The following is a 144,179-nucleotide window of genomic DNA, read 5'->3' as shown; positions in this document are numbered from 1 at the left end:
GTTTCATCGTCAATGTGAAGGTCCAAGGAATACATTGACCCTGCAGTTGTGTATCGGAAACTAATACTGGTCTCACAGGAAAGGATCAAAGCACGGACACTAAGGAGTATCACTCTTCTTGCACTTAGGGCGGCATTGTGCCTTTTGTATTTAATTCCGATGTAATTTCAGTGTTTCATCGTCAATGTGTATGTAAACGGAATACATTGAACCTGCCGTGGGTTATCGGAAACTAATACTAGTCTCATAGGAAAGTATCAAAGCACAGACACTAAGGAGTCTCACTCTTCTTGCACGTAGGGCGGCATTGTGCCTTTTGTATTTAATTCCGATGTAATCTCAGTGTTTCATCGTCAATGAGTATGTAAACGGAATACATAGAACCTGCCGGGGGGTATCGGAAACTAATACTGGTCTTATTGGAAGGGATCAAAGCACAGACTCTAAGAAGTCTCACACTTCTTGCACTTAAGGCGGCATTGTGCCTTTTGTATTTAATTCCGATGCAATTTCAGTGTTTCATCGTCAATGTGAATGTCCAAGGAATTCATTGAACCTGAAGTGGTGTATCGGAAACTAATACTGGACTCACAGGAAAGGATCAAAGCACCAACTGTAAGACGAGTCTCTATTCTTATAGTTAAGGCGGCATTGTGGCTTTTGTGTATAATTCCGATGCGATTTCTGTGTTTCATCGCCAATGTGAAGGTCCAAGGAATACATCGAACCTGCAATATCGGAAACTAAAACTGGTCTCATAGGAAAGGATCAAAGCACAGACTCTATGAAGTCTCAATCTTCTTGCAGTTACGGCGGCATTGTGCCTTTTGTATTTAATTCCGATGTAATTTCAGTGTTTCATCGTCAATATGTATGTAAACGGAATACATTGAACCTGCAGTGGGTTATCAGAAGCTAATACTGGTCTCATAGGAAAGGATCAAAGCACAGAGTCTAAGAAGTCACACTCTTCTTGCATTTAAGGCGGCATAGTGCCTTTTGAATTTAAGTCCGATGTAATTTCAGTGTTTCATCGTCAATTTGTATGTAAACGGAATACATTGAACCTGCAGTGGGTTATCGGAAACTAATAATGGTCTCATAGGAAAGGATGAAAGCACAGACTCTAAGTAGTCTCGCTCTTCTTGCACTTAAGGCGGCATTGTGCCTTTTGTATTTAATTACGATGTAATTTCAGTGTTTCATCGTCAATGTGAATGTCCAAGAAATACATTGAACCTGCAGTGGTGTATCGGAAACTAATACTGGTCTCATAGGAAAGGATCAAAGCACAGACTCTAAGAAATCTCACTCTTCTTGCACTTAAGGCGGCGTTGTGCCTTTTTTATTTAATTCCGATGTAATTTCAGTGTTTCATCGTCAATGTGAAGGACCAAGGAATACATTGAACCAGTAGTGGTGTATCGGAAACCAACACTGGTCTGACAGGAAAGGATCAAAGCACAGACTCTAAGAAGTCTCACTCTTCTTGCACTTAAGGCGGCATTGTGCCTTTTGTATTTAATTCCGATGTAATTTCAGAGTTTCATCGTCAATGTGTATGTAAACGGAATACATTGAACCTGCAGTGGTGTATCGGAAACTAGTACTGGTCTCATAGAAAAGGATCAAAGCACAGACTCTAAGAAGTCACACTCTTCTTGCATTTAAGGCGGCATAGTGCCTTTTGTATTTAATTCCGATGTAATTTCAGTGTTTCATCGTCAATGTGTATGTAAACGGAAATCATTGTACCTGCAGTGGGTTATCGGAAACTAATAATGGTGTCATAGGAAAGGATCAAAGCACAGACTCTAAGAAGTCTCACGCTTCTTGCACTTAAGGCGGCATTGTGCCTTTTGTATTTAATTCCGACGTAATTTCAGTGTTTCGTCATCAATGTGTATGTAAATGGAATACATTCAACCTGCAGTGGTGTATCGAAAAGTAATACTGGTGTCATAGGAATGGATCAAAGCACAGACTATAAGAAGTCTCACTCTTCTTGCACTTATGGCGGCATTGTGCCTTTTGTATTTAATTCCGAAATTACATCAGTGTTTCATCGTCAATGTGAAGGTCCACAGAATACATTGAACGTGCAGTAGTGTATCGGAAACTAATACTGGTCTCACAGGAAAGGATCAATGCACAGACTCTAAGAAGTCTCACTCTTCTTGCACTTAAGGCGACAATGTGCCTTTTGTATTTAATTCCGATGTAATTTCAGTGTTTCATCGTCAATGTGTACGTAAACGGAATACATTGAACCTGCAGTGATGTATCGGAACCTAATACTGGTCTCATAGGAAAGCACAGACTCTAAGAAGTCTCACTCTCCTTGCACTTAAGGTGGCATTGAGCCTTTTGTATTTAATTCCGATGTAATTTCAGTGTTTCATCGTAATTAAGAATGTCCAAGGAATACATTGAACCAGCAGTGGTGTATCGGAAACTAATACTGGTCTCACAGGAACGGATCAAAGCATCGACTGTAAGAAGAGTCTCTATTCTTGTACTTAAGGCGGCATTGTGCCTCTTGTTTTTAATTCCGATGTAATTTCAGTGTTTCATCGTCAATGTGTATGTAAACGGAATACATTGAACCTGCAGTGGGTTATCGGAAACTAATACTGGTCTCATAGGAAAGGATCAAAGCACAGACTCTAAGAAGTCTCACTCTTCTTGCACTTAATTCGGCATTGTGCCTTTTGTATTTAGTTCCGATGCAATTTCAGTGTTTCATCGTCAATGTGAATGTCCAAGGAATACATTGAAGCTGCAGTGGTGTATCCGAAACTAATACTGGTCTCACGGGAAACGATCAAAGCTCCGACTGTAAGAAGAGTCTCTATTCTTGTACTTAAGGCGGCATTGTGCCTTTTGTATTTAATTCCGATGCGATTTCTGTGTTTCATCGTCAATGTGAAGCTCCAAGGAATTCATTGACCCTGCAGTGGTGTATCGGAAACTAATACTGGTCTCATAGGAAAGGATCAAAGCACAGACTCTAAGAAGTCTCACTCTTCTTGCATTTAAGGCGACATTGTGCCTTTTGTATTCAATTCCGATGTAATTTCAGTGTTTCATCGTCAATGTGTATGTAAAAGGATTACATTGAACCTGCAGTGGTGTATCGGAAACTAATACTGGTCTCATAGGAAAGTATCAAAGCGCAGACTGTAATAAGTCTCACTCTACTTGCATTTAATGCGGTATTGTGCCTTTTGTATTTAATTACGATGTAATTTCAGTGTATCATCGTCAATGTGTATGTAAAAGCAATACATTGAAACTGCAGTGGTGTATCGGAAACTAATACTGGTCTCATAGGAAAGAATCAAAGCACAGACAATAAGAAATCTCACTCTTCTTGCACTTATTGTGGCATTGGTCCATTTGTATTTAATTCCGATGTAATTTCAGTGTTTCATCGTCAATGTGTATGTAAACGGAATACATTGAACCTGCAGTGGTGTATCGGAAACTAATACTGGTCTCATAGGAAAGGATCAAATCACAGACTCTAAGAAGTCTCACTCTTCTTGCGCTTAAGGCGGCATTGTGCCTTTTGTATTTAATTCCGATGTAATTTCAGTGTTTCATCGTCGATGTGTATGTAAAAGGAATACATAGAACCTGCAGTGTTGTATCGGAAACTAATACTGGTCTCATAGGAAAGGATCAAAGCACAGACTCTAAGAAGTCTCACTCTTCTTGCACTTAAGGCGGCATTGTGCCTTTTGTATTTAATTACGAAGTAATTTCAGTGTTTCACCGTCAATGTGAATGTCCAAGGAATTCATTGGACGTGCAGTGGTGTATCGGGAACTAATACTGGTCTCACAGGAAAGGATCAAAGCTCTAACTGTAAGAAGAGTCTCTATTCTTGTACTTAAGGCGGCATTTTGCCTTTTGTATTTAATTCCGATGTAATTTCAGTGCTTCATCGTCAATGTGTATGTAAAAGGAATACATTGTACCTGCAGTGGTGTATCAGAAACTAATACTGGTCTCATAGGAAAGGATCAAAGCACAGACTCTAAGAAGTCTCACTCACCTTGCACTAAAGGCGGCATTGTGCCTTTTGCATTTAATTCCGATGTAAATTCAGTGTTTCATCGTTACTGTGAATGTCCAAGGAATACATTGAACCTGCAGTGGTGTATCGGAAACTAATACTTGTCTCATAGGAAAGGATCAAAGCACAGACACTAAGAAGTCTCACTCTTCTTGCACTTAGGGCGGCATTATGCCTTTTGTATTTAATTCCGATGTAATTTCAGTGTTTCATCGTCAATGTGTATGTAAACGGAATACATTGAACCTGCAGTGGGTGTTCGGAAACTAATACTGTTCTCATAGGAAAGGATCAAAGCACAGACTCTAAGAAGTCTCACTCTTCTTGCACTTAAGGCGGCATTGTGCCTTTTGTATTTAATTCCGATGCAATTTCAGTCTATCATCGTCAATGTGAATGTCAAAGGAACACATTGAACCTGCAGTGGTGTATCCGAAACTAATACTGGTCTCACAGGAAAGGATCAAAGCACCGACTATAAGAAGAGTCTCTATTCTCGTACTTAAGGCGGCATTGTGCCTTTTCTATTTAATTCCGATGCGACTTCTGTGTTTCATCGCCAATGTGAAGGTCCAAGGAATGCATTGAACGTGCAGTGCTGTATCGGACACTAATACTGGTCTCACAGGAAAGGATCAATGCACAGACTCTAAGAAGTCTCACTCTTCTTGCACCTAAGGCGGCATTGTGCCTTTGTATTTAATTCCAATGTAATTTCAGTGTTTCATTGCCAATGTGTATGTAAACGGAATACATTGAACCTGCAGTGGTGTATCGGAAACTAATACTGGTCTCATATTAAAGGATCAAAGCAAAGACTATAAGAAGTCTCACTCTTCTTGCACTTAAGGTGGCATTGTGCTTTTTGTATTTAATTCCGATGTGATTTCAGTGTTTCATCGTCAATGTGAATGTCCAAGGAATACATTGAACCTGCAGTGGTGTATCGGAAACTAATACTGGTCTCACAGGAAAGGATCAAAGCACCGACTATAAGAAGAGTCTCTATTCTTGTACTTAAGGCGGCATTGTGCCTTTTGTATTTAATTCCGATGCGATTTCTGTGTTTCATCGCCAATGTGAAGGTCCAAGGAATACATTGACCCTGCAGTGGTGTATCGGAAAGTAATACTGGTCTCATAGGAAAGGATCAAAGCACAGACTCTAATGAAGTCTCACTCTTCTAGGATTTAAGGCGGAATTGTGCCTTTTGTATTTAATTCCGATGTAATTTCAGTGTTTCTACGTCAATGTGTATTTAAGAGGAATACATTGAACCTGCAGTGGTGTATCGGAAACTAATACTGGTCTCATAGGAAAGGATCAAAGCACAGACACTAAGAAGTCTCACTCTTCTGGCACTTAAGGCGGCATTGTGCCATTTGTATTTAATTCAGATGTAATTTCAGTGTTTCATCGTCAATGTGTGTGTAAACGGAATACATTGAACCTGCAGTGGGTTATCGGAAACTAATACTGGTCTCATACGAAAGAATCAAAGCACAGACTCTAAGGAGTCTCACTCTGCTTGCACTTAAGGCGACATTGTGCCTTTTGTATTTAATTCCGATGTAATTTCAGTGTTTCATCGTCAATGTGAATGTCCAAGGAATACATTGAACGTGCAATGGTGTATCGGAAACTAATACTGGTCTCATAGGAAAGGATCAAAGCACCGACTCTAAGAAGTCTCACTCTTCTTGCACTTAAGGCAGCATTGTGCCTTTTGTATTTAATTCCGATGTTATTTCAGTGTTTCATCGTCCATATGAATGTCCAAGGAATACATTGAACCTGCAGTGGTGTATCGGAAACTAATACTGGTCTCATAGGAAAAGATCAAAGCACAGACTCTAAGAAGTCTCACTCTTCTTGCACTTAAGGCGGCATTGTGCCTTTTGTATTTAAATCAGATGTAATTTCAGTGTTTCATCGTCAATGTGTATGTAAAAGGAATACATCGAACCTGCAGTGGTGTATCGGAAACTAATACTGGTCTCATAGGAAAGGATCAAAGCACAGACTCTAAGAAGTCTCACTCTTTTTGCACTTAAGGCGACATTGTGCCTTTTGTATTTAGTTTCGAAGTAATTTCAGTGTTTCATCGTCAATGTGAATGTCCAAGTAATACATTGAACGTGCAGTGGTGTATCGGAAACTAATACTGGTCTCACAGGAAAGGATCAAAGCTCAGACTGCAAGAAGAGTCTCTATTCTTGTACTTAAGGTGGCATTTTGCCTTTTGTATTTAATTCCGATGTAATTTCAGTGCTACATCGTCAATGTGTATGTAGAAGGAATACATTGAATATGATGTGGTGTATCGGAAACTAATACTGGTCACATAGTAAAGGATCAAAGCACAGACAGTAAGAAGAGTCTCTATTCTTATACTTAAGTCGGCATTGTACTTCTTGTATTTAATTCCGATGTAATTTCAGTGTTTCATCGTCAATGTGTATGTAAAAGGAATACATTGAACCTGCAGTGGTGTATCGGAAACTAATTCTGGTGTCATCGGAAAGGATCAAAGCACTGACTCTAAGAAGTCTCAATCTTCTTGCACTTAAGGCGGCATTGTGCCTTTTGTATTTAATTCCGAAGTAATATCAGTGTTTCATCGTCAATGTGAAGGTCCAAGGAATATACTGAACGTGCAGTGGGGTATCGGAAACTAATACTGGTCTCATAGGAAAGGATCAAAGCACAGACTCTAAGAAGTCTCACTCTTCTTGCACTTAAGGCGGCATTGTGCCTTTTGTATTTATTTCCGATGCAATTTCAGTGTTTCATCGTCAATGTGAATGTCCAAGGAATACATTGAACCTGCAGAGGTGTTATAAAGGCACATATGCATGCCGAGCGTGAGTATCCTCGGAAACGCGAAATATTAATTAGATAAATAATCAGTGACAAATAAATAAAGCCTATGGCAAACAACTGCAGCGCTGTGTCGCTGATAAAACAAAAGCACAATTACGTTACTCTTATGTTTGATTAAAGAAGGAGAGAGCTCTGGTTGAAGTGGTGTGGAAAGCACGTATTTTATTTTATTGTCTGACACACCGCCATATTTCATGTTATAGAAGAATACTGCGAGTTGCAACCACACTAGGCACTCGATTCTGTAAAGAATTTATATTTATAAAAGTAAGTAGGATTATGAACTGTAGGCTTATTCATTGAATATATTTGATTTAACTAACTGTGTAACTTTTTTATGTTTAGTAGACAATCACCTCTGTACGACGTATTGGCATGGCTGGCAAATTATTGTAATATTGAGATTTAGATTATGAGTCCGCACCTACCGCAGCAGTCTTTGGAAACGATTTCATTACGAAGTCCGATTATACAGTTTTATTTCACCGTCAACTACGAGTAATATTGCCTTTATGAAAAAGCCATTGTCAAGCGTCTGATAACGAATAATCAAACGTCCACGCTCCAGATAAGCAAATCCAATTGCAATCACAATCACCATCATACAGATAGAATAATTAACATATTTAAAATAACAATATATATATTATTTATTTTATTTATTTTATATTGGCGACTGCGTGTCGGACTTGTTATTTTGTCATTTGTTACATTGTTCTCTTTGTTTCATGTAAAAAATCAACTTTCTGGACCTGGACGTCAATGTACGAGAGATAACAAAATCTGAAGATATTTTCCAATTCTGAAATTTTGCGGGAAGACGCAATGAAACTTCCAGCAAAATAAGGTAAGACGCAGCATTTTTGCATTAGCAGGCTTGACCAGACGTATAATTCGGTGTATTAGCTTTTCAGTAAATTCTGTAGTGTTTCTTTTCTGCATAACAGTTTCAGTGATAAATTTTATTCTCAGTACTTTTCCCTAAACAATAACGTATGCAACAATACCAATACACGAGTGTACAATATGGCCGACTTCTGTACGATATCATGTAACATGGCCAGCAGCCATTACCAATAATCTCAAATTCAGTTTCTATTTTTAAATTAACAGACAGCCATTGTTGCTACGAGCGATTCATGCTCAACTACATTTTATTTTAAAATCAGTGTCAAAAATTTTCTTGAAACATATATCACGTGTGGCATGGTAATAACTAGAAAACAATACGCAAAAATGGAACAGCAAGGACGTACTATTCAGACGCAATCCGACTCGGACGTGAGACAAGTGTTAGAGAATGACTTTACGACAGCAACCGGTAGTGACGATTCATCAAACATTGACGCAAGTGTTGACGAAAATTTTGACAATAGGCCGTCCACTACAAAAATTTCAAAATCTCAATCAGAGCCCATGTTAATGCATGACGTCACGTCTAATGACGCGGCGGGGGCAGAGACCTTGCAAACGGTAAACATTGCCGACATGTTACAAATGCTAGTGAAACAAAACGCAGAAAATATGGCAACCATAAGGAAACAGAACGCCGAAAACATGGCAACCTTAAAGGCACAATTAGAGACACAAAATGAACAGTTAAAAACACAAAACGACGAAATCAAATCTGATCTCATAGCAATCAAGATAGGTAATGACACTTTATGTAAGCGTGTGGAACATTATAGACGCCACACTGACCAAACAGATGACTGAACTCAGTACTAAATTTTCCCAGCTCAATACGAGACAAGAAAAGACTACAACTGACGTAGCACTTTTACAGACACAAGTAAAAAACCTTAATGTCACGTGTGAAGTTCTTACTGAACAAATTCAAACATATCCTTCAGTACATGACTATCTTGAAAAACGAATTATTGACGTACAGAATAAATTTGACAATGTTGAACAAGACCTGACTGACATCTTACAATCAGATGCCACAGCTCATTTTCAAAATATTAATAAAGAATTTCATGATTGGGTTGAGAACAAAGACAAACATTTTGATAGATGATTACGTGAAAATTTACCAACAATTATGCACGACTCCGTAGCGCAATACATTACTAATAACAAACAGCTGATCAGTGACGCAGTACAATCCGTCACTGCACCCATGAGACAATTCACCGATCAACTACAGTCTGAATGTAACGAAAATATCAGTCAAAATGTACAGTTCAGAAACCAATATACATTCGAGTATGATACAAACATTCCGCACACGACAAATACACAAGAACAAAACACACCACGACTACAACACATACCACGATGTGGAAACACAAACACAAGCTATTATCATGGTAAACCACAGCAACATTATCGTAATTACTCGCCAGCTGAACATACCAGTAATTACAGTGGAATAAATCCATATCACAATGCGAAGGAAGATGAAAGCTTAATGAAACACAGGCAATTTCAGATTTTTATCCCAGAAAAACGAACCATTCATCCGGTGATTTTTCTTAAATCTTTTAGTAACGCATTTCGACGCACTTGGAGTGACCGGAAAAAGATATCATATATTGTCGGTTACATCCAAGGCGATGCAGCTGTCTGGGCATACAGTCAAGCTGACGTATGTACCATGTACAGTGAGTTTGAGCGTGCTTTTCTGAACAAATTCTGGTCGCAATCCGTCCAGGAGCGACTCAGAAGACAAATTTTAGTACCTGAAACTTTTAACAGTAAAAATGGTAACTTACGCAGATATTTTGAAAAATACTTGAACATGGGACATTTTTTAGACGAACCAGTCGCAACGCGTGATATACTCCGTGCGTTGAAGGCCAAATTGCCTTTCAACATTAAAGAAAAACTCCTACATATCCCGGATGACGATTCAGATTATTTTTTAACAGCTTTAGATTCGGTTGACATGTTACTTGAAGATCAGCGCTTCGCGCGGCAAAACAGCAGCCACGATGTTTACACTAGTGGTATGCAAAACATGCAGGCTTGCCAAATCAATTCTGGCGCGCCCACAGTTGGATACGCGGTACAGCAAAAACAGCAAACTCACATGCCGTCTCAGTACGGAAATCAAAATCAACACGCGTATTCCAATGCAAACAATAGTTACAACAGTAATAACATTTCATGCGGCAATCCATACAAAAGGCACCGCGGTAATAACTACAACGGTAACAACGGATACAAAGGTAATAACAAAAACACAAACAGAAATAGAAATAATAATAACTACGAGCCAGGACAGCATCAAGGTTGGACTCGTAACGATCAGTACTTTCATTCAAACTCTGCTTTACCACAGCAGCCACCAGGTCAAAATTGGAGCATACCTTACGACCGACAGGTAAGTTATAATGCGCAACAGCAACAACAACCGCAAAAGTTTGGAGATCATAATAGGCAATATCCGAATGTGAATATAATAGAAATGACACCTGATGCACAACCTCAATCTGTGTCAGTACCTAGTACAAATGATAATCCAACAAACTAGAAACAGTCACTACTTTGCCCCAGGTCGTGGCTGAAGAATTCTTGGGGGGCGACTTCAATGTTAATCAGTTATTTGACACCACACTTGAACAACAGAATAATGATATGCCGAGTAATTCTAAACAAAAACTACCTGTTTCATTTATAAGATACAACCACAATAACAATATATCATATGAACTGTTACAAGACAGTACACAATGTCGTTTAAACACAAATGAAATTGTTTTAGCATCTACTACTGGTGTAGTAGGTGGGATTCCATCTACTATTATCCTAGATACAGGTGCAGCTGTGAGCGTTTTGTCCTTTAATTTCTATAAAAAGATGTGTGAATTTGAACCTGTGCCTGAGTTTCCTGCCCAAAACTGTAAAATAACTACTGCACTAGGTAATAAGTCATGTAGGGTTACGAAGCAAGTTTTTGTAAACGTTAAAATAGGTAATGGAACCGTACAATGGCCATTCCTGGTTGTACAAAACCTTGTGACAAATTGCATATTAGGAATAGATATTATGAGCGAGAAGGACTGCATTATAGACTTCTCCAAAGGTAAATGTATTTTAAATGATAAAAGCAGTGTAATTATTATTGATTTGGACAGGAGAACTCTAAAGCATGACAAACACTGTACAGGGTACAAGGTTCAGTTAGTACTTGACAAAGACATTCAAGACATGCAGACACACTCATCTGACACAGAGCTAATGGACTTGAAAACATTGCTTGATCATAAGATAAGTGAAGCTACAGCTCTCAGTGTACATGAACGTATAAAACTACAGGAAGTGTTATCCAAATATTTACAAGTTTTTACCAAACGATTACGTGTTATCAACACGTATGTGTACAAGATTGAAGTTAAGCCTCACAAGATCTTCTACCATAAGACATATAACGTACCGTTATCTCAACGACCTGCTGTGTGGCAAGAATTAAAACAAATGTTAGACTGGAAGGTCATTGAACCATCCACCTCACCTTATTGTAGTCCTCTACTTGTTGTCAAAAAATCAAATGGAAGCATTAGGTTAGTGTTAGACGCACGAGCTATTAATGAAATAATTTTACCGGTTCACACAAAACCTGAAAATTTAGAAGAGCAATTACAGAAATTTCTAGATGCAAAATATTTTTCCACAATAGATCTCGCTAATTCGTTTTGGCAGGTGGGTATCACTCCTGATTCTCGGAAATATACTGCATTTATGTTCGGGGGGCGAACCTATCACTTTTGTGTTGTACCCTTCGGACTGAATGTCAGCTCGGGGGTATTCATTACAGCCCTGGATACCGTGCTTGGCGACGATTTAGTTGAGACAGTCACACACTATGTAGATGATATACTGATAGCTACACGATCTTGGAATGAACACGTTGACACACTTCAAAGAATTTTAGAAAAATTTGCACAAGCTGGAGTCACAGCCAACCTAAGAAAATCAAAATTTGGTTGCAGTGAGATAAAGTATTTAGGACATATCATTAATTCACAGGGCATACGCCCGGATCCCAATAAATTAGATGCTATCAGAAACTTTCCTAGCCCTCGAACTAAAAAGCAGTTAAAATCATTCCTTGGGCTATGTTCATTTTTCAGACGTTTTTTGCCACAACCACTTTTGAACAGTAAACATCTGCTAAATCTACTCAGAAAGAATCAAGTTTGGATCTGGTCGGAACAGTGCCAGACTGACTTTAATACAATTAAACATGCTTTAGTGAATGCTAACATATTGAGCCATCCAGATTTCAATTTAGATTTTTGTATGACTTGTGACGCTTCACTTACTGGCTTGGGCTGTTGCTTATTTCAAGTTGTAAAGAAAAAAGAGGAGGAACAGATAAGTATTATTGGGTTTGCGAGTCGCACTCTAACTGAATGTGAGCGTACATACTCCACTACTGAGTTAGAAACACTTTCCATAGTATAGGCATTCAAGAAATTCAATTATTATTTATTTGGAAAACATACGGTAATTTACACCGATCACCAGGCCCTGACATTTTTGTTAACTTGTAAACTTGTACATCCTAGACTATCACGATGGGCAGTTACACTTCAGAACTACTCTTTTGAAATTAAGTACATAAGAGGTAAGGACAACACCATTGCAGACACTTTGTCTAGACTTCCACAAGGTATGAATGATACCAACAGTGACTTAGAAAATATAAATGACTACAGGATTCTCTTAATGCAAGACAAGCAGTATCACCAATATTATATTGATATGTGCAGAAACATGGCTGAATTACAAAAATCTGATCCTCACTGGTATAAGATAATAACATTACTGGTAGAAAAACACAATCATCCTTTGACTAAGTATTACAAGTTACACAACGATGTGTTATTTTACCGCCGACATCCAAATGCTACTAACTGGTGTGTATGCATTCCCAAAGAGTCTGAACGTAATCTAATTTGGCACACACACTTAGTTTGGGGTCATTATGGGACGAAAAAGTGTTTGGCAAAGCTCAGCACATACTGTTATTTTAGCAATATGAGAAGAAAAATTTACAGGGAACTAAAAACATGTGTCATATGTCAAAAATCAAAACCTCAGAATTTATCCACAAAAACAGATTTACATTCTATTTTACCTAGTAAACCCCTGGAAATTCTGTGTACTGACATCAGTGGACCGCATTCAGCAAGCTCTGGAGGCGTCAAATATATCTTAGCTTTTTACGATATATTTTCTAAACATGTAAAACTTTATGCTTTAAAATCCGCCACTGCAAATGCTATAATACAAAGATTCTCAAGTGATTACCTGACGCACGTGGGAAAACCTAAAGAAATTCTATCAGATAATGCAGCATACTACTCTGGGTACAAATGGAGAAATTTCTTGAAGGACAATAACATCAAAAGTATATTTATTTCGAGGTTTAGTCCACAATGTAACGAGACTGAGAGACTCTTCGGAGAATTAAATCGATTCATGAGGACCTGTATTTCATCAAAACATACTAATTGGGTGTCCTACCTAAGTCTTTTCGAAGACGTACACAATAACTTGAATATTTACGATACGAATTACACACCTAACGAGATCATGTTCAATTGCAAACAGAACGATCAGTGGATAGAACCATTACCTAAGTTGTCAGACATGGAAATCACACCTGAACAGAAAATAAAAGAAGTATTGACTACATTGACACATCACGCACAAATACGAAACATACATCACAGAAACATAATAAAAAGAAAACAAAAATTCGAGGTAGGAATGCTTGTACTACTTCGTACTCATCATAAATCTGTAGCACTCAAACGACGCAACGCTAAGTGGCGTCTGCTATATGAAGGACCTTATATAATTGTTAACATACCGCATCCTGGTGCGTATCTGTTACAACATCCTAGAACTAACAAAATTATAGGGCTATACGCACACCGAGATCTTAGAGCATTTCATGCTGAATAATGTCAAGGTCATACCCATCAAAATATTGCTAAGCAACTCGAAAAACTCTGTTGTTACAACACAGATAATAAGTAGTATAGAAATTTTCATTTCAGCGGTTCCAGTGACGCAGTTGAAGACAGAAGAACTCTTCTTTCAGCGCGCGCCTCCACCTGAAAGACGGAATATTAAAGTAAAATTTATGATTACGTAGCAGTGGATGACATATTAATTTTTCACGAAACATTTGTTACTGAAGGTACCACTGACTTGGTGTGACACCTGACGAACTGACAGACGTCATCTGTGAAGCGATCTTTTACTTTGAGAAATAGATTAGACGCACATCTCTCAACACGAAAAGCATCTATCAGTAGTCAAGGCCACACAGACACTCTACACACACGCACAAAACGCGAGGAATCGAACATTTTCTCTCTCTTACTATTTTGAATATTTATTGAGTAGTGAAAACGCCTGGTCTTGCCTACTGATGTAATGAATGTTGTGTCTAACCTATCTTAATTTCAGATGACATCACAAAAAAAAACCATCGATAATATCCCAGCAAAACCGCTAAAGAGGATGTAAATATCTGCAATTCATGTAATCAAATGTGACACAATGTAATAACCTATAGCGATGTAATGATGATGTAAACATGTTTATGTGCAACTATATTATGTTTATGCTAAGAAAATATGTGACGTGTGTATGTATAATTACTTATTTTTTTAACTGATGTATAGTGTAACTGTTACTATGTAAAAATTTGAACAAAACGAGTGCCAAAAAGACATTGCATAGTGAACCACTGTTTACGGACATTAACGAACATTACTAACTCTGCAACTACGCGGAAACCTATGTGAAAGAAACTGTTAATGCCATTCATTATGTAGCGTATCTATGTGAACGCGATGAACGATTTCCTTGATTAATAACTACGAACATTTAGGTGAGCTATATTCAGCAAAAAACTGAAAATGTGAAGTGCATAATTCGTGCATCGTCTAGTGACATTACTACAGTACCCAACTTCAAGATGTTAACTGGATTAAATGGACACAAAGTGCCTGTCCAGAAAACAACACGACGGGTGGAAGAATTTTGGTTGGAACTTCAGGGAATGAAATGTTCTCGAAATGTGACGGACACTCTTACCTGGACTGTCCAAGGATCAACGCCAGCTATGTGCCGTCCTAGGTTCTGAAACCAAGCTTCCACGGAATGTAAAAAACGAACTGCACGTGGACCAATTACTCGACGGGTCACGTCTGATCTGTAATAAGCAATGCTTTTAGTCACAACGAACTGCATCACTACGACTATAATGGAAATGAGAAATGGACACGCTTATGTATTAATCACGTTGTTATACAACGATGTTACTGTGATAAAAAAAAACTTTACCACGACATTACTAACCTGTAAAAAATTATTGTGCAGCGGATGAATATGAACTGTAATAACGACACGATGTGTATAGGTCAACGCACCTGAAAAATACGGACATTTTTCTTTGAAGTATTTCAAAACAATACTATGTAACTAAGAACATTCAACAATCTAAGTTGTATTGTGTTATAACAAATATTGTAAATTTAAAACTAAGTTACCTGTCATAGAATGTAGTCTTCATATGTAATCTTGGTTGAATATTTTCTTTGTGCAACGACTGAAAAACGCGCGCACACGAACAATATGAACTGCAATACTGTGCCGCGTGATCTAACTGTACGAAATAACGGCAGTGCCGCAGTTACACAGACGCTTCTGCGCATGCGCGCACTCTATCTGCCAACATAAGAACTATTACGGCGCACCCGCGTCATTCAAATTTTGTATATAATGTGTATAATGTGTAATGTAAGTCATATAAATAGTTGTAGATAACTTAGATTTTCTTGTGCCTTTAGGTGAATTGCTCGCCTGCAGGTGTGTCCTTTCGCCTCGCAATTGAGGGGGCAATATAAAGGCACATTTGCATGCCGAACGTGAGTTTCCTCGGAAACGCGAAATATTAATTAGATAAATAATCAGTGACAAATAAATAAAGCCTATGGCACACAACTGCAGCGCTGTGTCGCTGATAAAACAAAAGCACAATTACGTTACTCTTATGTTTGATTAAGAAAAGGAGAGCTCTGGTTGAAGTGGTGCGAGAAGCACGTATTTTATTTTATTGTCTGGCACACCGCCATATTTCATGTTGTAGAAGAATACTGCGAGTTGCAACCACACTAGGCACTCGATTCTGTAAAGAATTTATATTTATAAAAGTAAGTAGGATTATGAACTGTAGGCTTATTCATTGAATATATCTGATTTAACTAACTGTGTAACTATTTTATGTTTAGTAGACAATCACCTCTATACGACGTATTGGCATGGCTGCCAAATTATTGTAATATTGAGATTTAGATTATGAGTCCGCGCCTACCGCAGCAGTCTTTGGAAACGATTTAATTACGAAGTCCGATTATTCAGTTTTATTTCACGGTCAACTACGAGTAACATTGCCTTTACGAAAAAGCCATTATCAAGCGTCTGATAACGAATAATGAAACGTCCACGCTCCAGATAAGCAAATCCCATTGCAATCACAATCACCATCATACAGATAGAATAATTAACATATTTAAAACAACAATATATATTCATCCATTTATTTTATTTATTTTATAGTGTATCCGAAACTAATACTGTCCTCACGGGAAAGGATCAAAGCACCGACTGTAAGAAGAGTCTCTATTCTTATACATTAGGCGGCATTTTGCCTTTTGTATTTAATTCCGATGTAATTTCTGTGTTTCATTTACAATGTGTACGTAAAACGAATACATTGAACCTGCAGTGGTGTATCGGAAACTAATACTGGTCTCATAGGAAGGGATCAAAGCACAGACTCTAAGGTGTCTCACTCTTCTTGCATTTAAGGCGGCATTGTGCCTTTTGTATTTAATTCCGATGTAATATCAGTGTTTCATCGTCAATGTGAATGTCCAAGGAATACATTGAACGTGCAGTGCTGCATCGGAAACTAATACTGGTCTCACAGGAAAGGATCAATGCACAGACTCTAAGAAGTCTCACTCTTCTTGCACCTAAGGCGGCATTGTGCCTTTGTATTTAATTCCGATGTAATTTCAGTATTTCATCGTCAATGTGTATGTAAACGGAATACATTGAACCTGCAGTGGTGTATCGGAAACTAATACTGGTCTCATAGGAAAGGATCAAAGCAAAGACTCTAAGAAGTCTCACTCTTCTTGCACTTAAGGTGGCATTGTGCTTTTTGTATTTAATTCCGATGTAATTTCAGTGTTTCATCGTCAATGTGAATGTCCAAGGAATACATTGAACCTGCTGTGGTGTATCGGAAACTAATACTGGTCTCACAGGAAAGAATCAAAGCACCGACTATAAGAAGAATCTCTATTCTTGTACTTAAGGCGGCATTGTGCCTTTGGTATTTAATTCCGATGCGATTTCTGTGTTTCATCGCCAATGTGAAGGTCCAAGGAATAAATTGACCCTGCAGTGGTCTATCGGAAACTAATACTGGTCTCATAGGAAAGGATCAAAGCACAGACTCTAATGAAGTCTCACTCTTCTAGGATTTAAGGCGGCATTGAGCCTTTTGTATTTAATTCCGATGTAATTTCTGTGTTTCATCGTCAATGTGTATTTAAAAGGAATACATTGAACCTGCAGTAGTGTATGGAAACTAATACTGGTCTGCTCGGAAAGGATCAAAGCACGGACTCTAAGAAGTCTCAATCTTCTTGCACTTAAGTCGGCATTGTGCCTTTTGTATTTAATTCCGAAGTAATATCAGTGTTTCATCGTCAATGTGTATGTAATAGGAATACATTGAACCTGCTGTGTTGTATCGGAAAGTAATACTGGTCTCATCGGAAAGGATCAAAGCACTGACTCTAAGAAGTCTCAATCTTCTTGCACTTAAGGCAGCATTGTGCCTTTGTATTTCATTCCGATGTAATTTCGGTGTTTCATCGTCAATGTGTATATAAACGGAATACATTGATCCTGCAGTGGTTTATCGGAAACTAATACTGGTCTCATAGGAAGGGATCAAAGCACAGACTCTAAGGTGTCTCACTCTTCTTGCATTTAAGGCGGCATTGTGCCTTTTGTATTTAATTCCGATGTAATATCAGTGTTTCATCGTCAATGTGAATGTCCAAGGAATACATTGAACTTGCAGTGGTGTATCGGAAACTAATGCTGGTCTCACAGGAAAGGATCAAAGCACCGACTGTAAGAAGAGTCTGTATTCTTGTAGTTAAGGCGGCATTGTGCCTTTTGTATTTAATTCCGTTGCGATTTCTGTGTTTCATCGTCAATGTGAATGTCCAAGGAATACATTGAAACTGCAGTGGTGTATCGGAAACTTATACTGGTCTCACAGGAAAGGATCAAATCACAGACTCTAAGAAGTCTCACCCTTCTTGCACGTAAGGCGGCATTGTGCCTTTTGTACTTAATTGCGATGTACGTTCAGTGTTTCATCGTCAATGTGTATCTAAAAGGAATACATTGAACCTGCAGTGGTGTATCGGAAACTAATACTGGTCTCATAGGAAAGGATCAAATCACAGACTCTAAGAAGTCTCACTCCTTTTGCACTTAAGGTGGCATTGTGCCTTTTGTACTTAATTCCGATGTAATTTTAGTGTTTCATCGTCAATGTGTATGTAAAAGAAATACATTGAACCTGCAGTGGTGTATCGGAAATTAATACTGGTCTCATAGGAAAGGATCAAAGCACAGACTCTAAGAAGTCTCACTCTTCGTGCACTTAAGGCGGCATTGTGCCTTTTGTATTTAATTCCGAAGTAATATCAGTGTTTCATCGTCAATGTGAAGGCCAAGGAATACATTGAACGTGCAGTAGTGTATCGGAAACTAATACTGGTCTCACAGGAAAAGATCAAAGCACAGACGCTAAGAAGTCTCACTCTTCTTGCATTTAAGGCGGCATTGTGCCTTTTGTATTTAATTTCGATGTAATTTCATTGTTTCATTGGCAATGTGTACGTAAAACGAATACATTGAACCTGCAGTGGTGTATCGGAAACTAATACTGGTCGCATAGGAAAGGCTCCAAGCACAGACTCTAAGGTGTCTCACTCTTCTTGCATTTAAGGCGGCATTGTGCCTTTTGTATTTAATTCCGATGTAATTTCAGTGTTTCATCGTCAATGTGAATGTTCAAGGAATACATTGAACTTGCAGTGGTGTATCGGAAACTAATACTGGTCTCACAGGAAAGGATCAAAGCACCGACTGTAAGAAGAGTCTCTATTCTTGTAGTTAAGGCGGCATTGTGCCTTTTGTATTTAATTCCGATGCGATTTCTGTGTTTCATCGTCAATGTGAATGTCCAAGGAATACATTGAACCTGCAGTGGTGTATCGGAAACTAATACTGGTCTCACAGGAAAGGATCAAATCACAGACTCTAAGAAGTCTCACCCTTCTTGCACGTAAGGCGGCATTGTGCCTTTTGTACTTAATTGCGATGTAATTTCTGAAGTGGACTTACAAGGCAGCCAGTCCACAGTGACGGTAGCCGATAGAAAGGCACGCGTACACACTCACGCAGACGGGCGTCAATTCTGGAACAGGATAACTATTCAATGGTAGCAAGAAAAGTACGTAGCTGCTTTATACTTAACTTTATTATTTGATGACTACAGCATTCTTCTTGAGACATTTATACTATAACTCTCAAAGTAGGTAAGGCTAATGGCGCCTTGCTTGGTCGTAGCCATGGACTTAGCAGAAGGCTATTCTAACTGGCTCTCGGCAAATGAGAGGAAGGCTTCGTCCGTATGGTCGCTAGCAATCTCCTCGTACAACTGGGGCGAGTGCTATATCGTCTCTCGAGACCTGCCTTGTGGTGGCGCTAGGACTGCGATCACACAGTGGCGACACGCGGGTCCGACAGGTACTAAATGGACCGCGGCCGATTTAAGCTACCAAATAGCAAGTGTGGTGTCTGGCGGTGACACCACAATTTCAGTGTTTCATCGTCAATGTGTATGTAAAAGGAATACATTGAACCTGCAGTGGTGTATCGGAAACTAATACTGCTCTTATAGGAAAGGATCAAAGCACAGACTCTAAGAAGTCTCACTCCTTTTGCACTTAAGGTGGCATTGTGCCTTTTGTACTTAATTCCGATGTAATTTAAGTGTTTCATCATCAATGTGTATGTAAAAGGAATACATTGAACCTGCAGTGGTGTATCGGAAATTAATACTGGTCTCATAGGAAAGGATCAAAGCACAGACTCTAAGAACTCTCACTCTTCTTGCACTTAAGGCGGCATTGTGCCTTTTGTATTTAATTCCGATGTTATTTCAGTGTTTCATCGTCATTGGGAATGTCCAAGGAATACACTGAACGTGCAGTGGTGTATCGGAAACTAATACTGGTCTCACAGGAAAGGATCCAAGCACAGACTGTAAAAAGAGTCTCTATTCTTGTACTTAAGGCGGCATTGTGCCTTTTGTATTTAATTCCGATGTTATTTCAGTGTTTCATCGTCAATGTGTATGTAAAAGGAATACATTGAACCTGCTGTGTTGTATCGGAAACTAATACTGGTCTCATAGGAAAGGATCAAAGGACAGACTCTAAGAAGTCTCACTCTTCTTGCACTTAAGGCGGCATTGTGCCTTTTGTATCTAATTCCGAAGGAATAGCAGAGTTTCATCGTCAATGTGAAGGTCCAAGGAATACATTGAACGTGCAGTGGTGTATCGGTAACTAATACTAGTCTCACAGGAAAGGATCAAATCACAGACGCTAAGAAGTCTACTCTTCTTACACTTAAGGCGGCATTGTGCCTTTGTATTTAATTTCGATGTAATTTCAGTGTTTCATCGTCAATGTGTATGTAAACGGAATACATTGAACCTGCAGTGGTGTGTCGGAAACTAATACTGGTCTCATTTGAAAGGATCAAAGCACAGACTCTAAGAAGTCTCACTCATCTTGCTCTTGAGGCGGAATTTTGCCATTTGTATGTTATTCCGATGTAATTTCAGTGTTTCATCGTCAATGTGAATGTCCAAGCAATACATTGAACCTGCATTGGTGTATCGGAAACTAATACTGGTCTCACAGGAAAGGACCAAACACCGACTGTAAGAAGAGTCTCTATTCTAGTACTTAAGGCGGCATTGTGCCTTTTGTATTTAATTGCGATGCGATTTCTGTGATTCATCGTCAATGTGAAGGTCCATGGAATACATTGACCCTGCAGTGGTGTATCGGAAACTAATACTGGTCTCATAGGAAAGGATCGAAGCACAGACTCTAAAAAGTCTAACTCCTCTTGCACTTAAGGCGGCATTGAGCCTTTTGTATTTAATTCCGATGTAATTTCAGTGTTTCATCGTCAATGTGTATGTAAAACGAATACATTGAACCTGCAGTGGTGTATCGGAAACTAATACTGGTCTCACACGAAAGGACAGATCACCGACTGTAAGAAGTGTCTCTATTCTTGTACTTAAGGCGGCGATGTGCCTTTTGAATTTAATCCCGATGCGTTCTCTGTGTTTCATCTTCAATGTGAAGGTCCAAGCAATACATTGAACCTGCAGTGGTGTATCGGAAACTAAAACAGGTCTCACAGGAAAGGATCAAGGCACAGACTCAATGAAGTCTCAATCTTCTTGCACTTAAGGCGGCATTGTGCCTTTTGAATTTAATTCCGATGTAATTGCAGTGTTTCATCGTCAATATGAATGTCCAAGGAATACATAGAACCAGCAGTCGTGTATCGGAAACGAATACTGGTCTCACAGGAAAGGATGAAAGCACCGACTGTAAGAAGAGTCTCAATTCTTGTACTTAAGGCGGCGTTGTGCCTTCTGTATTTAATTCCGATGCGATTTCTGTGTTTCATCTTCAATGTGAAGGTCCAAGGAATACATTGAACCCGCAGTGGTGTATCGGAAACTAAGTCTGGTCCCACAGGAAAGGATCAAATCACTGACTCTAAGAAGTCTCATTCTTCTTGCACTTAAGGCGGCATTATGCCTTTTGTATTTAATTCGGATGTAATTTCAGTGTTTCATCGTCAAAGATAATGTAAAAGGAATACACTGAACCTGCAGTGGAGTATCGGAAACTAACACTGGTCTCACAGGAAAGGATCAAAGCACATACTCTAAGAAGTCTCACTCTTCTTGCACTTAAGGCGTCATTGTGCCTTTTGAATTGAATTCCGATGTAATTTCAGTGTTTCATCGACAATATGAATGTCCAAGGAATACATAGAACCAGCAGTGGTGTATCGGAAACGAATACTGGTCTCACGGGAAAGTATCAAAGCACCGACTGTAAGAAGAGTCTCAATTCTTGTACTTAAGACGGCGTTGCGCTTGCTGTATTTAATTCCGATGCGATTTCTGTGTTTCATCGTCAATGTGCAGGTCCAAGGAATACATTGAACCTGCAGTGGTGTATCGGAAACTAAGTCTGGTCTCACAGGAAAGGATCTAGCACTGACTCTAAGAAGTCTCATTCTTCTTCCACTTAAGGCGGCATTATGCCTTTTGTATTTAATTCCGATGTAATTTCAGTGTTTCATCTTCAATGTGTATGTAAAAGGAATACATTGAACCTGCAGTGGTGTATCGGAAACTAATACTGGTCTCATTGGAAAGGATCAAAGCACAGACTCTACGAAGTCTCACTCTTCTTGCATTTAAGGCAGCATTGTGCCTTTTGTATTTAATTCCGATGTAATTTCAATGTTTCATCGTCAATGTGAATGTCCAAGGAATAAATTGAACCTGCAGTGGTGTATCGGAAACTAATACTGGTCTCACAGGAAAGGATCAAAGCACCGACTGTAAGAAGAGTCTCAATTCTTGTACTTAAGGGGGCGTTGAGCCTTTTTTATATAATTCCAATGCGATTTCTGTGTTTCATCGTCAATGTGAAGGTCCAAGGAATACATTGAACCTACAGTGGTGTATCGGAGACTAATACTGGTCTCACATTATAGGGTCAAAGCACTGACTCTAAGAAGTCCCACTCTTTTTGCACTTAAGGCGGCATTATGCATATTGTATTTAATTCCGATGTAATTTCAGTGTTTCCTCGTCAATGTGTATGTAAAAGGAATACATTGAACCTGCAGTGGTGTATCGGAAAGTAATACTGGTCTCATAGGAAAGGATCAAAGCACAGACTCTAAGAAGTCTCACTCATCTTGCTCTTACGGCGGCATTGTGCCTTTTGTATTTAATTCCGATGTAATTTCAGTGTTTCATCGTCAATTTGTATGTAAAAGGAATACATTGAACCTGCTGTGTTGTATCGGAAACTAATACTGGTCTCATCGGAATGGATCAAAGCACTGACTCTAATAAGTCTCAATCTTCTTGCACTTACGGCGGCATTGTGCCTTTTGTATTTATTTCCGAAGTAATATCAGTGTTTCATCGTCAATGTGAAAGTCCAAGGAATATATTGAACGTGCAGTGGTGTATCGGAAACTAATACTGGTCTCACAGGAAAGGATCAAAGCACAGACTCTAAGAAGTCTCACTCTTCTTGCACTTAAGGCAGCATTGTGCCTTTGTATTTCATTCCGATGTAATTTCGGTGTTTCATCGTCAATGTGTATATAAACGGAATACATTGAACCTGCAGTGGTGTATCGGAAACTAATACTGGTCTCATAGGAAAGGATCAAAGCACAGACTCTAAGGTGTCTCACTCTTCTTGCATTTAAGGCGGCATTGTGCCTTTTGTATTTAATTCCGATGTAATATCAGTGTTTCATCGTCAATGTGAATGTCCAAGGAATACATTGAACTTGCAGTGGTGTATCGGAAACTAATGCTGGTCTCACAGGAAAGGATCAAAGCACCGACTGTAAGAAGAGTCTCTATTCTTGTAGTTAAGGCGGCATTGTGCCTTTTGTATTTAATCCCGAAGTAATATCAGTGTTTCTTCGTCAATGTGAAGGCCAAGGAATACATTGAACGTGCAGTAGTGTATCGGAAACTAATACTGGTCTCACAGGAAAGGATCAAAGCACAGACGCTAAGAAGTCTCACTGTTCTTGCATTTAAGGCGGCATTGTGCCTTTTGTATTTAATTTCGATGTAATTTCATTGTTTCATTGGCAATGTGTACGTAAAACGAATACATTGAACCTGCAGTGGTGTATCGGAAACTAATACTGGTCGCATAGGAAAGGATCGAAGCACAGACTCTAAGGTGTCTCACTCTTCTTGCATTTGAGGCGGCATTGTGCCTTTTGTATTTAATTCCGATTGCGATTTCTGTGTTTCATCGTCAATGTGAATGTCCAAGGAATACATTGAACCTGCAGTGGTGTATCGGAAACTAATACTGGTCTCACAGGAAAGGATCAAATCACAGACTCTAAGAAGTCTCACCCTTCTTGCACGTAAGGCGGCATTGTGCCTTTTGTACTTAATTGCGATGTAATTTCTGAAGTGGACTTACAAGGCAGCCAGTCCACAGTGACGGTAGCCGATAGAAAGGCACGCGTACACACTCACGCAGACGGGCGTCAATTCTGGAACAGGATAACTATTGAATGGTAGCAAGAAAAGTACGTAGCTGCTTTATACTTAACTTTATTATTTGATGACTACAGCATTCTTCTTGAGACATTTATACTATAACTCTCAAAGTAGGTAAAGCTAATGGCGCCTTGCTAGGTCGTAGCCATGGACTTAGCAGAAGGCTATTCTAACTGGCTCTCGGCAAATGAGAGGAAGGCTTCGTCCGTATGGTCGCTAGCAATCTCCTCGTACAACTGGGGCGAGTGCTATATCGTCTCTCGAGACCTGCCTTGTGGTGGCGCTAGGTCTGCGATCACACAGTGGCGACACGCGGGTCCGACAACTACTAATTGGACCGCCGCCGATTTAAGCTACCACCTAGCAAGTGTGGTGTCTGGCGGTGACACCACAATTTCAGTGTTTCATCGTCAATGTGTATGTAAAAGGAATACATTGAACCTGCAGTGGTGTATCGGAAACTAATACTGGTCTCATAGGAAAGGATCAAAGCACAGACTCTAAGAAGTCTCACTCCTTTTGCACTTAAGGTGGCATTGTGCCTTTTGTACTTAATTCCGATGTAATTTAAGTGTTTCATCGTCAATGTGTATGTAAAAGGAATACATTGAACCTGCAGTGGTGTATCGGAAACTAATACTGGTCTCACAGGAAAGGACAGATCACCGACTGTAAGAAGTGTCTCTATTCTTGTACTTAAGGCGGCGATGTGCCTTTTGAATTTAATCCCGATGCGTTCTCTGTGTTTCATCTTCAATGTGAAGGTCCAAGCAATACATTGAACCTGCAGTGGTGTATCGGAAACTAAAACTGGTCTCACAGGAAAGGATCAAAGCACAGACTCAATGAAGTCTCAATCTTCTTGCACTTAAGGCGGCATTGTGCCTTTTGTGCTTAATTCCGATGTAATTTCAGTGTTTCATCGTTAAAGTGTATGTAAACGGAATACATTGAACCTGCAGTGGAGTATCGGAAACTAGCACTGGTCTCACAGGAAAGGATCAAAGCACAGACTCTAAGTAGTCTCACTTTTCTTGCACTTAAAACGGCATTGTGCCTTTTGAATTTAATTCCGATGTAATTTCAGTGTTTCATCGTCAATATGAATGTCCAAGGAATACAGAGAACCAGCAGTGGTGTATCGGAAACGAATACTGGTCTCACAGGAAAGGATTAAAGCACAGACTCTAAGAAGTCTCACTCTTCTTGTACTTAAGGCGGCGTTGTGCCTTCTGTATTTAATTCCGATGCGATTTCTGTGTTTCATCTTCAATGTGAAGGTCCAAGGAATACATTGAACCCGCAGTGGTGTATCGGAAACTAAGTCTGGTCCCACAGGAAAGGATCTAGCACTGACTCTAAGAAGTCTCATTCTTCTTGCACTTAAGGCGGCATTATGCCTTTTGTATTTAATTCCGATGTAATTTCAGTGTTTCATCGTCAATGTGTGTGTAAAAGGAATACATTGAACCTGCAGTGGTGTATCGGAAACTAATACTGGTCTCGTAGGAAAGGATCAAAGCACAGACTCTACGAAGTCTCACTCTTCTTGCATTTAAGGCAGCATTGTGCCTTTTGTATTTAATTCCGATGTAATTTCAATGTTTCATCGTCAATGTGAATGTCCAAGGAATAAATTGAACCTGCAGTGGTGTATCGGAAACTAATACTGGTCTCACAGGAAAGGATCAAAGCACCGACTGTAAGAAGAGTCTCAATTCTTGTACTTAAGGGGGCGTTGTGCCTTTTTTATATAATTCCAATGCGATTTCTGTGTTTCATCGTCAATGTGAAGGTCCAAGGAATACATTGAACCTGCAGTGGTGTATCGGAGACTTATACTGGTCTCACATTATAGGGTCAAAGCACTGACTCTAAGAAGTCCCACTCTTCTTGCACTTAATGCGGCATTATGCATAATGTATTTAATTCCGATGTAATTTCAGTGTTTCCTCGTCAATGTGTATGTAAAAGGAATACATTGAACCTGCAGTGGTGTATCGGAAAGTAATACTGGTCTCATAGGAAAGGATCAAAGCACAGACTCTAAGAAGTCTCACTCATCTTGCTCTTACGGCGGCATTGCGCCTTTTGTATTTAATTCCGATGTAATTTCAGTGTTTCATCGTCAATGTGTATGTAAAAGGAATACATTGAACCTGCTGTGTTGTATCGGAAACTAATACTGGTCTCATCGGAAGGGATCAAAGCACTGACTCTAAGAAGTCTCAATCTTCTTGCACTTAAGGCGGCATTGTGCCTTTTGTATTTATTTCCGAAGTAATATCAGGGTTTCATCGTCAATGTGAAAGTCCAAGGAATATATTGAACGTGCAGTGGTGTATCGGAAACTAATACTGGTCTCACAGGAAAGGATCAAAGCACAGACTCTAAGAAGTCTCACTCTTCTTGCACTTAAGGCAGCATTGTGCCTTTGTATTTCATTCCGATGTAATTTCAGTGTTTCATCGTCAAAGAGTATGTAAAAGGAATACACTGAACCTGCAGTGGAGTATCGGAAACTAACACTGGTCTCACAGGAAAGGATCAAAGCACATACTCTAAGAAGTCTCACTCTTCTTGCACTTAAGGCGTCATTGTGCCTTTTGAATTGAATTCCGATGTAATTTCAGTATTTCATCGTCAATATGAATGTCCAAGGAATACATAGAACCAGCAGTGGTGTATCGGAAACGAATACTGGTCTCACGGGAAAGTATCAAAGCACCGACTGTAAGAAGAGTCTCAATTCTTGTACTTAAGACGGCGTTGTGCCTGCTGTATTTAATTCCGATGCGATTTCTGTGTTTCATCGTCAATGTGCAGGTCCAAGGAATACATTGAACCTGCAGTGGTGTATCGGAAACTAAGTCTGGTCTCACAGGAAAGGATCTAGCACTGACTCTAAGAAGTCTCATTCTTCTTGCACTTAAGGCGGCATTATGCCTTTTGTATTTAATTCCGATGTAATTTTAGTGTTTCATCGTCAATGTGTGTGTAAAAGGAATACATTGAACCTGCAGTGGTGTATCGGAAACTAATACTGGTCTCATAGGAAAGGATCAAAGCACAGACTCTACGAAGTCTCACTCTTCTTGCATTTAAGGCAGCATTGTGCCTTTTGTATTTAATTCCGATGTAATTTCAATGTTTCATCGTCAATGTGAATGTCCAAGGAATAAATTGAACCTGCAGTGGTGTATCGGAAACTAATACTGGTCTCACAGGAAAGGATCAAAGCACCGACTGTAAGAAGAGTCTCAATTCTTGTACTTAAGGGGGCGTTGTGCCTTTTTTAAATAATTCCAATGCGATTTCTGTGTTTCATCGTCAATGTGAAGGTCCAAGGAATACATTGAACCTGCAGTGGTGTATCGGAGACTAATACTGGTCTCACATTATAGGGTCAAAGCACTGACTCTAAGAAGTCCCACTCTTCTTGCACTTAAGGCGGCATTATGCATATTGTATTTAATTCCGATGTAATTTCAGTGTTTCCTCGTCAATGTGTATGTAAAAGGAATACATTGAACCTGCAGTGGTGTATCGGAAAGTAATACTGGTCTCATAGGAAAGGATCAAAGCACAGACTCTAAGAAGTCTCACTCATCTTGCTCTTACGGCGGCATTGTGCCTTTTGTATTTAATTCCGATGTAATTTCAGTGTTTCATCGTCAATGTGTATGTAAAAGGAATACATTGAACCTGCTGTGTTGTATCGGAAACTAATACTGGTCTCATCGGAAAGGATCAAAGCACTGACTCTAAGAAGTCTCAATCTTCTTGCACTTAAGGCGGCATTGTGCCTTTTGTATTTATTTCCGAAGTAATATCAGTGTTTCATCGTCAATGTGAAAGTCCAAGGAATATAGTGAACGTGCAGTAGTGTATCGGAAACTAATACTGGTCTCACAGGAAAGGATCAAAGCACAGACTCTAAGAAGTCTCACTCTTCTTGCACTTAAGGCAGCATTGTGCCTTTGTATTTCATTCCGATGTAATTTCGGTGTTTCATCGTCAATGTGTATATAAACGGAATACATTGAACCTGCAGTGGTGTATCGGAAACTAATACTGGTCTCATAGGAAAGGATCAAAGCACAGACCCTAAGGTGTCTCACTCTTCTTGCATTTAAGGCGGCATTGTGCCTTTTGTATTTAATTCCGATGTAATATCAGTGTTTCATCGTCAATGTGAATGTCCAAGGAATACATTGAACTTGCAGTGGTGTATCGGAAACTAATGCTGGTCTCACAGGAAAGGATCAAAGCACCGACTGTAAGAAGAGTCTCCATTCTTGTAGTTAAGGCGGCATTGTGCCTTATGTATTTAATTCCAAAGTAATATCAGTGTTTCTTCGTCAATGTGAAGGCCAAGGAATACATTGAACGTGCAGTAGTGTATCGGAAACTAATACTGGTCTCACAGGAAAGGATCAAAGCACAGACGCTAAGAAGTCTCACTCTTCTTGCATTTAAGGCGGCATTGTGCCTTTTGTATTTAATTTCGATGTAATTTCATTGTTTCATTGGCAATGTGTACGTAAAACGAATACATTGAACCTGCAGTGGTGTATCGGAAACTAATACTGGTCGCATAGGAAAGGATCGAAGCACAGACTCTAAGGTGTCTCACTCTTCTTGCATTTGAGGCGGCATTGTGCCTTTTGTATTTAATTCCGATGCGATTTCTGTGTTTCATCGTCAATGTGAATGTCCAAGGAATACATTGAACCTGCAGTGGTGTATCGGAAACTAATACTGGTCTCACAGGAAAGGATCAAATCACAGACTCTAAGAATTCTCACCCTTCTTGCACGTAAGGCGGCATTGTGCCTTTTGTACTTAATTGCGATGTAATTTCTGAAGTGGACTTACAAGGCAGCCAGTCCACAGTGACGGTAGCCGATAGAAAGGCACGCGTACACACTCACGCAGACGGGCGTCAATTCTGGAACAGGATAACTATTCAATGGTAGCAAGAAAAGTACGTAGCTGCTTTATACTTAACTTTATTATTTGATGACTACAGCATTCTTCTTGAGACATTTATACTATAACTCTCAAAGTAGGTGAGGCTAATGGCGCCTTGCTAGGTCGTAGCCATGGACTTAGCAGAAGGCTATTCTAACTGGCTCTCGGCAAATGAGAGGAAGGCTTCGTCCGTATGGTCGCTAGCAATCTCCTCGTACAACTGGGGCGAGTGCTATATCGTCTCTCGAGACCTGCCTTGTGGTGGCGCTAGGTCTGCGATCACACAGTGGCGACACGCGGGTCCGACAACTACTAATCGGACCGCGGCCGATTTAAGCTACCACCTAGCAAGTGTGGTGTCTGGCGGTGACACCACAATTTCAGTGTTTCATCGTCAATGTGTATGTAAAAGGAATACATTGAACCTGCAGTGGTGTATCGGAAACTAATACTGGTCTCATAGGAAAGGATCAAAGCACAGACTCTAAGAAGTCTCACTCCTTTTGCACTTAAGGTGGCATTGTGCCTTTTGTACTTAATTCCGATGTAATTTAAGTGTTTCATCGTCAATGTGTATGTAAAAGGAATACATTGAACCTGCAGTGGTGTATCGGAAACTAATACTGGTCTCACAGGAAAGGACAGATCACCGACTGTAAGAAGTGACTCTATTCTTGTACTTAAGGCGGCGATGTGCCTTTTGAATTTAATCCCGATACGTTCTCTGTGTTTCATCTTCAATGTGAAGGTCCAAGCAATACATTGAACCTGCAGTGGTGTATCGGAAACTAAAACTGGTCTCACAGGAAAGGAACAAAGCACAGACTCAATGAAGTCTCAATCTTCTTGCACTTAAGGCGGCATTGTGCCTTTTGTGTTTAATTCCGATGTAATTTCAGTGTTTCATCGTTAAAGTGTGTGTAAACGGAATACATTGAACCTGCAGTGGAGTATCGGAAAATAACACTGGTCTCACAGGAAAGGATCAAAGCACAGACTCTAAGAAGTCTCACTCTTCTTGCACTTAAGTCGGCATTGTGCCTTTTGAATTTAATTCCGATGTAATTTCAGTGTTTCATCGTCAATATGAATGTCCAAGGAATACAGAGAACCAGCAGTGGTGTATCGGAAACGAATACTGGTCTCACAGGAAAGGATCAAAGCACAGACTCTAAGAAGTCTCACTCTTCTTGTACTTAAGGCGGCGTTGTGCCTTCTGTATTTAATTCCGATGCGATTTCTGTGTTTCATCTTCAATGTGAAGGTCCAAGGAATACATTGAACCCGCAGTGGTGTATCGGAAACTAAGTCTTGTCCCACAGGAAAGGTTAAAATCAATGACTCTAAGAAGTCTCATTCTTCCTGCACTTAAGGCGGCATTATGCCTTTTGTATTTAATTCCGATGTAATTTTAGTGTTTCATCGTCAAAGAGTATGTAAAAGGAATACACTGAACCTGCAGTGGAGTATCGGAAACTAACACCGGTCTCACAGGAAAGGATCAAAGCACATACTCTAAGAAGTCTCACTCTTCTTGCACTTAAGGCGTCATTGTGCCTTTTGAATTGAATTCCGATGTAATTTCAGTATTTCATCGTCAATATGAATGTCCAAGGAATACATAGAACCAGCAGTGGTGTATCGGAAACGAATACTGGTCTCACGGGAAAGTATCAAAGCACCGACTGTAAGAAGAGTCTCAATTCTAGTACTTAAGACGGCGTTGTGCCTGCTGTATTTAATTCCGATGCGATTTCTGTGTTTCATCGTCAATGTGCAGGTCCAAGGAATACATTGAACCTGCAGTGGTGTATCGGAAACTAATACTGGTCTCATAGGAAAGGATCAAAGCACAGACTCTACGAAGTCTCACTCTTCTTGCATTTAAGGCAGCATTGTGCCTTTTGTATTTAATTCCGATGTAATATCAGTGTTTCATCGTCAATGTGAATGTCCAAGGAATACATTGAACCTGCAGTGGTGTATCGGAAACTAATACTGGTCTCACAGGAAAGGATCAAAGCACCGACTGTAAGAAGAGTCTCAATTCTTGTACTTAAGGGGGCGTTGTGCCTTTTTTATATAATTCCAATGCGATTTCTGTGTTTCATCGTCAATGTGAAGGTCCAAGGAATACAATGAACCTGCAGTGGTGTATCGGAAACTAATACTGGTCTCACATTATAGGGTCAAAGCACTGACTCTAAGAAGACCCACTCTTCTTGCACTTAAGGCGGCATTGTGCATATTGTATTTAATTCCGATGTAATTTCAGTGTTTCCTCGTCAATGTGTATGTAAAAGGAATACATTGAACCTGCAGTGGTGTATCGGAAACTAATACTGGTCTCATAGGAAAGGATCAAAGCACAGACTCTAAGAAGTCTCACTCATCTTGCTCTTACGGCGGCATTGTGCCTTTTGTATTTAATTCCGATGTAATTTCAGAGTTTCATCGTCAATGTGTATGTAAAAGGAATACATTGAACCTGCTGTGTTGTATCGGAAACTAATACTGGTCTCATCGGAAAGGATCAAAGCACTGACTCCAAGAAGTCTCAATCTTCTTGCACTTAAGGCGGCATTGTGCCTTTTGTATTTATTTCCGAAGTAATATCAGTGTTTCATCGTCAATGTGAAAGTCCAAGGAATATATTGAACGTGCAGTGGTGTATCGGAAACTAATACTGGTCTCGCAGGAAAGGATCAAAGCACAGACTCTAAGAAGTCTCACTCTTCTTGCACTTAAGGCAGCATTGTGCCTTTGTATTTCATTCCGATGTAATTTCGGTGTTTCATCGTCAATGTGTATATAAACGGAATACATTGAACCTGCAGTGGTGTATCGGAAACTAATACTGGTCGCATAGGAAAGGATCAAAGCACAGACTCTAAGGTGTCTCACTCTTCTTGCATTTAAGGCGGCATTGTGCCTTTTGTATTTAATTCCGATGTAATTTCAGTGTTTCATCGTCAATGTGAGTGTCCATGGAATACATTGAACTTGCAGTGGTGTATAGGAAACTAATATTGGTCTCACAGGAAAGGATCAAAGCACAGACGCTAAGAAGTCTCACTCTTCTTGCATTTAAGGCGGCATTGTGCCTTTTGTATTTAATTCCGATGTAATTTCAGTGTTTCATTTACAATGTGTACCTAAAACGAATACATTTAACCTGCAGTGGTGTATCGGAAACTAATACTGGTTTTCATCGGAAAGGATCAATGCACAGACTCTAAGGTGTCTCACTCTTCTTGCATTTAAGGCGGCATTGTGCCTTTTGTATTTAATTCCGATGTAATATCAGTGTTTCATCGTCAATGTGAATGTCCAAGGAATACATTGAACTTGCAGTGGTGTATCGGAAACTAATGCTGGTCTCACAGGAAAGGATCAAAGCACCGACTGTAAGAAGAGTCTCTATTCTTGTAGTTAAGGCGGCATTGTGCCTTTTGTATTTCATTCCGTTGCAATTTCTGCGTTTCATCGTCAATGTGAATGTCCAAGGAATACATTGAACCTGCAGTGGTGTATCGGAAACTAATACTGGTCTCACAGGAAAGGATCAAATCACAGACTCTAAGAAGTCTCACCCTTCTTGCACCTAAGGCGGCATTGTGCGTTTTGTACTTAATTGCGATGTAATTTCAGTGTTTCATCGTCAATGTGTATCTAAAAGAATACATTGAACCTGCAGTGGTGTATCGGAAACTAATACTGGTCTCATAGGAAAGGATCAAAGCACAGACTCTAAGAAGTCTCACTCCTTTTGCACTGAAGGTGGCATTGTGCCTTTTGTACTTAATTCCGATGTAATTTCAGTGTTTCATCGTCAATGTGTATGTAAAAGGAATACATTAAACCTGCAGTGGTGTATCGGAAATTAATACTGCTCTCATAGGAAAGGATCAAAGCACAGACTCTAAGAAGTCTCACTCTTCTTGCACTTAAGGCGGCATTGTGGCTTTTGTATTTAATTCCGAAGTAATTTCAGTGTTTCATCGTCATTAGGAATGTACAAGGAATACATTGAACGTGCAGTGGTGTATCGGAAACTAATACTGGTCTCACAGGAAAGGATCAAAGCTAAGACTGTAAGAAGAGTCTCCATTCTTGTACTTAAGGCGTCATTGTGCCTTTTGTATTTAATTCCGATGTAATTTCAGTGTTTCATCGTCAATGTGTATGTAAAGGGAATACATTGAACCTGCTGTGTTGTATCGGAAACTAATACTGGTCTCATAGGAAAGGATCAAAGCACAGACTCTAAGAAGTCTCACTCTTCTTGCACTTAAGGCGGCATTGTGCCTTTTGTATTTAATTCCGAAGTAATATCAGTGTTTCATCGTCAATGTGAAGGCCAAGGAATACATTGAACGTGCAGTAGTGTATCGGAAACTAATACTGGTCTCACAGGAAAGGATCAAAGCACAGACGCTAAGTAGTCCCACTCTTCTTGCATTTAAGGCGGCATTCTGCCTTTTGTATTTAATTTCGATGTAATTTCATTGTTTCATTGGCAATGTGTACGTAAAACGAATACATTGAACCTGCAGTAGTGTATCGGAAACTAATACTGGTCGCATAGGAAAGGATCGAAGCACAGACTCTAAGGTGTCTCACTCTTCTTGCATTTAAGGCGGCATTGTGCCTTTTGTATTTAATTCCGATGTAATTTCAGTGTTTCATCGTCAATGTGAATGTCCAAGGAATACATTGAACTTGCAGTGGTGTATCGGAAACTAATACTGGTCTCACAGGAAAGGATCAAAGCACCGACTGTAAGAAGAGTCTCAATTCTTGTAGTTAAGGCGGCATTGTGCCTTTTGTATTTAATTCCGATGTGATTTCTGTGTTTCATCGTCAATGTGAATGTCCAAGGAATACATTGAACCTGCAGTGGTGTATCGGAAACTAATACTGGTCTCACAGGAAAGGATCAAATCACAGACTCTAAGAAGTCTCACCCTTCTTGCACGTAAGGCGGCATTGTGCCTTTTGTACTTAATTGCGATGTAATTTCTGAAGTGGACTTACAAGGCAGCCAGTCCACAGTGACGGTAGCCGATAGAAAGGCACGCGTACACACTCACGCAGACGGGCGTCAATTCTGGAACAGGATAACTATTGAATGGTAGCAAGAAAAGTACGTAGCTGCATTATACTTAACTTTATTATTTGATGACTACAGCATTCTTCTTGAGACATTTGTACTATAACTCTGAAAGTAGGTAAGGCTAATGGCGCCTTGCTAGGTCGTAGCCATGGACTTAGCAGAAGGCTATTCTAACTGGCTCTCGGCAAATGAGAGGAAGGCTTCGTCCGTATGGTCGCTAGCAATCTCCTCGTACAACTGGGGCGAGTGCTATATCGTCTCTCGAGACCTGTTTTGTGGTGGCGCTAGGTCTGCGATCACACAGTGGCGACACGCGGGTATGACAAGTACTAAATGGACTGCGGCCGATTTAAGCTACCACCTAGCAAGTGTGGTGTCTGGCGGTGACACCACAATTTCAGTGTTTCATCGTCAATGTGTATGTAAAAGGAATACATTGAACCTGCAGTGGTGTATCGGAAACTAATACTGGTCTCATAGGAAAGGATCAAAGCACAGACTCTAAGAAGTCTCAGTCCTTTTGCACGTAAGGTGGCATTGTGCCTTTTGTACTTAATTCAGATGTAATTTCAGTGTTTCATCGTCAATGTGTATGTAAAAGGAATACATTGAACCTGTAGTGGTGTATCGGAAATTAATACTGCTCTCATAGGAAAGGATCAAAGCACAGACTCTAAGAAGTCTCACTCTTCTTGCACTTAAGGCGGCATTGTGGCTTTTGTATTTAATTCCGAAGTAATTTCAGTGTTTCATCGTCATTAGGAATGTACAAGGAATACATTGAACGTGCAGTGGTGTATCGGAAACTAATACTGGTCTCACATGAAAGGATCAAAGCTAAGACTGTAAGAAGAGTCTCCATTCTTGTACTTAAGGCGTCATTGTGCCTTTTGTATTTAAATCCGATGTAATTTCAGTGTTTCATCGTCAATGTGTATGTAAAAGGAATACATTGAACCTGCTGTGTTGTATCGGAAACTAATACTGGTCTCATAGGAAAGGATCAAAGCACAGACTCTAAGAAGTCTCACTCTTCTTGCACTTAAGGCGGCATTGTGCCTTTTGTATTTAATTCCGAAGTAATATCAGTGTTTCATCGTCAATGTGAAGGCCAAGGAATACATTGAACGTGCAGTAGTGTAACGGAAACTAATACTGGTCTCACAGGAAAGGATCAAAGCACAGACGCTAAGTAGTCCCACTCTTCTTGCATTTAAGGCGGCATTGTGCCTTTTGTATTTAATTTCGATGTAATTTCATTGTTTCATTGGCAATGTGTACGTAAAACGAATACATTGAACCTGCAGTGGTGTATCGGAAACTAATACTGGTCGCATAGGAAAGGATCGAAGCACAGACTCTAAGGTGTCTCACTCTTCTTGCATTTAAGGCGGCATTGTGCCTTTTGTATTTAATTCCGATGTAATTTCAGTGTTTCATCGTCAATGTGAATGTCCAAGGAATACATTGAACCTGCAGTGGTGTATCGGAAACTAATACTGGTCTCACAGGAAAGGATCAAAGCACCGACTGTAAGAAGAGTCTCTATTCTTGTAGTTAAGGCGGCATTGTGCCTTTTGTATTTAATTCCGATGTGATTTCTGTGTTTCATCGTCAATGTGAATGTCCAAGGAATACATTGAACCCGCAGTGGTGTATCGGAAGCTAATACTGGTCTCACAGGAAAGGATCAAATCACAGACTCTAAGAAGTCTCACCCTTCTTGCACGTAAGGCGGCATTGTGCCTTTTGTACTTAATTGCGATGTAATTTCTGAAGTGGACTTACAAGGCAGCCAGTCCACAGTGACGGTAGCCGATAGAAAGGCACGCGTACACACTCACGCAGACGGGCGTCAATTCTGGAACAGGATAACTATTGAATGGTAGCAAGAAAAGTACGTAGCTGCATTATACTTAACTTTATTATTTGATGACTACAGCATTCTTCTTGAGACATTTATACTATAACTCTCAAAGTAGGTAAGGCTAATGGCGCCTTGCTAAGTCGTAGCCATGGACTCAGCAGAAGGCTATTCTAACTGGCTCTCGGCAAATGAGAGGAAGGCTTCGTCCGTATGGTCGCTAGCAATCTCCTCGTACAACTGGGGCGAGTGCTATATCATCTCTCGAGACCTGATTTGTGGTGGCGCTAGGTCTGCGATCACACAGTGGCGACACGCGGGTCCGACAAGTACTAAATGGACTGCGGCCGATTTAAGCTACCACCTAGCAAGTGTGGTGTCTGGCCGTGACACCACAATTTCAGTGTTTCATCGTCAATGTGTATGTAAAAGGAATACATTGAACCTGCAGTGGTGTATCGGAAACTAATACTGGTCTCATAGGAAAGGATCAAAGCACAGACTCTAAGAAGACTCAGTCCTTTTGCACGTAAGGTGGCATTGTGCCTTTTGTACTTAATTCCGATGTAATTTAAGTGTTTCATCGTCAATGTGTATGTAAAAGGAATACATTGAACTTGCAGTGGTGTATCGGAAATTAATACTGTTCTCATAGGAAAGGATCAAAGCACAGACTCTAAGAAGTCTCACTCTTCTTGCACTTAAGGCGGCATTGTGCCTTTTGTATTTAATTCCGAAGTAATTTCAGTGTTTCATCGTCATTGGGAATGTCCAAGGAATACACTGAACGTGCAGTTGTGTATCGGAATCTAATACTGGTCTCACAGGAAAGGATCAAAGCTCAGACCGTAAGAAGAGTCTCTACTCTTGTACTTAAGGCGGCATTGTGACTTTTGTATTTAATTCCGATGTAATTTCAGTGTTTCATCGTCAATGTGTATGTAACAGGAATACATTGAACCTGCTGTGTTGTATCGGAAACTAATACTGGTCTCATAGGAAAGGATCAAAGCACAGACCCTAAGAAGTCTCACTCTTCTTGCACTTAAGGCGGCATTGTGCCTTTTGTATCTAATTCCGAAGTAATATCAGAGTTTCATCGTCAATGTGAAGGTCCAAGGAATACATTGAACGTGCAGTGGTGTATCGGAAACTAATACTGGTCTCACAGGGAAGGATCAAAGCACAGACGCTAAGAAGTCTACTCTTCTTACACTTAAGGCGGCATTGTGCCTTTGTATTTAATTTCGATGTAATTTCAGTGTTTCATCGTCAGTGTGTATGTAAACGGAATACATTGAACCTGCAGTGGTGTATCGGAAACTAATACTGGTCTCATAGGAAAGGATCAAAGCACAGACTCTAAGAAATCTCACTCATCTTGCTCTTAAGGCGGAATTTTGCCATTTGTATTTAATTCCGATGTAACTTCAGTGTTTCATCGTAAATGTGAATGTCCAAGGAATACATTGAACCTGCAGTGGTGTATCGGAAACTAATACTGGTCTCACAGGAAAGGATCAAAACACCGACTGTAAGAAGAGTCTCTATTCTAGTACTTAAGGCGGCATTGTGCCTTTTGTATTTAATTGCGATGCGATTTCTGTGTTTCATCGTCAATGTGAAGGTCCAAGGAATACATTGACCCTGCAGTGGTGTATCGGAAACTAATACTGGTCTCATAGGAAAGGATCGAAGCACAGACTCTTAGAAGTCTCACTCATCTTGCTCTTAAGGCGGAATTTTGCCATTTGTATTTAATTCCGATGTAATTTCAGTGTTTCATCGTCAATGTGTATGTAAAACGAATACATTGAACCTGCAGTGGTGTATCGGAAACTAATACTGGTCTCACAGGAAAGGATCAGAGCACCGACTGTAAGAAGTGTCTCTATTCTTGTACTTAAGGCGGCGATGTGCCTTTTGTATTTAATCCCGATGCGTTCTCTGTGTTTAATCTTCAATGTGAAGGTCCAAGCAATACATTTAACCTGCAGTGGTGTATCGGAAAATAAAACTGGTCTCACAGGAAAGGATCAAAGCACAGACTCAATGAAGTCTCAATCTTCTTGCACTTAAGGCGGCATTGTGCCTTTTGTATTTAATTCCGATGTAATTTCAGTGTTTCATCGTTAAAGTGTATGTAAAAGGAATACATTGAACCTGCAGTGGAGTATCGGAAACTAACACTGGTCTCACAGGAAAGGATCAAAGCACAGACTCTAAGAAGTCTCACTCTTCTTGCACTTAAGTCGGCATTGTGCCTTTTGAATTTAATTCCGATGTAATTTCAGTGTTTCATCGTCAATATGAATGTCCAAGGAATACATAGAACCAGCAGTGGTGTATCGGAAACGAATACTGGTCTCACAGGGAAGGATGAAAGCACCGACTGTAAGAAGAGTCTCAATTCTTGTACTTAAGGCGGCGTTGTGCCTTCTGTATTTAATTCCGATGCGATTTCAGTGTTTCATCGTCAATGTGAAGGTCCAAGGAATACATTGAACCCGCAGTGGTGTATCGGAAACTAAGTCTGGTCTCACAGGAAAGGATCAAATCACTGACTCTAAGGTGTCTCACTCTTCTTGCACTTAAGGCGGCATTATGCCTTTTGTATTTAATTCCGATGTAATTTCAATGTTTCATCGTCAAAGAGTATGTAAAAGGAATACACTGAACCTGCAGTGGAGTATCGGAAACTAACACTGGTCTCACAGGAAAGGATCAAAGCACATACTCTAAGAAGTCTCACTCTTCTTGCACTTAAGGCGTCATTGTGCCTTTTGTATTTAATTCCGATGTAATTTCAGTGTTTCATCGTCAATATGAATGTCCAAGGAATACATAGCACCAGCAGTGGTGTATCGGAAACGAATACTGGTCTCACGGGAAAGGATCAAAGCACCGACTGTAAGAAGAGTCTCTATTCTTGTAGTTAAGGCGGCATTGTGCCTTTTGTATTTAATTCCGATGCGATTTCTGTGTTTCATCGTCAATGTGAATGTCCAAGGAATACATTGAACCTGCAGTGGTGTATCGGAAACTAATACTGGTCTCATAGGAAAGGATCAAAGCACAGACTCTAAGAAGTCTCACTCATCTTGCATTTAAGGCGGCATTGTGCCTTTTGTATTTAATTCCGATGTAATTTCAGTGTTTCATCGTCAATGTGTATGTAAAAGGAATACATTGAACCTGCAGTGGTGTATCGGAAACTAATACTGGTCTCATAGGAAAGGATCAAAGCACAGACTCTACTAAGTCTCACTCTTCTTGCATTTAGGGCGGCATTGTGCCTTTTTGTATTTAATTCCGATGTAATTTCAGTGTTTCATCGTCAATGTGAATGTCCAAGAAATACATTGAACCTGCAGTGGTGTATCGGAAACTAATACTGGTCTCACAGGAAAGGATCAAAGCACCGACTGTAAGAAGAGTTTCAATTCTTGTACTTAAGGGGGCGTTGTTCCTTTTTTATATAATTCCAATGCGATTTCTGTGTTTCATCGTCAATGTGAAGGTCCAAGGAATAGATTGACCCTGCAGTGGTGTATCGGAAACTAATACTGGTCTCATAGGAAAGGATCGAAGCACAGACTCTAAGAAGTCTCACGCTTCTTGCACTTAAGGCGGCATTTAACCTTTTGTATTTAATTCCGATGTAATTTCAGTGTTTCATCGTCAATGTGTATGTAAAACGAATACATTGAACCTGCAGTGGTGTATCGGAAACTAATACTGGTCTCACAGGAAAGGATCAAAGCACAGACTGTAAGAAGTCTCACTCTTCTTGCATTTAAGGCGGTATTGTGCCTTTTGTATTTAATTCCAATGTACTTTCAGTGTTTCATCGTCAATGTGTATGTAAAAGGAATACATTGAACCTGCAGTGGTGTATCGGAAACTAATACTGGTCTCACAGGAAAGGATCAGAGCACCGACTGTAAGAAGGGTCTCTATTCTTGTACTTAAGGCGGCGTTGTGCCTTTTGTATTTAATCCCTATGCGTTCTCTTTGTTTCATCTTCAATGTGAAGGTCCAAGCAATACATTGAACCTGCAGTGGTGTATCGGAAACTAAAACTGGTCTCACAGGAAAGGATCAAAGCACAGACTCAATGAAGTCTCATTCTTCTTGCACTTAAGGCGGCATTGTGCCTTTTGTATTTAATTCCGATGTAATTTCAGTGTTTCATCGTCAATGTGTATGTAAAAGGAATACATTGAACCTGCAGTGGTGTATCGGAAACTAATACTGGTCTCATAGGATTGGATCAAAGCACAGACTCTAGAAGTCTCACTCCTCTTGCATTTAAGGCGGCATTGTGCCTTTTGTATTTAATTCCGATGAAATTTCAGTGTTTCATCGTCAATGTGAATTTCCAAGGAATACATTGAACCGGCAGTGGTGTATCGGAAGCAAATACTGGTCTCACAGGAACGGATCAAAGCAGCGACTGTAAGAAGAGTCTCAATTCTTTCACTTATGGTGGCGTTGTGCCTTTTGCATATAATTCCAATGCGATTTCTGTGTTTCATCGTCAATGCGAAGGTCCTAGGAATACATTGAACTTGCAGTGGTTTATCGGAAACTAATACTGGTCTCACGGGATTGGATCAAAGCACTGACACTAAGAAGTCCCACTCTTCTTGCACTTAAGGTGGCATTGCGCCTTTTGTATTTAATTCCGATGTAATTTCAGTGTTTCATCGTCAATGTGTATGTAAAAGGAATACATTGAACCTGCAGTGGTGTATCGGAAGCTAATACTGGTCTCATAGGAAAGGATCAAAGTACAGACTCCAGGAAGTCTCACTCTTCTTGCATTTAGGGAGGCATTGTGCCTTTTAAGGTTAATTCCGATGTAATTTCAGTGTTTCATTGGCAATGTGTACGTAAAACGAATACATTGAACCTGCAGTGGTATATCGGAATCTAATACTGGTCTCATAGGAAAGGATCAAAGCACAGACTCTAAGGTGTCTCACTCTTCTTGCATTTAAGGCGTCATTGTGACTTTTGTATTTAATTCCGATGTAATTTCAGTGGTTCATCGTCAATGTGAATGTCCAAGGAATACATTGAACCTGCAGTGGTGTGTCGGAAACTAATACTGGTCTCACAGGAAAGGATCAAAGCACCGACTGTAAGAAGAGTCTCTATTCTTGTACTTAAGGCGGCATTGTGCCTTTTGTATTTAATTCCGATGCGATTTCTGTGTTTCATCGTCAATGTGAAGGTCCAAGGAATACATTGAACTTGCAGTGGTGTATCGGAAACTAATACTGGTCTCACAGGGAATGCTCAAAGCACCGACTGGAAGAAGAGTCTCTATTCTTGTACTTAAGGCGGCATTGAGCCTTTTGTACTTAATCCCGATGCGATTTCTATGCTTCATCGTCAATGTGAATGTCCTAGGAATACATTGAACCTGCAGTGGTGTATCGGAAACTAATACTGGTTTCACAGGAAAGGATCAAACCACAGACTCTAAGAAGTCTCACCCTTCTAGCACGTAAGGCGGCATTGTGCCTTTTGTACGTAATTCCGATGTAATTTCAGTGTTTCATCGTCAATGTGTATGAAAAAGGAATGCATTGAACCTGCAAAGGTGTATCGGAAACTAATACTGGTCTCATAGGGAAGGATCAAAGCACAGACTCTACGAAGTCTCACTCTTCTTGCATTTATGGCGGCATTTTGCCTTTTGTATTTAATTCCGATGTAATTTCAGTGTTTCATCGTCAATATGAATGTCCAAGGAATACATTGAACGTGCAGTGGTGTATCGGAAACTAATACTGGTCTCACAAGAAAGGATCAAAGCTCAGACTGTAAGAAAAGTCTCTGTTCTTGTACTTAAGGCGGCATTGTGCCTTTTCTATATGATTCCGATGTAATTTCTGTGTTTCATCGTCAATGTGTATGTAAAAGGAATACATTGAACCTGCTGTGACGTATCGGAAACTAATACTGGTCTCATAGGAAATGATCAAAGCACAGACTCTAAGAAGTCTCACTCTTCTTGCACTTACGGCGGCATTGTGCCTTTTGTATTTAATTCCGATATAATGTTAGTGTTTCATCGTCAATGTTTATGTAAATGGAATACATTGAACCTGCAGTGGTGTATCGGAAACTAATACTGTTCTCATAGGAAAGGATCAAAGCACAGACTCTAAGAAGTCTCACTCTTCTTGCACATAAGGCGGCATTGTGCCTTTTGTAATTAATTCCGAAGTAATTTCAGTGTTTCATCGTCATTGGGAATGTCCGATTAATACATTGAACCTGCAGTGGTGTATCGGGAACTAGTACTGGTCTCACAGGAAAGGATCAATGCACAGACTCTAAGAAGTCTCACTCTTTTTGTATTTAATGCGTCATTGTGTCTTTTGTATTTAATTTTGATGTAGTTTCAGTGTTTCATCGTCAATGTGAATGTTCAAGGAATACATTGAACCTGCAGTGGTGTATCGGAAAGTATTACTGGTCTCATAGGGAAGGATCAATGCACAGTCTGTAAGAAGTCTCACTCTTCTTGCATTTAATGCGGCATTGTGCCTTTTGTATTTAATTTTGATGTAATTTCAGTGTTTCATCGTCAATGTGAATGTCCAAGGAATACACTGAACCTGCAGTGGTGTATCGGAAACTAATACTGGTTTCACAGGAAAGGATCAAAGCACCGACTGAAGGGAGAGTCAATATTCTTGTACTTAAGGCGGCATTGTGCCTTTTGTATTTAATTCGGATGAGATTTCTGTGTTTCGTTGTCAATGTGAGGATCCAAGAAATACATTGATTCTGCAGTGGTGTATCGGAAACTAACACTGGTCTCATAGGAAAGTATCAAAGCACAAACGCTAAGAAGTCTCACTCTTCTTGCACTTAAGGCGGCATTGTGCCATTTGTATTTAATTCCGATGTAATTTTAGTGTTTCATCGTCAATGTGAATTTCTAAGAAATACATTGAACCTGCAGTGGTGTATCGGAAACTGAAACTGGTCTCACAGAAAAGGATCAAAGCACAGACTCTAAGAAGTCTCACTCTTCTTGCATTTAAGGCGGCATTGTGCCCTTTGTATTTCATTCGGATGTAATATCAGTTTTTCATCGTCAATGTGAATGTTTAAGGAATACATTGAACCTGCAGTGGTGTATCGGAAACTATTACTGGTCTCACAGGAAAGGATCAAAGCTCCGACTGTAAGTAGAGTCCATATTCTTGTACTTAAGGCGGCATTGTGCCCTTTGTATTTAATTCCGATCCCATTTCTGTATTTCATTGTCAATGCGAAGGTCCAAGGAATACATTGAACCTGCAGTGGTGTATCGGAAAATAATACTGGTCTCACAGGAAAGAATCAAAGCACAGACTCTAAGAAGTCTCACTCTTCTTGCACTTAAGGCGGCATTATTCCTTTTGTATTTAAGTCCGATGTAATATCAGTGTTTCATCGTCAATGTGTATGTAAAAGGAATACATTGAACCTGCAGTGGTGTTCGGAAACTAATACTGGTCTCATAGGAAAGGTTCAAATCACAGACTCTAAGAAGTCTCACTCTTCTTGCACATAAGGCGGCATTGTGCCTTTTGTATTTAATTCCGATGTAATGTTAGTGTTTCATCGTTAATGTGTATGTAAAAGGAATACATTGAACCTGCAGTGGTGTATCGGAAACTAATACTGGTGTCATAGGAAAGGATCAAAGCACAGACTCTAAGAGGTCACACTCTTCTTGCACTTAAGGCGGCATTGTTCTTTTTGTATTTAATTCCGATGTAAATTCAGTGTTTCATCCTCAAGGTGTATGTAAAAAGAATACATTGACCCTGCAGTGACGTATCGGAAACTAAAATTGGTCTCATAGGAAAGGATCAAAGCGCAGACTCTAAGAAGTCTCACTCTTCTTGCACTTAAGGCGGCATTGTGCCTTTTGTATGTAATTCCGATGTAATTTCAGTGTTTCATCGTCAATGTGAATGTCCAAGGAATACATTGAACCTGCAGTGGTGTATCGGAAACTAATATTGGTCTCACAGAAATGGATCAAACCACCGACTATAAGAAGAGTCTCTATTCTCGTACTTAAGGCGGCATTGTGCCTTTTGTATTTAATTCCGATGCGATTTCTGTGTTTCATCGTTAATGTGAATGTCCAAGGAAAACATTGAACCTGCAGTGGTGTATCGGAAACTATTACTGGTCTCACAGGAAAGGATCAAAGCACCGACTGTAAGTAGAGTCCATATTCTAGTACTTAAGGCGGCATTGTGACTTTTGTATTTAATTCCGATGAGATTTCTGTGTTTCGCTGTCAATGTGAAGGTCCCAGAAATACATTGAACCTGCAGTGGTGTATCGGCAACTAATACTGGTCTCATAGGAAGTATCAAAGCACAGACTCTAAGAAGTCTCACTCTTCTTGCACTCAAGGCGGCATTGTGCCATTTGTATTTAATTCCGATGTAATTTTAGTGTTTGATCGTCAATGTGAATTTCAAAGGAATACATTGAACCTGCAGTGGTGTATCGGAAACTAGTACTAATCTCACAGGAAACGATCAAAGCACCGACTGTAAGAAGCGTCTATATTCTTTTACTTAAGGCGGCATTGAGCCCTTTGTATTAAATTCCGATGCGATTTGTGTGTATCGTCGTCAATGTGAAGGTCCAAGAAATACATTGAACCTGCAGTGGTGTATCGGAAACTAATACTGGTCTCATAGGAACGAATCAAAGCACAGACTCCAAGAAGTCTCACTCTTCTTGCACTTAAGGTGGCATTGTGCCTTTTGTATTTAATTCCAATGTAATTTCAGTGTTTCATCGTCAATGTGTATGTAAAAGGAATACATTGAACCTGCAGTGGTGTATCGGAAACTAATACTGGCCTCATAGGAAAGGATCAAAGCACAGACTCTAAGAAGTCTCACTCTTCTTGCATTTAAGGCAGCATTGTGCTTTTGTTTTTAATTCCGATGTAATTTCAGTGTTGCATCGTCAATGTGAATGTCCAAGGAATACATTGAACCTGCAGTGGTGTATCGGAAACTAATACTTGTCTCACAGGAAAGGATCAAAGCACCGACTGTAAGAAGAGTCTATATTCTTGTATTTAAGGCGGCATTGTGCCTTTTGTATTTAATTCCGAAGTAATTACAGTGTTTCATCGTCATTGCGAATGTCCAAGGAATACATTGAACGTGCAGTGGTGTATCGGAAACTAATACTGGTCTCACAAGAAAGGATCAATGCTCAGACTGTAAGAAAAGTCTCTGTTCTTGTACTTAAGGCGGCATTGTGCCTTTTCTATATAATTCCGATGTAATTTCTGTGTTTCATCGTCAATGTGTATGTGAAAGGAATACATTGAACCTGCTGTGACGTATCGGAAACTAATACTGTTCTCATAGGAAAGGATCAAAACACAGACTCTAAGAAGTCTCACTCTTCTGGCATTTAAGGCGGCATTGTGAATTTTTTATGTAATTCTGATGTACTTTCAGTGTTTCATCGTCATTGTGAATGTCCAAGGAATACATTGAACCTGCAATGGTGTATCGGAAACAAATACTGGGCTCACAGGAAAGTATCAAACACCAACAGTAAGCAGAAACTCTATTCTTGTACTAAAGGCGGCATTGTGCCTTTTGTATTTAATTCCGATCCGATCTCTGTATTTCATTGTCAATGCGAAGGTCCATGGAATACATTGAACCTGCAGTGGTGTATCGGAAAATACTACTGGACTCACAGGAAAGGATCAAAGCACAGACTCTAAGAAGTCTCACTCTTCTTGCACTTAAGGCGGCATTATTCCTTTTGTATTTAAGTCCGATGTAATATCAGTGTTTCATCGTCAATGTGTATGTAAAAGGAATACATTGAACCTGCAGTGGTGTTCGGAAACTAATACTGGTCTCATAGGAAAGGTTCAAATCACAGACTCTAAGAAGTCTCACTCTTCTTGCACATAAGGCGGCATTGTGCCTTTTGTATTTAATTCCGATGTAATGTTAGTGTTTCATCGTTAATGTCTATGTAAAAGGAATACATTGAACCTGCAGTGGTGTATCGGAAACTAATACTGGTGTCATAGGAAAGGATCAAAGCACAGACTCTAAGAAGTCTCACTCTTCTTGCACTTAAGGCGGCATTGTGCCTTTTGTATGTAATTCCGATGTAATTTCAGTGTTTCATCGTCAATGTGAATGTCCAAGGAATACATTGAACCTGCAGTGGTGTATCGGAAACTAATATTGGTCTCACAGAAACGGATCAAACCACCGCCTGTAAGAAGAGTCCCTATTCTCGTACTTAAGGCGGCATTGTGCCTTTCGTATTTAATTCCGATGCGATTTCTGTGTTTCATCGTCAATGTGATTGTCCAATGGATACATTGAACCTGCAGTGGTGTATATGAAACTAATACTTGTCTCACAGGAAAGGATCAAAGCACAGAATTTAAGAAGTCTCACTCTTCTTGCACTTAATGGGGCATTGTGCCTCTTGTATTTAATTCCAATGTAATTTCAGTGTTTCATCGTCAATGTGTATGTAAAAGGAATACATTGAATCTGCAGTGGTGTATCGGAAAGTAATACTGGTCTCACAGGAAGGGATCAAAGCACAAACTCTAAGAAGTCTCACTCTTCTTGCACTTAGGGCGGCATTGTGCCTTTTGTATTTAAATCCGATGTAATTTCAGTGTTTCATCGTCAATGTGAAGGTCCGAGGAATACATTGAGCCGGCAGTGGTGCATCGGAAACTAATACTGGTCTCACAGGGACTGCTCAAAGCACCGACTGTAAGAAGAGTCTCTATTCTTGTACTTAAGGCGGCATTGTGCCTTTTGTATTTAATTCCGATGCTATTTCTGTGTTTCATCGTCAATGTGATTGTCCAATGGATACATTGAACCTGCAGTGGTGTATATGAAACTAATACTTGTCTCACAGGAAAGGATCAAAGCACAGAATTTAAGAAGTCTCACTCTTCTTGCACTTAATGGGGCATTGTGCCTCTTGTATTTAATTCCAATGTAATTTCAGTGTTTCATCGTCAATGTGAAGGTGCAAGGAATACATTGAGCCGGCAGCGGTGTATCGGTAACTAATAATGGTTTCACAGGAAAGGATCAAAGCACAGAGTCAAATAAGGCTCACTCTTCTTGCACTTAAGGCAGCATTGTGCCTTTCGTATGCAATTCCGATGTAAATTCAGTGTTTCATCGTCAATGTGTTTGTCCAAGGAATACATTGAACCTGCAGTGGTGTATCGGAAACTAATACTGGTCTCATAGTAAAGGATCAAAGCACAGACGCTAAGAGGTCTCACTCTTCTTGCACTTAAGGCGGCGTTGTTCCATTTGTATTTATTTCCGATGTAATTTTAGTGTTTGATCGTCAATGTGAATGTCCAAGGAATACATTGAACCTGCAGTGGTGTATCGGAAACTAATACTGGTCTCACAGGAAAGGATCAGAGCACAGACTCTACGAAGTCTCACTCTTCTTGCACTTAAGGCGGCATTATTCCTTTTGTATTTAATTCCGATGTAATTTCAGTGTTTAATCGTCAATGTGTATGTAAAAGGAACACATTGTACCTGCAGTGGTGTTCGGAAACTAATACTGGCCTTACAGGAAAGGATCAAATAACCGACTGTAAGAAGAGTCAATTTTCTTGTACTTAAGGCGGCATTGTGCCTTTTGTATTTAATTCCGATGTAATTGCAGTTTTTTACCATCAATGTGAATGTCCAAGGAATACATTGAACTTGCAATGGTGTATCGGAAACTAGTACTGGTCTCATAGGAAAGGATCAAAGCACAGACTCTAAGAAGTCTCACTCTTCTTGCGTTTAAGGCGGCATTATTCCTTTTGTGTTTAATTCCGATGTAATTTCAGTGTTTCATCGTCAATGTGTATGTAAAAGGAACACATTGAACCTGCAGTTGTGTTCGGAAACTAATACTGGTCTCATAGGAAAGGATCAAATCACAGACTCTAAGAAGTCTCAGTCTTCTTGCACTTAAGGTGGCATTGTGCCTTTTGTATTTAATTCCGATGTAATGTTAGTGTTTCATCGTCAATGTGTATGCAAAAGGAATACATTGAGCCAGCAGTGGTGTATCGGAAACTAATACTGGTCTCATAGGAAAGGATCAAAGCACAGACTCTGAGAAGTCTCACTCTTCTTGCATTTAAGGCGGCATTGTGCCTTTTGTATTTAATTCCGATGCGATTTCTGTGTTTCGTCGTCAATGTGACGGACCAAGAAATGCATTGAACCTGCAGTGGTGCATCGAAATCTAATACTGGTCTCATAGGAAAGAATCAAAGCACAGACTCCAGTAAGTCTCACTCTTCTTGCACTTAAGGCGTCATTGTGCCTTTTGTATTTATTTCCTATGTAATTTCAGTGTTGCATCGTCAATGTGTATGTAAAAGGAATTCATTGAACCTGCAGTAGTGTATCGGAAACCAATACTGGTCTCATAGGAAAGGATCAAAGCACCGACTCTAAGAAGAGCCTATATTCTTGTACTTAAGATGGCATTGTGCCTTTCGTATTTAATTCCGATGTGATCTCTGTGTTTCGTCGTCAATGTGAAAGTCCAAGGAATACATTGAACCTGCAGTGGTGTATCGGAAACTAATACTGGTCTCATAGGAAAGGATCAAAGCACAGACTCTAAGAAGTCTCACTCTTCTTGCATTTAATGCGGCATTGTGCCTTTTGTATTTAATTCAGATGTAATTTCAGTGTTTCATCGTCAATGTGAATGTCCAAGGAATACATTAAACCTGCAGTGGTGTATCGGAAACTAATACTGGTCTCACAGGAAAGGATCAAAGCACAGAATCTAAGAAGTCACACTCTTCTTGCATTTAATGCGTCATTGTGCCTTTCGTATTTAATTCCGATGTAATTTCTGTGTTTCATCGTCAATGTGAAGGTCCAAGGAATACATTGAACCTGCAGTGGTGTATCGGAAACTAATACTGGTCTCACAGGAAAGGATCAAAGCACAGACTCTAAGAAGTCTCACGCTTCTTGCACTTAAGGCGGCATTATTCCTTTTGTATTTAATTCCGATGTAATTTCAGTGTTTCATCGTCAATGTGTATGTAAAAGGAACACATTGAACCTGCAGTGGTGTTCGGAAATTAATACTGGTCTCATAGGAATGGATCAAATCACAGATCCTAAGAAGTCTCACTCTTCTTGCACTTAAGGCGACATTGTGCCTTTTGTATTTAATTCCGATTTAATGTTAGTGTTTCATGGTCAATGTGTATGTAAAAGGAATACATTGAACCTGCAGTGGTGTATCGGAAACCAATACTGGTCTCACAGGGGCTGCTCAGAGCACCGACTGTAAGAAGAGACTCTATTCTTGTACTTCAGGCGGCATTGTGCCTTTTGTATTTAATTCCGATGCGATTTCTGTGTTTCATCGTCAATGTGATTGTCCAAGGAATACATTGAACCTGCAGTGATGTATATGAAACTAATACTTGTCTCATAGGAAAGCATCAAAGCACAGAATCTAAGAAATCTCACTCTTCTTGCACTTAAGGGGGCATTGTGACTGTTGTATTTAATTCCGATGTAATTTCAGTGTTTCATCGTCAATGTGTATGTAAAAGGAATACATTGAAACTGAGTGGTGTATCGGAAAGTAATACTGGTCTCATAGGAAAGGATCAAATCACAGACTCTAAGAAGTCTCACTCTTCTTGCACTTAAGGCGGCATTGTGCCTTTTGTATGTAATTCCGATGTAATTTCAGTGTTTCATCGTCAATGTGAATGTCCAAGGAATACATTGAACCTGCAGTGGTGTATCGGAAACTAATATTGGTCTCACAGAAATGGATCAAACCACCGACTATAAGAAGAGTCTCTATTCTCGTACTTAAGGCGGCATTGTGCCTTTTGTATTTAATTCCGATGCGATTTCTGTGTTTCATCGTTAATGTGAATGTCCAAGGAAAACATTGAACCTGCAGTGGTGTATCGGAAACTATTACTGGTCTCACAGGAAAGGATCAAAGCACCGACTGTAAGTAGAGTCCATATTCTAGTACTTAAGGCGGCATTGTGACTTTTGTATTTAATTCCGATGAGATTTCTGTGTTTCGCTGTCAATGTGAAGGTCCCAGAAATACATTGAACCTGCAGTGGTGTATCGGCAACTAATACTGGTCTCATAGGAAGTATCAAAGCACAGACTCTAAGAAGTCTCACTCTTCTTGCACTCAAGGCGGCATTGTGCCATTTGTATTTAATTCCGATGTAATTTTAGTGTTTGATCGTCAATGTGAATTTCAAAGGAATACATTGAACCTGCAGTGGTGTATCGGAAACTAGTACTAATCTCACAGGAAACGATCAAAGCACCGACTGTAAGAAGCGTCTATATTCTTTTACTTAAGGCGGCATTGAGCCCTTTGTATTAAATTCCGATGCGATTTGTGTGTATCGTCGTCAATGTGAAGGTCCAAGAAATACTATGAACCTGCAGTGGTGTATCGGAAACTAATACTGGTCTCATAGGAACGAATCAAAGCACAGACTCCAAGAAGTCTCACTCTTCTTGCACTTAAGGTGGCATTGTGCCTTTTGTATTTAATTCCAATGTAATTTCAGTGTTTCATCGTCAATGTGTATGTAAAAGGAATACATTGAACCTGCAGTGGTGTATCGGAAACTAATACTGGCCTCATAGGAAAGGATCAAAGCACAGACTCTAAGAAGTCTCACTCTTCTTGCATTTAAGGCAGCATTGTGCTTTTGTTTTTAATTCCGATGTAATTTCAGTGTTGCATCGTCAATGTGAATGTCCAAGGAATACATTGAACCTGCAGTGGTGTATCGGAAACTAATACTTGTCTCACAGGAAAGGATCAAAGCACCGACTGTAAGAAGAGTCTATATTCTTGTATTTAAGGCGGCATTGTGCCTTTTGTATTTAATTCCGAAGTAATTACAGTGTTTCATCGTCATTGCGAATGTCCAAGGAATACATTGAACGTGCAGTGGTGTATCGGAAACTAATACTGGTCTCACAAGAAAGGATCAATGCTCAGACTGTAAGAAAAGTCTCTGTTCTTGTACTTAAGGCGGCATTGTGCCTTTTCTATATAATTCCGATGTAATTTCTGTGTTTCATCGTCAATGTGTATGTGAAAGGAATACATTGAACCTGCTGTGACGTATCGGAAACTAATACTGTTCTCATAGGAAAGGATCAAAACACAGACTCTAAGAAGTCTCACTCTTCTTGCATTTAAGGCGGCATTGTGAATTTTTTATGTAATTCTGATGTACTTTCAGTGTTTCATCGTCATTGTGAATGTCCAAGGAATACATTGAACCTGCAATGGTGTATCGGAAACAAATACTGGGCTCACAGGAAAGTATCAAACACCAACAGTAAGCAGAAACTCTATTCTTATACTAAAGGCGGCATTGTGCCTTTTGTATTTAATTCCGATCCGATCTCTGTATTTCATTGTCAATGCGAAGGTCCATGGAATACATTGAACCTGCAGTGGTGTATCGGAAAATACTACTGGACTCACAGGAAAGGATCAAAGCACAGACTCTAAGAAGTCTCACTCTTCTTGCACATAAGGCGGCATTATTCCTTTTGTATTTAAGTCCGATGTAATATCAGTGTTTCATCGTCAATGTGTATGTAAAAGGAATACATTGAACCTGCAGTGGTGTTCGGAAACTAATACTGGTCTCATAGGAAAGGTTCAAATCACAGACTCTAAGAAGTCTCACTCTTCTTGCACATAAGGCGGCATTGTGCCTTTTGTATTTAATTCCGATGTAATGTTAGTGTTTCATCGTTAATGTCTATGTAAAAGGAATACATTGAACCTGCAGTGGTGTATCGGAAACTAATACTGGTGTCATAGGAAAGGATCAAAGCACAGACTCTAAGAAGTCTCACTCTTCTTGCACTTAAGGCGGCATTGTGCCGTTTGTATGTAATTCCGATGTAATTTCAGTGTTTCATCGTCAATGTGAATGTCCAAGGAATACATTGAACCTGCAGTGGTGTATCGGAAACTAATATTGGTCTCACAGAAACGGATCAAACCACCGCCTGTAAGAAGAGTCCCTATTCTCGTACTTAAGGCGGCATTGTGCCTTTCGTATTTAATTCCGATGCGATTTCTGTGTTTCATCGTCAATGTGATTGTCCAATGGATACATTGAACCTGCAGTGGTGTATATGAAACTAATACTTGTCTCACAGGAAAGGATCAAAGCACAGAATTTAAGAAGTCTCACTCTTCTTGCACTTAATGGGGCATTGTGCCTCTTGTATTTAATTCCAATGTAATTTCAGTGTTTCATCGTCAATGTGTATGTAAAAGGAATACATTGAATCTGCAGTGGTGTATCGGAAAGTAATACTGGTCTCACAGGAAGGGATCAAAGCACAAACTCTAAGAAGTCTCACTCTTCTTGCACTTAGGGCGGCATTGTGCCTTTTGTATTTAAATCCGATGTAATTTCAGTGTTTCATCGTCAATGTGAAGGTCCGAGGAATACATTGAGCCGGCAGTGGTGCATCGGAAACTAATACTGGTCTCACAGGGACTGCTCAAAGCACCGACTGTAAGAAGAGTCTCTATTCTTGTACTTAAGGCGGCATTGTGCCTTTTGTATTTAATTCCGATGCTATTTCTGTGTTTCATCGTCAATGTGATTGTCCAATGGATACATTGAACCTGCAGTGGTGTATATGAAACTAATACTTGTCTCACAGGAAAGGATCAAAGCACAGAATTTAAGAAGTCTCACTCTTCTTGCACTTAATGGGGCATTGTGCCTCTTGTATTTAATTCCAATGTAATTTCAGTGTTTCATCGTCAATGTGAAGGTGCAAGGAATACATTGAGCCGGCAGCGGTGTATCGGTAACTAATAATGGTTTCACAGGAAAGGATCAAAGCACAGAGTCAAATAAGGCTCACTCTTCTTGCACTTAAGGCAGCATTGTGCCTTTCGTATGCAATTCCGATGTAAATTCAGTGTTTCATCGTCAATGTGTTTGTCCAAGGAATACATTGAACCTGCAGTGGTGTATCGGAAACTAATACTGGTCTCATAGTAAAGGATCAAAGCACAGACGCTAAGAGGTCTCACTCTTCTTGCACTTAAGGCGGCGTTGTTCCATTTGTATTTATTTCCGATGTAATTTTAGTGTTTGATCGTCAATGTGAATGTCCAAGGAATACATTGAACCTGCAGTGGTGTATCGGAAACTAATACTGGTCTCACAGGAAAGGATCAGAGCACAGACTCTACGAAGTCTCACTCTTCTTGCACTTAAGGCGGCATTATTCCTTTTGTATTTAATTCCGATGTAATTTCAGTGTTTAATCGTCAATGTGTATGTAAAAGGAACACATTGTACCTGCAGTGGTGTTCGGAAACTAATACTGGCCTTACAGGAAAGGATCAAATAACCGACTGTAAGAAGAGTCAATTTTCTTGTACTTAAGGCGGCATTGTGCCTTTTGTATTTAATTCCGATGTAATTGCAGTTTTTTATCATCAATGTGAATGTCCAAGGAATACATTGAACTTGCAATGGTGTATCGGAAACTAGTACTGGTCTCATAGGAAAGGATCAAAGCACAGACTCTAAGAAGTCTCACTCTTCTTGCGTTTAAGGCGGCATTATTCCTTTTGTGTTTAATTCCGATGTAATTTCAGTGTTTCCTCGTCAATGTGTATGTAAAAGGAACACATTGAACCTGCAGTTGTGTTCGGAAACTAATACTGGTCTCATAGGAAAGGATCAAATCACAGACTCTAAGAAGTCTCAGTCTTCTTGCACTTAAGGTGGCATTGTGCCTTTTGTATTTAATTCCGATGTAATGTTAGTGTTTCATCGTCAATGTGTATGCAAAAGGAATACATTGAACCAGCAGTGGTGTATCGGAAACTAATACTGGTCTCATAGGAAAGGATCAAAGCACAGACTCTGAGAAGTATCACTCTTCTTGCATTTAAGGCGGCATTGTGCCTTTTGTATTTAATTCCGATGCGATTTCTGTGTTTCGTCGTCAATGTGACGGACCAAGAAATACATTGAACCTGCAGTGGTGCATCGAAATCTAATACTGGTCTCATAGGAAAGAATCAAAGCACAGACTCCAGTAAGTCTCACTCTTCTTGCACTTAAGGCGTCATTGTGCCTTTTGTATTTATTTCCTATGTAATTTCAGTGTTGCATCGTCAATGTGTATGTAAAAGGAATTCATTGAACCTGCAGTAGTGTATCGGAAACCAATACTGGTCTCATAGGAAAGGATCAAAGCACCGACTCTAAGAAGAGCCTATATTCTTGTACTTAAGATGGCATTGTGCCTTTCGTATTTAATTCCGATGTGATCTCTGTGTTTCGTCGTCAATGTGAAAGTCCAAGGAATACATTGAACCTGCAGTGGTGTATCGGAAACTAATACTGGTCTCATAGGAAAGGATCAAAGCACAGACTCTAAGAAGTCTCACGCTTCTTGCATTTAATGCGGCATTGTGCCTTTTGTATTTAATTCAGATGTAATTTCAGTGTTTCATCGTCAATGTGAATGTCCAAGGAATACATTGAACCTGCAGTGGTGTATCGGAAACTAATACTGGTCTCACAGGAAAGGATCAAAGCACAGAATCTAAGAAGTCACACTCTTCTTGCATTTAATGCGTCATTGTGCCTTTCGTATTTAATTCCGATGTAATTTCTGTGTTTCATCGTCAATGTGAAGGTCCAAGGAATACATTGAACCTGCAGTGGTGTATCGGAAACTAATACTGGTCTCACAGGAAAGGATCAAAGCACAGACTCTAAGAAGTCTCACGCTTCTTGCACTTAAGGCGGCATTATTCCTTTTGTATTTAATTCCGATGTAATTTCAGTGTTTCATCGTTAATGTGTATGTAAAAGGAACACATTGAACCTGCAGTGGTGTTCGGAAATTAATACTGGTCTCATAGGAATGCATCAAATCACAGACCCTAAGAAGTCTCACTCTTCTTGCACTTAAGGCGACATTGTGCCTTTTGTATTTAATTCCGATTTAATGTTAGTGTTTCATGGTCAATGTGTATGTAAAAGGAATACGTTGAACCTGCAGTGGTGTATCGGAAACCAATACTGGTCTCACAGGGGCTGCTCAGAGCACCGACTGTAAGAAGAGACTCTATTCTTGTACTTCAGGCGGCATTGTGCCTTTTGTATTTAATTCCGATGCGATTTCTGTGTTTCATCGTCAATGTGATTGTCCAAGGAATACATTGAACCTGCAGTGATGTACATGAAACTAATACTTGTCTCATAGGAAAGCATCAAAGCACAGAATCTAAGAAATCTCACTCTTCTTGCACTTAAGGGGGCATTGTGACTGTTGTATTTAATTCCGATGTAATTTCAGTGTTTCATCGTCAATGTGTATGTAAAAGGAATACATTGAAACTGAGTGGTGTATCGGAAAGTAATACTGGTCTCATAGGAAAGGATCAAAGTACAGACTCTAAGAAGTCTCACTCTTCTTGAACTTAATGCGGCATTGTGGCTTTTGTTTTTAATTCTGATGTAATTTCAGTGTTTCATCGTAAATGTGAACGTGCAAGGAATACATTGAACTTGCGGTGGTATATCGGAAACTAATACTTGCCTGACAGGAAAGGAGTAACGCACATACTCTAAGAAGTCTCACTCTTCTAGTACTTACGGCGTCATTGTGCCTTTTGTATTTAATTCCGAGGTAATTTCAGTGTTTCATCATCAATGTGAAGGTCCAAGGAATACATTGAACCTGCAGTGGTGTATCGGAAACTAGTACTGGTCTCATAGGAAAGGATCAATGCACAGACTCTAAGAAGTCTATCTCTTCTTGCATTTAATGCGTCATTGTGCCTTTTGTATTTAATTTTGATGTAATTTCAGTGTTTCATCGTCAATGTGAATGTCCAACGAATACATTGAACCTGCAGTGGTGTATCGGAAACTAATACTGGTCTCACAGGAAAGGATCAAAGCACAGACTCTACGCAGTCTCACTCTTCTTGCACTTAATCCGGCATTATTCCTTTTGTATTTAATTCCGATGTAATTCCAGTGTTTCATCGTCAATGTGTATGTAAAAGGAACACATTGAACCTGCAGTGGTGTTTGGAAACTAATACTGGTCTCATAGGAATGGATCAAATCACAGACTCTAAGAAGTCTCACTCTTCTTGCACTTAAGGCGGCATTGTGCCTTTCGTATTTAATTCCGATGTAATGTTAGTGTTTCATCGTCAATGTTTATGTAAATGGAATACATTGAACCTGCAGTGGTGTATCGGAAACTAATACTGTTCTCATAGGAAACGATCAAAGCACAGACTCTAAGAAGTCTCTCTCTTCTTGCATTTAAGGCGGCATTGTGCCTTTTGTATTTAATTGCGATATAATTTCAGTGTTTCATCGTCAATGTGAATTTCCAAGGAATACATTGAACCTGCAGTGGTGTTCGGAAACTAATACTGGCGTCACAGGAAAGGATCAAAGAACCGACTGTAAGAAGAGTCTATATTCTTGTACTTAAGGCGGCATTGTGCCTTTTGTATTTAATTCCGATGTAATTGCAGTTTTTCATCGTCAATGTTAATGTCCAAGGAATACATTGAACATGCAGTGGTGTATCGGAAACTAGTACTGGTCTCATAGGAATGGATCAATGCACAGTCTGTAAGAAGTCTCACTCTCCTTGCATTTAATGCGGCATTGCGCCTTTTGTATTTAATTTTGATGTAATTTCAGTGTTTCATCGTCAATGTGAATGTCAAAGGAATACATTGAACCTGCAGTGGTGTATCGGAAACTAATACTGGTCCCACAGGAAAGGATCAAAGCACAGACTCTAACAAGTCTCACTCTTCTTGCACGTAGGGCGGCATTATTCCTTTTGTATTTAATTCTGATGTAATTTCAGTGTTTCATCGTCAATGTGTATGTAAAAGGAACACATTGAACCTGCAGTTGTGTTCGGAAACTAATACTTGTCTCATAGGAAAGGATCAAATCACAGACTCTAAGAAGTCTCAGTCTTCTTGCACTTAAGGTGGCATTGTGTCTTTTGTATTTAATTCCGATGTAATGTTAGTGTTTCATCGTCAATGTGTATGCAAAAGGAATACATTGAACCTGCAGTGGTGTATCGGAAACTAATACTGGTCTCATAGGAAAGGATCAAAGCACAGACTCTAAGAAGTCTCACTCTTCTTGCATTTAAGGCGGCATTGTGCCTTTTGTATTTCATTCCGATGCGATTTCTGTGTTTCGTCGTCAATGTGACGGTCCAAGAAATACATTGAACCTGCAGTGGTGTATCGGAAACTAATACTGGTCTCATAGGAAAGAATCAAAGCACAGACTCCAATAAGTCTCACTCTTCTTGCACTTAAGGCGGCATTGTGCCTTTTGTATTTATTTCCTATGTAATTTCAGTGTTTCATCGTCAATGTGTATGTAAAAGGAATTCATTGAACCTGCAGTAGTGTATCGGAAACTAATACTGTTCTCATAGGAAAGGATCAAAGCACCGTCTCTAAGAAGAGTCTATATTCTTGTACTTAAGATGGCATTGTGCCTTTTGTATTTAATTCCGATGTGATATCTGCGTTTCGTCGTCAATGTGAAGGTCCAAGGAATACATTGAACCTGCAGTGGTGTATCGGAAACTAATACTGGTCTCATAGGAAAGGATCAAAGCACAGACTCTAAGAAGTCTCACTCTTCTTGCATTTAATGCGGCGTTGTGCCTTTTGTATTTAATTCAGATGTAATTTCAGTGTTTCATCGTCAATGTGAATGTCCAAGGAATACATTGAACCTGCAGTGGTGTATCGGAAACTAATACTGGTCTCACAGGAAAGGATCAAAGCACAGAATCTAAGAAGTCTCACTCTTCTTGCATTTAAGGCGTCATTGTGCCTTTCGTATTTAATTCCGATGGAATTTCTGTGTTTCATCGTCAATGTGAAGGTCCAAGGAATACATTGAACCTGCAGTGGTGTATCGGAAACTAATACTGGTCTCACAGGAAAGGATCAAAGCACAGACTCTAAGAAGTCTCACGCTTCTTGCACTTAAGGCGACATTATGCCTTTTGTATTTAATTCCGATGTAATTTCAGTGTTTCATCGTCAATGTGTATGTAAAAGGAACACATTGAACCTGCAGTGGTGTTCGGAAACTAATACTGGTCTCATTGGAAAGGATCAATTCACAGACCCTACGAAGTCTCAGTCTTCTGGCACTTAAGGCGGCATTGTGCCTTTTGTATTTAATTCCGATTTAATGTTAGTGTTTCATCGTCAATGTGTATGTAAAAGGAATACATTGAACCTGCAGTGGTGTATCGGAAACTAATACTGGTCTCACAGGAAAGGATCAAAGCACAGACTCTTAGAAGTCTCACTCGTCTTGCACAAAAGGCGGCATTGTGCCTTTTGTATTTAATTCCAATGTAATTTCCGTGTTTCATCGTCAATGTGAAGGTCTAAGGAATACATTGACCCTGCAGTGGTGTATCGGAAACTAATACTGGTCTCACAGGAAAGGATCAATGCACAGACTCTAAGAAGTCTCACTCTTCTTGCATTTAAGGCGGCATTGTGACTTTTGTATTTAATTCCGAGGTAATTCTAGTATTTCATCCTCAATGAGTATGTAAAAAGAATAAATTGAACCTGCAGTGATGTATCGGAAACTAATATTGATCTCATAGGAAAGGATCAAAGCGCAGACACTAAGAAGTCTCACTCTTCTTGCACTTCAGGCGTCATTGTGCATTTTGTATGTAATTCCGATGTAATTTCAGTGTTTCATTGTCAATGTGAGTGTCCAAGGAATACATTGAACCTGCAGTAATGTATCGGAATCTAATATTGGACTCACAGAAATGGATCAAAGCACCGACTGTAAGAAGAGTCTCTATTCTCGTACTTAAGGCGGCATTGTGCCTTTTATATTTAATTCCGATGCGGTTTCTGTGTTTCATCGTCAATATGAAGGTCCAAGGAATACATTGCACCCGCAGTGGTGTATCGAAACCTTATACTGGTCTCACAGGAAAGGATTAAAGCACAGACTCTACGAAGTCTCACTCTTCTTGGACTTAAGGCATCATTGTGCCTTTTGTATTTAATTCCGATGTAATTTCAGTATTTCATCGTCAATGTGAATGTCCACGGAATACATTGAACCTGCAGTGGTGTAACGGTAACTAATACTGGTCTCATAGGAAAGGATCAAATCACCGACTGTAAGAAGAGTCTCTATTCTTGTACTTAAGGCGGCATTGTGCCTTTTGTATTTAATTCCGATGCGATTTCTGTGTTTCATTGCCAATGTAAAGGTCCAAGGATTACTTTGAACCTGCAGTGGTGTATCGGAAACTAATACTGGTGTCACAGGAAGGGATCAAAGAACCGACTGTAAGAAGAGTCTATATTCTTGTACTTAAGGCGGCATTGTGCCTTTTGTATTTAACTCAGATGTAATTGCAGTTTTTCATCGTCAATGTGAATGTCCAAGGAATACATTGAACCTGCAGTGGTGTATCGGATACTAGTACTGGTCTCACAGGAAAGGATCAATGCACAGTCTCTAAGAAGTCTCACTCTTCTTGCAGTTAATGCGGCATTGTGACTTTTTGTATTTAATTTTGATGTAATTTCAGTGTTTCATCGTCAATGTGAATATCCAAGGAATACATTGAACCTGCTGTGGTGTATTGGAAACTAATACTGGTCTCACAGAAAAGGAAAAGCAGAGACTCTAAGAAGTCTCACTCTTCTTGCATTTAGGGCGTCATTGTGCCTTTTGTATTTAATTCCGATGTAATTTCTTGGTTTCATCGTCAATGTGAAGGTCCAAGGAATACATTGAACCTGCAGAGGTGTATCGGAAACTAATACTTGTCTCACAGGAAAGGATCAAAGCACAGACTCTAAGAAGTCTCACTCTTCTTGCACTTAAGGCGGCATTATTCCTTTTGTATTTAATTCCGATGTAATTTCAGTGTTTCATCGTCAATGTGAATGTCCAAGGAATACATTGAACCTGCAGTGGTGTATCGGAAACTAATATTGGTCTCACAGAAATGTATCAAAGCACCGACTGTAAAAAAAGCCTCTATTCTCGTACTTAAGGCGGCATTGTGCCTTTTGTATTTAATTCCGATGCGATTTCTGTGTTTCGTCGTAAATGTGATTGTCCAAGGGAACTACATTGAACCTGCAGTGGTGTATATGAAACTAATACTTGTCTCACAGGAAAGCATCAAAGCACAGAATCTAAGAAATCTCACTCTTCTTGCACTTAAGGGGGCATTGTGCCTGTTGTATTTAATTCCGATGTAATTTAAGTGTTTCATCGTCAATGTGTATGTAAAAGGAATACATTGAAACTGAGTGGTGTATCGGAAAGTAATACTGGTCTCATAGGAAAGGAACAAAACACAGACTCTAAGAAGTCTCACTCTTCTTGATCTTAATGCGGCATTGTGCCTTTTGTTCTTAAATCCGATGTAATTTCAGTGTTTCATCGTCAATGTGAACGTCCAAGGAATACATTGAACTTGCAGTGGTGTATCGGAAACTAATACTTGCCTGACAGGAAAGGATCAAAGCACATACTCTAAGAAGTCTCACTCTTCTTGTACTTATGGCGTCATTATGCCTTTTGTATTTAATTAAGAGGTAATTTCAGTGTTTCATCGTCAATGTAAAGGTCCAAGGAATACATTGAACCTGCAGTGGTGAATCGGAAACTAATACTGGTCTCACAGGAAAGGATCATAGCACAGACTCTTGGAAGTCTCACTCTTCTTGCTCTTAAGGCGGCATTGTGCCTTTTGTATTTAATTCCGATGTAATTTCAGTGTTTCATCGTCAATGTGAAGTTCCGAGGAATACATTGAACCTGCAGTGGTGTATCAGGAACTGATACTGGTCTCACAGGAGCTGCTTAAAGTACCGACTATAAGAAGAGACTCTATTCTTGTGATTAAGGCGGCATTGTGCCATTTGTATTTAATTCCGATGCGATTTCTGTGTTCCATCGCCAATGTGAATGTCCAAGGATTACTTTGAACCTGCAGTGGTGTATCGGAAACTAATATTGGTGTCACAGGAAAGACCAAAGCACAGACACTAAGAAGTCTCTCTCTTCTGGCATTTAAGGCGGCATTGTGCCTTTTGTATTTAATTTTGATGTAATTTCAATGTTTGATCGTCAATGTGAATGTCCAAGGAATACATTGAACCTGCAGTGGTGTATCGGAAACCTGGTCTCACAGGAAGGCATCAAAGCACACACTCTTAGAAGTCTCACTCTTCTTGCACTAAAGGCGGCATTGTGCCTTTTGTATTTAATTCCAATGTAATTTCAGTGTTTCATCGCCAATGTGAATGTCCAAGGAATACATTGAACCTGCAGTGGTGTAACGGTAACTAATACTGGTCTCACAGGAAAGGATCAATGCACCGACTGTAAGAAGAGTCTCTATTCTTGTACTTAAGGCGGCATTGTGCCTTTTGTATTTAATTCCGATGCGATTTCTGTGTTTCATCGCCAATGTGAAAGTCCAAGGATTACTTTGAACCTGAAGTGGTGTATCGGAAACTAATACTGGTCTCACAGGAAAGGACCAAAAGCACAGACACTAAGTAGTCTCAGTCTTCTTGCACTTAATGCGGAATTGTGCCTTTTGTACTTAATTCCGATGTACTTTCAGTGATTCATCGTCAATGTGTATCTCCAAGGAATACATTGTACCTCCAGTGGTGTATCGGAAACTAATACTGGTCTCACAGGGAATTCTCAAAGCACCGATTGTAAGAACAGTCTCGATTCATGTACTTAAGGCGGCATTACGCCTTTTGTTTTAAATTCCATTGCGATTTCTGTGTTTTATCTTCAAAGTGAAGGTCCAAGGAATACATTAAACCTGCAGTGGTGTATCGGAAGCTAATACTGGTCGCACAGGAAAGGAAAAAAGCACAGACACTAAGAAGTCTCACTCATCTTGCATTTAAGGCGGCACTGTGCCTTTTGTATTTAATTTTGATGTAATTTCAGTGTTTCATCGTGAATGTGAATGTCCAAGGAATACATTGAACCTGCATTGGTGTATCGGAAACTAATACTGTTCTCATAGGAAAGGATCAACGCACAGACTCTAAGAAATCTCACTCTTCTTGCATTTAAGGCGACATTGTGCCTTTTCTATGTAATTATGATGTAATTTCAGTGTTTCATCGTCAATGTGAATGTCAAAGTAATACATTGAACCTGCAGTGGTGTATCGAAAACTAATACTGGTCTCACAGGAAGGGATCAAACACCTACAGTAAGAAGTGTCTCTGTTCTTGTACTAATGGCGGCATTGTGCCTTTTGTATTTAATTCCGATGCGATTTCTGTATTGCATCGTCAATGCGAAGGTCCAAGGAATACATTGAACCTACAGTGGTGTATCGGAAACTAATACTGGCCTGTCAGGAAAGTATCAAATCACAGACACTAAGAAGTCTCACTCTTCTTGCACTTAAGGCGGCATTTTGCCTTTTGTTTTTAATTCCGATGTAATTTCAGCGCTTCATCGTCAATGTGAATGTCCAAGGAAAACATTGAACCTGTAGTGGTGTATCGGAAACTAATACTGGTCTCAAAGGAAAGGATCAATGCACAGACTCTAATGAGTCTCACTGTTCTTGCACTTAATGCGGCATTGTGCCTTTTGTTTTTAATTCCGATGCGATATCTGTTGTTCATCGTCAATGTGAAGGTCCAAGGAATACATTGAACCTGCGGTGGTGTATCGGAAACGAATACTCGTCTCACAGGGAATACTTAAAGCACCGACTGTAAGAAGAGTCTCTATTCTTGTACTTAAGGCGGCATTGTGGCTTTTGTATTTAATTCCGATGCGATTTCTGTGTTTCATCGTCAATGTCAAGGTCCAAGGAATACATTAACCCTGCAGTGGTGTATCGGAAACTAATACTGGTCTCACAGGAAAGGATCAAAGCACAGACTGTAAGAAGTGTCACTCTTCTTGCACTTAAGGCGGCATTATTCCTTTTGTATTTAATTCCGAAGTAATTTCAGTGTTTCATCGTCAATGTGTATTTGCATTGAATACATTGAACCTGCAGTGGTGTATCGGAAACTAATACTGGTCTCACAGGGAACGCTCAAAGCACCGACTCTGAGTAGAGTCTCTATTCTTGTACTTAAGGCGGCATTATGCGTTTTGTATTTTAATCCGACGTGATTTCTGTGTTTCATCGTCAATGTGAAGGTCCAAGGTATACATTGAACCTGCTGTGGTGTATCGGAAACTAATACTTGCCTCAGAGGAAAGGATCAAAGCACAGACTCTAAGAAGTCTCACTCTTCTTGCACTTAAGGCGGCATTGTGCCCTTTTGTATTTAATTCCGATGTAATTTCAGTGTTTCATCATCAATGTGTATGGAAAAGGAATACATTGAACCGGCAGTGGTGTATCGGAAACTAATACTGGTCTCATAGGAAAGGATCAAATCACAGACTCAAAGAAGTCTCACTATTCTTGAACTTAAGGCGGCATTGTGCCTTTTGTATTGAATTTCGATGTAATTTCAGTGTTTCATCGTCAATGTGTAAGTAAAAGGAATACATTGAACCTGCAGTGGTGTATCGGAGACTAATACTGGTCTCATAGGAAAAGATCAAAGCACAGACCCTAAGAAGTCTCATTCTTCTTGCACTTAAAACGGCATTGTGAATTATGTATTTCATTCCGATGTAATTTCAGTGTTTCATCGTCAATGTGTAAGTAAAAGTAATACATTGAACCTGCAGTGGTGTATCGGAAACTAATACTGTTCTCATAGGAAAGGATCAAAGCACAGACTCTAAGAAGTCTCACTCTTCTTGCATTTAAGGCGTCATTGTGCCTTTTCTATGTAATTATGATGTAATTTCAGTGTTTCATCGTCAATGTGAATGTCAAAGGAATACATTGAACCTGCAGTGGTGTATCGGAAACAAATACTGGTCTCACAGGAAGGGATCAAAACACCGACAGTAAGACGAGTCTCTATTCTTGTACTAAAGGCGGCATTGGGCCTTTTGTATTTAATTCCGATGCGATTTCTGTATTTCATCGTCAATGCGAAAGTCCAAGGAATACATTGAACCTGCAGTGGTGTATCGGAAAGTAATACTGGTCTGTCAGGAAAGGATCAAAGCACAGACTCTAAGAAGTATCACTCTTCTTGCACTTAAGACGGCATTTTGCCTTTTGCATTTAATTCCGATGTAATTTCAGTGTTTCATCGTCAATGTGTATGTAAAAGGAATACATTGAACCTGCAGTGGTGTATCCGAAACTAATACTGGTTTCATAGGAAAGGATCAAAGCACAGACTCTAAGAAGTCTCACTCTTCTTGCACTTAAGGCGGCATTGTGCCTTTTGTACTTATTCCCATGTAGTGTTAGTGTTTCATCGTCCATGTGTATGTAAAAGGAATACATTGAACCTGCAGTGGTGTATCGGAAACTAATACTGGTCCCATAGGAAAGGATCAAAGCACGGACTCTAAGAAGTCTCACTCTCCTTGCATTTAAGGCGGCATTGTGCCTTTTGTATTTAACTCCGATGTAATTTCAGTGATTCATCGTCAATGTGAATGTCCAAGGAATACATTGAACCTGCAGTGGTGTATCGGAAAGTAATATTGGTCTCACAGACATAGATCAAAGCACCGACTGTAAGAAGAGTCTCTATTCTCGTACTTAAGGCGGCATTGTGCCTTTTGTATTTAATTCCGATGCGATTTCTGTGTTTCATCGTCAATGTGAAGGTCCAAGGAATACATTGTACCTGCAGTGGTGTATCGGAAACTAATACTGGTCCCACAGGAAAGGATCAAAGCACAGACTCTAAGAAGTCTCACTCTTCTTGCACTTAAGGCGGCATTGTGCCTTTTGTATTTAATTCCGATGTAATTTCAGCGTTTCATCGTCAATGTGAATGTCCAAGGAAAACATTGAACCTGTAGTGGTGTATTGGAAACTAATACTGGTCTCAAAGTAAAGGATCAATGCACAGACTCTAAGAAGTCTCACTGTTCTTGCACTTAAGGCGGCATTGTGCCTTTTGTTTTTAATTCCGATGCGATATCTGTGGTTCATCGTCAATGTAAAGGTCCAAGGTATACATTGAAAGTGCAGTGGTGTATCGGAAACTAATGCTGGTACCACAGGGAATGCTCAAATCACCGACTGCAAAAAGGGTCTCTATTCTTGTACTTAAGGCGGCATTGTGCCTTTTGTATTTAAATCCGATGCGATTTCAGTGTTTCATCGTAAATGTGAGTGTCCAAGGAAAACATTGAACCGCAGTGGTGTATCGCAAACTAATACTGGTCCCACAGGGAATGCTCAAAGCACCGACTGTAAGAAGAGTCTCGATTTTTGTACTTTAGGCGGTATTGTGCCTTTTCTACTTAATTCCGACGCGATATCTGTGTTTCATCGCCAATGTGAAGGTCAAGGAATACATTGAACCTGCGGTGGTGTATCATAAACGAATACTGGTCTCACAGGGAATGCTTAAAGCACCTACTGCAAGAAGAGTCTCTATTCTTGTACTTAAGGCGGCATTTTGCGTTTTGTATTTTATTCCGATGCGATTTCTGTGTTTCATCGTCAATGTGAAGGTCCAAGGTATACATTGAACCTGCTGTGCTGTATCGGAAACTAATACTGGTCTCAGAGGAAAGGATCAAAGCACAGACCCTAAGAAGTCTCATTCTTCTTGCACTTAAGGCGGCGTTGTGCCTTTTGTCTTTAATTCCGATGTAATTTCAGTGTTTCATCGTCAATGTGTAAGTAAAAGGAATACATTGAACCTGCAGTGGTGTATCGGAAACTAATACTGGTCTCATAGGAAAAGATCAAATCACAGACTCTAAGAAGTCTCACTCTTCTTGAACTTAAGGCGGCATTGTGCCTTTTGTATTTAATTCAGATGTAATTTCAGTGTTTCATCGCCAATGTGTAACTAAATGGAAGACATTGAACCTCCAGTGGTGTATCGGAAACTAATACTGTTCTCATAGGTAAGGATCAAATCACAGACTCTAAGAAGTCTCACTCTTCTTGCACTTAATGCGGCAATTTGCCTTTTGTATTTAATTCCGATGTAATTTCAGTGTTTCATCGTCAATGTGTATCTCCAAGGAATACATTGAACCTGCAGTGGTGTATCGGAAACTAATACTGGTCTCACAGGGAATTCTCAAAGCACCGACTGTAAGAAGAGTCTCGATTCATGTACTTAAGGCGGCATTGCGCCTTTTGTTTTCAATTCCATTGCGATTTCTGTGTTTCAACTTCAAAGTGAAGGTCCAAGGAATACAGTAAACCTGCAGTGGTGTATCGGACGCTAATACTGGTCTCACAGGAAAGGACCAAAACACAGACACTAAGAAGTCTCACTCATCTTGCATTTAAGGCGGCATTGTGCCTTTTGTATTTAATTTTGATGTAATTTCAGTGTTTCATAGTCAATGTGAATGTCCAAGGAATACAATGAACCTCCAGTGGTGTATCGGAAACTAATACTGGTCTCACACGAAAGGATCAAAGCACAGACTCTAAGAAGTCTCACTCTTCTTGCATTTATGGCGTCATTGTGCCTTATGTATTTAATTCCGATGTAATTTCTGTGTTTCATCGTCAATGTGGATGTCCAAGGAATACATTGAACCTGCAGCGGTGTATCGGAAACTAATACTGGTCTCATAGGAAGGGATCAAATCACAGACTCTAAGAAGTTTCACTTTTGTTGCACTTAAGGCGGCATTGTGCCTTTTGTATTTGATTCCGATGTAATGTTAGTGTTTCATCGTCAATGTGTATGTAAAAACAATACATTGAACCTGCAGTGGTGTATCGGAAAATAAAATTGGTCTCACAGAAATGGATCAAAGCACCGACAGTAAGAAGAGTCTCTAGTCTCGTACATAAGGCGGCATTGTGCCTTTTGTATTTAATTCCGATGCGATTTCTGTGTTTCATCGTCAATGTGTATTTGCAATGAATACATTGAACCTGCAGTGGTGTATCGGAAAGTAATACTGGTCTCACAGGGAATGCTCAAAGCACCGACTCCGAGAAGAGTCTCTATTCTTGTACTTAAGGCGGCATTTTGCGTTTTGTATTTTATTCCGATGCGATTTCTGTGTTTCATCGTCAATGTGAAGGTCCAAGGTATACATTGAACCTGCTGTGGTGTATCGGAAACTAATACTAGTCTCACAGGAAAGGATCAAAGCACAGACCCTAAGAAGTCTCATTCTTCTTGCACTTAAGGCGGCGTTGTGCCTTTTGTCTTTATTTCCGATGTAATTTCAGTGTTTCATCGTCAATGTGTAAGTAAAAGGAATACATTGAAGCTGCAGTGGTGATTCGGAAACTAATACTGTTCTCATAGGAAAGGATCAAAACACAGACTCTAAGAAGTCTCACTCATCTTGCATTTAAGGCGGCATTGTGCCTTTTCTATGTAATTATGATGTAATTTTAGTGTTTCATCGTCAATGTGAATGTCAAAGGAATACATTGAACCTGCAGTGGTGTATCGGAAACTAATACTGGTCTCACAGGAAGGGATCAAAACACCGACAGTAAGACGAGTCTCTATTCTTGTACTAAAGGCGGCATTGTGCCTTTTGTATTTAATTCCGATGCGATTTCTGTATTTTATCGTCAATGCGAAGGTCCAAGTAATACATTAAACCTGCAGTGGTGTATCGGAAACTAATACTGGTCTGTCACGAAAGGATCAAAGCACAGACTCTAAGAAGTCTCACTCTTCTTGCACTGAAGACGGCATTTTGCCTTTTGTATTTAATTCCGATGTAATTTCAGTGTTTCATCGTCAATGTGTAAGTAAAAGGAATGTATTGAACCTCCAGTGGTGTGTCGGAAACTCTTACTGGTCTCACAGGAAAGGATCAAAGAACCGACTGTAAGAAGAGTCTCTATTCTTGTACTTAATGCGGCATTGTGTCTTTTGTATTTAATTCCGATGCGATTTCTGTGTTTCATCGTCAATGTGAAGGTCCAAGGAATACATTGAACCTGCAGTGGGGTATCGGCAACTAATACTGGTCTCACAGGAAAGGATCAAAGCACAGACTCTAACAAGTCTCACTCGTCTTGCACTTATGGCTGCATTGTGCCTTTTGTGTTTAATTCCGATATATATTCAGTGTTTCAACGTGAATGTGTATGTCCAAGGAATACATTTAAACTGCAGTGGTGTATCGGAAAATTATATTGGTCTCACAGAAATGGATCAAAGCACCGACTGTAAGAAGAGTCTCTATTCTTGTTTTTAAGGTGGCATTGTGCCTTTTGTATTTAATTCCGATGCGATATCTGTCATTCATCGTCAATGTGAAGTTCCAAGTTACACATTGAAAGTGCAGTGGTGTATCGGAAACTAATACTGGACTCACAGGGAATGCTCAAAGCTCCGACTGTAAGAAGAGTCTCTATTCATGTACTTAAGGCGGCATTGTACCTTTTGTATTTAATTCCGATGCGATTTCTGTGTTCATCGTCAATGTGAAGGCCCAATGAATACATTGAACCTGCAGTGGTGTATCGGAAACTGAAACTGGTCCCACAGGAAAGGATCAAAGCACAGACTCTAAGAAGTCTCACTCTTCTTGCACTTAAGGCGGCATTGTGCCTTTTGTATTTAATTCCGATGTAATTTCAGTGTTTCATCGTCAATGTGAATGTCCAAGGAATACATTGAACTTGCAGTGGTGTATCGGAAACTAATATTGGTCTCACAGAAATGGATGAAAGCGCCGACTGAAAGAAGTGTCTCTATTCTCGTACTTACGGCGGCATTGTGCCTATTGTGTTTAATTCCGATGCGATATCTGTGTTTCATCGTCAATGTGAAAATCCAAGGTATACATTGAAAGTGCAGTGGTGTATCGGAAACTAATACTGGTCTCCCAGGGAATGCACAAAGCACCGACCGTAAGAAGAGTCTCGATTCTTGTACTTAAGGCGGCATTGTGCCTTTTGTATATAAATCCGATGCGATTTCTGTGTTTCATCGTAAATGTGAAGGTCCAAGGAATTCATTGAAACTGCAGTGGTGTATCGGAATCTATTACTTGCCTCACAGGGAATGTTCATAGCACCGACTGTAAGAAGAGTCTCTATTCTTGTACTTAATGCGGCATTGTGGCTTTTGTATTTAATTCGATTTAATTTCAGTGTTTCATCGTCAATGTGTATGTCTAAGGAATACATTGAACCTGCAGTGATGTATCGGAAACTAATACTGGTCTCACAGGGAATGCTCAAAACACCAACTGTAAGAAGAGTCTCTATTCTCGTACTTGAGGCGGCATTGTGCCTTTTGTATTTAATTCCGAGGCGATTTCTGTGTTTCATTGTCAATGTGAAGTTCCAAGGAATACATTGAACCTGCAGTGGTGTATCGGAAACTTATACTGGTCCCACAGGAAAGGATCAAAGCACAGACTCTAAGAAGTCTCACTCTTCTTGCACTTAAGGCGGCATTGAGCCTTTTGTATTTAATTCCGATGTTATTTTAGTGTTTCATCGTCAATGTGAATGTCCAAGGAAAACATTGAACCTGCAGTGGTGTATCGGAAACTAATACTTGTCTCAAAGGAAAGGATCAATGCACAGACTCTAAGAAGTCTCACTCTTCTTGCTCTTAAGGCGGCATTGTGCCATTTGTATTTAATTCCGATGTAATTTCAGTGTTTCATCCTCAATGTATTGTAAAAAGAATACATTGAACCTGCAGTGGTGTATCGGAAATTAATATGGGTCTCTTAGAAATGGATCAAAGCACCGACTGTAAGAAGAGTTTCTATTCTCGTACTTAAGGCGGCATTGTGCCATTTGAATTTAATTCCGATGCGATATCTGTGGTTCATCGTCAATGTGAAGGTCCAAGGTATACATTGAAAGTGCAGTGGTGTATCGGAAACTAATACTGGTCCCACAGGGAGTGCTCAAATCACCGACTGCTTAATGAGTCTCTATTCTTGTACTTAAGGCGGCATTGTGGCCTTTGTATTTAATTCCGATGCGATTTCAGTGTTTCATCGTAAATGTGTATGTCCAGGGAAAACATTGAACCTGCAGTGGTGTATCGGAAACTAATACTGGTCCCACAGGGAATGCTCAAAGCACTGACTGTAAGAAGAGTATCGATTCTTGTACTTAAGGCGGCATTGTGCCCTTTCTACTTAATTGCGACGCGATATCTGTGTTTCATCGTCAATGTGAAGGTCCAAGGAATACATTGAACCTGCAGTGGTGTATCGGAAACGAATACTGGTCTCACAGGGAATGCTTAAAGCATCGACTGTAAGAAGAGTCTCTATTCTTGTACTTAAGGCGGCATTGTGCCTTTTGTATTTAATTCCGATGCGATTACTAATCGGAAACTAATACTGGTCTCAGAGGGAAGGATCAAAGCACAGACTCTAAGAAGTCCCACACTTCTTGCACTTAAGGCGGCATTGTGCCTTTTGTATTTTATTCCGATGTAATTTCAGTGATTCATCGTCAATGTGTAAGTAAAAGGAATACATTGAACCTGCAGTGGTGTATCGGAAACTAATACTAGTCTCACAGGATAGGATCAAAGAACCGACTGTAAGAAGAGTCTCTATTCTTGTACCTGATGCGGCATTGTGCATTTTGTATTTAATTCCGATGCGATATCTGTGTTTCATCGTCAATGTGAAGGTCCAAGGAATACATTGAACCTGCAGTGGTGTATCGGAAACTAATACTGGTCTCACAGGAAAGGATCGATGCACAGACTCTAAGAAGTTCCACTCTCCTTGCACTTAAGGCAACAATGTGCCTTTTGTATTTAATTCCGATGTAATTCCAGTGTTTCATCCTCATTGTGTATGTAAAAAGAATACATTGAACCTGCAGTGATGTATCGGAAACTAATATTGGTCTCATAGGAATTGATCAAAGCGCAGACTCTAAGAAGTCTCACTCTTCTTGCACTTAAGGCTGCATTGTGCCTATGGTGTTAAATTCCGATGTATATTCAGTGCTTCATCGTCAATGTGTATGTCCAAGGAATACATTGAACCTGCAGTGGTGTATCGGAAAATAATACTGGTCCCACAGGAAAGGATCAAAGCACAGACTCTAAGAAGTTTCACTCTTCTTGCACTTAAGACGGCATTGTGCCTTTTGTATGTAATTCCGATGTAATTTCAGTGTTTCATCGTCAATGTGAAAGTCCAAGGAATACATTGAACCTGCAGTGGTGTATCGGAAACTAATATTGGTCTCACAGAAATGGATCAAAGCACCGACCGTAAGAAGAGTTTCTATTCTCGTACTTAAGGCGGACTTGTGCCTATTGTATTTAATTCCGATGCGATATCTGTGTTTCATCGTCAATGTGAAGGTCCAAGGAATACATTGAAACTGCAGTGGTGTATCGGAAGCTAATACTTGCCTCACAGGGAATGTTCAAAGCACCGACTGTAAGAAGAGTCTCTATTCTTGTACTTAAGGCGGCATTGCGCCTTTTGTATTTAATTAAGATGCGATTTCTGTGTTTCATTGTCAATGTTAAGGTCCAAGGAATACATTGAACCCGCAGTGGTGTATTGGAAACTAATACTGGTCTCACAGGAAATTATCAAAACACAGCCTCTAAGAAGTCTCACTCTTCTTGCACTTAAGGCGGCATTGTGCCTTTTGTATTTAATTCCGATGTAATTTCAGTGTTTCATCATCAATGTGTATGTAAAAAGAATACATTGAACCTGCAGTGGTGTATCGGAAACTAATACTGGGCTCACAGGAAAGGAACAAACCACAGACTCTAAGAAGTCTCACTCTTCTTGCACTTAAGGCGGCATTGTGCCTTTTGTATTTAATTCCGATGTAATTTCAGTGTTTCATCGTCAATGTGTATGTCCAAGGAATACATTGAAATTGCAGTTGGTGTATCGGAAACTAATACTGGTCTCACAGGGAATGCTCAAAGCACCGACTGTAAGAAGGGTGTCTATTCTTGTACTTAAGGCGGCATTGTGCCTTTTCTATTTAATTGCGACGCGATATCTGTGTTTCATCGTCAATGTGAAGGTCCAAGGAATACATTGAACCAGCAGTGGTGTATCGGAAACGAATACTGGTCTCACAGGGAATGCTTAAAGCACCGACTGTAAGAAGAGTCTATATTCTTGTACTTAAGGCGACATTGTGCCTTTTGTATGTAATTCCGATGTAATTTCAGTGTTTCATTGTCAATGTGAATGTCCAAGGAATACATTGAACCTGCAGTGGTGTATCGGAAAATAATATTGGTCTCACAGAAATGGATCAAAGCACAGACTGTAAGAAGGGTCTCTATTCTCGTACTTAAGGCGGCATTGTGCCTTTTGTATTTAATTCCGATGCGATTTCTGTGTTTCATCGTCAATGTGAAGTTGCAAGGAATTAATTGAACCTGCAGTGGTGTATCGGAAACTAATACTGGTCCCACAGGAAAGTATCATAGCATAGACTCTAAGAAGTATCACTCTTCTTGCACTTAAGGCGGCATTGTGCCTTTTGTATTCAATTCCGATTTAATTTTAGTGTTTCATCGTCAATGTGAATGTCCAAGGAAAACATTGAACCTGCAGTGGTGTATCGGAAACTAATACTGGTCTCAAAGGAAAGGATCAATGCACAGACTCTAAGAAGTCTCACTCTTCTTGCTCTTAAGGCGGCATTGTGCCATTTGTATTTAATTCCGATGTAATTTCAGCGTTTCATCATCAATGTGTATGTAAAAAGAATACATTGAACCAGCAGTGGTGTATCGGAAATTAATATTGGTCTCACAGAAATGGATCAAAGCACCGACTGTAAGAAGAGTTTCTATTCTCGTACTTAAGGCGGCATTGTGCCATTTGAATTTAATTCCAATGCGATATCTGTGGTTCATCGTCAATGTGAAGGTCCAAGGTATACATTGAAAGTGCAGTGGTGTATCGGAAAGTAATACTGGTCCCACAGGGAATGCTCAAAACACCGACTGTAAGAAGAGTCTCGATTCTTGTACTTAAGGCGGCATTGTGCCCTTTCTACTTAATTCCGACGCGATATCTGTGTTTCATTGTCAATGTGAAGGTCCAAGGAATACATTGAACCTGCAGTGGTGTATCGGAAACGAATACTGGTCTCACAGGGAATGCTTAAAGCATCTACTGTAAGAAGAGTCTCTATTCTTGTACTTAAGGCGGCATTGTGATTTTGTACTTAATTCCGATGTAATTTCAGTGTTTCATCATCAATGTGTATGTAAAAGGAATACATTGAACCTGCAGTGGTCTATCGGAAACTAATACTGGTCTCACAGGAAAGTATCAAAGCACAGACTCTAAGAGGTCTCACTCTTCTTGCACTTAAGGCTTCATTTTGCCTTTTGTATTTTATTCCGATGTAATTTCAGTGTTTTATCTTCAATGTGTATTTGCAATGAATACATTGAACCTGCAGTGGTCTATCGGAAACTAATACTGGTCTCACAGGAAAGTATCAAAGCACAGACTCTAAGAAGTTTCACTCTTCTTGCACTTAAGACGGCATTGTGCCTTTTGTATGTAATTCCGATGTAATTTCAGTGTTTCATCGTCAATGTGAAAGTCCAAGGAATACATTGAACCTGCAGTGGTGTATCAGAAACTAATACTGGTCTCACAGGAAGGGATCAAAACACCGACAGTAAGAAGAGTCTTTATTCCTGTACTAAAGGCGGCATTGTGCCTATTGTATGTAATTCCGATGCGCTTTCTGTATTTCATCGTCAATGCGAAAGTCCAAGGAATACATTGAACCTGCAGTGGTGTATCGGAAAGTAATACTGGTCTGTCACGAAAGGATCAAACACAGACTCTGAGAAGTCTCACTCTTCTTGCACTTAAGACGGCATTTTGCCTTTTGCATATAATTCCGATGTAATTTCAGTGTTTCATCGTCAATGTGTATGTAAAAGGAATACATTGGACCTGCAGTGGTGTATCGGAAACTAATACTGCTCTCACAGGAAAGGATCAAAGCACAGACTCTAAGAAGTCTCACTCTTCTTGCACTTAAGGCGGCATTGTGCCTTTTGTATTTTATTCCGATGTAATGTTAGTGTTTCATCGTCAATGTGTATACAAAAAGAATACATTGAACCTGCAGTGGTGTATCGGAAACTAATACTGGTCTCATAGGAAAATATCAAAGCACAGACTCTAAGAAGTCTCACTCTTCTTGCATTTAAGGCGGCATTGTGCCTTTTGTATTTAACTTCGATGTAATTTCAGTGTTTCATCGTCAATGTGAATGGTCAAGGAATACATTGAACCTGCAGTGGTGTATCGGAAACTAATACTGGTCTCACAGGATAGGATCAAAGAACCGCCTGTAAGAAGAGTCTCTATTCTTGTACCTGATGCGGCATTGTGCCTTTTGTATTTAATTCCGATGCGATTTCTGTGTTTCAACGTCAATGTGAAGGTCCAAGGAATACATTGAACCTGCAGTGGTGTATCGGAAACTAATACTGGTCTCACAGGAAAGGATCGATGCACAGACTCTAAGAGGTTCGACTCTTCTTGCACTTATGGCAACAATGTGCCTTTTGTATTTAGTTCCGATGTAATTTCAGTGTTTCATCCTCAATGTGTATGTAAAAATAATACATTGAACCTGCAGTGATGTATCGGAAACTAATATTGGTCTCATAGGAAATGATCAAAGCGCAGACTCTAAGAAGTCTCACTCTTCTTGCACTTAAGGCTGCATTCTGCCTTTTGTGTTAAATTCCGATGTATATTCAGTGTTTCATCGTCAATGTGTATGTCCAAGGAATACATTGAACCTGCAGTGGTGTATCGGAAAATAATATTGGTCTCACAGAAATGGATCAAAGCACCGACTGTAAGAAGAGTCTCTATTCTCGTACTTAAGGCGGCATTGTGCCTTTTGTATTTAATTCCGATGCGATATCTGTGTTTCATCGTCAATGTGAAGTTCCAAGTTATACATTGAAAGTGCAGTTGTGTATCGGAAACTAATACTGGTCTCACAGGGGATGCTCAAAGCACCGACTGTAAGAAGAGTCTTTATTCTTCTACTTAAGGCAGCATTGTGCCTTTTGTATTTAATTCCGATGCGATTTCTGTGTTTCATCGTCAATGTGTATGACCAAGGAATACATTGAACCTGCAGTGGTGTATCAGAAACTAATACTGGTCTCACAGGGATTGCTGAAACCACCGACTGTAAGAAGAGTCTCGATTCTTGTACTTAAGGCTGCATTGTGCCTTTTGTATTTACTTCCGCTGCGATTACTGTGTTTCATCGTCAATGTGAAGGTCCAAGGATTACATTGAACCCACGGTGGTGTATCGGAAACTAATACTGGTCTCACAGGAAAGGATCAAGGCACAGACTCGAAGAAGTCTCACTCTTCTTGCACTTAAAGCGGCATTGTGACTTTTGTATTTAATTCCAATGTAATTTCAGTGTTTCTTCGTCTTGTGTATGTCCTAGGAAAACATTGAACCTCCAGTGTTGTATCGGAAACTAATACTGGTCTCACAGGGAATGCTCAAAGCACCGACTGTAAGAAGAGTCTCTATTCTTGTACTTAAGGCGGCATTGCACCTTTTGTATTTAATTAAGATGCGATTTCTGTGCTTCATTGTCAATGTGAAGGTCCATGAAATACATTGAACCTGCAGTGGTGTATCGGAAACGAATACTGGTCTCACAGGGAATGCTTAAAGCACCGACTGTAAGAAGAGTCTCTATTCTTGTACTTAAGGCGGCATTGTGCCTTTTGTATTTAATTCCGATGCAATTTCTGGGTTTCATCGTCAAAGTGAAGGTCCAAGGAATACATTGAACCTGCAGTGGTGTATCGGAAACTAATACTTCTCTCACAGGAAAGGATCAAAACACAGACTCTAAGAAGTCTCACTCTTCTTGCACTTAAGGCGGCATTCTGCCTTTTGTATTTAATTCCGATGTAAATTCAGTGTTTTATCGTCAATGTGTATTTCCAAGGAATACATTGAACCTGCAGTGGTCAATCGGAAACTAATACTAATCTCACAGGGAATGCACAAAGCACCGACACTGAGAAGAGTCTCTATTCTTGTACTTAAGGCGGCATTTTGCGTTTTGTATTTTATTCCGATGCGATTTCTGTGTTTCATCGTCAATGTGAAGGTCCAAGGTATACATTGAACCTGCAGTGGTGTACCGGAAACTAATACTGGTCTCATAAGAAAGGATCAAAGCACAGACTCTAAGAAGTCTCACTCTTCTTGCACTTAAGGCGGCATTGTGCCTTTTGTATTTAATTCCGATGTAATTTCAGTGTTTCATCATCAATGTGTATGTAAAAGGAATACATTGAACCTGCAGTGGTGTATCGGGATCTAATACTGGTCTCACAGGAAAGGATCAATGCACAGACTCTAAGAAGTCTCACTCTTCTGGCACTTAAGGCGGCATTTTGCCTTTTGTATTTAATTCCGATGTAATTTCCGTGTTTCATCCTCAATGTGTATGTAAAAGGAATACATTGAACCTGCAGTGATGTATCGGAAACTAATACTGGTCTCATAGGAAAGGATCAAATCACATACTCTAAGAAGTCTCACTCTTCTAGAACTTAAGGCGGCATTGTGACTTTTGTATTCAATTCCAATGTAATTTCAGTGTTTCATCATCAATGTGTAAGTAAATGGAATACATTGAACGTGCAGTGGTGTATCGGAAACTAATACTGGTCTCATAGGAAAAGATCAAAGCACAGACCCTAAGAAGTCTCACTCTTCTTGCACTTAAGGCGCCATTGTGCCTTTTGTATTTTATTCCGATGTAATGTTAGTGTTTCATCGTCAATGTGTATGTAAAAGGAATACATTGAACCTGCAGTGGTGTATCGGAAACTAATACTTGTCTCATAGGAAAAGATCAAAGCACAGACCCTAAGAAGTCCCACTGTTGTTGCAGTTAAGGCGGCATTGTGCATTTTGTATTTAATTCCGATGTAATTTCAGTGTTTGATAGTCAATGTGTAAGAAAAACGAATACATTGAACCTGCAGTGGTGTATCGGAAACTAATACTGTGCTCATAGGAAAGGATCAAAGCACAGACTCTAAGAAGTGTTACTCTTCTTGCATTAATTCCGATGTAATTTCAGTGTTTCATCGTCAATGTGAAGGTCCAAGATATACATTGAAAGTGCAGTGGTGTATCGGAAACTAATACTGGTCTCACAGGGAATGCTCAAATCACCGACTGCAAGAAGAGTCTCTACTCTTGTACTTAAGGCGGCATTGTGCATTTTGTATTTAATTCCGATGCGATTTCAGTGTTTCATCGTAAATTTGTATGTCCAAGGAAAACATTGAACCTGCAGTGGTGTATCGGAAACTAATACTGGTCTCCCAGGGATTGCTCATAGCACCGACCGTAAGAAGAGTCTCGATTCTTGTACTAATGGCGGCATTGTGCCTTTTGTATTTAATTCCGATGAGAATTCTGTGTTTCATCGTTAATGTGAAGGTCCAAGGAAGTCATTCAACCTGCAGTGGTGTGTCGGAAACTAATACTGGTCTCACAGGGAATGTTCAAAGCACCGACTGTAAGAAGAGTCTCTATACTTGTACTTAATGCGGCATTGAGCCTTTTGTATTCAATTCCGATGCGATTTCTGTGTTTCATCGTCAATGTGTATGACCAAGGAATACATTTAACCTGCGGTGGTGTATCAGAAACTAATACTGGTCTCACAGGGATTGCTCAAACCACCGACTGTAAGAAGAGTCTCGATTCTTGTACTTAAGGCTCCATTGCGCCTTTTGTATTTACTTCCGATGCGATTTCTGTGTTTCATCGTCAATGTGTATGTCCAAGGAAAACATTGAACCCGCAGTGTAGTATCGGAAACTAATACTGGTCTCACAGGGAATGCTCAAAGCACCGACTGTAGGAAGAGTCTCTATTCTTGTACTTAATTCGGCGTTGTGCCTTTTGTATTTAATTCCGATGCGATTTCTGTGTTTCATCGTCATTGTGAAGGTCCAAGGAATACATTGCACCTGCAGTGGTGTATCGGAACCTAATACTGGTCTCACAGGCAAGGATCAAAGCACAGTACCTAAGAAGTCTCACTCTTCTTGCACTTAAGGCGGCATTTTGTCTTTTGTATTTAATTCGATTTAATTTCATTGTTTCATCGTCAATGTGTATGTCTAAGGAATACATTGAACCTGCAGTGGTGTAACGGAAACTAATACTGGTCTCACAGGGAATGCTCAAAGCACCGACTGTAAGAAGAGTCTCTATTCTTGTACTTAAGGCGGCATTGTACCTTTTCTATTTAATTCCGACGCGATATCTGTTTTTCATCGTCAAAGTGAATGTCCAAGGAATACATTGAACCTGCAGTGGTGTATCGGAAACTAATACTGGTCTCACAGGAAAGGACCAAAACACAGACTCTTAGATGTCTCACTCTTCTTGCACATAAGGCGGCATTCTGCCTTTTGTATTTAATTCCGATGTAATTTCAGTGTTTCATCGTCAATGTGTATTTGCAAGGAATACATTGAACCTGCAGTAGTGTATCGGAAACTAATACTGGTCTCATAGGACAGGATCAAATCACAGACTCTAAGAAGTCTCACTCTTCTTGAATTTCAGGCGGCATTGCGCCTTTTGTATTTAATTCCGATGTAATTTCAGTGTTTCATCGTCAATGTGTAAGAAAAATGAATACATTGAACCTGCAGTGGTGTATCGGAAACTAATACTGGTCTCACAGGAAAGGACCAATGCACAGACTCTAAGAAGTCTCACTTCTCTTGCACTTAAGGCGGCATTTTGCCTTTTGTATTTAATTCCGATGTAATTTCAAAGTTTCATATTCAATGTGTATGGAAAAGGAATACATTGAAAATGCAGTGATGTATCGGAAACTAATATTGGTCTCACTGGAAAGGATCAAAGCGCAGACTCTAAGAAGTCTCACTCTTCTTGCACTTAAGGCGGCATTGTGCCTTTTGTATGTAATTCCGATGTAATTTCAGTGTTTCATTGTCAATGTGAATATCCAAGGAATACATTGAACCTGCAGTGGTGTATGGGAAACTAATACTGGTCTCACAGGTATGGATCAAAGCACCGACTCTAAGAAGAGTCTCTATTCTTGTACTTAAGGCGCATTGTGCCTTTTGTATTTAATTCTAATGCGATTTCTGTGTTTCATCCTCAATGTGTATGTCCAAGGAATACATTGAACCTGTAGTGGTGTGTCAGAACCTAATACTGGTCTCACAGGGAATGCTCAAAGTACCGACTGTAAGAAGAGTTTCTATTCTTTTACTTATGGCGGCATTGTGCCTTTTCTATTTAATTCCGACGCGATATCTGTGTTTCATCGTCCATGTGAAGGTCCAAGGAATACATTGAACCTGCAGTGGTGTATCGGAAACGAATACTGGTCTCACAGGGAATGCTTAATGCACCGACTGTAAGAAGAGTCTCTATTCTTGTACTTAAGGCGGCATTGTGCCTTTTGTATTTAATTCCGATGCGATTTCTGTGTTTCATCGTCAAAGTGAAGGTCCAAGGAATACATTGAACCTGCAGTGGTGTATCGGAAACTAATACTGGTATCACAGGGAATGCTCAAAGCACCGACACTGAGAAGAGTCTCTTTTCTTGTACTTAATGCGGCATTTTGCATTTTGTAATTTATTCCGATGCTATTTCTGTGTTTCATCGTCAATGTGAAGGTCCAGGGTATACATTGAACCTGCAGTGGTGTATCGGAAACTAATACTGGTCTCATAGGACAGGATCACATCACAGACTCTAAGAAGTCCCACTCTTCTTGAACTTAAGGCGGCATTGCGCCTTTTGTACTTAATTCCGATGTAATGTCAGTGTTTCATCGTCAATGTGTAAGTAAAAGGAATACATTGAACCTGCAGTGGTGTATCATAAAGTAATACTGTTCTCATAGGAAGAGATCAAAGCACAGACTCTAAAAAGTCTCACTCTTCTTGCACTTAAGGCGGCATTGTGCCTTTTGTATTTAATTCCGATGTAATTTCAGTGTATCATCGTCAATGTGTATGTAAAAGGAATACTTTGAACCTGCAGTGGTGCATAGGAAACTAATACTGGTCTCATAGGAAAGGATCAAAGCACATACACTAAGAAGTCTCACTCTTCTTGCATTTAAGGCGGCATTGTCCCTTTTGTATTTAATTCCGATGTAATTTCAGTGTTTCAACGTCAATGTGCATGTCCAAGGAATACATTGAACCTGTAGTGGTGTATCAGAAACTAATACTGGTCTCACAGGAAAGAATCAAAGAACCGACTGTAATAAGAGTCTCTATTCTTATACTTAATAAGGCATAGTGCCTTTTGTATTTAATTCCGATGCGATTTCTGTGTTTCATCGTCAATGTGAAGGTCCAAGGAATACGTTGAACCTGCAGTGTTGTATCAGAACCTAATACTGGTCACACAGGGAATGCTCAAAACACCGACTGTAAGAAGAGTCTCTATTCTCGTACTTAAGGCGGCATTGTGCGTTTTGTTTTAATTCAGATGCTATTTCTGTGTTTCATCGTCGATGTGATGGACCAAGGAATACATTGAACCTGATGTGGTGTATCGGAAACTAATACAGGTCTCACAGGAAAGGATCAAAGCACAGAATCTAAGAATTCTCACTCTTCTTGCATTTAAGGGGGCATTGTGCCTTTTGTATTTAATTTTGATGTAATTTCAGTGTTTCATCGTCAATGTGTATGTAAAAGGAATACATTGAACCTGCAGTGACGTATCGGAAACTAATACTGGTCTCATAGGAAAGGATCAAAGCACAGACTCTAAGAAGTCTCACTCTTCTTGAACTTAAGGCGGCATTGTGCCTATTGTATTTAACTCCGATGTAATTTCAGTGTTTCATCGTCAATGTGTATGTAAAAGGAGTACATTGAACTTGCAGTGGTGTATCGGAAACTAATACTGGTCTCATAGGAACGAATCAAACACAGAGGCTAAGAAGTCTCACTCTTCTTGCATTTATGGCGGCATTGTGCCTCTTGTAATTAATTCCGATGTAATTTCAGTGTTTCATCGTCAATGTGAAAGTCCAAGAAATACATTGATCCTGCAGTGGTGAATCGGAAACTAATACTGGTCTCACAGGAATGGATCAAAGCACAGACTCTATGAAGTCTCACTCTGCTTGCACTGAATGGCGGCATTGTGCCTTTTGTTTTTAATTCCGATGTAATTTCTGTGTATCATCGTCAATGTGAAGGTCCAAGGAATACATTGAGCCTGCAGTGGTGTATCGAAAACTAATACTGGTCCCAGAGGGAGTGTTCAAGGCACAGACTGTAAGAAGAGTCTCTATTCTTGTACTTAAGGAACCATTGTGCCTTTTGTATTTAATTCCGATGCGATTTCTGTGTCTCATCGTCAATGTGAAGGTCCAAGAATTACTTTGACCCTGCAGTGGTGTATCGGAAACTATTACTGGTCTCACAGGAAAGGATCAAAGCACAGAGTCAAAGAAGTCTCACTCTTCTTGCACTTTAGGCGGCATTGTGCCTTTTGTATGTAATTCCGATGTAAATTCAGTGTTTAATCGTCAATGTGTAAGTCCAAGGAATACATTGAACCTGCAGTGGTGTATCGGAAACTAATACTGGTGTCACAGGGAATGCTCAAAGCACCGACACTGAGAAGAGGCTCTATTCTTGTACTTAAGGCGGCATTGTGCCTCTTGTATTTAATTCCGATGTAATTTCAGTGTTTCATCATCAATGTGTATGTAAAAGGAATACATTGAAACTGCAGTGGTGTATCGGAAACTAATACTGGTCTCACAGGAAAGGATCAATGCACAGACTCTAAGAAGTCTCACTCTTCTTGCACTTAAGGCGGCATTTTGCCTTTTGTATTTAATTCCGATGTAATTTCAGTGTTTCATATTCAATGTGTATGTAGAAGGAATACATTGAACCTGCAGTGGTGTATCGGAAACTAATACTGGTCTCATAGGAAAGGATCAAATCACAGACTCTATGAAGTCTCACTCTTCTTGAACTTCAGGCGGCATTGCGCCTTTTGTATTTAATTACGATGTAATTTCAGTGTTTCATCGTCAATGTGTAGGAAAATGCAATACATTGAACCTGCAGTGGTGTATCGGAAACTAATACTGGTCTCACAGGAAAGGATCAATGCACAGACTCTAAGTAGTGTCACTCTTCTTGCACTTAAGGCGGCATTGTGACTTCTGTATTTAATTCCGATGTAATTTCAGTGTTTCATTGTCAATGTGAATGTCCAAGGAATACAATGAACCTGCAGTGGTGTATCGGAAACTAATACTGGTCGCACAGGAATGGATCAAAGCACCGACTGTAAGAAGAGTCTCTAATCTTGTACTTAAGGCGGCATTGTGCCTTTTGTATTTAATTCTAATGCGATTTCTGTGTTTCATCCTCAATGGTGTATGTCCAAGGAATACATTGATCCTGCAGTGGTGTATCAGAACCTAATACTGGTCTCACAGGGAATTCTCAAAGTACCGACTGTAAGAAGAGTCTCTATTCTTGTACTTAAGGCGTTATTGTGCGTTTTGTTTTAATTCCGATGCGATTTCTGTGTTTCATCGTCAATGTGATGGACCAAGGAATACATTGAACCTGATGTGGTGTATCGGAAACTAATACAGGTCTCACAGGAAAGGATCAAAGCACAGAATCTAAGAATTCTCACTCTTCTTGCATTTATGGCGGAATTGTGCCTCTTGTAATTAATTCCGATGTAATTTCGGTGTTTCATCGTCAATGTGAAGGTCCAAGATATACATTGAAAGTGCAGTGGTGTATCGGAAACTAATACTGGTCTGACAGGGAATGCTCAAATCACCGACTGCAAGAAGAGTCTCTATTCTTGTACTTAAGGCGGCATTGTGCATTTTGTATTTAATTCCGATGCGATTTCAGTGTTTCATCGTTAATTTGTATGTCCAAGGAAAACATTGAACCTGCAGTGGTGTATCGGAAACTAATACTGGTCTCCCAGGGATTGCTCAAAGCACCGACCGTAAGAAGAGTCTCGATTCTTGTACTTATGGCGGCATTGTGCCTTTTGTATTTAATTCCGATGAGATTTCTGTGTTTCATCGTAAATGTGAAGGTCCAAGATATACATTGAAAGTGCAATGGTGTATCGGAAACTAATACTGGTCTGACAGGGAATGCTCAAATCACCGACTGCAAGAAGAGTCTCTATTCTTGTACTTAAGGCGGCATTGTGCATTTTGTATTTAATTCCGATGCGATTTCAGTGTTTCATCGTCAATGTGTATGACCAAGGAATACATTGAACCTGCGGTGGTGTATCAGAAACTAATACTGGTCTCACAGGGATTGCTCAAACCACCGACTGTAAGAAGAGTCTCGATTCTTGTACTTAAGGCTCCATTGCGCCTTTTGTATTTACTTCCGATGCGATTTCTGTGCTTCATCGTCAATGTGAAGGTCCAAGGAATACATTGAACCCGCAGTGGTGTATCGGAAACTAATACTAGTCTCACAGGAAAGGATCAAATCACAGACACTAAGATGTCTCACTCTTCTTGCACTTAAAGCGGCATTGTGACTTTTGTATTTAATTCCGATGTAATTTCAGTGTTTCTTCGTCAATGTGTATGTCCAAGGAAAACATTGAACCTGCAGTGTTGTATCGGAAACTAATACTGGTCTCACAGGGAATGCTCAAAGCACCGACTGTAGGAAGAGTCTCTATTCTTGTACTTAATTCGGCGTTGTGCCTTTTGTATTTAATTCCGATGCGATTTCTGTGTTTCACCGTCATTGTGAAGGTCCAAGGAATACATTGCACCTGCAGTGGTGTATCGGAACCTAATACTGGTCTCACAGGCAAGGATCAAAGCAGAGTCCCTAAGAAGTCTCACTCTTCTTGCACTTAAGGCGGCATTTTGCCTTTTGTATTTAATTCGATTTAATTTCATTGTTTCATCGTCAATGTGTATGTCTAAGGAATACATTGAACCTGCAGTGGTGTATCGGAAACTAATACTGGTCTCACAGGGAATGCTCAAAGCACCGACTGTAAGAAGAGTCTCTATTCTTGTACTTAAGGCGGCATTGTGCCTTTTCTATTTAATTCCGACGCGATATCTGTGTTTCATCGTCAAAGTGAATGTCCAAGGAATACATTGAACCTGCAGTGGTGTATCGGAAACTAATACTGGTCTCACACGAAAGGACGAAAACACAGACTCTAAGATGTCTCACTCTTCTTGCACATAAGGCGGCATTCTGCCTTTTGTATTAAATTCCGATGTAATTTCAGTGTTTCATCGTCAATGTGTATTTGCAAGGAATACATTGAACCTGCAGTGGTGTATCGGAAACTAATACTGGTCTCATAGGACAGGATCAAATCACAGACTCTAAGAAGTCCCACTCTTCTTGAACTTCAGGCGGCATTGCGCCTTTTGTATTTAATTCCGATGTAATTTCAGTGTTTCATCGTCAATGTGTAAGAAAAATGAATACATTGAACCTGCAGTGGTGTATCGGAAACTAATACTGGTCTCACAGGAAAGGATCAATGCACAGACTCTAAGAAGTCTCACTCTTCTTGCACTTATGGCGGCATTTTGCCTTTTGTATTTAATTCCGATGTAATTTCAATGTTTCATATTCAATGTGTATGCAAAAGGAATACATTGAAAATGCAGTGATGTATCTGAAACTAATATTGGTCTCATTGGAAAGGATCAAAGCGCAGACTCTAAGAAGTCTCACTCTTCTTGCACTTAAGGCGGCATTGTGCCTTTTGTATGTAATTCCCATGTAATTTCAGTGTTTCATTGTCAATGTGAATGTCCAAGGAATACATTGAACCTGCAGTGGTGTATGGGAAACTAATACTGGTCTCACAGGAATGGATCAAAGCACCGTCTCTAAGAAGAGTCTCTATTCTTGTACTTAAGGCGGCATTGTGCCTTTTGTATTTAATTCCGATGCGATTTCTGTGTTTCATCGTCAAAGTGAAGGTCCAAGGAATACATTTAACCTGCAGTGGTGTATCGGAAACTAATACTGGTCTCACAGGGAATGCTCAAATCACCGACACTGAGAAGAGTCTCTTTTCTTTTTTTTATGGCGGCATTTTTCGATTTGTAATTTATTCCGATGCTATTTCTGTGTTTCATCGTCAATGTGAAGGTCCAGGGTATACATTGAACCTGCAGTGGTGTATCGGAAACTAATACTGGTCTCACAGGAAAGAATCAAAGCACAGACTGTAAGAAGTCTCACTCTTTTTGCACTTAAGGCGGCATTGTGCCTTTTGTATTTAATTCCGATGTAATATCAGTGTTTCATTATCAATGTGTATGTAAAAGGAATACATTGAACCAGCAGTGGTGTATCGGAAACTAATACTGGTCTCATAGGACAGGATCAAATCACAGACTCTAAGAAGTCTCACTCTTCTTGAACTTAAGGCGGCATTGCGACTTTTGTACTTAATTCCGATGTAATTTCAGTGTTTCATCGTCAATGTGTAAGTAAAAGGAATACATTGAACCTGCAGTGGTGTATCGGAAAGTAATACTGTTCTCATAGGAAGAGATCAAAGCACAGACTCTAAGAAGTCTCACTCTTCTCGCACTTAAGGCGGCATTGTGCCTTTTGTATTTAATTGCGATGTAATTTCAGTGTATCATCGTCAATGTGTATGTAAAAGGAATTCTTTGAACCTGCAGTGGTGCATCGGAAACTAATACTGGTCTCATAGGAAAGGATCAAAGCACAGACTCTAAGAAGTCTCACTCTTCTTGAACTTAAGGCGGCATTGTGCCTATTGTATTTAACTCCGATGTAATTTCAGTGTTTCATCGTCAATGTGTATGTAAAAGGAGTACATTGAACTTGCAGTGGTGTATCGGAAACTAATACTGGTCTCATAGGAACGAATCAAACACAGACTCTAAGAAGTCTCCCTCTTCTTGCATTTATGGCGGCATTGTGCCTCTTGTAATTAATTCCGATGTAATTTCAGTGCTTCATCGTCAATGTGAAGTTCCAAGAAATACATTGATCCTGCAGTGGTGTATCGGAAACTAATACTGGTCTCACAGGAATGGATCAAAGCACAGACTCTATGAAGTCTCACTCTGCTTGCACTGAAGGCGGCATTGTGCCTTTTGTTTTTAATTCCGATGTAATTTCTGTGTATCATCGTCAATGTGAAGGTCCAAGGAATACATTGAGCCTGCAGTGGTGTATCGAAAACTAATACTGGTCTCACAGGGAGTGTTCAAGGCACAGACCGTAAGAAGAGTCTCTATTCTTGTACTTAAGGCGCCATTGTGCCTTTTGTATTTAATTCCGATGCGATTTCTGTGTCTCATCGTCAATGTGAAGGTCCAAGAATTACTTTGACCCTGCAGTGGTGTATCGGAAACTATTACTGGTCTCACAGGAAAGGATCAAAGCACAGAGTCAAAGAAGTCTCACTCTTCTTGCACTTTAGGCGGCATTGCGCCTTTTGTATTTAATTCCCATGCGATTTCTGTGTTTCATCGTCAATGGGAAGGTCCAAGGAATACATTAAACGTGCAGTGGTGTATCGGGAACTAATACTAGTCTCATAGGAAAGGATAAAAGCACAGACTCTAAGAAGTCTCAATCTTCTTGCACTTAAGGCGGCATTGTGCCTTTTGTATGTAATTCCGATGTAATTTCAGTGTTTCATCGTCAATGTGTATGTCCAAGAAAAACATTGAACCTGCAGTGGTGTATCGGAAACTAATACTTGTCTCACAGGGAATGCTTAAAGCATCGACTGTTAGAAGAGTCTCTATTCTTGTACTTAAGGCGGCATTGTGCCTTTTGTATTTAATTCCGATGCAATTTCTGTGTTTCATCGTCATTGTGAAGGTCCAAGGAATACATTGAACCTGCAGTGGTGTATCGGAAACTTATACTGGTCTCACACTGAATGCTCAAGGCACTGACTGTAGGAAGAGTCTCTTTTCTGGTGCTTAAGGCGGCATTGTGCGATTTGTATTTCATTCCGATGCGATTTCTGTGTTTCATCGTCCATGTGTAAGTAAAAGGAATACATTGAACCTGCAGAGGTGTTTCGGAAACTGATACTGGTCTCATAGGTAAAGATCAAAGCACAGACTCTAAGAAGTCTCACTCTTCATGCACTTAAGACGGCATTGTGCCTATTGTATTTAATTCCGATGTAATTTCAGTGTTTCATCGTCAACGTGTATGTAAAAGGAAAACATTGAACCTGCAGTGGTGTATCGGAAACTAAAACTGGTCTCACAGGAAAGGATCAAAGCACATACTCTAAGAAGTCTCACTCTTCTTGCACTTAAGGCGGCATTGGGCCTTTTGTATTTAATTCCGACGTAATATCAGTGTTTCATTGTCAATGTGTATGTAAAAGGAATACAATGAACCAACAGTGGTGTATCGGAAACTAATACTGGTCTCATAGGGAAGGATGAAAGCACAGACTCTTAGAAGTCTCACTCTTCTTGCACTTAAGGTGGCATTGTGCCATTTGCATGTAATTCCGATGTAATGTCAGTGATTCATCGTGAATGTGAATGTCCAAGGAATACATTGATCCTGCAGTGGTGTATCGGAAACTAATACTGGTCTCACAGGAAAGGATCAAAGCACAGACTCTAAGAAGTCTCACACTTCTTGCACTTGAAGCTGAATTGTGCCTTTTGTATTTAATTCCGATGTGATTTTTGTGTTTCATCGTTAATGTGAAGGTCCAAGGAATACATTGAACCTGCAGTGGTGTATCGGAAACTAATACTAGTCTCACAGGAAAGGATCAAAGCACAGACTCTAAGAAGTCTCACTCTAATAGCACTTAAGGCGGCATTGTGCCTTTTGTATTTAATTCCGATGTAATTTCAGTGTTTCATCGTCAATGTGTATGTAAAAAGAATACATTGAACCTGCAGTGGTGTATCGGAAACTAATACTGGTCTCATAGGAAAGGATCAAAGCACAGACTTTAACAAGTCTCACGCTTCTTGCTTTTAAGGCGGCATTGTGCCTTTTGTATTTAATTCCGACGTAATATCAGTGTTTCATCGTCAATGTGTATGTAAAAGGATTACATTGAACCTGCAGTGGTGTATCGGAAACTAACACTGGTCTCATAGGAAAGGATCAAAGCACAGACTCTAAGAAGTCTCTCTCTTCTTTCACTTAAGGCGGCATTGTGCCTTTTGTATGTAATTCCGGTGTAATTTCAGTGTTTCATCGTCAATGTGTATGTCCATGGAATGCATTGAACCTGCAGTGGTGTATCGGAAACTAACACTGGTCTCACAGGAATAGATCAAAGCACCGACTGTAAGAAGAGTCTCTATTCTTGTACTTAAGGCGAAATTGTGCCTTTTCTATTCAATTCCGATGCGATATCAGTGTATCATCGTCAGTGTGGAGGTCCAAGGAATACATTGAATCTGCAGTGGTGTATCGGCAACGAATACTGGTCTCACAGGGAATGCTCAAAGCACCGACTGTAAGAAGAGTCTCTATTCATGTACTTAAGGCGGCATTGTGCCTTTTGTATTTAATTCCGATGCGATTTCTGTGTTCCATCGTCAATGTTAAGGTCCAAGAAATACATTGAACCTGCAGTGGTGTATCGGAAACTAAAACTGGTCTCACAGGAAAGGATCAAAGCACATACTCTAAGAAATCTCACTCTTCTTGTGCTTAAGGCAGCATTGTGCCTTTTGTATTTAATTACGACGTAATTTCAATGTTTCAGCGTCCATGTGAAGGTCCAAGGAATACCTTGAATTTGCGGTGGTGTATCGGAAACTAAAACTTGTCTCACAGGAAAGGATCAAAGCACATACTCTAAGAAGTCTCACTCTTCTTCCACCTAAGGCGGCATTGGGCCTTTTGTATTTAATTCCGACGTAATATCAGTGTTTCATTGTCAATGTATATGTAAAAGGAATACATTGAACCTGCAGTGCTGTATCGGAAACTAAAACTGGTCTCACAGGGAATGCTCAAAGCACCGACTGTAAGAAGATTCTCTATTCTTGTACTTAAGGCGGCATTGTGCGTTTTGTATTTAATTCCAATGTGATTTCTGTGTTTCATCGTCAATAAGATGGTCCAAGGAATACAAAGAACCAGCAGTGGTGTATCGGAAACTAATACTGGTCTCACAGAGAATGCTCAAACCACCGACTATGAGAACAACCTCTATTCTTGTACTTAAGGCGGCATTGGGCCTTTTGCATTTAATTCCGAGGGCATATCTGTGTTTCATCGTCAATGTGAAGGTCCAAGGAATTCATTGAACCTGCAGTGGTGTATCGGAAACAAATACTGGTTTCACAGGGAATGCTCAAATCACCGACTGGAAGAAGAATCTCGATTCTTGTACTTAAGGCGGCATTGTGCCTGTTGTATTTAATTCCGATGTAATTTCAGAGTTTCATCGTCAATGTGAAGGTCCACGGAATACATTGAGCCTGCAGTGGTGTATCGGAAACTAATACTGGTCTCACAGGGAATGTTCAAGGCACAGACTGTAAAAAGAGTCTCTATTCTTGTACTTAACGCGGCGTTGTGCCTTTTGCATTTAATTCCGATGCGGTTCCTGTGTTCCATCGTCAATGTGAAGGTCTAAGGATTGCATTGAACCTGCAGTGGTGTATCGGAAACTAATACTGGTCTCACAGAAAAGAATCAAACACAGACTCTAAGAAGTCTCACTCTTCTTGCGCCTATGGCGGCATTGTGCCTTTTGTATTTAATTGCGATGTAAATACAATGTTTCATCGTCAATGTGTATGTCCAAGGAATACATTGAACCTGCAGAGGTGTATCGGAAACTAATACTGCTCTCACAGGGAATGCTTAAAGCACCGACTGTAAGGAGAGTCTCTATTCTTGTACCTATGGCAGCATTGTGCCTTTTATATTTAATTCCTATGCGATTTCTGTATTTCATCGTCAATGTGAAGGTCCAAGGAATACATTGAACTTGCAGTGGTGTATCGGAAACTAACACTGGTCTCACAGGCAATGCTCAAAGCACCGACTCTAAGAGGAGTCTCTATTCTTGTACTTAAGGCGGCATTGTGCTTTTTGTGTTTAATTCCAATGCGATTTCTGTGTTTCATCGTCAATGTGATGGTCCAAGGAATACATTGAACCTGCAGTGGTGTATCGAAAACTAATACTGGTCTCACAGGGAATGCTCAAAGCACCGACTGTAAGAAGAATATCTATTCTCGTACTTAAGGCGGCATTCTGCGTTTTGTATTTAATTCCGATGCGATTTCTGTGTGTCATCGTCAATGTGAAGGTCAAGAGAATACATTGAACCTGCAGTGGTGTATCGGAAACTAATGCTGGGCTCACAGGAAAGGATCAAAGCACAGACTGTAAGAAGAGACTCTATTCTTGTACTTAAGGCTTCATTGTGCCGTTTGTATTTAATTCCGATGCGATTTCTGTGTTTCATCGTCAATGTGAATGCCGAAGGAATACATTGAGCCTGCAGTGGTGTATCGGAAACTAATACTGGTCTCACAGGGAATGCTCAAAGCACCGAATGTAAGAAGAGTCTCTATTCTTGTACTTAAGGCGGCATTGTGCCTTTCGTATTTAATTCCGATGCGATTTCTGTGTTTCATCGTCAATGTGAAGGTCCAAGGAATACATTGAACCTGCAGTGGTGTAACGGAAACTAATACTGGTCTCACAGGAAAGGATCAAAGCACAGACTCTAAGAATTCTCACTCTTCTTGCACTTAAGGCGGCATTGTGGCTTTTGTAATTAATTCCGATGTAATTTCAGTGTTTCATCGACAATGTGTATGTCCAAGGAATACATTGAACCTGCAGTGGTGTATCGGAAAGTAATACTGGTCTCACAGGAAAGGATCAAAGCACAGACTGTAAGAAGCGTCTCTATTCTTGTACTTAAGGTTGTATTGTGCCTTTTGTATTTAATTCCGATGCGATTTCTGTGTTTCATCGTCAATGTGAGGGTCAATGGAATACTTTGAACCTGCAGTGGTGTATCGGAACCTAATACTGGTCTCTCAATAAAGGATCAAAGCACAGACTATAAGGAAAGTCTCTATCCTTGTACTTAAGGCTTCATTGTGCCTTTTGTATTTAATTTCGATGCGATTTCTGTGTTTCATCGTCAATGTGAATGTCGAAGGAATGCATTGAACCTGCAGTGGTGTATCGGAAACTAATACTGCTCTCACAGGGAATGCTCAAAGCACTGACTGTAAGAAGAGTCTCTATTCTTGTACTTAAGGCGGCATTGTGCCTTTTGTATTTAATTCCGAAGCGATTTCTGTGTGTCTTCGTCAATGGGAAGGTCAAAGGAATACATTTAACCTGCAGTGGTGTATCGAAAACTAGTACTGGTCTCACAGGGAATGCTCAAAGCATCGACTGTAAGAAGTGTCTCTATTCTTGTACTTAAGGCGGCATTGTGCCATTTGTATTTTATTCCGATGCGATTTCTGTGTTTCATCGTCAATGTGAAGGTCAAAGGAATACATTGAACATGCAGTGGTGTATCGGAAAATAATACTGGTCTCACAGGAAAGGATCAAAGCCCACACTCTAAGAAGCCTCATTCCTCTTGTACATAAGGCGGCATTGTGCCTTTTGTATTTAATTCCGATGTAATTTAGTGTTTCATCGACAATGTGTATGTCCAAGGAATACATTGAACCTGCAGTGGTGTATCGGAAACTAATACTGGTCTCACAGCAAGGGATCAAAGCACAGACTGTAAGAAGAGTCTCTATTCTTGTACTTAAGGTTGCACTGTGATTTTTGTATTTAATTCCGATGCGATTTCTGTGTTTCATCGTCAATGTGAGGGTAAATGGAATACATTGAACCTGCAGTGGTGTATCGGAAACTAATACTGGTCTCACAGGAAAGGATCAAAGCACAGACTGTAAGAAGAGTCTCTATTCTTGTACTTAAGGCGGCATTGTGCCTTTTGTATCTAATTCCGATGCGATTTCTGTGTTTCTTCGTCAATGTGAATGTCGAAGGAATACATTGAACCGGCAGTGGTGAATCGGAAACTAATACTGGTCTCTCAGGGAATGCTCAAAGCACCGACTGTAAGAAGAGTCTCTATTCTTGTACTTAAGGCGGCATTGGCCATTTGTATTTAATTCTGATGGGATTTCTGTGTTTCATCGTCAATGTGAAGGTCCAAGGAATACATTGAACCTGCAGTGGTGTATCGGAAACTAATACTGGTCTCACAGTAAAGGATCTAAGAACAGTCTTTAGGAAGTCTCGCTCTTCTTGCCCTTAAGGCGGTATTGTGGCTTTTGTATTTAATTCCGATGTAATTTCTGTGTTTCATCGTCAATGTGTATGTCCAAGGAATACATTGAACCTGCAGTGGTACATCGGAAACAAATACTGGTCTCACAGGGAATGCTCAAAGCATCGACAGTAAGAAGTGTCTCTATTCTTGTACTTAAGGCTGCATTGTGCCATTTGTATTTAATTCCGATGAGATTTCTGTGTTTTATCATCAATGTGAAGGTCCAGGGAATACATTGAACCTGCAGAGGTGTATCGGAAACTAATACTGGTCTCACAGGAAAGGATCAAAGCCCAGACTCTAAGAAGCCTCATTCCTCTTGCACTTAAGGCGGCATTGTTCCTTTTGTTTTTAATTCCGATGCGATTTCTGTGTTTCATCGTCAATGTGAAGGTCCAAGGATTGCATTGAACCTGCAGTAGTGTATCGGAAACTAATACTGGTCTCACAGAAAAGGATCAAACACAGACTCTAAGAAGTCTCACTCTTCTTACACTTAAGGCGGCATTGTGCCTTTTGTATTTAATTCCGATGTAAATACAATGTTTCATCGTCAATGTGTATGACCAAGGAATACATTGAACCTGCGGTGGTGTATCAGAAACTAATACTGGTCTCACAGGGATTGCTCAAACCACCGACTGTAAGAAGAGTCTCGATTCTTGTACTTAAGGCTCCATTGCGCCTTTTGTATTTACTTCCGATGCGATTTCTGTGCTTCATCGTCAATGTGAAGGTCCAAGGAATACATTGAACCCGCAGTGGTGTATCGGAAACTAATACTAGTCTCACAGGAAAGGATCAAATCACAGACACTAAGATGTCTCACTCTTCTTGCACTTAAAGCGGCATTGTGACTTTTGTATTTAATTCCGATGTAATTTCAGTGTTTCTTCGTCAATGTGTATGTCCAAGGAAAACATTGAACCTGCAGTGTTGTATCGGAAACTAATACTGGTCTCACAGGGAATGCTCAAAGCACCGACTGTAGGAAGAGTCTCTATTCTTGTACTTAATTCGGCGTTGTGCCTTTTGTATTTAATTCCGATGCGATTTCTGTGTTTCACCGTCATTGTGAAGGTCCAAGGAATACATTGCACCTGCAGTGGTGTATCGGAACCTAATACTGGTCTCACAGGCAAGGATCAAAGCAGAGTCCCTAAGAAGTCTCACTCTTCTTGCACTTAAGGCGGCATTTTGCCTTTTGTATTTAATTCGATTTAATTTCATTGTTTCATCGTCAATGTGTATGTCTAAGGAATACATTGAACCTGCAGTGGTGTATCGGAAACTAATACTGGTCTCACAGGGAATGCTCAAAGCACCGACTGTAAGAAGAGTCTCTATTCTTGTACTTAAGGCGGCATTGTGCCTTTTCTATTTAATTCCGACGCGATATCTGTGTTTCATCGTCAAAGTGAATGTCCAAGGAATACATTGAACCTGCAGTGGTGTATCGGAAACTAATACTGGTCTCACACGAAAGGACGAAAACACAGACTCTAAGATGTCTCACTCTTCTTGCACATAAGGCGGCATTCTGCCTTTTGTATTAAATTCCGATGTAATTTCAGTGTTTCATCGTCAATGTGTATTTGCAAGGAATACATTGAACCTGCAGTGGTGTATCGGAAACTAATACTGGTCTCATAGGACAGGATCAAATCACAGACTCTAAGAAGTCCCACTCTTCTTGAACTTCAGGCGGCATTGCGCCTTTTGTATTTAATTCCGATGTAATTTCAGTGTTTCATCGTCAATGTGTAAGAAAAATGAATACATTGAACCTGCAGTGGTGTATCGGAAACTAATACTGGTCTCACAGGAAAGGATCAATGCACAGACTCTAAGAAGTCTCACTCTTCTTGCACTTATGGCGGCATTTTGCCTTTTGTATTTAATTCCGATGTAATTTCAATGTTTCATATTCAATGTGTATGCAAAAGGAATACATTGAAAATGCAGTGATGTATCTGAAACTAATATTGGTCTCATTGGAAAGGATCAAAGCGCAGACTCTAAGAAGTCTCACTCTTCTTGCACTTAAGGCGGCATTGTGCCTTTTGTATGTAATTCCCATGTAATTTCAGTGTTTCATTGTCAATGTGAATGTCCAAGGAATACATTGAACCTGCAGTGGTGTATGGGAAACTAATACTGGTCTCACAGGAATGGATCAAAGCACCGTCTCTAAGAAGAGTCTCTATTCTTGTACTTAAGGCGGCATTGTGCCTTTTGTATTTAATTCCGATGCGATTTCTGTGTTTCATCGTCAAAGTGAAGGTCCAAGGAATACATTTAACCTGCAGTGGTGTATCGGAAACTAATACTGGTCTCACAGGGAATGCTCAAATCACCGACACTGAGAAGAGTCTCTTTTCTTTTTTTTATGGCGGCATTTTTCGATTTGTAATTTATTCCGATGCTATTTCTGTGTTTCATCGTCAATGTGAAGGTCCAGGGTATACATTGAACCTGCAGTGGTGTATCGGAAACTAATACTGGTCTCACAGGAAAGAATCAAAGCACAGACTGTAAGAAGTCTCACTCTTTTTGCACTTAAGGCGGCATTGTGCCTTTTGTATTTAATTCCGATGTAATATCAGTGTTTCATTATCAATGTGTATGTAAAAGGAATACATTGAACCAGCAGTGGTGTATCGGAAACTAATACTGGTCTCATAGGACAGGATCAAATCACAGACTCTAAGAAGTCTCACTCTTCTTGAACTTAAGGCGGCATTGCGACTTTTGTACTTAATTCCGATGTAATTTCAGTGTTTCATCGTCAATGTGTAAGTAAAAGGAATACATTGAACCTGCAGTGGTGTATCGGAAAGTAATACTGTTCTCATAGGAAGAGATCAAAGCACAGACTCTAAGAAGTCTCACTCTTCTCGCACTTAAGGCGGCATTGTGCCTTTTGTATTTAATTGCGATGTAATTTCAGTGTATCATCGTCAATGTGTATGTAAAAGGAATTCTTTGAACCTGCAGTGGTGCATCGGAAACTAATACTGGTCTCATAGGAAAGGATCAAAGCACAGACTCTAAGAAGTCTCACTCTTCTTGAACTTAAGGCGGCATTGTGCCTATTGTATTTAACTCCGATGTAATTTCAGTGTTTCATCGTCAATGTGTATGTAAAAGGAGTACATTGAACTTGCAGTGGTGTATCGGAAACTAATACTGGTCTCATAGGAACGAATCAAACACAGACTCTAAGAAGTCTCCCTCTTCTTGCATTTATGGCGGCATTGTGCCTCTTGTAATTAATTCCGATGTAATTTCAGTGCTTCATCGTCAATGTGAAGTTCCAAGAAATACATTGATCCTGCAGTGGTGTATCGGAAACTAATACTGGTCTCACAGGAATGGATCAAAGCACAGACTCTATGAAGTCTCACTCTGCTTGCACTGAAGGCGGCATTGTGCCTTTTGTTTTTAATTCCGATGTAATTTCTGTGTATCATCGTCAATGTGAAGGTCCAAGGAATACATTGAGCCTGCAGTGGTGTATCGAAAACTAATACTGGTCTCACAGGGAGTGTTCAAGGCACAGACCGTAAGAAGAGTCTCTATTCTTGTACTTAAGGCGCCATTGTGCCTTTTGTATTTAATTCCGATGCGATTTCTGTGTCTCATCGTCAATGTGAAGGTCCAAGAATTACTTTGACCCTGCAGTGGTGTATCGGAAACTATTACTGGTCTCACAGGAAAGGATCAAAGCACAGAGTCAAAGAAGGCTCACTCTTCTTGCACTTTAGGCGGCATTGCGCCTTTTGTTTTTAATTCCCATGCGATTTCTGTGTTTCATCGTCAATGGGAAGGTCCAAGGAATACATTAAACGTGCAGTGGTGTATCGGGAACTAATACTAGTCTCATAGGAAAGGATAAAAGCACAGACTCTAAGAAGTCTCAATCTTCTTGCACTTAAGGCGGCATTGTGCCTTTTGTATGTAATTCCGATGTAATTTCAGTGTTTCATCGTCAATGTGTATGTCCAAGAAAAACATTGAACCTGCAGTGGTGTATCGGAAACTAATACTTGTCTCACAGGGAATGCTTAAAGCATCGACTGTTAGAAGAGTCTCTATTCTTGTACTTAAGGCGGCATTGTGCCTTTTGTATTTAATTCCGATGCAATTTCTGTGTTTCATCGTCATTGTGAAGGTCCAAGGAATACATTGAACCTGCAGTGGTGTATCGGAAACTTATACTGGTCTCACACTGAATGCTCAAGGCACTGACTGTAGGAAGAGTCTCTTTTCTGGTGCTTAAGGCGGCATTGTGCGATTTGTATTTCATTCCGATGCGATTTCTGTGTTTCATCGTCCATGTGTAAGTAAAAGGAATACATTGAACCTGCAGAGGTGTTTCGGAAACTGATACTGGTCTCATAGGTAAAGATCAAAGCACAGACTCTAAGAAGTCTCACTCTTCATGCACTTAAGACGGCATTGTGCCTATTGTATTTAATTCCGATGTAATTTCAGTGTTTCATCGTCAACGTGTATGTAAAAGGAAAACATTGAACCTGCAGTGGTGTATCGGAAACTAAAACTGGTCTCACAGGAAAGGATCAAAGCACATACTCTAAGAAGTCTCACTCTTCTTGCACTTAAGGCGGCATTGGGCCTTTTGTATTTAATTCCGACGTAATATCAGTGTTTCATTGTCAATGTGTATGTAAAAGGAATACAATGAACCAACAGTGGTGTATCGGAAACTAATACTGGTCTCATAGGGAAGGATGAAAGCACAGACTCTTAGAAGTCTCACTCTTCTTGCACTTAAGGTGGCATTGTGCCATTTGCATGTAATTCCGATGTAATGTCAGTGATTCATCGTGAATGTGAATGTCCAAGGAATACATTGATCCTGCAGTGGTGTATCGGAAACTAATACTGGTCTCACAGGAAAGGATCAAAGCACAGACTCTAAGAAGTCTCACACTTCTTGCACTTGAAGCTGAATTGTGCCTTTTGTATTTAATTCCGATGTGATTTTTGTGTTTCATCGTTAATGTGAAGGTCCAAGGAATACATTGAACCTGCAGTGGTGTATCGGAAACTAATACTAGTCTCACAGGAAAGGATCAAAGCACAGACTCTAAGAAGTCTCACTCTAATAGCACTTAAGGCGGCATTGTGCCTTTTGTATTTAATTCCGATGTAATTTCAGTGTTTCATCGTCAATGTGTATGTAAAAAGAATACATTGAACCTGCAGTGGTGTATCGGAAACTAATACTGGTCTCATAGGAAAGGATCAAAGCACAGACTTTAACAAGTCTCACGCTTCTTGCTTTTAAGGCGGCATTGTGCCTTTTGTATTTAATTCCGACGTAATATCAGTGTTTCATCGTCAATGTGTATGTAAAAGGATTACATTGAACCTGCAGTGGTGTATCGGAAACTAACACTGGTCTCATAGGAAAGGATCAAAGCACAGACTCTAAGAAGTCTCTCTCTTCTTTCACTTAAGGCGGCATTGTGCCTTTTGTATGTAATTCCGGTGTAATTTCAGTGTTTCATCGTCAATGTGTATGTCCAAGGAATGCATTGAACCTGCAGTGGTGTATCGGAAACTAACACTGGTCTCACAGGAATAGATCAAAGCACCGACTGTAAGAAGAGTCTCTATTCTTGTACTTAAGGCGAAATTGTGCCTTTTCTATTCAATTCCGATGCGATATCAGTGTATCATCGTCAGTGTGGAGGTCCAAGGAATACATTGAATCTGCAGTGGTGTATCGGCAACGAATACTGGTCTCACAGGGAATGCTCAAAGCACCGACTGTAAGAAGAGTCTCTATTCATGTACTTAAGGCGGCATTGTGCCTTTTGTATTTAATTCCGATGCGATTTCTGTGTTCCATCGTCAATGTTAAGGTCCAAGAAATACATTGAACCTGCAGTGGTGTATCGGAAACTAAAACTGGTCTCACAGGAAAGGATCAAAGCACATACTCTAAGAAATCTCACTCTTCTTGTGCTTAAGGCAGCATTGTGCCTTTTGTATTTAATTACGACGTAATTTCAATGTTTCAGCGTCCATGTGAAGGTCCAAGGAATACCTTGAATTTGCGGTGGTGTATCGGAAACTAAAACTTGTCTCACAGGAAAGGATCAAAGCACATACTCTAAGAAGTCTCACTCTTCTTCCACCTAAGGCGGCATTGGGCCTTTTGTATTTAATTCCGACGTAATATCAGTGTTTCATTGTCAATGTATATGTAAAAGGAATACATTGAACCTGCAGTGCTGTATCGGAAACTAAAACTGGTCTCACAGGGAATGCTCAAAGCACCGACTGTAAGAAGATTCTCTATTCTTGTACTTAAGGCGGCATTGTGCGTTTTGTATTTAATTCCAATGTGATTTCTGTGTTTCATCGTCAATAAGATGGTCCAAGGAATACAAAGAACCAGCAGTGGTGTATCGGAAACTAATACTGGTCTCACAGAGAATGCTCAAACCACCGACTATGAGAACAACCTCTATTCTTGTACTTAAGGCGGCATTGGGCCTTTTGCATTTAATTCCGAGGGCATATCTGTGTTTCATCGTCAATGTGAAGGTCCAAGGAATTCATTGAACCTGCAGTGGTGTATCGGAAACAAATACTGGTTTCACAGGGAATGCTCAAATCACCGACTGGAAGAAGAATCTCGATTCTTGTACTTAAGGCGGCATTGTGCCTTTTGTATTTAATTCCGATACGATTTCTGTGTTTCATCGTCAACGTGAAGGTCCAAGGAATACTTCGAACCTGCAGCGGTGTATCGGAAACTAATACTGGTCTCACAGGGAATGCTCGAAGCACCGACTGTGACAAGAGTCTTTAATCTTGTACCTATGGCGGCATTGTGCCTTTTGTATTTCATTCTGATGCGATTTCTGTGTTTCATCGTCAATGTGAAGGTGCAAGGAATACATTGAACCTGCAGTGGTGAATCGGAAACTAATACTGGGCTCACAGGAAAGGATCAAAGCACAGACTCTAAGAAGTCTCACTCTTGTTGCACTTAAGGCGGCATTGTGCCTGTTGTATTTAATTCCGATGTAATTTCAGAGTTTCATCGTCAATGTGAAGGTCCACGGAATACATTGAGCCTGCAGTGGTGTATCGGAAACTAATACTGGTCTCACAGGGAATGTTCAAGGCACAGACTGTAAAAAGAGTCTCTATTCTTGTACTTAACGCGGCGTTGTGCCTTTTGCATTTAATTCCGATGCGGTTCCTGTGTTCCATCGTCAATGTGAAGGTCTAAGGATTGCATTGAACCTGCAGTGGTGTATCGGAAACTAATACTGGTCTCACAGAAAAGAATCAAACACAGACTCTAAGAAGTCTCACTCTTCTTGCGCCTATGGCGGCATTGTGCCTTTTGTATTTAATTGCGATGTAAATACAATGTTTCATCGTCAATGTGTATGTCCAAGGAATACATTGAACCTGCAGAGGTGTATCGGAAACTAATACTGCTCTCACAGGGAATGCTTAAAGCACCGACTGTAAGGAGAGTCTCTATTCTTGTACCTATGGCAGCATTGTGCCTTTTATATTTAATTCCTATGCGATTTCTGTATTTCATCGTCAATGTGAAGGTCCAAGGAATACATTGAACTTGCAGTGGTGTATCGGAAACTAACACTGGTCTCACAGGCAATGCTCAAAGCACCGACTCTAAGAGGAGTCTCTATTCTTGTACTTAAGGCGGCATTGTGCTTTTTGTGTTTAATTCCAATGCGATTTCTGTGTTTCATCGTCAATGTGATGGTCCAAGGAATACATTGAACCTGCAGTGGTGTATCGAAAACTAATACTGGTCTCACAGGGAATGCTCAAAGCACCGACTGTAAGAAGAATATCTATTCTCGTACTTAAGGCGGCATTCTGCGTTTTGTATTTAATTCCGATGCGATTTCTGTGTGTCATCGTCAATGTGAAGGTCAAGAGAATACATTGAACCTGCAGTGGTGTATCGGAAACTAATGCTGGGCTCACAGGAAAGGATCAAAGCACAGACTGTAAGAAGAGACTCTATTCTTGTACTTAAGGCTTCATTGTGCCGTTTGTATTTAATTCCGATGCGATTTCTGTGTTTCATCGTCAATGTGAATGCCGAAGGAATACATTGAGCCTGCAGTGGTGTATCGGAAACTAATACTGGTCTCACAGGGAATGCTCAAAGCACCGAATGTAAGAAGAGTCTCTATTCTTGTACTTAAGGCGGCATTGTGCCTTTCGTATTTAATTCCGATGCGATTTCTGTGTTTCATCGTCAATGTGATGGTCCAAGGAATACATTGAACCTGCAGTGGTGTAACGGAAACTAATACTGGTCTCACAGGAAAGGATCAAAGCACAGACTCTAAGAATTCTCACTCTTCTTGCACTTAAGGCGGCATTGTGGCTTTTGTAATTAATTCCGATGTAATTTCAGTGTTTCATCGACAATGTGTATGTCCAAGGAATACATTGAACCTGCAGTGGTGTATCGGAAAGTAATACTGGTCTCACAGGAAAGGATCAAAGCACAGACTGTAAGAAGCGTCTCTATTCTTGTACTTAAGGTTGTATTGTGCCTTTTGTATTTAATTCCGATGCGATTTCTGTGTTTCATCGTCAATGTGAGGGTCAATGGAATACTTTGAACCTGCAGTGGTGTATCGGAACCTAATACTGGTCTCTCAATAAAGGATCAAAGCACAGACTATAAGGAAAGTCTCTATCCTTGTACTTAAGGCTTCATTGTGCCTTTTGTATTTAATTTCGATGCGATTTCTGTGTTTCATCGTCAATGTGAATGTCGAAGGAATGCATTGAACCTGCAGTGGTGTATCGGAAACTAATACTGCTCTCACAGGGAATGCTCAAAGCACTGACTGTAAGAAGAGTCTCTATTCTTGTACTTAAGGCGGCATTGTGCCTTTTGTATTTAATTCCGAAGCGATTTCTGTGTGTCTTCGTCAATGGGAAGGTCAAAGGAATACATTTAACCTGCAGTGGTGTATCGAAAACTAGTACTGGTCTCACAGGGAATGCTCAAAGCATCGACTGTAAGAAGTGTCTCTATTCTTGTACTTAAGGCGGCATTGTGCCATTTGTATTTTATTCCGATGCGATTTCTGTGTTTCATCGTCAATGTGAAGGTCAAAGGAATACATTGAACATGCAGTGGTGTATCGGAAAATAATACTGGTCTCACAGGAAAGGATCAAAGCCCACACTCTAAGAAGCCTCATTCCTCTTGTACATAAGGCGGCATTGTGCCTTTTGTATTTAATTCCGATGTAATTTAGTGTTTCATCGACAATGTGTATGTCCAAGGAATACATTGAACCTGCAGTGGTGTATCGGAAACTAATACTGGTCTCACAGCAAGGGATCAAAGCACAGACTGTAAGAAGAGTCTCTATTCTTGTACTTAAGGTTGCACTGTGATTTTTGTATTTAATTCCGATGCGATTTCTGTGTTTCATCGTCAATGTGAGGGTAAATGGAATACATTGAACCTGCAGTGGTGTATCGGAAACTAATACTGGTCTCACAGGAAAGGATCAAAGCACAGACTGTAAGAAGAGTCTCTATTCTTGTACTTAAGGCGGCATTGTGCCTTTTGTATCTAATTCCGATGCGATTTCTGTGTTTCTTCGTCAATGTGAATGTCGAAGGAATACATTGAACCGGCAGTGGTGAATCGGAAACTAATACTGGTCTCTCAGGGAATGCTCAAAGCACCGACTGTAAGAAGAGTCTCTATTCTTGTACTTAAGGCGGCATTGGCCATTTGTATTTAATTCTGATGGGATTTCTGTGTTTCATCGTCAATGTGAAGGTCCAAGGAATACATTGAACCTGCAGTGGTGTATCGGAAACTAATACTGGTCTCACAGTAAAGGATCTAAGAACAGTCTTTAGGAAGTCTCGCTCTTCTTGCCCTTAAGGCGGTATTGTGGCTTTTGTATTTAATTCCGATGTAATTTCTGTGTTTCATCGTCAATGTGTATGTCCAAGGAATACATTGAACCTGCAGTGGTACATCGGAAACAAATACTGGTCTCACAGGGAATGCTCAAAGCATCGACAGTAAGAAGTGTCTCTATTCTTGTACTTAAGGCTGCATTGTGCCATTTGTATTTAATTCCGATGAGATTTCTGTGTTTTATCATCAATGTGAAGGTCCAGGGAATACATTGAACCTGCAGAGGTGTATCGGAAACTAATACTGGTCTCACAGGAAAGGATCAAAGCCCAGACTCTAAGAAGCCTCATTCCTCTTGCACTTAAGGCGGCATTGTTCCTTTTGTTTTTAATTCCGATGCGATTTCTGTGTTTCATCGTCAATGTGAAGGTCCAAGGATTGCATTGAACCTGCAGTAGTGTATCGGAAACTAATACTGGTCTCACAGAAAAGGATCAAACACAGACTCTAAGAAGTCTCACTCTTCTTACACTTAAGGCGGCATTGTGCCTTTTGTATTTAATTCCGATGTAAATACAATGTTTCATCGTCAATGTGTATGTCCAAGGAATACATTGAACCTGCAGTGGTGTATCGTTAACTAATACTGGTCTCACACGAATGCTTAAATCACCGACTGTAAGGAGAGTCTCTATTCTTGTACCTATGAGGGCAATGTGGCTTTTGTATTTAATTCCTATGCGATATCTGTGTTTTATCGTCAATGTGAAGGTCCAAGGAATACATTCAACCTGCAGTGGTGTATCGGAAACTAATACTGGTCTCACCGGAAATTCTCAAAGCACCGACTGTAGGAAGAGTCTCTATTCCTGTTCTTAAGGCGGCATTGTGCCTTTTGCATTTAAATCCAATGTGTTTTCTGTGTTTCATCGTCAATGTGAAGATCCAAGGAATACATTGAAACAGCAGTGTTGAATCGGAAACTAATACTTGTCTAACAATGAATTCTCAAAGCACTGACTGTATGAAGAGTCTACATTCTTGTTCCTAAGGCAGCATTGTGCCTTTTGTATTTAATTCCGATGCGATTTCTGTGTTTCATCATCAATGTGAAGGTCCAAGGAATACATTGAACCTGCAGTCGTGTATCGGAAAATAATACTGGTCTCACAGGAAGGGATCAAAGCCCAGACTCTAAGAAGCCTCATTCCTCTTGCACTTAAGGCGGCATTGTGCCTTTTGTATTTAATTCCGATTTAATTTCAGTGTTTTATCGACAATGTGTATGTCCAAGGAATACATTGAACCTGCAGTGGTGTATCGGAAACTAATACTGGTCTCACAGGAAAGGATCAGCGCACAGACTGTAAGAAGAGTCTCTAATATTGTACTTAAGGTTGCATTATGCCTTTTGTATTTAATTCCAATGCGATTTCTGTGTTTCATCGTCAATGTGAGGGTCAATGGAATACGTTGAACCTGCAGTGGTGTATCGGAAACGAATACTGGTCTCACAGGAAAGGATCAAAGCACAGACTGTAAGAAGAATCTCTATTCTTATACTTAAGGCGGCATTGTGCCTTTTGTATTTTATTCCGATGCGAATTCTGTGTTTCATCGTCAATGTGAAGGTCAAAGGAATACATTGAATCTGCAGTGGTGGATCGGAAACTAATACTGGTCTCACAGGAAACGATCAAAGCACAGACTGTAGGAAGAGTCTCTATTCTTGTACTTAAGGCGGAATTGTGCCTTTTGTATTTAATTACGATCCGATTTCTGTGTTTCATGGTCAATGTGAAGGTCAAAGGACTACATTGAACCTGAAGTGGTGTATCGGAAACTAATACTGGTCTCACAGGAAAGGATCAAAGCACAGACTGTAAGAAGAGACTCTATTCTTGTACTTAAGGCGGCATTGTGCCTTATGTATTTAATTCCGATACGATTTGTGTGTTTCATCGTCAATGTTTACGTCCAAGGAATACATCGAACCTGCAGTGGTGTATCGGAAACTAATACTGGTCTCACAGGGATTGCTCAAACCACCGACTGTAAGAAGAGTCTCGATTCTTGTACTTAATGCTGCATTGTGCCTTTAGTATTTAATTCCGATCCGATTTCTGTGTTTCATCGTCAATGTGAAGGTCAAAGGACTACATTGAACCTGCGGTGGTGTATCGGAAACTAATACTGGTCTCACAGGCAAGGATCAAAGCACAGACTCTAAGAAGTCTCACTCTTCTTGCACTTAAAGGGGCATGGTGCCTTTTTTATTTAATTCCGTTGTAATTTCAGTGTTTCATCGTCAATGTGTATGTCCAAGAAATACATTGAACCTGCAGTGGTGTATCGGAACCTAATACTGGTCTGACACTAAAGGATCAAACCACAGACTCTAAGAAGTCTCACTCTTCTTGCATTTAAAGCGGCATTGTGCCTTTTGCATTTAATTCCGATGTAATTTCAGTGTTTCATCGTCAATGTGTATGTCCAAGGATTCATTGAACCTTCAGTGGTGTATTGGAAACTAATACTGGTCCCACAGGGAATGCTCAAAGCACCGACTGTAAGAAGAGTCTCTATTCTTGTACTTAAGGCGGCATTATGCCTTTTGTATTTAATTCCGAAGAGATTTCTGTGTTTCATCTTCAATGTTATGGTCGAAGGAATACATTGAACCTGCAGTGGTCTATCGGAAATTTAATACTGGTCTCACAGGTAATGCTCAAAGCAACGACTGTAAGAAGAGTCTCTATTCTTGTACTAAAGGCGGCATTGTGCCATTTGTATTTAATTCCGATGCAATTTCTGTGTTTCATCGTCAATGTGAAGGTCCAAAGATTTCATTGAACGTGCAGTGGTGTATCGAAACCAATACTGGTCTCATAGGGATTGCTCAAAGCACCGACTGTAAGTAGAGTCTCTATTCTTGTATATAAGGCGGCATTGTGCGTTTTAAAATTTAATTCCGATGTAATTTTAGTGTTTCATCGTCAATGTGTGTGTACAAGGAATACATAGAACCTGAAGTGGTGTATCGGAAACTAATACTGGTCTCACAGGGAATGAACAAAGCACCGACTGTAAGAAGAGTCTCCATTCTTGTACTTAAGGCGGCATTGTGAATTTTGTATTTCATTCCGATGCGATTTATGTGTTTCATCGTAAATGTGAAGGTCCGAGGAATACATTGAACATGCAGTGGTGTATCGGATACTAATACTGGTCTCACAGGGAATGCTCAAAGCACCGACTGAAAGAAGAGTCTCTATTCTTGTACTTACGGCGGCATTGTGTCTTTTGAATTTAATTCCGATTGAATTTCTGTGTTTCATCATCAATGCTAAGGTCCAAGGATTACTTTCAGCCTGCAGTAGTGTATCGGAAGCTAATACTGGTCTCACAGAAAAGGATCAAAGCACAGACTCTAAGAAGTCTCACTCTTCATACACTTAAGGCGGCATTGTGCCTTTTGTATTTAATTCCGATGTAATTTCAGTGTTTCATCGTCAATGTGAAGGTCCAAGGAATACATTGAACGTGCAGTGGTGTATCGGAAACTAATACTGGTCTCACACGGAATGCTCAAAGTACCAACTGTAAGAAGTGTCTCTATTCTTGTATTTAAGGCGGCATTGTGCCATTTATATTCAATTCCGATGTGTTCTCAGTGTTTCATCGTCAATGTTTACGTCCAAGGAATACATTGAACCTGCAGTGCCGTATCGGAAACTAATACTGGTCTCACAGGGAATTCTCAAAGCACCGAGTGTAAGAAGAGTCTACATTCTTGTACTTAAGGCGGCATTGTGCCTTTTGTATTTAATTCCGATGTAATTTATGTGTTTCATCGTCAATATGTATCTCCAAGGAATACATTGAACCTGCAGTGGTGTATCGGAAACTAATACTGGTCTCACAGGGAATGCTGAAAGCAACGACTGTAAGAAGAGTCTCTATTCTTGTACGAAAGGCGGCATTGTGCCTTTTGTATTTAATTCCGATGCCATTTCAGTGTTTCGTCGTCAATGTGAAGGTCCAAAGATTTCATTGAATGTGCAGTGATGTATCGGAAACTAATACTGGTCTCACAGGAAATGCTCAAAGCACCGACTGTAAGAAGAGTCTCTATTCTTGTACTTAAGGTGGCATTGTGCTTTTTGTATGTAATTGCAATGCGATTTCTGTGTTTTATGGTCAATGATAAAGTCCAAGTAATAAAGTGAACCGGCAGTGGTGTATCGGAAACTAATACTGGTCTCACAGGGAATGTTGAATGCACTGACTGTAAGAAATGTCTCTATTCATGTACTTAAGGCGGCATTGTGACTTTTGTATTTAATTCCGTTGTGATTTCTGTGTTTCATGGTCAATGTGAAGGTCCAAGGAATACATTGAACCTGAAGTGGTGTATCGGAAACTAATACTGGTCTCACAGGAAATGCTCAAAGCACCGACTGTAAGAAGAGTCTATATTCTTGTACTGAAGGCGGCATTGTGCCTTTTGTATTTAATTCCGATGCAATTTATGTGTTTCATCGTAAATGTGATGGTCCAAGGAAAACATTGAACCTGCAGTAGTGTATCGGAAACTAATACTGGTCTCACAGGAAAGGATCAAAGCACAGATTCTAGGAAGTCACACTCTTGTTGCACTTAAGGCGGCAATGTGCCTTTTGTATTTAATTCCGAGATAATTTCAGTGTTTCATCGTCAATTTTTATGTCCAAAGAATACATTGAACCTGTAGTGCCGTATCGGTAACTAATACTGGTCTCACAGGGAATGCTCAAAGCACCGACCGTAAGAAGAGTTTACTTTCTTGTACTTAAGGCGGCATTGTGCCTTTTGTATTTAATTCCGATGTAATTTCAGTGTTTCATCGTAAATGTGTAGGTCCTAGGATTGCATTGAACCTGCAGTGGTGTATCGGAAACTAATACTGGTCTCACAGGGAATGCTCAAAGCACCGACTGTAAGAAGAGTCTCTATTCTTGTACTTACGGCGGCATTGTGTCTTTTGAATTTATTTCCGATGTAATTTCTGTGTTTCATCATCAATGCTAAGGTCCAAGGATTACTTTGAGCCTGCAGTAGTGTATCGGAAACTAATACTGGTCTCACAGGAAAGGAACAAAGCACAGACTCTAAGAAGTCTCACTCTTCTTACACTGAAAGCGGCATTGTGCCATTTGTATTTAATTCCGACGTAATTTCAGTGTTTTATCGTCAATGTGTATGTCCAAGGAATACATTGAACCTGCAGTGGTGTATTGGAAACTAATACTGGTCTCACAGGGAATGCTGAAAGCACCGACTGTAAGAAGAGTCTCTATTCTTGTACTTAAGGCCGAATTGTGCCTTTTGTATTTAATTCCGATGCGATTTCTGTTTTTCATCTTCAATGTGAACGTCCAAGGAATACATTGAACTGGCAGTGGTGTATCGGAATCTAAAACTGGACTCTCAGGGAATGCTCAAAACACCGACTGTAAGAAGAGTCTGTATTCTTGTACATAAGGTGACATTGTGATTTTTGTATTTAATTACGATGCGATTTCTGTGTTTCAACGTCAATGTGAAGGTCCAAGGAATACATTGAACCTGCAGTGGTGTATCGGAAACTAATACTGGTCTCACACAAAAAGATCAAAGCACAGACTCTAAGAAGTCTCACTCTTCATGCACTTAAGGCGGCATTGTGCCTTTCGTATTTAATTCCGATGTAATTTCAGTGTTTCATCGTCAATGTGTATGTCCAAGGAATACATTGAACCTGGAGTGGTGTATCGGAAACTAATACTTGTCTCACAGGGAATGCTCAAAGCACCGACTGTAAGAAGAGTCTCTATTCTGGTACTTAAGTTGGCGGTGCGTTTTTTGTATTTAATTCCGATGCGATTTCTGTGTTTCATCGTCAATGTGAAGGTCCAAGGAATACATTGAACGTGCAGTGGTCTATCGGAAACTAATACTGGCTCACAGGGAATGCTCAAAGCACCGACTGTAAGAATAGTCTCTATTCTTGTACTTTAGACGGCATTGTGCCTTTTGTATTTAATTCCGATGCGATTTTTGTGTTTCATCGTCAATGTGAAGGTCCAAGTAATACATTGAACCTGCAGTGGTGTATCGGAAACTAATACTGGTCGCACAGGGAATGCTTAAAGCACCGACTGTAAGAAGAGTCTCTATTCTTGTACATCTGACGGCATTGTGCCTTTTGTATTTAATTCCGATGTAATCTCAGAGTTTCATTGTCAACTTGTATGTCCAAGGAATACATTGAACCTGCAGTGGTGTATTGGAAACTAACACTGGTCTCACAGGGAATGCTCAAAGCACCGACTGTAAGAAGTGTCTCTATTCTTGCACTTAAGGCGGCATTGTGCCATTTACATTTAATTCCGATGAGATTTCTGTGTTTCATCGTCAATGTGAAGGTCCAAGGAGAACATTGAACCTGCAGTGGTGTATCGGAAACTATTACTGGTGTAACAGGGAATGCTAAAATCACCGACTGTAAGAAGAGTCTCTATTCTTGTACTTAAGGCGGCATTGTGTCTTTTGTATTTAATTCCGATGCGATTTATGTGTTTCATCGTAAATGTGATGGTCCAAGGAAAACATTGAACCTGCAGTAGTGTATCGGAAACTAATACTGGTCTCACAGGAAAGGATCAAAGCACAGATTCTAGGAAGTCTCACTCTTGTTGCACTTAAGGCGGCAATGTGACTTTTGTATTTAATTCCGAGATAATTTCAGTGTTTCATCGTCAATTTTTATGTCCAAAGAATACATTGAACCTGTAGTGCTGTATCGGAAACTAATACTGGTCTCACAGGGAATGCTCAAAGCACCGACTGTAAGAAGAGTTTACATTCTTGTACTTAAGGCGGCATTGTGCCTTTTGTATTTAATTCCGATGTAATTTCAGTGTTTCATCGTAAATGTGAAGGTCCAAGGATTACATTGAACCTGCAGTGGTGTATCGGAAACTAATACTGGTCTCACAGGGAATGCTCAAAGCACCGACTGTAAGAAGAGTCTCTATTCTTGTACTTACGGCGGCATTGTGTCTTTTGAATTTAATTCCGATGTAATTTCTGTGTTTCATCATCAATGCTAAGGTCCAAGGATTACTTTGAGCCTGCAGTAGTGTATCGGAAACTAATACTGGTCTCACAGGAAAGGAACAAAGCACAGACTCTAAGAAGTCTCACTCTTCTTACACTGAAAGCGGCATTGTGCCATTTGTATTTAATTCCGATGTAATTTCAGTGTTTTATCGTCAATGTGTATGTCCAAGGAATACATTGAACCTGCAGTGGTGTATTGGAAACTAATACTGGTCTCACAGGGAATGCTGAAAGCACCGACTGTAGGAACAGTCTCTATTCTTGTACTTAAGGCCGAATTGTGCCTTTTGTATTTAATTCCGATGCGATTTCTGTGTTTCATCTTCAATGTGAACGTCCAAGGAATACATTGAACTGGCAGTGGTGTATCGGAATCTAAAACTGGACTCTCAGGGAATGCTCAAAACACCGACTGTAAGAAGAGTCTGTATTCTTGTACATAAGTTGACATTGTGATTTTTGTATTTAATTACGATGCGATTTCTGTGTTTCATCGTCAATGTGAAGGTCCAAGGAATACATTGAACCTGCAGTGGTGTATCGGAAACGAATACTGGTCTCACACAAAAAGATCAAAGCACAGACTCTAAGAAGTCTCACTCTTCATGCACTTAAGGCGGCATTGTGCCTTTCGTATTTAATTCCGATGTAATTTCAGTGTTTCGTCGTCAATGTGTATGTCCAAGGAATACATTGAACCAGGAGCGGTGTATCGGAAACTAATACTGGACTCACAGGGAATGCTCAAAGCACCGACTGTAAGAAGAGTCTCTATTCTGGTACTTAAGGCGGCATTGTGCCTTTTGTATGTAATTGTGATGCGATTTCTTTGTTTTATCGTCAATGTGAAGGTCCAAGGAAATACATTGAACCTGTAGTGGTGTATCCTAAACTGATACTGGTCTCACAGGGAATGCTCAAAGCACCGACTGTAAGAAGAGTCTCTATTCTTGTACTTAAGACCGCATTGTGCCTTTTGAATTTAATTCCGATGCGATTTTTGTGTTTCATCGTCAATGTGAAGGTCCAAGTAATACATTGAACCTGCAGTGGTGTATCGGAAACTAATACTGGTCGCACAGGGAATGCTTAAAGCACCGACTGTAAGAAGAGTCTCTATTCTTGTACATCTGACGGCATTGTGCCTTTTGTACTTAATTCCGATGTAATCTCAGAGTTTCATTGTCAACTTGTATGTCCAAGGAATACATTGAACCTGCAGTGGTGTATTGGAAACTAACACTGGTCTCACAGGGAATGCTCAAAGCACCGACTGTAAGAAATGTCTTTATTCTTGTACTTAAGGCGGCATTGTGCCTTTTATATTTAATTCCGATGAGATTTCTGTGTTTCATCGTCAATGTGAAGGTCCAAGGAGAACATTGAACCTGCAGTGGTGTATCGGAAACTATTACTGGTGTAACAGGGAATGCTAAAATCACCGACTGTAAGAAGAGTCTCTATTCTTGTACTTAAGGCGGCATTGAGCCTTTTGTATTTAATTCCGTTGCGATTTCTTTGTTTTACCGTCAATGTGAAGGTCCAAGGAATACATTGAACGTGCAGTGGCGTTTCGGAAACTAATACTGGTCTCACAGGGAATGCTCAAACACCGACTGTAAGAAGAGTCTTTATTCTTGTACTTAAGGCGGCATTGTGCCTTTTGTATTTAATTCCCATGTAATTTCAGTGTTTCATCGTCAATGTTTACGTCCAAGGAATACAGTGAACCTGCAGTGGTGTATTGGAAACTAATCCTGATCTCACAGGGAATGCTTAAAGCACCAACTGTAAGAAGTGTCTCTATTCTTGTACTTACGGCGGCATTGTGCCTTTTATATTTAATTCCGATGTGTTCTCAGTGTTTCATCGTCAATGTTTACGTCCAAGGAATACATTGAACCTCCAGTGCTGTATCGGAAACTAATACTGGTCTCACAGGGAATGCTCAAAGCACCGACTGTAAGAAGAGTCTACATTCTTGTACTTAAGGCGGCATTGTGCCTCTTGTATTTAATTCCGATGTAATTTATGTGTTCCATCGTCAATATATATGTCCAATTAATACATTGAACCTGCAGTGGTGTATCGGAAACTAATACTGGTCTCACAGGGAATGCTCAAATCACCGACTGTAAGAAGAGTCTCTATTCTTGTACTTAAGGCGGCATTGTGCCTTTTGTATTTAATTCCGATGCGATTTCTGTGTTTCATCGTCAATGTGAAGGTCCAAGTAATACAGCGAACCTGCAGAGGTGTATCGGAAACTAATACTGGTCGCACAGGGAATGCTCAAAGCACCGACTGTAAGAAGAGTCTCTATTCCTGTACTTCAGGCGCCATTGTGCCTTTTGTATTTAATTCCGATGTAATCCCACTGTTTCATCGTCAATGTGTATGTCCAAGGAATACATTGAACCTGCAGTGGTGTATAGGAAACTAATACTGGTCTCACAGGGAATGCTCAAAGCACCGACTGCAAGAAGTGTCTCTATTCTTGTACCTAAGGCGGCATTGTGCCTTTTATATTTAATTCCGATGCAATTTCTGTGTTTCATCGTCAATGTGAAGGTCCAAAGAATACATTGAACGTGCAGTATCGGAAACTAATACTGGTCTCACAGGAAATGCTCAAAGCACCGACTGTAAGAAGAGTCTCTATTCTTGTACTTAAGGGGGCATTGTGCTTTTTGTATGTAATTGCGTTGCGATTTCTGTGTTTCATCGTCAATGAGAAGGTCCAAGGCATACATTGAACCTGCAGTGGTGTATCGGAAACTAATACTCGTCTCACAGGGAATGCTCAAAGCACCGACTGTAATAAGAGTCTCTATTCTTGTACTTAAGGCGCCAATGTGCCTTTTGTATTTAATTACGATGTAATTTCAGTTATTTCATCGTCAATGTGTATGTCCAAGGAATACATTGAACCTGAAGTGGAGTATCGGAAACTAATACTGGTCTCACAGGGAATGCTCAAAGCACCGACTGTAAGAAGAGCCTCTATTCATGTACTTAAGGCGGCATTGTGCCTTTTGTTATCAATTCCGACGCGATTTCTGTGTTTCATCGTCAATGTGATGGTCCAAGGAATACATTGAACCTGCAGTGTTGTATCGGAAACTAATACTGGTCTCACAGGGAATGCTCAAAGCACCGACTGTAAGAAGAGTCTCTATTCTTGTACTTAGGGCGGCATTGTGCCTTTTGTATTTAATTTCGATGCGATTTCTGTGTTTCATCGTCAATGTGCAGGTCCAAAGAATACATTGAACGTGCAGTGGTGTATCGGAAACTGATGCTGGTCTCACAGGAAATGCTCAAAGCACCGACTGTAAGAAGAGTCTCTATTCTTGTACTTAAGGCGGTATTGTGCTTTTTGTATGTAATTGCGATGCGATTTCTATGTTTTATCGTCAATGTGAAGGTCCAAGGAATACATTGAACCTGCAGTGGTGTATCGGAAACTAATACTGGTCTCACAGGGAATGCTCAATGCACCGACTGTAAGAAGAGTCTCTATTCTTGTACTTAGGAGGCATTGTGCCTTTTTTATTTAATTCCGATGCTATTTCTGTGTTTCATCGTCAATGTGAAGATGAAAGGAATAGATTGAACCTGCAGTGGTGAATCGCAAACTAAAACTGGTCTCACAGAGAATACTTAAAACACCGACTGTAAGAAGAGTCTGTATTCTTGTACATAAGGTGACATTGTGATTTTTGTATGTCATTCCGATGCGATTTCTGTGTTTCATCGTCAATGTGAAGGTCCAAGGAATACATTGAAGCTGCAGTGGTGTATCGGAAACTAATACTGGTCTCACAGGGAATGCTTAAAGCACCGACCGTAAGAAGAGTCTCCATTCTTGTACTTAGGAGGCATTGTGCCTTTTTTATTTAATTCCGATGCTATTTCTGTGTTTCATCGTCAATGTGAAGATGTAAGGAATACATTGAACCTGCAGTGGTGTATCGGAAACTAATACTGGTCTCAAAGGGACTGCTCAAAGCACCGACTGTAAGAAGAGTCTGTATTCTTGTATTTAAGGCGGCATTTTGCCTTTTGTATTTATTTCCGATGCGACTTCTGTGTTTCTTCGTCAATGTGAAAGTCCTAGGAATATATTGAACCGGCAGTGGTCTATCAGAAACTAATACTGGTCTCACAGGGAATGCTCAAAGCACCGACTGTAAGAAGAGTATCTATTCATGCACTTAAGGCGGCATTGTGCCTTTTGTATTTAATTCCGATGTAATTTCTGTGTTTCATCGTCAATGTGAAGGACCAAGGAATACATTGAACCTGCAGTGGTGTATCGGAAACTAATACTGGTCTCAAAGGGAATGCTCAACGCACCGACTGTAAGAAGAGTCTCTATTCTTGTACTTAAGGCGACATTGTGCCTTTTATATTTAATTCCGATGCGATTTCTGTCTTTCATCGTCAATGTGAAGGTCCAAGGAATACTTTGAAACTGCAGTGGTGTATCGGAAACTAATACTGGTCTCACAGGGAATGCTCAAAGCACCGACAGTAAGAAGAGTCTCTATTCTTGTACTTAAGGCGACATTGTGCCTTTTGTATTTAATTCCGATGTGATTCCTGTGTTTCATCGCCAATGTGAATGTCCAAGGAATACATTGAACCTGCAGTGGTGTATGGGAAGCTAATACTGGTCTCACAGGAAAGGATCAAAGCACAGACTACAAAGTCTCACTCTTCTTGCACTTAAGGCGGCATTGTGCCCTTTGTATTTAATTCCGATGTAATTTCAGAGTTTCATCGTCAATGTGAAGGTCCAGGGAATACAATGAACCCGCAGTGGTGTATCGGAAACTAATACTGGTCTCACAGGGAATTCTCAAAACACCGACTGTGAGGTAATTCTCTATTCATGTACTTAAGTCAGCATTGTGCCTTTTGTATTTAATTCCGATGCAATTACAGTGTTTCATCGTCAATGTTTATGTCCAAGGAATACATTGAACGGGCAGTGGTGTATCGGAAACTAATACTGATCTCACAGGGAACGTTCAAAGCACCGACTGTAAGAAGAGCCTCCATTCTTGTACTTAAAACGGCATTGTGCCTTTTGTATTTAATTCCGAAGCGACATCTGAGTTTCATCGTCAATGTGAAGGTCCAAGAAATACATTGAACCTGCAGTGGTGTATCGGAAATTAATATTGAGCTCACAGGGAATGCTCAAAGCACCGACTGTAAAATGAGTCTCTATTCTCGAACTTGAGGCGGCATTGTGCCTTTTGTATTTAATTCCAATGCGATTTCTGTGTTTCATCTACAATGTGAAGGTCCAAGGAATACATTGAACCTGCAGTGGTGTATCGGAAACTAATAAAGGTCTCACAGGGAATGCTCAAAGCACCGACTTTAAGAAAAGTCTCTATTCTTGTACTTATGGCGGCATTGGGCCTTTTGTATTTAATTCCGATGCGATTTCTGTGTTTCATCGTCAATGTGAAGGTCCAAGGAATACATTGAACCTGCAGAGGTGTATCGGACACTAATTCGGGTCTCACAGGGAAGGATCAAAGCACAGACTCTAAGAAGTCACACTCGTCTTGCACTTAAGGCGGCATAGTGCCTTTTGTATATAATTCCGATGTAATTTCAGTGTTTCATCGTCAATGTGTATGTCCAAGGAATACATTGAACCTGCAGTGGTGTATCGGGAACTAATACTGGTCTCACAGGGAATGCTCAAAGCACCGACTGTAAGAAGAGTCTCTATTCTTGTACTTAGGGCGGCATTGTGTCTTTTGTATTTAATTCCGATGCGATTTCTGTGTTTCATTGTCAATGTGAAGGTCCAGGGAATACATTGAACCTGCAGTGGTGTATCGGAAACTAATACTGGTCCCACAGGGAATGCTTAAAGCACCGACCGTAAGAAGAGTCTCCATTCTTCTACTTAGGGGGCATTGTGCCTTTTTTATTTAATTCCGATGCTATTTCTGTGTTTCATCGTCAATGTGAAGATGAAAGGAATACATTGAACCTGCAGTGGTGTATCGGAAACTAATACTCGTCTCAAAGGGAATGCTCAAAGCACCGACTGTAAGAAGAGTCTGTATTCTTGTATTTAAGGCGGCATTTTGCCTTTTGTATTTATTTCCGATGCGACTTCTGTGTTTCTTCGTCAATGTGAAAGTCCTAGGAATAGATTGAACCGGCAGTGGTCTATCAGAAACTAATACTGGTCTCACAGGGAATGCTCAAAGCACCGACTGTAAGAAGAGTCTCTATTCATGCACTTAAGGCGGCATTGTGCCTTTTGTATTTATTTCCGATGTAATTTCTGTGTTTCATAGTCAATGTGAAGGACCAAGGAATACATTGAACCTGCAGTGGTGTATCGGAAACTAATACTGGTCTCAAAGGGAATGCTCAACGCACCGACTGTAAGAAGAGTCTCTATTCTTGTACTTAAGGCGACATTGTGCCTTTTATATTTAATTCCGATGCGATTTCTGTCTTTCATCGTCAATGTGAAGGTCCAAGGAATACTTTGAAACTGCAGTGGTGTATCGGAAACTAATTCTGGTCTCACAGGGAATGCTCAAAGAACCGACAGTAAGAAGAGTCTCTATTCATGTACTTAAGGCGACATTGTGCCTTTTGTATTTAATTCCGATGTGATTCCTGTGTTTCATCGCCAATGTGAATGTCCAAGGAATACATTGAACCTGTAGTGGTGTATGGGAAGCTAATACTGGTCTCACAGGAAAGGATTAAAGCACAGACTAAGAAGTCTCACTCTTCTTGCACTTAAGGCATAATTGTGCCCTATGTATTTAATTCCGATGTAATTTCAGAGTTTCATCGTTAATGTGAAGGTCCAGGGAATACAATAAACCCGCAGTGGTGTATCGGAAACTAATACTGGTCTCACAGGGAATTCTCAAAGCACCGACTGTGAGGTAATTCTCTATTCATGATTTTAAGTCAGCATTGTGCCTTTTGTATTTAATTCCGATGCAATTACAGTGTTTCATCGTCAATGTTTATGTCCAAGGAATACATTGAACGGGCAGTGGTGTATCGGAAACTAATACTGATCTCACAGGGAACGCTCAAAACACCGACTGTAAGAAGAGTCTCCATTCTGGTACTTAAGACGGCATTGTTCCTTTTGTATTTAATTCCGAAGCGACATCTGAGTTTCATCGTCAATGTGAAGGTCCAAGATATACATTGAACCTGCAGTGGTGTATCGGAAATTAACATTGAGCTCACAGGGAATGCTCAAAGCACCGACTGTAAAATGAGTCTCTATTCTCGAACTTGAGGCGGCATTGTGCCTTTTGTATTTAATTCCAATGCGATTTCTGTGTTTCATCTACAATGTGAGGATCCAAGGAGTACATTGAACCTGCAGTGGTGTATCGGACACTAATACTGGTCTCACAGGGAATGCTCAAAGCACCGACTGTAAGAAAAGTCTCTATATTCTTGTACTTATGGCGGCATTGGGCCTTTTGTATTTAATTCCGATGCGATTTCTGTGTTTCATCGTCAATGTGAAGGTCCAAGGAATACATTAAACCTGCAGTGGTGTATCGGACACTAATTCGGGTCTCACAGGGAAGGATCAAAGCACAGACTCTAAGAAGTCACACTCGTCTTGCACTTAAGGCGGCATAGTGTCTTTTGTATATAATTCCGATGTAATTTCAGTGTTTCATCGTCAATGTGAATGTCCAAGGAATACATTGAACCTGCAGTGGTGTATCGGATACTAATACTGGTCTCACAGGGAATGCTCAATTACCGACTGTAAGAAGAGTCTCTATTCTTGTACTTAGGGCGGCATTGTGTCTTTTGTATTTAATTCCGATGCGATTTCTGTGTTTCATTGTCAATGTGAAGGTCCTGGGAATACATTGAACCTGCAGTGGTGTATCGGAAACTAATACTGGTCTCACAGTGAATGCTTAAAACACCGACCGTAAGACGAGTCCCAATTCTTGTACTTACGGCGGCATTGTGCCTTTTGTATTTAATTCCGTTGCAGTTTCTGTGTTTCGTCGTCAATGTGAACGTCCAAGGAAACATTGAGCCTGCAGTGGTGTATCGGAAACTAATACTGGTCTCACAGGGTATGCTCAAAGCACCGACTGTAAGAAGAGTCTCTATTCTTGTACTTAAGGCGGCATTGTGCCTTTTGTATTTAATTCCGATGTAATTTCTGTGTTTCATCGTCAATGTGTATGTCCAAGGAATACATTGAACCTGCAGTGGTGTATCTGAAACTAATACTGGTCTCACAGGGAATGCTCAAATCACCGACTGTAAGAAGAGTCTCTATTCTTGTATTTAAGGCGGCATTTTGCTTTTGTATTTAACTCCGATGCGATTTCTGTGTTTCTTCGTCAATGTGAAAGTCCTAGGAATAGATTGACCCGGCATTGGTCAATCAGAAACTAGTAATGGTCTCACAGGGAATGCTCAAAGCACCGACTGTAAGAAGCGTCTCTTTTCTTGCACTTAAGGCGACATTGTGCCTTTTGTATTTAACTCCGATGCGGTATCTGTGTTTCATCGCCAATGTGAAGGTCCAAGGTATACATTGAACCTGCAGTGAAGTATCGGAAGCTAATAATGGTCTCACAGGAAAGGATCAAAGGACAGACTATAAAGTCACACTCTTCTTGCACTTAAGGCGGCATTGTGCCTTTTGTATTTAATTCCGATGTCATTTAGTGTTTCATCGACAATGTGAAGGTCCAAGGAATACATTGAACCTACAGTGGCGTATCGGAGTCTAATACTGGTCTCACAGGGAATTCTCAAAGTACCGACTGTAAGAAGAGTCCCTTTTCGTGTACTTAAGGCGGCATTGTGCCCTTTGTATATAATTCCGATGTAACTTCTGTGTCTCATCGTCAATGTGAAGGTCCAAGGAATACTTTGAACCTGCAGTGGTGTATCGGAAACTAATACAGGTCTCACAGGGAATGCTCAAATCACAGACTGTAAGAAGAGTCACAATTCTTGTACTAAGGCGGTTTTGTGATTTTTGTAGTTAATTCCGATGTCATTTTTGTGTTTCATCGTCAATGTGAAGGTTCAAGGAATACATTGAACATGCAGTGGTGTATCGGAAACTAATACTGGTCTCACAGGGAATACTCAAAGCACCGACTATAACAAGAGTCTCTATTCTTGTAATTAAGGAGGCATTGTTCCTTTTGTATTTAATTCCGATGCGATTTCTGTGTTTCATCGTTAATGTGAGGTCCACGGAATACATTGAAACTTCAGTAGTGTATCGGAAACTAATACTGGTCTCACAGGGAATGCTCAAAGCACCGACTGTAAGAAGAGTCTATTCTTGTACTTATGGCGGCAATGTGCCTTTTGTATTTAATTCCGATTCAATTTCTGTGTTTCATCGTCAATGTGAAGGTCCGAGTTATGCATTAAACCTTCAGTGGTGCATCGGATTCTAGTACAGGTCTCACAGAAAACGGTCAAAGTATAGACTCATAGAAGAGTCTCTCTTCTTGTACATAAGGCGGCATTGTGGCTTTTGTATTTAATTCCGATGCAATTTCTGTGTTTCATCGTCAATGTGAAGGTCCAATTAATACATTGAACCTGCAGTGGTTTATCGGAAACTAATACTGGTTTCACACGGAATGCTCATTGCACAGACTGTAAGAAGAGTCACTATTTGTGTACTTACGGCGGCATTTTGCCTTTTGTATTTAAATCCAATGCAAACTCTGTGTTTCATCGTCAATGTGTGGGACCAAGTAATACATTAATCCTGCATTGGTGCATTGGTATATAAAACTGGTCTCACAGGGAATGCTCAAATCACAGACTGTAAGAAGAGTCACTCTTCTTGCACTTAAGGCGGCATTGTGCCTTTTGTATTTAATTCCGATGCGATTTCTGTGTTTTATCGTCAATGTGAAGGTCCAAGGAATACATTCAACCTGCAGTGGTGTATCGCAAACTAATACTGGCTTCACATTTAAGGATCAAATCACAGCCTCTAAGAAGTCTCACTCTTCTTGCTCTTAAAGCGGCATTGTGCCTTTGTATTTAATTCCGAAGTAGTTTCAGTGTTTCATCGTCAATGTGTAGGTTCAAGGAATACATTGAGTCTGCAGTGGTGTATCGGAAACTAATACTGGTCTCACAGGGAATGTTCAAGGCACAGACTGTAGATGAGTCTCTGATCTTGTGCTAAGCGCGGTATTGTGCTTCTTGTATTTAATTCCGATGCGATTTCTGTGTTTCATCGTCAATGTGAAGGTCCAAGGAATACATTGAACCTGCAGTGGTGTATCGGAAACTAATGCTGGTCTCACAAGGAATGCTCAGAGCACTAACTGTAAGCAGAGTCTCTATTCTTGTACTTAAGCCGGCATTGTGCATTTTGTATTTAATTCCGATGCGATTTCTGTGTTTCATCGCGAACGTGAGGGTCCAAGGAATACATTGAACCTGCAGTGGTGTATCGGAAACTATTACTGGTCTCACAGGGAATGCTCAAAGCACCGACTGTTAGAAGAGTCCATATTCTTGTAATTATGGCGGCATTGTGCCTTTTGCATTTAATTCCGAAGCGATTTCTGTGTTTCATCGTCAATGTGAAGGTCCAAGGAATACACTGAACCTGCAGTGGTGTATCGGAAACTAATACTGGTCTCACAGGAAAGGATCAAGGCACAGACTCTAAGAAGTCTTAGTCTTCTAGCACTTAAGGCGGCATTGTGCCTTTTGTATTTAATTCCGATGTAATTTCAGTATTTCATCGTCAATGTGTATGTCCAAGGAATACATTGAACCTGCAGTGGTGTATCGGAAACATAATACTGGTCTCACAGGGAATGCTCAAAGCACCGACTGTAAGAAGAGACTCTATTCTTGTACTTAAGGCGGCATTGTGCCTTTTGTATTGAATTCCGATGCGATTTCTGTGTTTCATCGTCAATGTGAAGGTCCAGGGAATACATTGAACAGGCAGTGGTGTATCGGAAACTAATACTGGTCTCACAGGGAATTCTCAAAGCACCGACTGTAAGAAGAGTCTCTATTCTTGTACTTAAGGTGGCATTGTGCCTTTTGCATTTAATTCAGATGCGATTTCTGTGTTTCATAGTCAATATGAATGTCCAAGAAATACTTTGAACCTGCAATGGTGTATCGGAAACTAATACTGGCCTCACAGGGAATGCTCAAAGCACCGACTGTAAGAAGAGTCTCTATTCTTGTACTTAAGGCGGCATTGTGCCTTTTGCATTTAATTCCGATGCGATTTCTGTGTTTCATAGACAATGTGAATGTCCAAGAAATACTTTGACCCTGCAGTGGTGTATCGGAAAGTAATACTGGCCTCACAGGGAATGCTCAAAGCACCGACTGTAAGAAGAGTCTCTGTTCTTGTACTTAAGGCGGCCTTGTGCCTTTTGTATTTAATTCCGGTGCGATTTCTGTGTTTCATAGTCAATGTGAAGGTCCAAGGAATACCTTGAACCTGCAATGGTGTATCGGAAACTAATACTGCTCTCAGAGGGAATGCTCAAAGCACCGACTGTAAGAAGTGCCCCTATTCTTGTACTTAAGGCGAAATTGTGCCTTTTGTATTTAATTCCGATGCGATTTCTCTGTTTCATCGTGAATGTGAAGGTCCAAGGAATACACTGAACCTGCAGTGGTGTATTGGAAACTAATACTGGTCTCACAGGGAATGCTCAAAGCACCGACTGTAAGAAGAGTCTCTATTCTTGTACTTAAGGCGGCATTGTGCCTTTTGTATTTAACTCCGATACGATTTCTGTGTTTCATCGTCAATGTGAAGGTCCAAGGAATACATTGAACCTGCAGTGGTGTATCGGAAACTAATACTGGTCTCAATGGGAATGCTCAAAACACCGACTGTAAGAAGAGTCTCTATTCTTGTACTTAAGGCGGCATTGTGACTTTTGTATTTATTTTCGATGTAATTTCAGTGTTTCATCGTCAATGTGTATGTCCAAGGAATACACTGAATCTGCAGTGTTGTATCGGAAACTAATACTGGTCTCACAGGTAGTGTTCAAGGCACAGACTGTAGAAGAGTCTGATCTTGTACTTTACGCGGCATTCTGCTTCTTGTATTTAATTCCGATGCGATTTCTGTGTTTCATAGTCAATGTGAAAGTCCAAGGAATACTTTGAACCTGCAGTGGTGAATCGGAAACTAATACTGGTCTCACAGGGAATGCTCAAAGCACCGAATGTAAGAAGAGTCTCTATTCTTGTAATTAAGGCGGCCTTGTGCCTTTTGTATTTAATTCCGATGCGATTTCTGTGTTTCATAGTCAATGTGAAGGTCCAAGGAATACTTTGCACCTGCAGTGGTGTATCGGAAACTAATACTGCTCTCAGAGGGAATGCTCAAAGCACCGACTGTAAGAAGTGTCTCTATTCTTGTATTTAAGGCGGCATTGTGCCCTTTGTATTTAATTCCGATGCGATTTCTGTGTTTCATAGTCACTGTGAAGGTAAAAGGAATACTTTGAACCTGCAGTGGTGTATCGGAAACTAATACTGGTCTCACAGGGAATGCTCAAAGCACCGAATGTAAGAAGAGTCTCTATTCTTGTACTTAAGGCGGCCTTGTGCCTTTTGTATCTCATCCCGATGCGATTTCTGTGTTTCATAGTCAATGTGAAGGTCCAAGGAACACCTTGAACCTGCAGTGGTGTATCGGCAACTAATACTGCTCTCAGAGGCAATGCTCAAATCACCGACTGTAAGAAGTGTCTCTATTCGTGTACTTAAGGCGGCATTGTGCCTTTTGTATTTAATTCCGATGCGATTTCTGTGTTTCATCGTGAATGTGAAGGTCCAAGGAATACATTGAACCTGCAGTGGTGTATCGGAAACTATTACTGGTCTCACAGGGAATGCTCAAAGCACCGAATGTAAGAAGAGTCTCTATTCTTGTAATTTAGGCGGCATTGTGCCTTTTGTATTTAATTCCGATGCGATTTCTGTGTTTCATCGTCAATGTGAAGGTCCAAGGAATACATTGAACCTGCAGTGGTGTATTGGAAACTAATACTGGTCTCACAGGGAATGCACAAAACACCGACTGTAAGTAGAGTCTCTATTCTTGTACTTAAGGCGGCATTGTGCTTTTTGCATTTAATTCCGCGTCGATTTTTGTGTTTCATACTCAATGTGAAGGTCCAAGGAATACTTTGAACCTGCAGTGGTGTATCGGAAACTAATACTGGTCTCACAGGAAATGCTTAAATCACCGACTGTAAGAAGAGTCTCCATTCTTGTAATTAAGGCGGCATTGTGCCTTTTGTATTTAATTCCGATGCGATTTCTTGGTTTCATCGTCAATGTGAATGTCCAAGGGATACATTGAACGTGCAGTGGTGTATCGGAAACTAATACTGATCTCACATCGAATGCTCAAAGCACCGACTGTAAGAAGAGTCTCTGTACTTGTAATTAAGGCGGCATTGTGCCTTTTGTATTTAATTCCAATGCGATTTCTGTGTTTCATCTTCAATGTGAAGGTCCAAGGAATACATTGAACCTGCAGTGGTGTATCGGAAACTAATACTAGTCTCACAGGAAAGGATCAAAGAATGGACTCTAAGAAGTCTTACTCTTCTTGCATTAAGGCGGCATTCTGTCTTTTGTATTTAATTCCGATGTAATTTCAGTGTTTCATCGTCAATGTGTATGTCCAAGGAATACATTGATCCAGCAGTGGTGTATCGGAAACTAATACTGATCTCACAGGGAATGCTCAAAGCACCGACTGTAAGAAGAGTCTGTATTCTTGTACTTAAGCCGGCATTGTGCCTTTTGTAATTATTTCCGATGCGATTTCTGTGTTTCATCGTCAACTTGATGTTCGAAGGAATACATTGAACCTGCAGTGGTGTATCGGAAACTAATACTGGTCTCACTAGGAATGCTCAAAGCACCAACTGTAAGAAGAATCCCTATTCTTAATCTTAAGGCAGCATTGTGCCTTTTGTATTTAATTCCGATCCCATTTCTGCGTTTCATCGTCAATGTGAAGGTCCAAGGAATACATTGAACCTTCAGTTGTGTATCGGAAACTAATACTGGGCTCACAGGGAATGCTCAAAGCACCGACTGTAAGAAGAGTCTCTGTTCTTGCACTTAAGGCGGCATTGTGCATTTTGTATTTAATTCCGATGTAATTTCAGTGTTTCATCGTCAATGTGTATGACAAGGAATACATTGAAACTGCAGTGGTGTATCGGAAATTAATACTGGCCTCACAGGGAATGCTCAAAGCACCAATTGTAAGAAGGGTCTCTACTCCTTTACTTAAGGCGGCATTGTGCCTTTTGTATTTAATTCCGATGCGATTTCTGTGTTTCATCGTCAATTTGCAGCTCCAAGCAATACATTGAACCTGCAGTGGTGTATCGGAAACTAATACTGGTCTCACAGGGAACGCTCAAAGCACCGACAGTAAGAAGAGTTTCTATTCTTGTACTTAAGTCGGCATTGTGCGTTTTGTACTTTATTCCGATGCAATTTTTGTGCTTCATCGTCAATGTGAAGGTCCAAGGAATACATTGAGCCAGCAGTGGTGTATCGGAAACAAATACTGGTCTCACAGGGAATGCTCAAAGCACCGACTGTAACAAGAATCTCTATTCTTGTACTTAAGGCGGCATTGTGTTGTTGTATTTAATTCCGATGCGATTTCTGTGTTTCATTGTCAATATGAAGGTCCAAGGAATACACTGAACCCGCAGTTGTGTATCGGAAACTAATACTGGTCTCACAGGGAATGCTAAAATCACCGACTGTAAGAAGAGTCTCTATTCTTGCACTTAAGGCGGCATTGTGCCTTTTGTATTTAATTCCGATGCAATTTCAGTGTTTCATCGTCAATGTGTATGACAAGGAATACATTGAAGCTGCAGTGGATTATCGGAAATTAATACTGGTCTCACAGGGAATATCCAAAGCACCGACTGTAAGAAGGGTCACTATTCTTGTACTTAAGGCGGCATTGTGCTTTTTGTATTTAAATCCGATGGGATTTCTGTGTTTCATAGTCAATGTGAAGGTCCAAGGAATACCTTGAACCTCCAGTGGCGTATCGGAAACTAATACTGCTCTCAGAGGCAATGCTCAAAGCACCGACTGTAAGAAGTGTCTCTATTCTTGTACTTAAGGCGGCATTTTGCCTTTTCTATTTAATTCCGATGCGATTTCTGTGTTTCATCGTCACTGTGAAGGTCCATGGAATACATTGAGTCTGCAGTGGTGTATCGGAAACTATTACTGGTCTCACAGGGAATGCTCAAAGCACCGACTGTAGGAAGAGTCTCTATTGTTGTAATTAAGGCGGCATTCTGCCTTTTGTATTTAATTCCGAAGCGATTTCTGTGTTTCATCGTCAATGTGAAGGTCCAAGGAATATATTGAACATGCAGTGGTGTATCGGAATCTAATACTGGTCTCACAGGAAAGGTTCAAAGAATGGACTCTAAGAAGTCTCACTCTTCTTGCATTAAGGCGGCATTGTGTCTTTTGCTTTTAATTCCAATGTAATTTCAGTGTTTCATCGTCATTGTGTATGTCCAGGGAATACATTGAAACTGCAGTGGTGTATCGGAAACAAATACTGGTCTCACAGGGAATGCTCAAATCACCGACTGTAAGAAGAGTCTCTATTCTTGTACTTAAAGCGGCATTGTGCCTTTTGTATTTAATTCCGATGCGATTTCTGTGTTTCATAGTCAATGTGAAGGTCCAAGGAATACTTTGAACCTGCAGTGGTGTATCGGAAACTAATACTGCTCTCAGAGGGAATGCTAAAGCTCCGACTGTAAGAAGTGTCTCTATTCTTGTACTTAAGGCGGCATTGTGCCTTTTGTATTTAATTCCGATGCGATTTCTGTGTTTCATAGTCAATGTGAAGGTCCAAGGAATACTTTGAACCTGCAGTGGTGTATCGGAAACTAATACTGGTCTCAGAGGCAATGCTCAAAGCACCGACTGAGAGAAGTGTCTCTATTCTTGTACTTAAGGCGGCAATGTGCCTTTTGTATTTAATTGCGATGCGATTTCTGTGTTTCATCGTCAATGTGAAGGTCCAAGGAATACATTGAACCTGCAGTGGTGAATCGGAAACTATTACTGGTCGCACAGGGAATGCTGAAGCACCGAATGTAAGAAGAGTCTCTATTCTTGTAATTAAGGCGGCATTGTGCCTTTTGTATTTAGTTCCGATGCGATTTCAGTGTTTCATCGTCAATGTGAAGGTCCAAGGAATAGATTGAACCTGCAGTGGTGTATCAGAAACTAATACCGGTCTCACAGGAACGGATCAAGGCACAGACACTAAGAAGTCTCACTCCTCTAGCACTTAAGACGGCATTGTGCCTTTTGTATTTAATTCCGATGTAATTTCAGTATTTCATCGTCAACGTGTATGTCCAAGGAATACATTGAACCTGCAGTGGTGTATCGGAAACTAATACTGGTCTCACAGGGAATGCTCAAAGCACCGACTGTAAGAAGAGTCTCTATTCTTGTACTAAAGGCGGCATTGTGCCTTTTGTATTTAATTCCGATGCGATTTCTGTGTTTCATCGTCAATGTGAAGGTTCAAGGAATACATTGAACCTGCAGTGGTGTATCGGAAACTAATACGGGTCTCACAGGAAATGCTCAAATCACCGACTGTAAGAAGAGTCTCTATTCATGTACTTAATGCGGCTTTGTGCCTATTGCATATAATTCCGATGCGATTACTGTATTTCATAGTCAATGTGAAGGTCCAAGGAATACTTTGAACCTGCAGTGGTGCATCGGAAACTAATACTGGTCACACAGGGAGTGTTCAAGGCACAGACTGTAGAAGAGTCTCTAAACATGTACTTTACGCGGCATTGTGCTTCTTGTATTTAATTCCGATGCGATTTCTGTGTTTCATCGTCAATGTGAAGGTCCAAGAAATACATTGAACCTGCAGTTGTGTATCGGAAACTAATACTGGTCTCAAAGGAAACGATCAAAGCACAGACACTAAGAAGTCTCACTCTTCTGGCACCTAAGGCGGCATTGTGCCTTTTGTATTTAATTCCGATGTAATTTGAGTGTTTCATCGTCAATGTGTATGTCCAAGGAATACATTGAACATGCAGTGGTGTATCGGAAAGTAATGCTGGTCTCACAGGGAATGCTCAAAGCACTAACTGTAAGAGGAGTAACTATTCTTGTACTTAAGCCGGCATTGTGCCTTTTGTTTTTAATTCCGATGCGATTTCTGTGTTTCATAGTCAATGTGAAGGTCCAAGGAATACCTTGAACCTGCAGTGGTGTATCGGAAACTAATACTGGTCTCACAGGGAATGCTCAAAACACCAACTGTAAGAAGAGTCTCTATTCTTGTACTTAAGGCGGCCTTGTGCCTTTTGTATTTAATTCCGATGCGATTTCTGTGTTTCATCGTCAATGTGAAGGTCCAAGGAATACATTGAACCTGCAGTGGTGTATCAGAAACTAATACTGGTCTCACAGGGAATGCTCAAAACACCGTTTGTAAGAAGAGTCTCTATTCTTGTACTTATGGCGGCATTGTGCCTTTTGAATTTAACTCCGATGCGATTTCTGTGTTTCATCGACAATGTGAAGGTCCAAGGAATACATTGAACCTGCAGTGGTGTATCGGAGACTAATACTAGTCTCAGAGGGAATGCTCAAAGCACCGACTGTAAGAAGAGTCTCTATTCTTGTACTTAAGGCGGCATTGTGCCTTTTGTATTTAATTCCGATGCGATTTCTGTTTTTCATAGTCAATGTAAAGGACCACGGAATACTTTGAACATGCAGTGGTGTACGGAAACTAATACTGTTCTCAGAGGGAATGCTCAAAGCACCGACTGCAAGAAGAGTCTCTATTCTTGTACTTAAGGTGGCATTGTGCCTTTTGTATTTAATTCCGATGCGATTTCTGTGTTTCATCATCAATGTGAAGGTCCAGGGAATACATTGAACCTGCAGAGGTGTATCGGAAACTAATACTGGTCTCACAGGGAATGCTCAAAGCACCGACTGTAAGAAGAGTCTCTATTCTTGTACTTAAGGCGGCATTGTGCATTTGGCATTTAATTCCGATTGGATTTCTGTGTTTCATAGTCAATGTGAAGCTCCAAGCAATACTTTGAACCTGCAGTGGTGTATCGGAAACTAATACTGCTTTCAGAGGGAATGCTCAAATCACCGACTGTAAGGAGAGTCTCTATTCTTGTACTTAAGGCGGCAATGTGCCTTTTGTATTTAATTACGATGCGATTTCTGTGTTTCATCGTCAATGCGAAGGTCCAAGAAATACATGGAACCTGCAGTGGTGTATCGGAAACTAATACTGGTCTCACAGGGAATGCTCAAAGGACCGACTGTTAGAAGAGTCTCTATTCTTGTAATTAAAGCGGCATTGTGCCTTTTGTATTTAATTCCGAAGCGATTTCTAAGTTTCATCGTCAATGTGAAAGTCCAAGGAATACATTGAACCTGCAGTGGTGTATCGGAAACTATTACTGGTCTCACAGGAAAGGATCAAAGAATGGACTCTAAGAAGTCTCAATCTTCTTGCATTAAGGCGGCATTCTGTCTTTTGTATTTAATTCCAATGTAATTTCAGTGTTTCTTCGTCATTGTGTATGTCCAAGGAACACATTGAACATGCAGTGGTGTATCGGAAACTAATACTGGTCTCACTGGGAATGCTCAAAGCACCGACTGTAAGAAGAGTCTCTATTCTTGTAATTAAGGCGGCCTTGTGCCTTTTGTATTTAATTCCGATGCGATTTCTGTGTTTCGTAGTCAATGTGAAGGTCCAAGGAATACTTTGAACCTGCAATGGTGTATCGGAAACTAATACTGCTCTCAGAGGGAATGCTCAAAGCACCGACTGTAAGAAGTGTCTCTATTCTTGTATTTAAGGCGGCATTGTGCCCTTTGTATTTAATTCCGATGCGATTTCTGTGTTTCATAGTTACTGTGAAGGTAAAAGGAATACTTTGAACCTGCAGTGGTGTATCGGAAACTAATACTGGTCTCACAGGGAATGCTCAAAGCACCGAATGTAAGAAGAGTCTCTATTCTTGTACTTAAGGCGGCCTTGTGCCTTTTGTATCTAATCCCGATGCGATTTCTGTGTTTCATAGTCAATGTGAAGGTCCAAGGAACACCTTGAACCTGCAGTGGTGTATCGGCAACTAATACTGCTCTCAGAGGCAATGCTCAAATCACCGAATGTAAGAAGAGTCTCTATTCTTGTAATTTAGGCGGCATTGTGCCCTTTGTATTTAATTCCGATGCGATTTCTGTGTTTCATCGTCAATGTGAAGGTCCAAGGAATACATTGAACCTGCAGTGGTGAATTGGAAACTAATACTGGTCTCACAGGGAATGCACAAAACACCGACTGTAAGTAGAGTCTCTATTCTTGTACTTAAGGCGGCATTGTGCTTTTTGCATATAATTCCGCGTCGATTTTTGTGTTTCATACTCAATGTGAAGGTCCAAGGAATACTTTGAACCTGCAGTGGTGTATCGGAAACTAATACTGGTCTCACAGGAAATGCTTAAATCACCGACTGTAAGAAGAGTCTCCATTCTTGTAATTAAGGCGGCATTGTGCCTTTTGTATTTAATTCCGATGCGATTTCTTGGTTTCATCGTCAATGTGAATGTCCAAGGGATACATTGAACGTGCAGTGGTGTATCGGAAACTAATACTGATCTCACATCGAATGCTCAAAGCACCGACTGTAAGAAGAGTCTCTATACTTGTAATTAAGGCGGCATTGTGCCTTTTGTATTTAATTCCAATGCGATTTCTGTGTTTCATCTTCAATGTGAAGGTCCAAGGAATACATTGAACCTGCAGTGGTGTATCGGAAACTAATACTGGTCTCACAGGAAAGGATCAAAGAATGGACTCTAAGAAGTCTTACTCTTCTTGCATTAAGGCGGCATTCTGTCTTTTGTATTTAATTCCGATGTAATTTCAGTGTTTCATCGTCAATGTGTATGTCCAAGGAATACATTGATCCAGCAATGGTGTATCGGAAACTAATACTGATCTCACAGGGAATGCTCAAAGCACCGACTCTAAGAAGAGTCTGTATTCTTGTACTTAAGCCGGCATTGTGCCTTTTGTAATTATTTCCGATGCGATTTCTGTGTTTCATCGTCAACTTGATGTTCGAAGGAATACATTGAACCTGCAGTGGTGTATCGGAAACTAATACTGGTCTCACTAGGAATGCTCAAAGCACCAACTGTAAGAAGAATCCCTATTCTTAATCTTAAGGCAGCATTGTGCCTCTTGTATTTAATTCCGATCCCATTTCTGCGTTTCATCGTCAATGTGAAGGTCCAAGGAATACACTGAACCTTCAGTTGTGTATCGGAAACTAATACTGGGCTCACAGGGAATGCTCAAAGCACCGACTGTAAGAAGAGTCTCTGTTCTTGCACTTAAGGCGGCATTGTGCATTTTGTATTTAATTCCGATGTAATTTCAGTGTTTCATCGTCAATGTGTATGACAAGGAATACATTGAAACTGCAGTGGTGTATCGGAAATTAATACTGGCCTCACAGGGAATGCTCAAAGCACCAACTGTAAGAAGGGTCTCTACTCCTTTACTTAAGGCGGCATTGTGCCTTTTGTATTTAATTCCGATGCGATTTCTGTGTTTCATCGTCAATTTGCAGCTCCAAGCAATACATTGAACCTGCAGTGGTGTATCGGAAACTAATACTGGTCTCACAGGGAACGCTCAAAGCACCGACAGTAAGAAGAGTTTCTATTCTTGTACTTAAGTCGGCATTGTGCGTTCTGTACTTTATTCCGATGCAATTTTTGTGCTTCATCGTCAATGTGAAGGTCCAAGGAATACATTGAGCCAGCAGTGGTGTATCGGAAACAAATACTGGTCTCACAGGGAACGCTCAAAGCACCGACAGTAACAAGAATCTCTATTCTTGTACTTAAGGCGGCATTGTGTTTTTGTATTTAATTCCGATGCGATTTCTGTGTTTCATTGTCAATATGAAGGTCCAAGGAATACACTGAACCCGCAGTTGTGTATCGGAAACTAATACTGGTCTCACAGGGAATGCTAAAATCACCGACTGTAAGAAGAGTCTCTATTCTTGCACTTAAGGCGGCATTGTGCCTTTTGTATTTAATTCCGATGTAATTTCAGTGTTTCATCGTCAATGTGTATGACAAGGAATACATTGAAGCTGCAGTGGATTATCGGAAATTAATACTGGTCTCACAGGGAATATTCAAAGCACCGACTGTAAGAAGGGTCACTATTCTTGTACTTAAGGCGGCATTGTGCTTTTTGTATTTAAATCCGATGGGATTTCTGTGTTTCATAGTCAATGTGAAGGTCCAAGGAATACCTTGAACCTGCAGTGGCGTATCGGAAACTAATACTGCTCTCAGAGGCATGGCTCAAAGCACCGACTGTAAGAAGTGTCTCTATTCTTGTACTTAAGGCGGCATTTTGCCTTTTCTATTTAATTCCGATGCGATTTCTGTGTTTCATCGTCACTGTGAAGGTCCATGGTATACATTGAGTCTGCAGTGGTGTATCGGAAACTATTACTGGTCTCACAGGGAATGCTCAAAGCACCGACTGTAGGAAGAGTCTCTATTGTTGTAATTAAGGCGGCATTCTGCCTTTTGTATTTAATTCCGAAGCGATTTCTGTGTTTCATCGTCAATGTGAAGGTCCAAGGAATATATTGAACATGCAGTGGTGTATCGGAATCAAATACTGGTCTCACAGGAAAGGTTCAAAGAATGGACTCTAAGAAGTCTCACTCTTCTTGCATTAAGGCGGCATTGTGTCTTTTGCTTTTAATTCCGATGTAATTTCAGTGTTTCATCGTCATTGTGTATGTCCAGGGAATACATTGAAACTGCAGTGGTGTATCGGAAACAAATACTGGTCTCACAGGGAATGCTCAAATCACCGACTGTAAGAAGAGTCTCTATTCTTGTACTTAAAGCGGCATTGTGCCTTTTGTATTTAATTCCGACGCGATTTCTGTGTTTCATAGTCAATGTGAAGGTCCAAGGAATACTTTGAACCTGCAGTGGTGTATCGGAAACTAATACTGCTCTCCGAGGGAATGCTAAAGCTCCGACTGTAAGAAGTGTCTCTATTCTTGTACTTAAGGCGGCATTGTGCCTTTTGTATTTAATTCCGATGCGATTTCTGTGTTTCATAGTCAATGTGAAGGTCCAAGGAATACTTTGAACCTGCAGTGGTGTATCGGAAACTAATACTGGTCTCAGAGGCAATGCTCAAAGCACCGACTGAGAGAAGTGTCTCTATTCTTGTACTTAAGGCGGCAATGTGCCTTTTGTATTTAATTGCGATGCGATTTCTGTGTTTCATCGTCAATGTGAAGGTCCAAGGAATACATTGAACCTGCAGTGGTGAATCGGAAACTATTACTGGTCTCACAGGGAATGCTGAAGCACCGAATGTAAGAAGAGTCTCTATTCTTGTAAGTAAGGCGGCATTGTGCCTTTTGTATTTAATTCCGATGTAATTTCAGTATTTCATCGTCAACGTGTATGTCCAAGGAATACATTGAACCTGCAGTGGTGTATCGGAAACTAATACTGGTCTCACAGGGAATGCTCAAAGCACCGACTGTAAGAAGAGTCTCTATTCTTGTACTAAAGGCGGCATTGTGCCTTTTGTATTTAATTCCGATGCGATTTCTGTGTTTCATCGTCAATGTGAAGGTTCAAGGAATACATTGAACCTGCAGTGGTGTATCGGAAACTAATACGGGTCCCACAGGAAATGCTCAAATCACCGACTGTAAGAAGAGTCTCTATTCATGTACTTAATGCGGCTTTGTGCCTATTGCATATAATTCCGATGCGATTACTGTATTTCATAGTCAATGTGAAGGTCCAAGGAATACTTTGAACCTGCAGTGGTGTAGCGGAAACTAATACTGGTCTCACAGGGAAAGCTCAAAGCACCGGCTGTAAGAAGAGTCTCTATTCTTGTACTTAAGGCGGCATTGTGCTTTTGTATTTAATTCCGATGCGCTTTCTGTGTTTCATAGTCAATGTGAAGGTTCAAGGAATACTTTGAACCTGCAGTCGTGTATCGGAAACTAATACTGGTCTCACATTAAAGGATCAAAGCACAGATTCTAAGAAGTCTCACTCATCTTGCACTAAAGGCGTCATTGTGCCTTTTATATTTAATTCCGATGTAATTTCAGTGTTTCATCATCAATGTTTAGGGCTAAGGAATACATTGAGCCTGCAGTGGTGCATCGGAAACTAATACTGGTCACACAGGGAGTGTTCAAGACACAGACTGTAGAAGAGTCTCTAAACATGTACTTTACGCGGCATTGTGCTTCTTGTATTTAATTCCGATGCGATTTCTGTGTTTCATCGTCAATGTGAAGGTCCAAGAAATACACTGAACCTGCAGTTGTGTATCGGAAACTAATACTGGTCTCAAAGGAAACGATCAAAGCACAGACACTAAGAAGTCTCACTCTTCTGGCACCTAAGGCGGCATTGTGCCTTTTGTATTTAATTCCGATGTAATTTGAGTGTTTCATCGTCAATGTGTATGTCCAAGGAATACATTGAACCATCAGTGGTGTATCGGAAACTAATACTGGTCTCACAGGGAGTGTTCAAGGCACAGACTGTAGAAGAGTCTCTGATCTTGTACTTTACGCGGCATTGTGCTTCTTGTATTTAATTCCGATGCGATTTCTGTGTTTCATCGTCAATGTGAAAGTCCAAGGAATACATTGAACATGCAGTGGTGTAACGGAAAGTAATACTGGTCTCACAGGGAATGCTCAAAGCACTAACTGTAAGAGGAGTAACTATTCTTGTACTTAAGCCGGCATTGTGCCTTTTGTTTTTAATTCCGATGCGATTTCTGTGTTTCATAGTCAATGTGAAGGTCCAAGGAATACCTTGAACCTGCAGTGGTGTATCAGAAACTAATACTGGTTCACAGGGAATGCTCAAAACACCAACTGTAAGAAGAGTCTCTATTCTTGTACTTAAGGCGGCCTTGTGCCTTTTATATTTAATTCCGATGCGATTTCTGTGTTTCATCGTCAATGTGAAGGTCCAAGGAATACATTGAACCTGCAGTGGTGTATCAGAAACTAATACTGGTCTCACAGGGAATGCTCAAAACACCGTTTGTAAGAAGAGTCTCTATTCTTGTATTTAAGGCGGCATTGTGCCTTTTGAATTTAACTCCGATGCGATTTCTGTGTTTCATCGACAATGTGAAGGTCCAAGGAATACATTGAACCTGCAGTGGTGTATCGGAGACTAATACTAGTCTCAGAGGGAATGCTCAAAGCACCGACTGTAAGAAGAGTCTCTATTCTTGTACTTAAGGCGGCATTGTGCCTTTTGTATTTAATTCCGATGCGATTTCTGTGTTTCATAGTCAATGTAAAGGACCACGGAATACTTTGAACCTGCAGTGGTGTACGGAAACTAATATTGTTCTCAGAGGGAATGCTCAAAGCACCGACTGCAAGAAGAGTCTCTATTCTTGTACTTAAGGTGGCATTGTGCCTTTTGTATTTAATTCCGATGCGATTTCTGTGTTTCATCATCAATGTGAAGGTCCAGGGAATACATTGAACCTGCAGAGGTGTATCGGAAACTAATACTGGTCTCACAGGGAATGCTCAAAGCACCGACTGTAAGAAGAGTCTCTATTCTTGTACTTAAGGCGGCATTGTGCCTTTTGCATTTAATTCCGATTGGATTTCTGTGTTTCATAGTCAATGTGAAGCTCCAAGCAATACTTTGAACCTGCAGTGGTGTATCGGAAACTAATACTGCTTTCAGAGGGAATGCTCAAATCACCGACTGTAAGGAGAGTCTCTATTCTTGTACTTAAGGCGGCAATGTGCCTTTTGTATTTAATTACGATGCGATTTCTGTGTTTCATCGTCAATGCGAAGGTCCAAGAAATACATGGAACCTGCAGTGGTGTATCGGAAACTAATACTGGTCTCACAGGGAATGCTCAAAGGACCGACTGTTAGAAGAGTCTCTATTCTTGTAATTAAAGCGGCATTGTGCCTTTTGTATTTAATTCCGAAGCGATTTCTAAGTTTCATCGTCAATGTGAAAGTCCAAGGAATACATTGAACCTGCAGTGGTGTATCGGAAACTATTACTGGTCTCACAGGAAAGGATCAAAGAATGGACTCTAAGAAGTCTCAATCTTCTTGCATTAAGGCGGCATTCTGTCCTTTGTATTTTATTCCAATGTAATTTCAGTGTTTCTTCGTCATTGTGTATGTCCAAGGAACACATTGAACATGCAGTGGTGTATCGGAAACTAATACTGGTCTCACTGGGAATGCTCAAAGCACCGACTGTAAGAAGAGTCTCTATTCTTGTACTTAAGGCGGCATTATGCCTTTTGTATTTAATTCCGATGCGATTTCTGTGTTTCATCGGCAATGTGAAGGTCCAAGGAATACATTGAACCTGCAGTGGTGTATCGGAAACTAATACTGGTCTCACAGGGAATGCTCAAAGCACCGACTCTAAGAAGAGTCTCTATTCTTGTACTTAAGGCGTCATTGTGCCTTATGTATTTATTTCTGATGCGATTTCTGTGTTTCATAGTCAATGTGAAGGTCCAAGGAATACTTTGAACCTGTAGTGGTGTATCGGAAACTAATACTCCTCTCAGAGGGAATGCTCAAAACACCGACTGTAAGAAGTGTCTCTATTCTTGTACATAAGGCGGCATTGTGCCTTTTGTATTTAATTCCGATGCAATTTCTGTGTTTCATAGTGAATATGGACGTCCAAGGAATACATTGAACCTGCAGTGGTGTATCGGAAACTATTACTGGTCTCACAGGGAATGCACAAAGCACCGACTGTAAGAAGAGGCACTATTCTTGTAATTAAGGCGGCATTGTGCCTTTTGTATTTAATTCCGATGCGATTTTCTTGTTTCATCGTCAATGTGAAAGTCCAAGGAATACATTGAACCTGCAGTGGTGTATCGGAAACTAATACTGGTCTCTCAGGAAAGGATCAAGGCACAGACTCTAGGAAGTCTCACTCTTCTAGCACTTAAGGCGGCATTGTGCCTTTTGTATTCAATTCCGATGTAATTTCAGTATTTCATCGTCAATGTGTATGTCCAAGGAATACATTGAACATGCGGTGGTGTATCGGAAACTAATACTGGTCTCACAGGGAATGCTCAAAGCACCGACTGTAAGAAGAGCCTGTATTGTTGTACTTAAGGCGGCATTGTGCATTTTGTATTTAATTCCGATGCGATTTCTGTGTTTCATCGTCAACGTGAAGGTCCAAGGAATACTTTGAACCTGCAGTGGTGTATCGGAAACTAATACTGGTCTCACAGGAAAGGATTAAAGCACAGACTCTAAGAAGACTCACTCTTCTTGCACTTAAGTCGGCATTGTGCCTTTTGTATTTAATTCCGATGTAATTTCAGTGTTTCATCGTCAATGTGTATGTCCAACGAATACATTGTACCTGCAGTGGTGTATCAGATAGTAATACTGGTCTCACAGGGAATGCTCAAAGCACCGACTGTAAAAAGAGTCTCTATTCTTGTACTTATGGCGGCATTGTGCCTTTTGTATTTAATTCCGATGCGATTTCTGTGTTTCATCGTCAATGTGAAGGTCCAAGGAATACAATGAACCTGCAGTGGTGTATCGGAAACTAATACTGGTTTCACAGGGAATGCTCAAAGCACCGACTGTAAGAAGAGTCTTTATTCTTGTACTTAAGACGGCATTGTGCCTTTTGTATTTAATTCCGATGCGATTACTGTGTCTCTTCGGCAATGTGAAAGTCCAAGGAATACATTGAACCTGCAGTGGTGTATCGGAAACTAATACTGGTCTCACAGGGAATGCTCAAAGCACAGACTGTAAGAAGAGTCTGTGTTCTTGTACTTAAGGCGGCATTGTGCCTTTTGTAATTAATTCCGATGCGATTTCTGTGTTTCATCGCCAATGTGAAGGTCCAAGGAATACATTGAACCTTCAGCGGTGTTTCGGAAACTAATACTGGTCTCACAGGAAAGGATCAAATCACTGACTCTAAGAAGTTTCACTCTTCTTGCAATTAAGTCGGCATTGTGCCTTTTGTATTTAATTCCAATGTAATTTCAGTGTTTGATCGTCAATGTGAATGTCCAAGGAATACATTGAACCTGCAGTGGTGTATCGGAAACTAATACTGGTCTCACAGGGAATGCTCAAAGCAACGACTGTAAGAAGAGTGTCTACTCCCTCACTTAAGGCGGCTTGTGCCTAATGTATTTAATTCCGATGCCATTTCTGTGTTTCATTGTCAATGTGAAGCTCCAAGGAATACATTGAACCTGCAGTGGTGTATCGGAAACTAATACTGGTCTCACATGGAATGCTCAAATCACCGACTGTAAGAAGAGTCTCTATTCTTGTACTTAAAGCGCCATTGTGCCTTTAGTAATAAATTCCGATGCGATTTCTGTGATTCATCGTCAATGTGAAGGTCCAAGGAATACATTGAACCTGCAGTGGTGTATCAGAAACTAATACTGGTCTCACAGGAAAAGATCAAAGCACAGACTCTAAGAAGTCACACTCTTCTTGCACTTACGGCGGCATTGTCACTTTTGTATTTAATTCCGATGCGATTTCTGTGTTTCATCGTCAATTTGAAGGTCCAAGGAATACATTGTATCTACAGTGGTGTATCGGAAACTAATACTGGTCTCACAGGGAATGCTCATTACACCGACTGTTAGAAGAGTCTCTATTCTTGTACTTAAGGCTTCATTGTGCCTTTTGTATTTAATTCCGATGCGATTTCTGTGTTGCGGCATCAATGTGAAGGTCGAAGGAATACATTGAACCTGCAGTGGTGTATCGCAAACTGATACAAGTCTCACAGGAAATGCTCAAAGCACCGACTGTAAGAAGAGTCTGTATTCGTGTACTTAAGGCGGCTTAGTGACTTTTGAGTTTAATTCCGATACGATTTCTGTCTTTCATATTCAATGTCACGGTCCAATGAATGCATTGAACGTGCAGTGGTGAATCGGAAACTAATACTGGTCTTACAGCAAAGGATCAAAGCGCAGACTATAAGAACTCTCACTCTTCTTGCAATTAAGGCGGCATTGTGACTTTTGTATTTAATTCCGATGTAATTTCAGTGTTTCATCGTCAATGTGTATGTCCATGGAATACATTGAACCTGCAGTGGTGTATCTGAAACTAATACTGGTCTGACAGGGAATGCTCAAATCACCGACTGTAAGAAGAGTCTCTACTCTTGCATTTAAGGCGGCATTGTGCCTTTTGTATTAAATTCCGATGCGATTTCTGTGATTCATCGTCAATGAGAAGGTCCAAGGAATACATTGAACCTGCAGTGGTGTATCGAAAGCTAATACTGGTCTCACAGGGATTGCTCAAAGCACAGACTGTAAGAAGAGTCTGTGTTCTTGTACTTAAGGCGGCATTGTGCCTTTTGTATTTAATTCCGATACGATTTCTGTGTTTCATCGTCAATGTGAAGGTCCAAGGAATAAATTGAACCTGCAGTGGAGTATCGCAAACTAATACAGGTCTCACAGGAAATGCTCAAAGCACCGACTGTAAGAAGACTCTCTATTGTTGTACTTAAGGCGGCATTGTGCCTTTTGTATTTAATTCCGATGCGATTTCTGTGTTTCATAGTCAATGTAAAGGACCACGGAATACTTTGAACCTGCAGTGGTGTACGGAAACTAATACTGTTCTCAGAGGGAATGCTCAAAGCACCGACTGCAAGAAGAGTCTCTATTCTTGTACTTAAGGTGGCATTGTGCCTTTTGTATTTAATTCCGATGCGATTTCTGTGTTTCATCATCAATGTGAAGGTCCAGGGAATACATTGAACCTGCAGAGGTGTATCGGAAACTAATACTGGTCTCACAGGGAATGCTCAAAGCACCGACTGTAAGAAGAGTCTCTATTCTTGTACTTAAGGCGGCATAGTGCCTTTTGCATTTAATTCCGATTGGATTTCTGTGTTTCATAGTCAATGTGAAGCTCCAAGCAATACTTTGAACCTGCAGTGGTGTATCGGAAACTAATACTGCTTTCAGAGGGAATGCTCAAATCACCGACTGTAAGTAGAGTCTCTATTCTTGTACTTAAGGCGGCAATGTGCCTTTTGTATTTAATTACGATGCGATTTCTGTGTTTCATCGTCAATGCGAAGGTCCAAGAAATACATGGAACCTGCAGTGGTGTATCGGAAACTAATACTGGTCTCACAGGGAATGCTCAAAGGACCGACTGTTAGAAGAGTCTCTATTCTTGTAATTAAAGCGGCATTGTGCCTTTTGTATTTAATTCCGAAGCGATTTCTAAGTTTCATCGTCAATGTGAAAGTCCAAGGAATACATTGAACCTGCAGTGGTGTATCGGAAACTATTACTGGTCTCACAGGAAAGGATCAAAGAATGGACTCTAAGAAGTCTCAATCTTCTTGCATTAAGGCGGCATTCTGTCTTTTGTATTTAATTCCAATGTAATTTCAGTGTTTCTTCGTCATTGTGTATGTCCAAGGAACACATTGAACATGCAGTGGTGTATCGGAAACTAATACTGGTCTCACTGGGAATGCTCAAAGCACCGACTGTAAGAAGAGTCTCTATTCTTGTACTTAAGGCGGCATTATGCCTTTTGTATTTGATTCCGATGCGATTTCTGTGTTTCATCGGCAATGTGAAGGTCCAAGGAATACATTGAACCTGCAGTGGTGTATCGGAAACTAATACTGGTCTCACAGGGAATGCTCAAAGCACCGACTCTAAGAAGAGTCTCTATTCTTGTACTTAAGGCGTCATTGTGCCTTATGTATTTATTTCTGATGCGATTTCTGTGTTTCATAGTCAATGTGAAGGTCCAAGGAATACTTTGAACCTGCAGTGGTGTATCGGAAACTAATACTCCTCTCAGAGGGAATGCTCAAAACACCGACTGTAAGAAGTGTCTCTATTCTTGTACATAAGGCGGCATTGTGCCTTTTGTATTTAATTCCGATGCAATTTCTGTGTTTCATAGTGAATATGGACGTCCAAGGAATACATTGAACCTGCAGTGGTGTATCGGAAACTATTACTGGTCTCACAGGGAATGCACAAAGCACCGACTGTAAGAAGAGGCTCTATTCTTGTAATTAAGGCGGCATTGTGCCTTTTGTGTTTAATTCCGATGCGATTTTCTTGTTTCATCGTCAATGTGAAAGTCCAAGGAATACATTGAACCTGCAGTGGTGTATCGGAAACTAATACTGGTCTCTCAGGAAAGGATCAAGGCACAGACTCTAGGAAGTCTCACTCTTCTAGCACTTAAGGCAGCATTGTGCCTTTTGTATTTAATTCCGATGTAATTTCAGTATTTCATCGTCAATGTGTATGTCCAAGGAATACATTGAACATGCGGTGGTGTATCGGAAACTAATACTGGTCTCACAGGGAATGCTCAAAGCACCGACAGTAAGAAGAGCCTGTATTGTTGTACTTAAGGCGGCATTGTGCATTTTGTATTTAATTCCGATGCGATTTCTGTGTTTCATCGTCAACGTGAAGGTCCAAGGAATACTTTGAACCTGCAGTGGTGTATCGGAAACTAATACTGGTCTCACAGGAAAGGATTAAAGCACAGACTCTAAGAAGACTCACTCTTCTTGCACTTAAGTCGGCATTGTGCCTTTTGTATTTAATTCCGATGTAATTTCAGTGTTTCATCGTCAATGTGTATGTCCAACGAATACATTGTACCTGCAGTGGTGTATCAGATAGTAATACTGGTCTCACAGGGAATGCTCAAAGCACCGATTGTAAGAAGAGTCTCTATTATTGTACTTAAGGCGGCATTGTGCCTTTTGTATTTAATTCCGATGCGATTTCTGTGTTTCATCGTCAATGTGAAGGTCCAAGGAATACAATGAACCTGCAGTGGTGTATCGGAAACTAATACTGGTTTCACAGGGAATGCTCAAAGCACCGACTGTAAGAAGATTTTTTATTCTTGTACTTAAGACGGCATTGTGCCTTTTGTATTTAATTCCGATGCGATTACTGTGTCTCTTCGGCAATGTGAAAGTCCAAGGAATACATTGAACCTGCAGTGGTGTATCGGAAACTAATACTGGTCTCACAGGGAATGCTCAAAGCACAGACTGTAAGAAGAGTCTGTGTTCTTGTACTTAAGGCGGCATTGTGCCTTTTGTAATTAATTCCGATGCGATTTCTGTGTTTCATCGCCAATGTGAAGGTCCAAGGAATACATTGAACCTGCAGCGGTGTTTCGGAAACTAATACTGGTCTCACAGGAAAGGATCAAATCACTGACTCTAAGAAGTTTCACTCTTCTTGCAATTAAGTCGGCATTGTGCCTTTTGTATTTAATTCCAATGTAATTTCAGTGTTTGGTCGTCAATGTGAATGTCCAAGGAATACATTGAACCTGCAGTGGTGTATCGGAAACTAATACTGGTCTCACAGGGAATGCTCAAAGCAACGACTGTAAGAAGAGTGTCTACTCCCTCACTTAAGGCGGCTTGTGCCTAATGTATTTAATTCCGATGCCATTTCTGTGTTTCATTGTCAATGTGAAGCTCCAAGGAATACATTGAACCTGCAGTGGTGTATCGGAAACTAATACTGGTCTCACATGGAATGCTCAAATCACCGACTGTAAGAAGAGTCTCTATTCTTGTACTTAAAGCGCCATTGTGCCTTTAGTAATAAATTCCGATGCGATTTCTGTGATTCATCGTCAATGTGAAGGTCCAAGGAATACATTGAACCTGCAGTGGTGTATCAGAAACTAATACTGGTCTCACAGGAAAAGATCAAAGCACAGACTCTAAGAAGTCACACTCTTCTTGCACTTACGGCGGCATTGTCACTTTTGTATTTAATTCCGATGCGATTTCTGTGTTTCATCGTCAATTTGAAGGTCCAAGGAATACATTGTATCTACAGTGGTGTATCGGAAACTAATACTGGTCTCACAGGGAATGCTCATTACACCGACTGTTAGAAGAGTCTCTATTCTTGTACTTAAGGCTTCATTGTGCCTTTTGTATTTAACTCCGATGCGATTTCTGTGTTGCGGCATCAATGTGAAGGTCGAAGGAATACATTGAACCTGCTGTGGTGTATCGCAAACTGATACAGGTCTCACAGGAAATGCTCAAAGCACCGACTGTAAGAAGAGTCTGTATTCGTGTACTTAAAGCGGCTTAGTGCCTTTTGAGATTAATTCCGATACGATTTCTATCTTTCATATCAATGTCACGGTCCAATGAATGCATTGAACGTGCAGTGGTGAATCGGAAACTAATACTGGTCTTACAGCAAAGGATCAAAGCGCAGACTATAAGAACTCTCACTCTTCTTGCAATTAAGGCGGCATTGTGACTTTTGTATTTAATTCCGATGTAATTTCAGTGTTTCATCGTCAATGTGTATGTCCATGGAATACATTGAACCTGCAGTGGTGTATCTGAAACTAATACTGGTCTGACAGGGAATGCTCAAAGCACCGACTGTAAGACGAGTCTCTACTCTTGCATTTAAGGCGGCATTGTGCCTTTTGTATTAAATTCCGATGCGATTTCTGTGATTCATCGTCAATGAGAAGGTCCAAGGAATACATTGAACCTGCAGTGGTGTATCGAAAGCTAATACTGGTCTCACAGGGATTGCTCAAAGCACAGACTGTAAGAAGAGTCTGTTTTCTTGTACTTAAGGCGGCATTGTGCCTTTGGTATTTAATTCCGATGCGATTTCTGTGTTTCATCGTCAATGTGAAGGTCCAAGGAATAAATTGAACCTGCAGTGGAGTATCGCAAACTAATACAGGTCTCACAGGAAATGCTCAAAGCACCGACTGTAAGAAGAGTCTGTATTCGTGTACTTAAGGCGGCTTAGTGCCTTTTGAGTTTAATTCCGATACGATTTCTGTCTTTCATATTCAATGTCACGGTCCAATGAATGCATTGAACGTGCAGTGGTGAATCGGAAACTAAAACTGGTCTTACAGGAAAGGATCAAAGCGCAGACTCTAAGAAGTCTCACTCTTCTTGCAATTAAGGCGGCATTGCGCCTTTTGTATATAATTCCGATGTAATTACAGTGTTTCATCGTCAATGTGAATTTCCAAGGAATACATTGGACCTGCAGAGGTGTACCGGAATCTAATACTGGTCTCACAGGGAATGCTCAAAGCAACGACAGTAATGAGAGTCTCTACTCCCTTACTTAAGGCGGCATTGTGCTTTTTGTATTTAATTCCGCTGCGATTTCTGTGTTTCATCGTCAATGTGAAGCTCCAAGGAATACATTGAATCTACAGTGGTGTATCGGAAACTAATACTGGTCTCACAGGGAATGCTCAAAGCACCGACTGTAAGAAGACTCTCTATTGTTGTACTTAAGGCGGCATTGTGCCTTTTGTATTTAATACCGATGCGATTTCAGTGATTCATCGTCAATGTGAAGGTCCAAGGAATACATTGAACCTGCCGTGGTAGATTTGAAGCTAATACTGGTTTCACAGGGAATGCTCATAGCACCGACTGCAAGAAGAGTCTCTATTCTTGTACTTAAGGCGGCATTGTGCCTTTTGTATTTAATTCCGATGCGATTTCTGTGTTTCATCGTCAATGTGAAGGTCCAAGGAATACATTAAACCAGCAGTGGTATATCGGAAACTAATACAGGGGTTACAGGGAATGCTCAAAGCGCCGACTGTAAGAAGAGTCTGTGTACTTGTACTTAGGGCGGCATTGTGCCTTTTGTATTTAATTCCGATGCGATTTCTGTGTTTCATCGTCAATGTGAAGGTCCAAGGAAT

The sequence above is a fragment of the Schistocerca americana genome, chromosome 1 (genome assembly GCF_021461395.2).
Source record: "Schistocerca americana isolate TAMUIC-IGC-003095 chromosome 1, iqSchAmer2.1, whole genome shotgun sequence".
NCBI lineage: Eukaryota > Metazoa > Arthropoda > Insecta > Orthoptera > Acrididae > Schistocerca > Schistocerca americana.
The sequence above is the reverse complement of the archived record's forward strand: the minus strand, read 5'-3'. Positions refer to the sequence as shown.